The 144,179-nt window shown below is 30.7% G+C and overlaps 1 protein-coding gene across 1 annotated transcript; it reads left to right on the top strand.

Annotated features, from left to right (window-relative positions):
* Positions 1 to 64,825: 64,825 nt before the first annotated feature.
* LOC121125742 (tachykinin-like peptides receptor 86C) lies at positions 64,826 to 143,003 on the top strand. The gene is made up of 8 exons (XM_040720941.2): positions 64,826 to 65,090; positions 83,466 to 83,610; positions 85,190 to 85,403; positions 99,289 to 99,411; positions 128,846 to 128,929; positions 128,998 to 129,148; positions 139,566 to 139,762; positions 141,405 to 143,003. Exons 2-8 carry the CDS (start codon positions 83,469 to 83,471, stop codon positions 141,631 to 141,633), a joined length of 1,140 nt encoding a protein of 379 aa, XP_040576875.2. The 5' UTR covers positions 64,826 to 65,090; positions 83,466 to 83,468; the 3' UTR covers positions 141,634 to 143,003.
* Positions 143,004 to 144,179: the final 1,176 nt, after the last annotated feature.

The following is a 144,179-nucleotide window of genomic DNA, read 5'->3' as shown; positions in this document are numbered from 1 at the left end:
TAAAAATACCTAATTTACACCTATAAATGATTTGTTCTACTAATCTTACTAAAAGCGTCAACATACGACAAGTTTATACAAAAATCAAGAAAATAAAAACTCTCCAATATTATTTTTTATCTTCATATATACTTACAAGTAAAATAATTAGACTATATATCTGTTAATAACTATTTTTCTATTTGAAATTACAAAACATAATATGATGATTTGATTCTTCTATTTATGATATGATCCATCAATATAAAACAATCTTGAACAAAATCAAGAACAAGAGAAAATCCCAATATATTTATTTTATTTTATAAATACATACGACCCAATATTTCTCAGATACAACATTAAAGTTCGAACCGATAATTTAAGAAATTCTAAGGTGACGAATTTGTCATGCTGCAAAATTTCATAGAAGCAAAATGACCAGTGACAAAAATGTAGCGGAAAAATTACTGACGGTGAAAATGTTCGCAGTAAAGCTAACAAAAACCATTTATAGGGATATTTGAGTCAATTAAAGACTTTTCCTTTAAATTTCCAGTATGAATTAAGATGTCCAATAATGTTTAGCTATTGTTAAGATCCTCCATTTGATTAAATATATTTATATTGACCCAGATATTGCCTATCAAATAAAATCTATTAATGTATTATTATTTTATTGTGACAATCATTTTTGGCAATTGTAAGCAAAATTTGCATGACCCACAAATATTTAATGAGAATAATTTGTGGATAGAATTGGACGATAATTTGTCGAAGAATACAAATGTAATAATCAAAATACGCAAGATATATATTTTTTTTTTTTTGGAAGGGGGCTTGGTTAATAATTAATTTTTTTGGCAAACAATTTTAGAAATATCATTTCAAATTTATGAAATTTTTTCAAAACAAATCACAAAAATCTACAACTATTAACAAAAATGAATTTTTTTTGAAAAAATTTCAAAAATCTATTTCTCTTTTCAGCATATTAAGCTTTTTCAAAAAAAATTTAAAAATTCAAAACTGTTCTAACAATAACTTTAATTAAAATAAAAGTTCAAACATCAACAACTGTTATAAAAAAACTGATTTTTTTGGAAATAAATTTATAATTTAAAAATTTTCTGAAAAAAAAATTCTAACATTAGATTTTGTAGAAAATTTTTTGTAAATAAAATAAAAATTTCTTGTAAATACAAAACTTTATTGATCTGGGCTTGAGTGGCTGTATTCCCTCAATCCCACCCTCTGCAGACGCCCTCGCACAGTTAATTTTTGATAAAAAATTTCTAGCTGGCGTTCGTGTTTGCAGTTTCATCAATTATTAAATATCTCCTTTACAAAAATAATATGTCAAATCTACAAATTTATGCTTCATAGAAGCATAGAATATCCTTATTTCTCCTTCCTATGGTATTATGAATATTGTAGGTATATGTATAAAGTTTCATATACATTAAATTAAGCCGATTTATGCTTTAATTTTTATGAATATGTGTACGTATTTATACAACAATAAAACTTTTGAAAATCCACTCTCCAATAGAAAAAGGTTTATACTTAAAAATGGTTGAATTACATGTTATTACATACCCTTCAAAGTAAGACATATTTCAAAGAAATATATAAATTACATATATAAAAAAATGCTTATTTTCTTTAAGAATAAAATGAAATATATATGAAAAGAGAAATAAAAAATATGCCGTACAGGATGTGCCTGATTTTTGTTTGTTGGCTATACCACAATCTAAATTATCAATATCTACATTGTAGGAGGTAAAATCGTGGATTTGAATTTACATGAAGCTGGATTAATTTATAGTGAATATGTTAAAATAGTAGGTTGCGTTGTTAAAAGTAGATAATATTGCGGTTAGTAAATAAAAGTTATTAGTATAGGGTTAAAAAGACAACGGGTGTCTGATTTCCTCCACACCCAAGGGAGTGACCAGGAGAATTTGAAGGTCGTAGGGTACTCCTAGAGTCGAGTTTACAAGACTGAAATCATGGTAGCATCATGTCAGATACTTGAGATATCCCCTGGCAGTGGTGTACGCCAGAAATCATACTTTTTGGAGGACGTGGACACCTCAATCCCTATAAGAAGTCCGGCAAAATCGATGAGGCAGCACACCAATGCTAAATGTCTTTGATTGAACTATGAGAAGGTATATAAAGGATATAGGAAGGCATCTTATGTACGACGACATTGGCAACTCCTTTCAAGAGCAACCAAGGTTAACGGGGTCAAGAGAGTCCATAGATTGTTGACTTGTTTAAAATATAATGGCTAAACAGCCCACATTTTTCACCAGAACCCTTCGAATTTTCCAAATGTGCGTAGTCCAGAAGAGAGTTTGTCCACCCTTCAACAAAAATTGGGATTACTTTTAGGCCTTTTTCGAGCTGTTGGTGTTAATGTCTTAGGCTTCATCAAAAAGTAGTGTAGCGTCTTTAGGTCCAGCATGGAGGACATTGTAGCATCCAAAGAAAACCATTTTGAAAATTATAACGATATTTCAATACAGAATTGTATAATACAGCCTCCATGTTGTGCTCCATTTCAATTATTTAGAAAATTACTTATTTTATCGTTATGAAAAGTCCACGATTTTACTTTGCACACTCTAAAGCATTAATATTTCTTTCTTGAGGAGAAAACATATTAGTTGATAATGTGATTACAAGTATATGTGCTCTTAAATGATAGGGAGTAATACTGATGATTTTTTTATTATTTATACGTTGGGTTGTAAATCCTAAGCATAAAGTGTTATCATGAGTGTGTGCTCGGTAGATTGATCCAATTTGCACTTGTTTTGGAAATGTTGAGCCTTCTTAAAATATCCATTTGGGTAAAAATAGATGAATGACAAATTTTGAACAATTGAAGAATGTTTTTGGGGTCGCACAACGAGTTTAAAGTTCTGAAAATTGACAATTCTTTCGAAAATTTTGTCTTTTTCTTTTTTTATCTTCCAACCATTAGCAGATATGATTAAATCTTTTTTATAGTTTTTTTACATAATGAAATAACCTATTTAAAATATTTGTACTATTTTGTTCTTTAATTAGTTTTTTCGGATTTTAAACGGAACTTTGAACCTTTATTAAAGTTTGCATAAGATTATTAATAAATAACTATGTCATTGGTTGTAAGAGTACTATTATCCTGTTAATCACACAACTATTTCATTATTTTTTATGTGTCATATTACGACTCAAAATATTAATATCAGTTCAATTTAAATAAATAATTCTAAAGAAATGGCCGAATCGACAAGAAATCAAACCAAAGATTTTTGTGTTACTTGGACAGGAAGAGGCCCAAATAACTGGTGCAAACTTACCTTCAAGAAGGGAAGTTTGGTTGTTTTTTGTATCACCAAAGAACATTGAGAAAAATCATTCAGTAGTGTTTCAAAAGTGATATTGAATGTTATATTTCTTTGGAAAAAGCTGGAATTTCTGTTCGTCCTAGACCTCATGCTATTATACAACTCAAAAAGCTTCATTGTGTGAGGCAGAAGCTTCAAAAAGATAAAAACCGTACATCTAAAAATCATCAATCGTATATAATTACCTTTGAGAGTAAACTAGAAGATTTGTTTGACATTGCTCATAAAAATGCACTCATTCTCATCAAGAATCCACACGATAAAGAATTTCTTTTGTCAGAGAGAGAGAGATAAGGGGTCATATATAGACGTAGAAGATAAATACCATTTTTTTAAAAAGTAATGAAAACACCAAAGAGGTGAGATATAGAATCCAAATGGTTAAAAAAATCCGATAACATACACCCAGAAAAAGAATTTATTGTTTACCCTTATCAACGTTTTTACTTGCATGAACAGTTAAAAGTATTAGCAAAAGTATTTAGGATTTCAACATCAGCAGATCATCGGTACGGAGGGCAAGGATACATGAGAGAGATATAAAATACATTAACTAGAAAGACAATCGTTTTATCTGGATTCGTACTACTCGAATTTTTTGGGGTTTCCTAAGTGGGCCCAAGCCAACGCTATTTATCAGTTTATAAAGGATTATAATGTCAAACATTTGGCATGAGCCCTATGCTTTGATACAAGAGGAACACTGGGAAAATCAATGGTGTATGGGCATTACTTGAATCAAAATTGAAAAGAAATCTTACGTTTTCGACATCATGTATTTGAATTGGTTTTAGCACGTGTTTTCTCCGTTTGTATGGGCCCACATATTGGCCTGAGATTTAAGTTTTAAAAGGTGTAGAAGGAGTGGGAAAAAATCGACAAAACAGACTTTACGTCGGTCATGACTAATGATTTGAAAGTCATTTCAGATATGAATAATTGTATAATTGATGTTTGCTAAGAGACACCTCCATAGTTTTCAAGTAAGAAATGACTATAAAAAGTTGTTAGAACGTGTTATAATTTTTTTTGAAGGAGGTATACACTTTATTGCACCAGGAAATTAGAGGAATTTGCAATATTTCTGTTTTTATACTGCTGATCTTATATCTACTCCACGGCAAGATCTTGAATTTCTGTTAACCTTAAATTTTTTTGAAAATACAAATCTAGAGATTTCAAAAGTTGCAAAAAAAAAAAAAATAATAATTCAAGGGATCTCTGGTATTTGAACGATAATAAGATAGCCTTGGTATTTTTTGATACCAAATATATATATATATATGGCCAAAGCAATTAACAATTCGGAAAGGCATATTATTCAGTCAAATACACCAAAGCGAGCAATAATATGCATGAAAAATATTGGGAAATTATCCTTATCAAATATTATTTCAAAAATCACCATAAACTTTTTTACATGTTTGGATAAAACAAATAATTTCCTTCGAGCTGACCCGGAAACTTGGAATTCAAGAGAAGATTATAAGTCTGCGTGTTCAATCATTAACAACTTAATAAAATCAATACAAGTAATAGGATTGGAGGATTTTAACATTCTCATTAGAGTCTTTTTGGCATATTCTTTTTTTTTGTTATTTACCCCCACTAGCGTGTATCAACTTTCCCCATAGCTACATTTTGATATCAAACACTAATAGCTATCGAAACACTTAACGAATAAACTCTTAAATTCATCCAAAATAGTTATATTTTCATAAAATAAAAATCGTAATTGACAGCTGACCACTAAATCCACTGTATTTTTTTTTTGTGTCAGTGAGGTAACGCCGTGTAATGGGAAGGATGCATATACTAAGTATTTTTTGACCATTTTCGGTTTGATGTGGTTGGCAAGATAGAGAGTGTTTTATTTAATTTTAATTTTTGGAAGACAGGTCTTTTAAATATAAAATGTATCTACTAGGATTTGTGTTTATGGACGAATGAGAGTGTAATTACTTGATGGACTCAGAGTACAATTGAGGACCGACATCTCTGTAATTCCTGCATACGCCTTACTTGATATCGAGTTGGAGTTGTTTTTATTTCCTTCATCTTTCACATACCGGGCCGTACAAAATTATTTACCGATGATGCAAATATACTTTTTTAAGAGGTTTTGTGGCAACCAATCTGATTGTTTCGTATTTTTACTGTTGAAATAAACAAAATCCTTCCTGTGAGAGCGTAACAACTTCCACACGTGAGACCATGTCCAATCAAGAAACAAAGAGGATCGAAATTGCAGCCCTCCTCCGAGCGGGAGTGCCTCATAACGACATTAAGGAACAGGTTGGGGCCTCGTTGAAGACAATTTACAACGTTTCCAAGCACTTGGAGGCTGGGGGTGATCTCAAGCATTCCCCTGGGGCTGGAAAGGAAGCCCACTGTCTCAACAAGGCAAGTAAAAGGCAGTGTTCAAGAGGACTCCCAACAGGTCCATTGCCGACATGGCCAGAAAGATGGGAACGTCGAGATCAACTGTTTCAAGGGCATTGAAAAGGGCTTGAGGAAAGTCCCTGAGGCGTACTGAACGCCCTCTGCTAACTGAACGTCAGCGAGAAGTCAGACTTGAGCGTGCCAAGAAAATCTTGAATGATATCAAGAGCTCATCTGGACGCATCATCATTTTTTCAGATGAGAAAACTTTTACGGTCGATCCTGTTTTCAACAGGCAAAATGACCATGTTGTGAGCTTTGGAGATGTTTGGAAATTCAACAGGAAGGCTATGAAGCCGGTATGGTTCCCCACTGGCTCAGATTAACAGCGGAGGATTATGTGAAGATTCTGGCGTCCAAGGTCTTTCCATGGATCAAATCCATAGTCGGCAACTCTCCTTGGGTTTTTCAACAAGCTAGAGCAACAAGATAGAGCACCCGCCCACGCTTCCAAGGAAGCTCAGGAGTGGCTCAAGGACAACACGAACTTTTGGCCAAGGACTACTGGCCCCCTCAGAGCCCAGATCTGAACCGCTAGACTTCTCTATCTAGGCGCACGTGGAGACCAAGGCCTGCAAAAAACGACACAAGAACATAAATGCCTTAAAGGCTGCTGTCAGCAAGGCCTGGGCCTCCTTGGACGCCGATTACATCCAGCAAGTCTGTGGCAGCTTCAGACGTCGCCTGACCAGTGTCATTGAGTCAAATGGTGGCTACATTGATTAAATTTGATCACAAACTATTTTATTATTCTAAAAATGTATGAATAAATTGTTTCTCAAGTCATTCGAAATGTCATTATTGTCTGCAATATGTTCTGAACAAAAATCGGTAAATAACTCTGCACGGCCCGGTAATTCAATGAAACGTCATAAGAGCTGCTCTCCTTTCAAACTGTTGGGGTTATCATGTTCATTTTTGGGTATATTTTATTTATATGCCCAGAATGGTTACAATTTAAAACTCAACGATTTTATTTCCGTTATTTTTAATAACAAAGTTTCAAAACGCAAACAAAAGAGAGTTGAAAAACAAAACAAACAAGTTTAGATCTTATCCCACGTCTCTTATAGTAAAAATGTCGGAGCAAAAACAAAAAAGTCAATGCCAGTGCAAACTTCTACGTACCATTGTCAGTACCTAAAAGGCTGTAGAGACCGTTGGCATCTACATCCGTACTGCTTATAACATGAATAATTCCATTACAGTCCTATACAATCAAGAAGAACCAAACCTTCATGATGCAGTAATACGACTAACTTCTAGCCAAACTCCATGTGACCTTCCTAGGGTCATGGCCTCATCTTCCTGGAGTTTACAATTTGGGCTGTCTTGGAAAAAAATGTCTGCAGCACCTCTCGTCCAAATTTTGTCAACATGTCAGTGTGCTAAAATACAGACGCGCCCTGTATTGTCAAGAGAGGACAATTTTTTTCGCTGGTGTATCGAGGCAATGGTTGCTTGTGAAGGAGGACATATTGAATAACAAATATCTATAAAAATAGTATTTAAACATATCAGAATTTGGTTTTGAGTTGTCTTTGCTTGATTCCAAAAAAACATGCCCATTTTACACTGGATGTTCATCATTGTTCATTGTCATTGCTAGCATGTCATGTTCCTTCTTCAACGATAATGAAGATACGTAGATCTTCCATTATTTACCTTCTTTTAATTTGTATTTAATATACTCCTCCCTTTTTCGGCTAGCACAATAATTAGTTCTTTGGATTTTTAATATTTTGTTGCATTTTCGAATGAACAACCCATATCTTAAAAAATCTTTTGGGTAATCGATCTTGTTTAATGATAAAAATCAGCTTATCAGTGAAAAAACAAACTTGCCGTTCAGATCCCAGGAATCTGGTCTAATCAGAATAAAACATAGCCCTACTTACATAACTCAGAATTCTGAACAACTTTTATTGTATGTTTTTAAGCCTGTATTTGAAGTTTTCATCATTGTTTTTCCAAGCAGGTCGAACGAACATCAGACACACGCATATGTAAGTTATTATAATATAATCTAGGATAATACATTGAAATTTAATCATATAACGTCAGAAACAGTCTAGTTATTTATTATTCAAATTATGTATACTATTTTGTCTAACCTTTTAAATTTCAAACTTAAACGTGATATGTTTATACTGTTACAAACCTCAGTGGATTTGGGCTCAAATGTAGCGGGTGCAACGTTGAAATCTAAATATATATTGTATAAACACATCACAGTAGCATGTGATTTGAATTAGTATGAATTTTTACCTTAAATTGTTCAAGAAAGGTTATTTAATGACTAAATAAACGGTTTAAAAAAAAAAATAGACAATTCATATAATTATCTAATTTAGTTAATTGCACAGGGGCGTTCGTTGCTAGTGGTATAGATACCCCATCTATACCAAATTAGGAAATTTTGAATTTTACTCGAAAATGTAGTATTCCAAAAAATATATCAAATTTATTTTCAAAAAAATATTTTAAATTTATTTTCCAAAAAATTGAATTTTCACTGAACAAGAAATTTTTATCAAAAAATTTAATATTTTAAATTAAATTTCTGAAGTTAAAAAAAAAAATTATTTTGGTGTGAATTGCTATGGATTTTTGATATTTTTCTCAAAAAAAAAAATATTAAATCTTTTTTCCAAAAAATTTAATATTTGAAATTTAAGTTTTAAAATTTTTTTCCCCAAAAAATATTTTTTGTGTATAACTGCCCTTTTTAAAAAAATTCGTATATAGAAGTGTATTTTTTAGAAAAAAAATTCGAAAAATTTGAAATCTGAAACTATTTATAGCATAATTTAACCTTTGAAATTCGTTTCAATAAAATTTCATTTTCAATTTAATTTAAAAAATATATATAAATATATATATTCTTGCGGACGCCTCTGTTGTGATACGCATGATTGGTATCAACTCTTTGGAAAAGTTTCAAGCCCTCGACGATTATAGACTGGAACTATATTCAAATCACATTTCTCTGTATGTTGTTTATGTATTGCCCCTCAGATAATTGTCTTTCGGCAAAAATGTTTGCTGCAAATCATCCTTGAACCATTTCCCTTTGCCACTAGACATGTACAAAAAATATTTAAAGATCAAGTTGTATTCCTATATTGTCTACTCAATTTCCACAATGGCCTCAAAACGTCTCCTGAAGGCTTATTTTTCTACCCCATTTGACCATGGGGATCACGGCGCCATCGAGATTAAGACCCATGCCACCTAACTTGTGAATGTGGATTTACTAAAGACTGCCTTGGAGTGATCTGACATTTTAAGCAATGAAGCAATTTGCTACTTTTGTAAAAAAGATAACACATAGCGATATATATGAATATAAATTGCTATCCCCAATATAACATATACTTGTAGAAAATTAGGAATATTTCCTGGGAGGCAATTAAATAGTGAAGATTTTTTTATCCTCACATCAATATGTAAGATAAACCAGCCTGCAGTATACTTTCTATGCTATTAAGGCAAGGAAAGAAGAAATTAGTGCATCTATTTTAAACATAGCAAGAAATTATTTAGAAGTTTTAATAAACTAGATTTTTACAATTTTTTTAAATAATTGTATTTTGATATTTTTGGAGGCAGTTATTGTATTTTTGATGCCTTTAATGTTGATATATTTTTGATGCCTTTAATGTGGATATATTTTTGGAGTGTCAAAATATGTTATTACTTCTTAAAAAATAAAGTAAACACCCTCAATAACGTCAAAAGATATACAAGAAGTTGTTGTATAAAGAAAGGACTTTAATGTTATCCATTGTGAAAGGATCTGGAGATGCTCATAAAGGATAATTTGATACAATATCTAAAAAATTTCATTTTTTGTCTGGAAGACACCATTCGTGTCCATCTAAAATTTATCGGAGTTGGTAAGCTGACAAGGAAAAACATATAATTAAAAAACAGCAGAAGTAGCCGGTTTGGTAAATGAGTCATCAAAAGAATCTGTGGAGAGGTCAATAATATGATTCAAATGGAGGGTGAGCTTTTTGATAAAAAATGGAATGACCTTTTAACCTAGATATGTGTTTCCAATTGTTTAAACATGATGAATATAAATATAATATTATAGGGAATTTTCTTATATTTTTCGCTTTACTTGAATGCTTTAAGAAGTCTCACAATCATTCAATTTAAGCGATGCATGCCCTGTTTGGTTTGATAACTTATTATCAACGAGAATCCAATTTCACAATGCCCTTCTTATAGAAGCCTTTGTCAGTATGGGCAAAAAACTAACACAATTCTAAATCTGTACCCCCAAGTGCATTATGAATTGAGAGGAAGAGGGGGTAGTCACTTGGTGATACATCCAAACTGTAGGATGGGTGTATAAGAACTTCCCGGAGCTATTAGCACGTCATCAATTATGTGTGCGGCCTGTCGATGTCTTGATGATGTTTTTTGTCTACTATTTATCAATGATGACTGTTTGTTTTCAATCACCAGATTCAAACAATGCAAGATTAATAGAAATACAAGTTTACGCTTTTCCGACTGATATATGACTTCCACCACGCTTTTTAATAGTGACGTCATAGAGTATAACTGTTACCAAGAGTAGTTATCTATCATCTTCCTTGAGTGATACTGTTAAACTACTGCAGTTGTAATCCATGACATATATTTATATTTTGGATATATTATATTATTGGAGTCTTTGTAAACCCCAGGTTTTTCAAAAGGGACATTTTTGCCGAAGGACAAAATGCCGATCAGTCATTTTGCCAAAGGACAGATTGGCGAATGTACATTTTGCCGAAAGGACATTTCACCAAAAGACAATTTGGAATATTTGGGCAAAAAAGATATTTTATTTATTAATATATGCAATTGTATCCTTTAATTTAATTTATAATGATCGTATGATTAATTAGTATTGCTCCTACATTCATTCAAAAAAGTACGAGGAATTTATTACATAATTTGCTTGTGTATAAGGAATTAAAAAAAACACATCTATATCAGCAGCGCTATCTTTCATTATTACGACAAGTTTGAGTGCGATTTTGTAAAACAGTTTACGTGTAACAGCTGGATAATTCAGTCTACCTCAATAGTGCTCCACGATTTTTACAATAAACGAAATATTTTAAACAAAAAGTCGTCATACCACGTTAAGGGAGTTATCACATTGCCCTAACATCTTTCACGAGTTTCAGTTCGTACAATTCTGACTAAAAACTCGGGCATGAGACGCGTTGGTGTAGGACTATTTGAAAAGAGCTGAATTTTCTGCAAAAACAGTAGTGTGAGCAAGTCTCTTCGGACATGCTTGATCGTGCAGATTCCGACCGAACGTTCATGGAATACATCGTAACTTGTGATGAAACGAGGGTCTACGAGTTTGACATACAAACAAGGCAATAAATTAATTGTAAAAGTTGTGGAGGACTAGTGAAGTATAATTACTTATACAGCTGTTGCAAAAAAACGGATATACATATCGCTCTCCAACTTGGTATCATAATTAAAAACAGTGCTTTCGACGTAGAAAAAAAAAAGTTTTTAAATTCATTCAATGAGGGCATGTTAAAAAAACTAGTTCCCGGTACTTTTTTAAAAGAATGTTTGTAGAATAGTTATGGAGATATTTTCTCACTAATCAAATTCGTTAATCCTCATTATATTAACACAACAGATTTGTTCACAAGCGGTTCAAATGTAGTTCGAATCTTAACTGCTGTACTACTTTAAACAATACGACAGCAATTATAATAATAAAAGTGTGAGTAACTTCTGTGTTATCAATTAATTATCATTCGACATCATGGATATTATCATATAGGAAAATACTCAAAAATGTCCTTTGAAATTTTCAATCGTAATAGGTTAGGTCTCTGAAAACTTTTTTTAAATGATTTTTTATAGGATATAATTACAATTTAAAAACATATTTTGTAATGAAATAGTTATATGAATCAAAACTTAAGTTAAAAAAAATTGATAAAAACAGTCCATCATTCAAAGCAAATTATTTATTAATTTATATTTAATACAGTTCCTTTTAATTTATTTATTCAGCTTATCTTTTAATTTTGCATACAATATTGAATAAATAAGAAATAAACCATACACTTATGTCACAGTATTTGAAAATTAAGTATGATTAAGTTGATTATTTGACTAATTGTAATAAGTAATTAATATTTTAATGTTACTTCGATAGTAAAAAAATATACATTTAAAAATAGTTGAGAAAATATTTTTGTACCATGTATTTAACCGGAGGTGTCAAGATCTAAAAGCAAGTACTTCAGAGTCAAGGTATTCCACACCTTGAAGCATAAATACATCAACTGCAGTTTACCAGTATGTTTCCAAGAAGCTGGGGGTTTTCAGAGGGATTTTGTTCGAAAGAGATTTGGGATCCGTCTTCGCCAAACCGGAACGGCCTTGATTTCAGCAATTGGTGTGAAATTGAGAAGGTTGCCTCTGGTAAATCTAATCCGAGTTTTGGAGTCTCTAAAGGCCGCAGTTAATGCAACCTGGGCCGATATGTCTACCAGCTTTGTCAAAAAGGCCTTTGCTGCTTTGAGAACAAGAATTTACATGTGTATTCAAGTTAAAGGATCATTTTTTTGAGAAATAAATCATTCTTAAAGTGCCCTTAATAACCACCAAAAAGTTTTTTTGTTGTATGAATTTTATTTGCAGCATTTGCAGCTCCTTGAATGTTGTCCGCCTGGCGTGCACCAGATACTCGTCCACCCCATGCAAGCAATCCTTGAAAATTGTAATATCGTCACACCCTAAAGATTTTTGAAAAGGGCTGCAAGAATAACATTAAGGAAATAGTCAATGAAAACGAATTCCACGAATAATTAATTATTCAATAATAAGCCATTGGTTACAAGAGATGAATCAATGACACTATACAGCTCGAACAATTAATTAATAATATTACAACTGAATCAAAAAAAAAAATTGTATTCAAATGAATACAACTTATTTGTAATATGTAAATATAAATAAAAGCATAAATAATACTATGAACACATCAACAGACCAGAAGGAAAAATTGATCCTTCTGCAAAAAAAGTATACATACTTTAGTACACTTTCTGTATCGTTGTCCTAAAGCAGCGTCATAGTACAATTTAGCAGTTTAATAAGTAGAAAAAAAGCTTGACAGACAGGCTAGAATAAGTTGAATGGACCATCAAAACCATTCCCACTTCTCCAAATGATTTCATAAGCAAAATCGAAGGAATAATTTACTCCATCCGATGCTATCAGGTCCCTTTAGCAGTACATATAGAGATGGTGGAGATATGAATGATTGAAAAACTTTTAAGAAAAAGGACAACGTTCACTTTTAACATAAGATTCTCAACAACCAAGAATCAAGAAATAGATTGACGAATTCCAAAGTTATAATAACTACTGGAATCATAAAATTTGTAAATTAAAACCAAATTTTTTCCATCGGTCTCCATGTCTGGACATCAATGATTACATTTATAATATTTTTTTTAATACAAACATGTGATGTTACATTAATCATTTTAAGTTTTAATAAGTTTTATTTATAATTTGTTTTCTATATATGTAGTAGACCTTAGGCATATGGTTTATTTGAACAAACAAACAAGGAAAGGGAAAAATATAAGCTTTGTTCAACTTTGTCGGTGTAAGTAGGGTTATAGAAATCGTGTTTTGGTAAAGCGCGCCCGCAAATACGACTTCCCCTATCTGGTTCCTCTGTTTTCTTTTGGACATAAACAAACCTTTATTCATAAATCACACCTGATGGCCGATGGGTAATTACGAACATACTTAGAATATATCTCAATTAGGATTTTTTAACAATACAACTTATCTAAAAATTTACTATATATAGGAGCTTTCCTTTACCAAAATATAGCTTTACTTGGTACTATTTAATCAAAATAATATTATCAAGAAAATATCTTAATGTTAGATATAATTTATTGTATGATACTAATAGTATTAAATATTAATTCTCATAATATAAAACTTTGGTTACGAATATCAATATACAAGGCAGATATACCAAATCGTAAATAGCATGTGTGTAAATCAAATGCAAATTATAATAATTTTTGCAGGAGCCTGTAGATGTTCATGCCTTACATGGGGACGTAAAACCATTTGCAAAAATAACAATCTGCCAAAGCAATCTTAGTCTAAGGAAGAAATAGTCTTAAATTTGGTAAAAATACTCACACTTCACGAGGAAGAAGTTGAGTATCATATTATGCAATGATGCAATGGTAATATGTGAGCCCCTAGAATATAAATTATCCTAAGGGACGTCTTGTATATTATTAATACATAATTTTCGTATAAATAACTGCATATAAATGCATATTATATTCTGTAAAATTATGTTAAACATAATATATTGTACGAAAAATATATTATTCACCCAAAAATCAATACTGAGGAAAAGTTGTTTATAAGATGCAAGGATACTAACCTGTTTTATTCCTTTTTTTATATAATCTCTTTTAACCAATCCAATTTGTTCTCTTTCAACGATTCCAACAACACTAGGTGTAAGTAATAAGTGGAGATGGATTATTTGTAGGAGCGCGAGGAGAAGACGTGATCAAGACAAATGCTACACCTAAATAAGACCTTTGTTAATATCAAATGTTTGTTTATGGTTTTCTGCTATAAAATCAAGAAGATTCTACATTGAAAATACGATCAGTGCATTGAAAAATATTACAACTATATTCAATTCATAAATATTCATTTATTATACATTTTTAATACAATTTACTCAAAAGATAGACAAGAATTCTTCTTCTGGAGGGAGATGTTTGCGCACACCCGATTAATTAAATAATGTTAAAAAAAAAAAAAAAAGAGCACACACATCAACCGTTTTTCCTTTTCGAATGGCTAACTTAATTTTTTCTTTACACACATCTCTTCTTCCGTAAAAAGTAAAGAACGCCAATGTATCATTAGATACCTATCAGCTATCTTAATTAACACATCATATACCCATATCGTATCTCCTCTTGCACGCTTTTTAGTACTCATTGAATAAAATAATATAATTAAGTAGACAGACGTTAAAAGAATTATATTAACAATATACCTATATAGAAATTATTAGATTACAATAAAAAAAAATTAACATCAATTCACATGCTTTGCAGCATAAATAAATCATTAGTAATAAATGACGGCTAATTTAATGAATAAAATGATGATTGATGTCTTGACTACTAATCAAAGAAGAGTTTCTACAAAATATAACGTGGTTTGAATCTTTTCTTTTGTCCTACTTCTTAAAGAACATGTAAATATTTCCGTCTTAAATGAAAATCTTAACTAGATTTAAAATTAACCACTCCATTAATTCAAATGTTTTTTAAATGTTATATTTTAAATTTTCAGATTAGACTTCATGTATAGTGTTCATTTTCTGATATTACTGAATTATTATATTATTACATTGACATATGACACATCCAGTCTTTTATTAAATTCAATTAGATCAGTTAGTGTCATGAAGAACGTGCATTACTTAACATTTACCATATCAAAATGCCCCTAATATCATTAGTTACTAGATGTAACGTTTATATTTTGTAAACGGGCTTGACGGCATAAAATTGAAATGGTATAAAATATTATGATAATGTTGGCTATTTGCTTTTGAATAAGTTATAAGAATCTCGAGAAGAGTGTAGTTTACTATGATTGTTTACCATAAAAAAAAAGAAATATATCAAGTTCTAAACAAGATACAGAATCAATGCAAACAATTTTACATAAGCGTTATAAATCTGACTTTTAATTTGGTGGTTTTTTATAGGTAAAAAATGTCCCCGAACGATAATAGTTCCAACTTAGTATAATCTCAGATATTTCAAAATTCAGAGAAATGAGGGAAAAACTGAGATCATTTTTTGATCATATGGTCCAAAATACATTCATTTTTTGTCCTGAATTTCTATGTACAAAATTTCACCCTTTAATTGTTCCATTGTGATATCAAACAACCATTTGCAGTTATATAGTATTGATAAGAATACAAGTATCACAATAGGGATTTAAAAAAAAAGTCGGATTCATTGGTTAGATTGGGGTCTTTAGTTGTAAGCATCAGGTGCCTATTATATCATTTTGAGGTAAGAAAAAGAACTGCTCTAATGAAGAGAACCTTTTAATCTTAAAAAAACGATAGTTCATGGAAAATATTAAGAAACTACATTTAATGTTAATGTATTATCAGGGTGAAAGTGTTAATTATTTCTCTCTGGTGAAGAAAAAATAAAGTTAATAGTTTCTAAGTGATTTTAAATTGTAAGTGTATAGTATAGGCATCCTTCACCCGATCTTTCTTTTGATATTTAATTGGTCCAAGTGCTTCGTCAAGATCGTAGATTTGGAAACCTTTGAGCATCCTCCATCCCAACTATTGATTGAGAAGTAACGTAGTTAGTGACATAAAAAAGTACATGGGGATATAACAATAAATAAGACTGAGTAACTTTTTAAAAGGAAAATGAGCATGCTTTAGCCAGGAAAACAATATCTACAGGGTAAAAAGAAAAATATACACAAATTAAATGGAAATGAATGTGGAAAAATGAACATTTATGAACCAAATGCAATTAAAAAGGTAGATATTACTTATTCAAAAATGATTGGGTCTGGCTCTCGGAAGACGCAACAAATTTAGGTTGAACAAAAGTGAAATAAAGTATACATTGACTGGAAAAATAAAGAAAATAAAACGTTATATGGTTTCCTCACAAAAGTGAAAAATTTCAAAAAAGTTTTCGAACTACTATCACCTAAACAGGAGTACATCAGGCGGATTAACGACTGCAAGCGTGGAGCTGGATTTGTAATATTCTCTCTTAAAAAAACCATCAACGTAATATATAGATTCAAGAATATAGGCTAGAAGTCGATGAGGGGAGTATCCTCAATATAAGCGGATTGGAAATTCTTATAACAGCTCCCAGTCCAGTGGAGGTAATAATAAAAAATGGAGCTGAAAGAGCCATGGCGTTGCTAAGGGAAGTTATGACGTAGTTTGGTGAGATTACCACCGTGGTTGAAAAGGTTTTATACTCCTTAACCCCAGAAAATGAGGAAGAGTTGGAGTTCTTGAAAATATTAAACCAAATAAGTTCTGGAAGATTAAATTTTCCTATGACACCAAAAAGGTGATTGCCGCCGGTAATTCTTGTCAAAAGAAAAAAGGACGAATTAATATCTGCCATGAAACAGATACAATGTTTTTAGATTCCTGAAATTTGGTCATATTAAGTACAAATGTTGGCCTCAAAAAAGATCATCCTATACGGTTTTCCAAATATATTTTCGAGCTGAGCTAGGTTTGACCGAGAGAATTGAAGGTGATGAGGAAAGAAGCACTTTTGAACAAGCTGCCATGTTAGAGGAACATGAGAGTATTGGAGAAGTCAATAGTGAACACATTCAACAGGTCCCAATGTGTGGAACTCAAAGTTTATCTCTATCACTACATACGGATAATAAAATTGACACCAACACACCACATAATACTCCACTCAAAGACGATTGGAAAATAGTTTTTTTTTAAACCGTAAGTTCCTGCCAAGAAACCACAGTTAAATTAAAAAAAATGTAAAGTGGATATTTTCATCCCTACAGGGGAACTCTCTGGGGAAAAAATCACCGGAAAATAATCAAGAACAAATTCCCAGATGTCCAGAGGAAGACGGAAATAAAATTGTTGAAGAAATCGACCTCTTGTCCACAAGGCAAAACTTTTTTTTTTGTCTGCGGTTGTTTCAAATACATCCCATCCCTCCAGAGGAGTTCTCTTGCTTATAAGAAAGTGCCTTGCTCGGGTGCTAATTAATTCTGACAAAAGGGGTAATTTCGTATCTGTGGATATCAATATCTTTGGAGAGATGACAAGAATCCATGAAATATGTGGCCCTAACAAGAATTGTAATAACTTTTTCTCTCACTTAGCGTACGAAAGGTTAAATTCGAGTATTATTATTCTGGGGGATCTCAATACCAATAGAAATAAAGATAGAGACTCAATTAACAATGATGGTTCACACAACTCTAGAAATCTTTTTGACATCGGAAATATAGTAAGCAAGCTCAGTCTTGTAGATACGGGTCTTTTTGGACGCAAAATAATCTTGGAATTACTTTCTCAAAGAAAAACCATTCGAAAGGGACAATCAGGAGTAGAATGGACTATTTTTTTGTTTTACCCGACATTGGTAGAGACCTGGTTGATTTTAAGACTCTCCCGCCCTATATCTAAGATCCCTCTCCAATCCTTGCCAAGTTCAAATAGAAAAGATCAAGTTCTGATTCTACGATATGAAGACACAGGAAGAGCTATTGGATCCGAATAGGAGCTGATAGAAAATAATCTAAAGTGTTCTCTACCCTTTTCAGTCTTGGAAAAAAATGTACAAAGCTCGAGAAAAATATATGTGTTAAGATTTAAAAAAAGAATGATTATTAAAAATCATTCATTTATTTTGAGAGAAATATTTTAAAACTTATAATATATAAGAACAACTAGTTTAGATGAAATTTTTAATTATGTAATAATCACGATTTTGGACTGAATACATCAATGTTCACTCTAAAAAAAAATTAATTAAGAGGGAATGCAAAAAAAGAAACTATATTTAAGCGTATAAATTTTTATTTTTCTATTTTTAATACATCAAAGTCAAGCAATAATTATTTTTACAAAAATGTACAGAGGGGTATCAAATAAGTATGTCTTATAAAGCAGAAGTGGATTTTTCTATTTGACTGTTTGAACAAGTTTTTATATTTACCAAAGCTTTTATCATTATTATTTAATCACTGATGACTGAACATATTAATATCAAATGTTTGATCATGACGATTTTTATTTCTAATTGGTCCGGATGAAACAATTTAATGCGACAATTGGTGTAATTTTATTAAGGATTTTTTTCTTAAACTAAGGTCGTTCTAGGAAGTTTTGTAGCAGAACAAGAAATATGATATTTTAAATTCCAAAATTATTTTGAATAGTGATGGATTTTTGGAATTTTTTTCAAAAAATTCCTCAAACGAAGCACCTCTCCTAAAAATATAGTGTCAATAAGAGTGTCAAAAGTCTTAAACCTCTTAGATTTGGGGGGGGCAAAATTTTGGTGGTCAAGTATACTATCTGCAATCTGATTGGTTGATATGCAATCTGAGTACAATCCCTCTCTTCTGATATAAAAGAGGACTATTGAAGATATTTTTATTTGTCTAGATGCATCCTCTAAAAAAGCAGGAGAGAGTCTTCATCGTGCTGGCAAATCATCTAATCAAATTTATCAGATTTTGAGACCTTTAATAAGGTTCATTTCTGTTATATATAACGTTGAAAAGATTCGACAGACTGGAAACGTTGATAATAAACCAAGAAGTGGAGGCCAGGTGTCCACTTGGATCCTGAATAACGTTCGGAAAGTTAAATAAAAAATTTATAGAAACCTCAAAATATTCATTGCAAAAATGGCTAAGTGGATCAACGGGTCAAGAGCTTCGATGAATCGAATCATCCATAAAGACCTAGTGATAGTTTCTATGAAGTTTTGTCATGGTCAGAATCTCACGGAAGATGCACGGATGAAACGGATTCAAAAAAGTAAAACGTTATTATAACATGGCACGCGGAGAGGAATTATAATCTTTTCGGACGAGAAGAAATAGTACTTGAATCGAAAATTCAAACGTCAAAACGACTTCATCATCAAAAGATGTATTCTTTGACAAAATAACAATTCCGTAACGGGTTAATAGTTCGGACCCTGTTGGTTTGGGCAGGGATTTCAAGTAAAGGAAATAAGCTTCCTTTGGTTTTTATTCCCGAAGGCCTCCGTATCAAGACGAGGGACTACATTTCATATGTTTTGGAGCCTGTGGTGCTTGCATGGTTTAAAGCCAATTAATCTAAAACGATTAAGGTGACCTTTCAGCAATATGGACCTCCAATACATACCAGCGTTCGATGCCATGAGTCGCTTAAAGCAAATATTCCTTTTTGAGACAAATCCATGTGGCCCCTTTTGAGTTCAGATCTTAACCCCCTCAACTACTTTGTGCTGGGCTATCTCAAGTCGAAAGTATAAACTCGTCAATAGTTAAATTTGGAAGATCTCTGTGCATCAATTCAGATGGAATGGGCAAAACTTCCCAAATCTATGGTACGTGCACATCTAAGGGATGTAGTCGATAAAGGAGGCAGTTATATTGAATAATTTATATAATATGAAATAAAATTTTATAGTTTTTTATATATATTTATTTTGAGTGTTTCTCTCCAGGATCAATCTATCCCTCAATATATAAAATTTAAAAAGGTTTAGAACTTATGGTCACCTCTGTATATAAAATGATAATCCTGCAGACACCCCTGATTCCATTCATCTCACGGCTACTTGCAGCTGATCTCCTTTAAGGACATATTTGTGGTAATAACATAAAAGAAAGCTGGGATACTTTTTCTCAATATTGAGACAGTATGATAAAGGTTATAAGTAGTATAATTCATATTAGTTCAGAAAAGTTATACAGGCCTTAGAAGCTGCGGTTTTTAAGGTTAAATGAACCTGATAAAAATCGCTTATTAGGTAACACTGATCATAAAAGGTACTGAGACGTCATGACGTGAAAATTATTTTTTTAAGAAGAGTGTAGAACGACTCATGTTACAAGAATAATGAAAAGAAGAAAGGGGTCCGCTGGTTAAGAACATGTGTCACCAACTGAAATTGAATATATTGATAATATCAAAATGGAACTTAAAGTTCAAATACCACAAGATCAAATTGACGAAATTTGTATATAATTATTTCATGCAAAAATTTAAACACATATTATACATACCAATAACTTGTTAGACAGTTTTTCACTTGCTTAATATTGTATTTGACTATTTAAAAATTCCTCTTAGGTTTTTCATTGAAGTAAAAAACTTATAAAACTTGTTTCTCTTTATTGTCTTTTATATTATTGTCACACATATATTATATGAATAATATTTGCGTTTGCTCCCTCGTTGTTTGAAATGGGTAATCTGAAGAAAAAATTGAAAAGCTGGTCTTCTCTACAAAATTCTTCTACTTGTCAGGGATACCATCATCATGTTTTTCTGTTCCATTTCTTTTACACCCCCAAAATACAAACGATTTTTATTTCTTTTTATACAACACTGGAAATATATGCTAACACTGAGACAACCTGCATAACTCCAGCATAAAAAGAAAAAAAAGCACACACACCAGTCATTTTTCGTCTACCTAAAGAAAATGTTCCTGTCATCATTTTTATAGACAAAATTGAAAAAATCCGTTTTTCCTTTCTAATTGCTTAACGATGTTTTTTCTCTGCAAAAATCCCATCCTTGATTATATTTAAGAGCTATTTTGGAAAAATAAATTTTTGTTCGGTTGACACATTTAATTGCCAAATGCATCACAGAACTACTCACGTTATGAGTAGAAAGGAAATAACGGGTTGAGTAAGAAAAAGAGACCCTCCATACGACTTGTGTAACTCTATAAAATGCATAACATACCTGAAACAATATGTGAGGAAAGTTTTCTATCTCTATTTCACTCCTTAACCTATATGAGTTATACTAAAAAACTGTAAGCAAAGGCTCAAACGCGCCTGCTACAGAAATGGGGTAGAAGAATTGAGAAAATTAATAACAATGACATACCATAAGTTCAAATGGCCTTTTGTAATATTTTTAAGGAAAAAAGTTTTTATTAGATCTAAATAGTCAAACATATACTTTTACAAAAAAAAAAAAAAACAGGACTCTGAAGTTCATAAACCACAGTTTTTATGAAATTATTTAAATCCAATACCAAGCATTTCAAGGCCTTATTTTATGTATAAATTCGACTATTTCAATCTAAGAAAGGGGTGTTTTTTTTCTTCATAAAATATGACAGTTTGGCTTATATAGTCATGTTACGTCATTATAGTCATTTCTTTTTACTTCTATACCCTTTGGAATATAACCACGCCTGCTCAGACTTTAGGTCAAACTAAAGGTGCTAAACCACCAATTTCTAGTGGTTCACTAAAATAAAGATCATAGTATTATTTTTTCGATCAGTAGTACAAAAATGACACATTTATTCGAGCATCTGACACCATGAGAATACCGTAGTACATATACTTTGTCTTCAATATCAATTTATGGAGTTTAAGCACGTAGAACAATGTTTTTACTTTAAGTTCACCAAAAATTGAGTGAATATGATAAGTGGCTGCTGAAAAATAATGAACTTAACAAGACAGGTCAACTGTGAAAATACAGTTTTGAGAAAAACGAGCTTTTATGAATCAGTACCATCACAAAAGGATGGAAAGGTATAATATTGGTCGTAAATAGTTTTTTTTTAGCTAGAGAATCCATTTATATTATCATTTTAGATGTGAAAATTCGACATTTTAGACATAGATTTCGATTATGAGCTTTCAAATAACTAAAGATGATAAGTTGAAGTACGCAAGCATGGCAAAATCTGACAAATGAATTTTTGGAGAAAATACGACTTTTCCAAGGTCCAGTCTTGTTTTATTTCTAAACTTCAACTAATTTGTCTGATACTACTTTCGATTTTTTAAGTGAGGTTTCCCCGCCCCCCAACTTTCATTTTTTAAATTCATGGGTAGTGTCGACTTCTTGTATGTTTTTAATGCTGTGAGTGTCTTATTGTAAAATAAATTTAGTTTCATAAATCTTCTATTTAAATTCCCCATTTAAAAATGCTACTTCAGACTCCCTTAGAACATAATTCAAAGAAAATTTGACAAATATATATTGATGTTCTCAACCTGCCGCAAAAATGGAAAAATGTAATAATGGAGTCCCTCACTTTTGTCGAGGAGGATATTAAATTTTCTGCTCAGTTCCAAATTTCGACGGGCTGTATTTATTTCAACTCTCCCTGTAAGGACTCTGGATATAATTTTAGCTCAGTCATCCATGCATTTCCAAGATGCCCAGCATTATCTGCCCTTCGACTTGAATATTCATCTTTTTCATTTTAGTGACAACCTTCCGTAATACTTGTTTGCCTACATTCTTTTTGAATCCCAAAGGGCAGGGAAAAGGCGACCCCAGAAACTAGGGTTATCTGCTTTGCTGTAGTTAGCGCTAATGCATAGATGGCTAGTTGTCTCACTTCTGGGAATCCAATAAGATTTCACTCTCACAGGAAAATTTTCAAGGCATCTTCAGCAAGATATGCTGCTTTTCCCTTAAGAATCCCCCGTTACGAGGATGAAGAATAGAATTATGCTGCAGACATTGTTCGATTTTTACATCAATGGTCCTGTAAGTTCAATCAACCCTTAACTGTATAGTAAGAAGATACCTGATTTTGAGGACAAGAACATCGAAGACATAATTTTTGTTTGTTTGTCTGTTTTAATTTCATCATCTTCATATTTTGTAGTGGCATACATTTGTTTATTTTAATACAAGTCTATAACAAACGTAAGGTGTTAATATTGAAAGATTAGGTTTTGATCGAGGGGGTTAATTTTAGACTATAACTTTTATTTATGATTAATTTTATCTCAATCCCTCTCGATGTATTTTATTATTATTTTAATCCTTATATTTTTGTATTAAATTTGAATAAAAACCCAATTAAAAAAAAAAAAAATGTATGCCTGGTGGCTTGGTAAAAAAATAATATCCTTGTTGTTCCGGTACATTTCGACAGAGTATTTAAAGTAATTTTTCAAGCTACATATTGCCAAGATATATCAAAAAATAAAATAAAGGATTATGTAAAAAGTGAAAGATTTTAAAATTAAGAATCAAATAAAGTGAAATTCAGCATTTTCTCACAAAGTTTTTTTTTTTTATCATCACAACTTTAAAGTTGATGATGTGACAAAAAACCAATATACAAGCAAAAGTTGTAAATGGATTTCAAGTTTATCAATGTTTCAATAAAGTTATTGATATACAAAAGTTTATACGAAACCAACTACGATCTACTTGAACTTTATAGGCTAAAATGAAATCTATTATTTTTTCTAATAGATAGGGTATTAATGTGTATCTCAGGTTGTATAAGTGCGATTGGTTTACACCAGAGGGTGTTGGAATCATAAGATAAAAAACTTTTTGTTTTATTGTTTAACATAGTATTGTTTGAGGGGTCGTCAAATATGGACATCAGCAAAGTAAAAAGTCACCCTATTCTACAGTTTGTTTTTTTTTTAATAAGGAGAAAACGAATGTCAGGTGTTTGAACATGTGAATAATGGTAAACACGATAATAATAAGACATGAACCCTTTGGACTACTTTATCTAAACGTGTCTACTAGAGGACTGGACATGTGCTATTCCTCACAGGGGTGTCCAGTCTGTAAGGGCTTCCATCAAGTATGAGTGGACCAAGCTCATGCTTGATAATATAAACAAGGCCTCCAAGGGATTTAGGCCTTCTATTGAGAAAATTAATAGAACTGAGGGCCTCATATGGAATCAAAGTTGTGCCGAGCACTATTTCCAGATGATTTCATTAAAAAAATCTCCTCACAATGACAATCATAACAACATGGAACAGAATCTTGGGCTGGAGGCTGAAAACAGAATATTAGTGTTATTTAAGCCATAGAACATTAAAATATTAATCCGATATCAGTTTGGCCTTAAAGCATTTTTTAAAAAATCAAGTTTGTAGGGTATTGCTCCGATTCAGTGCAATATTTTGGCATGAAAATTCTATATAAATTTAAATAAAAGTAAATATAAATTGATACAAACATTTCATCAAATTAAAAATAAATGAATCATTACTTTATCTTGATTATAATTATTAAAAAATGTGCATAAACACCAAAAAAACGAATAAAACGAAGGACCTTACTTAGGAGCTAATATCTTTTTCTTTTTTCTGGTTGTGTATATCCGATGTGAACTTTTAGAATATACCTTATATTTTAATTCTTTTTTAAAAGTTGCTTTAAAATAGGTCAATTTTGATTCATTATTGGTAAATTAAGTTTTTAATATTTATTTAGAAATTGAAATATAATAAGTAGGTTAGGTTGTATAAATACAAAATATAATTCTGGAAATAAATTAATAGCTAATGAGCTCACTTAGTCAATTTTGTTGTGTATGAAGCATCTATAAACTTGGTTAAATCCTGGAAAAAAATCTCAGTAATTATTTATTATTTGAGTAAAAATCATAAACTATTCAATTTTTTTCCGGAAACATTGGACGATACATTGGAAAAACATTTTAATCTGTATTCACGTAACCTGACTGGCTTATTATATTTAAATATCTTAATAAATTTTAAAAACTAAACTGATCAAAAATCAATCGTAATTGACCTTTTTTAAAGGAAATATAAAGTACATTCTATAACTTCAGCTAAAATATAAATAACTTTTTTTTTAACATACGTTGTATCTTTAACATACATATGTATTAAAAACGTGAATAGTAAGTCAAAGTTAACTATATCACATTACTTTTTCATTATTCAGCATAGTCATAGTGGAGACGGGGAATATACATACATAAAAATTGATTTCTAGTGATTGAAAAAGGTTCTTTATACTAATTGTAATAATTGGTTTATTTTTCACTTTTTGAAATATTTGTATCAATTTATTATTTGCTTTGATTTTCATCTATATTCCTATTTCATTTCAAAATATGGCACTCAATCATATTTAACCTTAAAAACTTGGTTAAAAGAAGGCTTTAAAGGTCAAACCTCTAAAGTTTTAATGGTTATTTTTAGTGTTCTACGGCTTAATAAACAATAGTAAATGTGGGTTTTAGCCTGCAGACAAAAATGTTGTTGCATGGTGTTCATGGTTGATTCATTTAATATCCCCTCTCTTCTTTCAATATTTTGTATATTTATAATTTATTTATTTATGGGAGGTTGGTCATAATTTTGGTTAAAAACATAAAAGAAACAAAAATAGAAAAAACCATTAAAAAATTAACCATTTTTAAAGTCTTAAAAACCTTCTGAACTTGTAATTGTACTATCCAGGTTTTCTTCACTACATCTGTTTGTGTCAATGACTTAACTTATCCTTGTCACTGTTGTATTATTTTTCCTTCTATTCTAAGAAAATGCTAAAAAATCATCTTTTTCAGCATCATTATTAATTCTCATCGGGATAATTACAATAAACTCAATCGTTTATTGTATTTTGGACATTAACATACAATATAGTCTATCTTCTCTGGAGAAGCCTTCAACAAACCACACATTGTTAGGGTTAGAAATACACTGGACAATTCTATAGTAAGAGAAAGTACTTATACCTAAGCCATCTTTCGTTATAGTTTAAATATGAAAAAGAAAGAAAAAAGGGTTTAGAAAATGGATGTAGAACATGTTCAACCAGGTTCAGTTATCAAAGTATTACTCAGGAACTGTTTCATGTGATTATATACAATTCCATACATTTGGTTTATGTGATCAGTTGTACTAAATGCTCAAAGCAATATGTCGTCCAAAACAAAAGAAGATTGAAAGATCGGATGAGAGATCATATGGCATATGTCGATTAATGTTTGGAAGCCAATGGCGAACACTTAAATTCGACAGGACATTTCAAATCAAATATGGAAGTACTGTTGCTTGAACATGGCGGGTCTATTAGATCCGATGCAGATATATTGCAGTTACTTTTGGTTCCACAAAAGTTGTGTATCAATCAATTGCATTCTAAAACACCCACTGGAATGAATAGGATTGAATTAGCAACTCTTGAAGTTTAATAATAACAGTTTCGTCTTAAAAAAATCACTTCATTTATAATTTACTTATGAATTTATTTGAGGTTGCGATCCTGGATGTGGAAATACTCCGAGAATTTTATCATTAATGTGTATATTATTGAAAGAGTCGGAGTTATATATATATATACATTCTTTTTTGTGAAAGCTTGGGGATTCAAGATTTTCGATATTATTCTTTTGGAAAAGGTCTCCAATGGAGAGCAAATCAATTTAATGAGAGTGATCTTCTAAGCATTTTCGTTTTATTGTGTTGTTTGGGTCAAGTGCGTCTTTTACAAAGTTAAAATATGGTATCCTTAATTATTTTGATAAGTAAATCGGTAAAATATAGAACTTCACCCTAAAATCAGGTATCTTAATTTGTTCTAAAATTATGGTCGATTGTGCATTTTTTAAGTTTTGTGTTACCTTTAGCTCTCAAAATTTATTGACCTCTTACTGTGAACATATATAATTTTTGTACCAAGATCGATCTGTATCTATCTTGCCTTTATACTGTTTCCCAGAACAATCCAAAATATTCTGGATTAACTCAAGGTGGTGGTAAAGGGTATAAAGAATGGTTGAGGTGAAGAAAAGAGAGAGATAAAGTGTAGGTTGTAAAACTGAAAAAGTTTCAAATGAAATCCATTTTGAGAGTAGGGTTCCGGATTCGGGATCGATGTTAATCAATGGAGAAGTGTGTATGTGCGGGAAAGAGTACATGGGAACAAAATCCTTGCTGAAATGCTTTGATTTGATTTTGTGAGGTTTTGCTCCAACGATTGTTCTTCTGTTCCTAGCTATGGGGCACAAATACGTGGACTTTTCTGTTAAGATCAATTAAATGATGAGTCTTATCTTTGGAATATTATCGTGGTCTTATCTTAAATTGGAAATTATATCGAGTGATTTTTTAGGTAACTCCGTTTAAAAAAATAAAAATAATATTCCAACTTTCAGCAATCAAATGACAATAAATATTATAATTTTTCAATATATATTATTTTAGAATAAAAACACTTATTGTCAACTCAAGTTATAAACATAATAAAGATAGTTTAAAAATGTTTTTCGAGGAGTTTAATTTTAGTCTTTAATATATATCACATAATTTATCCCATCTTCAACACTTAAAAAAGCTTTGGATCTTAAAAACAGTCAAATATATTAAAAACTGTATGGCCTTTTTCTAAAGGCCATGAGCCAAATAGGGGGGGGGAGGGAAAGGGCATATTTGGAACCAGGAAATAAAATTCTAGTAAGTTCATCATGTGTGGTTCTTCTACAATTTTTGTTGTTGAAGAGTGTAATTATTAATCGACAGCTGTTCATAATTGTTTACCGTTGCTTAACATGAGAAAGTTCTAGTTCAACTAATAACGTTTAAAACACTGATGAGTTAAAAAGAACCATGCACAGATGGCAAGAAAATACACCATATATTTGTGTATTAGCAGGATAAAGCTGTTAACTATTGCGTAATTTAAATAATATTATAAATATATTTTTGAACTTCTTTTAAAAAAGATAAACTCACTCAATTTCCAAACTATCCTCGTATTGTGTTTAATACAAATATTGGATAAGATGAAGAAATAAATCCAATTTTTATACACTAGAAATGTAATAAATAGGCATTTTATCTATAGATATATAAGTATAGAGCGTGTATTATATAATAGATGCTTTTAAACTTGAATTTGTGCAAAAATAAAATAAAAACCTGCTTTCAAATTCATAAAAAAGAAGAAGATCTTATTGAAAAAAAAAATATATCTATGTAAAATCAATTGGTTTATATCAGAAGCTGTAGAAAAGTGATGTATCGATAAAAAAAATTATAAATTAAGACGTAATATTATATAATTTACTTGAACCATTTATCAATACTTTGTAAATTGTATGTATCCAGAGTAAGGAAAAAGATGTTGTTTTATCCTCCCTTGAATCAATATGCAAAGAAAATATGTAAGACATAAATTGATCTTCTTGATCTGCCGCAAACATGGGAAATGGTAGTAATGGAATTCCAAATTTTTGGACAGGAAAATATGAAATTTACAGCTCATTTCTTAATTTCAACGGACTGTATGTAAATTACCTTGCCCTGCGAGGACTGTGGAAAGATTTTTCAACTGACTCATTGACTATTTGTATGATGTCCTCCATTGTCTGCTCTTCGACACGTCTTCAAGTTAAACTTATACTTTTGAACATGACAAACTACGTTCCTAGGTTTACTTACATTCTTTTAGGAATCCCCAAAGGAAGAGAAAAGTCTGCCCAAAAAACTAAGGTTTTCTGCTTTGCTTTAGTTAGCAATGAAATATAAAAGGTACATTTTAAACATTTGAAAATTTATCTGGACTCATCCCTTCCCCTACAAACTGGTTTTAAATCAAACACACACAAATGGGAAGTAATTCCTCTACGAACGTCTCTCTATCATCGCAGTTACTCATTACATTTCCTTACAAAAACTTCTTTCTAAATCAATATTAAATACTAAATTGTCCCCTGCAACTGTCCATCGTGTTAACAATGAAGATCTACGGTACCACTGCATTGCACGTGTCAAGGGACAGTTTCTAACCCCCTTCAAAAGGGAGAAAGGGTCACCCAAACCAAGCCTTTGATTAAGATAAAACAGAGGCATCCCAGGAAAAATCATGGATGGTTCTTCTCAGAGGATAAAATTTAGATCTTGAGGGACAATTACTTACATCAAGTTACAATTATTGGTGTTGCAAGAACTGAGGGTCAAGTTACGCCACCTTTTATTTTCAAACTGAGCGTCAAGGACAGATCAAAGATCTATATCAGTGTTTTGTGCACCAAAGCCTCTCCCTGGATCTGTATCATCATGAAAGAATTACATTGAATCTCGCAGAAAGACAGAAAACTTTGTCACACCAGCAAAGTAACAATCAATTTTCTTTATGTTGGGAAAGTGATGTACGTCATTCTGAGTTTTGGGCCTCATAACTAGTTGGAATTGAACCATATACACTATTTCGTCTGGAGTAATGTGGAACGGGGTTCCAATCGCGATCACCAGTGCAACACAAAATGAATTAGAGAGCTGGTTATAAGGAAGGAGTTCCGGACTTTGCCATTGGGTTTGTCAAGAGATAATTAGTACGTTTTCGGGGACGCTGTAAAGGTGTGATTCGAAAAAGTTCAAATATCAACTGGGGATCTTTGCCATATACCTGCATTTACCTGCTCTATGAAGCTTCTAGCAAATTGCCAGAAACTTAAGGAGGGCAGAGAAGACTTTAACAGAAGGCCTTATACAGGTAAGAATAACAAAATACGTAATAAAATGCTCATGACTGGCTTATGAGCAAAAAAAATAAAAAATCGAAGCCAACCACAACCCTTTTTAATTAGTTCCCATTTCTAAAATTACCAAAATGGCTTCATTCATCACCTCACCTTTAGTATTTTGACAATGCTGTGTATGGGGAAATTAAGAGAAAGACCTGTGGGACACCTCACAAAAATACAGTTGATAAGAAGTTGGGTAAATATGGCAGAAAATATCATGAATGAGTCGTACAAAGCATTTAGGTAAATGTAAAATTGGCTGAAGAGGGAGTGCATTAAAAACCCTGTTACTACACTTAACTTTTTACAAAAAGAATTAATGACTTTACTTTGGTAGTTCTTGAGAATCAGCGTGTTAAAGTTAATATGGATAAAATTTTCCAATATGGTTTCCTACACTGTAAATAACGTTTTTACAAAAATAATGATGAAAGCCATAAATTCATGCTGAGAAAAATAGTATTAAAAAATCATTAATTATTACTGCATAAAAGTGATATTTATCTCAGTTTTTTGGCAAGGTTAAAGTACAACATTGGATACCTACTTATTATTTTCTTTTTTTGGCATCAAACCATGCAAAATAAAAAAAAAGTATTTTTCTTATGAATAAAAAAATAATAATGAATGCTAAGGATTTTATACAAATATAAACATCATTATTTGGGATTTAATTAAAAGTTATTCTTTTTCATGTGTGTGAAGTGTCAATAGAATACAATAAAACTATGTGATGAGAGATATAAAAAAGGTTGCAATCCCGGTGAGCAAAAATAACACACCTAAAATACACTGTGGGGATTTGTAATATGGGGAAAAAGTCAAGATTGCAATGTCTTGTCAACCCTGAGATATATATTTATAAAAGTATACTCATCAGATTCAGCTGACAAAAATTTATCCGAAAAATAAAAAATCCTTGAGATGTTCTTCGAGTACAAACGCTGTGCTGCCATTATTTTGTGCCTACGTGGCAGTTGCTTAAATAGAGCTTAGGGAGCTTAAATTGATGTTAACAGATCTGGAGTTACGCTAAAATTTTAAATTGTGGTAGATGGTCCAAATTGGGTAATTGGAACAAGATTTATTCAGGGAAAAAAATAATTTTGAAGGCTTTTTATGTTTTGGCAAAGGAAATATTACCTCCTTGTTCGCCAGGTCTGAACCCTTTGGACTACTATGTGTGGGGCGTCTTGGAGAAATAGTTCAATAAATGTGTACACAAAACTCTTGACTCATTGGATCTTCCATTCTCGAGTTAGTTGCCAACATGGTCAAAGACTTCCTCATCAAGGCCTGTGCAAGGTTCATTGCAGGTTGGAGGCTATGATTGGAGCTGGAGATGGTTGGTTTGAGTGATTCACTTCCCTATGAATACCCTCATGTAAGGTCAAAATATTTGTGAATAGGTGAATTAACTTTCGGAAATAAATCTTAAAGACATTATCCTTAAATATATTGGACATACAATCCCAAGCCCTGTATATTATAACTAAAAGAAACAATGTGCGAAACGTGCTTATGGAGATTTCCTTGGCTTCTTAAAAACGTTCTTCTTCGTAGGATGTAGCTTTTGTGAATACATTACGAGCACGAACTAATATGGCATTATTCCGGGACTAATATCCCCGAATAACCCTTTAAAATTATTTCATTAAAATAATAAAAATAAAACTTTTAATCATTTAAAAAAAACAGCGTGGTCGATAAAAAAATATTAAGCCTTTGGGGGTAGGACTTGAAGTTGGTTTGACAGAAAGAAGACGCTATAAAATAAGAGTGAATCAGCCTAAATCCCCTCTACCCAATGGCAATCCTTGGCTGTTTGGGGCAATAGGAAAATTTAAAATATACTATATTAAAGTACACAAAAATAAGCAATTACCTCATTTGTAAATATTTCCCCCCCCCCTTGTAGGCCAACTGCCTAACTCTCGTATAAAAAAGCACGGATAGTAAAGAAAATCGTATGTATTTTGGGGATGTTAAAGTAAGAGACATAAAATCGAGATGGACATTAGGGGTGGACGTTTAAGGTAGATAAAACCATTTTTTTGGAAATTGATCAAGGGGTAGTGAGAAAAAGTTGATACGTACTGTTGAAAATCAATTAGTTGTAGTAGCTGTCATAAAAGACCAATACGGACCGGTACTAGGACTGATACATTTTAAATTATGCAATAATGAAACAAATTGAAGGCATTGAATGAATCATTATTCTATGTAGGCAAGGATAGATATCAGTAGATATAAATTAAAGTTTTAAGGTGTTCAAAAAATATTGATAATATATATGAGTAAATGTTCTTTTTTTTTTTTTTTTTAGAGAGGCTGTGATTTTGTTTAAGTTTTTATTTTTTTGGCATCCGAAAAATATTTTACTTTAAATTTGAAGATGATTAATGATCAGTTTTGATCTTGGGATTTAAGAAAAGTATTTACCAATATATACTTTTTTTGAATTGAGGTCATGGAAAGTTACATACGGCATGCATGGATGTTTTATCGAACTAACTTATTGACGAAAAAAAAAAAAAAAAACAATCATTAAAAATTTGCAGATATATTTTATTTAAACCTTATAATATTAATTATTTTAAGTATAAGATATTTATCCCTTCTCTATTTTCTTTTAACCACTCCCCTTTTATCCATTTGCAAATGAGGATTTGGGTGGCGAGCCCCAAAAAAATACAAAACATCGAGAGGTGGGCGGTTTGAATCAACTCAAGGAGGTGAGAGAGGATACAATGGTGGCCAATTCCATTTGCACTGTTTCCAACAGTTAGGCGCCCCAGGATCCTCTTCTATGCCGACATGTCAGCAAGTCCAAAACGTTGTAGAGGCAGAAGGGCTCTCCCATAAATGCCCAACTGAACCAGAGGAATTAAAGAAAGCCGCCCTCTGGTTTGGTTTCCGATTATTTAAAGGCTCACAAGGTCCGACTATGTGACTGCCTAGGAGGAGAAACTTTTTTCGAGGGTGCAGGAAAACTATCCTTATGGAAATGTAGTTTTCAAGGCGGTTGGTGCACCAACGCACACCTCAAAATAGGCACAGGAATGGTTGATCAACAACATTCCCTTCTGACCCAATAATTCTGCCCCTACCACCTTAATGTCAAACTCCTCGACTGCACCTTTTGACAGTATGTCGATGGCTTGTAGGGGCTGTCATCCAAATACAGGACCCTCAGAGACAGTATCATCCAGCAGTGGGACTCCATATCAGAGAACTGCAATCATATAAGGGATGTAGCAGGACAAAAGTGTCAAACAAGAGTTTAAAAGAACTTAAAAGACTCATACAAAAGAGTTTTGCAACGAAGGAGATGGGTTTCTTTTATTGCTGGTGTCAAAAATGGCCTCTCTAACCACAAAAGGCTTTTCCACCCACTTTTTGATAGCTGTCTTGACAGTCTGGTGTGAAAGCCCAAGATCTCTTGCATGGGCCCTCATGGACATGGTTAATATTTGCTTGGAATGTTTCTTTAACTCTTCCAGGCCCAGTTTTGCCTTCTGATAAAGTCCTTCTTCCTTTCGTACGTTTTGGACTTGATGACTTGATCACGTTCAAGTGTCATATTTTCAATTTGTACATAAGCTAGAGAGATCAAATTTGTTTGGTTTTGTAACTATTTATTTATACTTAAATATATTTAATGTAATAATTTCAATCAGTCAACCTTCCTTTATTACTGAATTTGTAAGTGTTCACATTTCAATGGACTACGTTGTATATTTATGAAATTAATTAATTATGATTGCATTATAATACTGAGTTGACTATTTTTTATTTTTTTTGTAAAAAAAGTGTAATTATTTTTACATCAAAAATAGTAATCCGATACTTATTAAATTTCATCAATTTTTTGTGGGTGTTTCCCCTATTGTTCTTTAAAATAATTTGGAGTGAAATCCAGTGGTCCTTTATTACTATCCATTCGGTTCAACTCTACTTAGTTATGTTTACTAACACTGTTTCAGATTTAAGCAGGGTTAAACTCAGCAAAGAATCTCGAGATTATCCGTGCGGAATGCTGAAAAAGTCTATGTGGGAAAAACTCATCTTCCGGGCCTTTCTTCTACCAAAAATTTAGACCCCCACACGAAGGACCAAACTCACTTTGGAGAACAAGAGACCTATGGGCTCTCCGTAGATAACGCTGATGAAGTACCTCCAGGAATAACCCCTCTTCAAGACCTTTCTTACGCGAATGATTTCGACAACCCTGCAAAAGATCAGACCCGTTGTATTCGATGACAAAATATACCCTTCCCCCCTAACTCTAGCGTGGACCCAAAGGGACATTCGCCATCTCCAAGTTTCCTGGTGTCCCCTCTACATCAATGAACTCGACCCAAGGTGGTTCAAGGTATCCATATCAACCTCGCTCCATGACAGAAGTCTTAATGAACCCTCTGAGGCAATCTAAGGATAAACATAGAAAAAACTCAACACTATCGAGAAGAGCTCAACATCAGTCATTGAGACAGGGTACAAATAGAATAAAAAAACAACCTTCAATAAAATGCATAGCTTCAAATATTTATTATGTCTAGTCTATTGACCTATCATGTAAACTCAATTTCAACAATTGAAAGAGCAAAAAAAGATTTTTAGTTATTTAAAAGTCATTTCAATTCCAGATGTAATCATTTTAACAGATACAAGAATTGATGATATTAATGCCATTATTTATGGCATATCACACATCCGTCCCCAATGACATGCATGCTTCTATGCCAAAACTTCAAGAGTGCAGTCCATCCAGCCAGAGGTGTTACAGTGTTAATAAAACTTTGTTGGCGTCTGATCCAGACGTAAATTATGTTGTTGTGAGTTTTGACTTTCTTGGGATAAGAACAATTTTGTACGCTATTTACGGAATTAGTTATGATTATCAGGGCTGGTTCTCGAATTCTTAAAAAAATACATACCGGCTCACGTTAGTACATGTCTAGTGGGTGGAGATGGGAATATTACACACAGACCAGAGAGTGATGCAAGCGGATACAGAGGGTCAAATAATAAAATCAATGTAGAAGAAATGGAAGACGTTATCAGTGAAAAAAAAAACCCAATGTGATTTAGGCCTAAAATCAAACAAAATACTCCCTAAAAGGACATTTAAAAGAAGTATAAAGTCAGGTAGAGAGATTCATGGTCGACTGGACTACATTCTTGCTAATCTTCGGGTGTTTAATCTTTTGGAAGAATTCTATGTTATACCTTCATTCATCTCTGATCATTGTCCATTAATTTCTGCTTTCAGGAACCCATTTAAACCAAGAAGTTCGTTCTGGAAACTAAATGTATCGCTCTTACCTCCAGGAAAGCTCTAGATGAAATATCTAAAACTATAAACGAAAATAAATTAAAGTAAGAAATGTAAGTATTTCACTGTAGGAAACCTTAAAAAACATGGAGTTAAGTGCTAAAAAGTTATTTATCTGACACAGTAGAGAAGCTGCCTTAGAAAGGAAAAGAGTGAGGATATGGTTAGAAAAAATGGTTGGCAAATACCTAGATACGGACTCAATGTTGGAGGAAATAACCGAATACAAAAGTAAAGGAGCTGTGGTTAGATTAAGAAGGAAAATAGTGGACTTTGAAATAAAGGGGAAGGTATCTTTCAAAAGCTTAGAAAATTTGCTGAGGAGAAAAAAATCTTGCTTAAGTTTGATCTCTGGTGAGATTTCTCAGAATTCTGCTGAGGTATTGAAGGAAGTATGTAGTTTCTACTCTAAACTGTATGCTGGCCTGACTGTACCACTGATAAAAATGTGCGACTTTTACTACTTCTGGAGAATTGTCACAGACCCCACCAATTGGAAACCCCACCTATCCAAATTATCGAAGCCAATAAGGACTGAAAGAGATTACCTTGTTAGTAAAGCCATAAAATAACGTAAAATAACCTTGGGATATAATTGATGTTTACACACTTTGCTGAAACGTAACAAAAATCGATTAATTTATCCATTGTGTTTGGTAGGATTGGAAAGGAATCAGCGGCTTACAACTTTAAAAAATTGCCCTTAGTCAAAATATTGCGATATTCATTAGTTTTTAAAATTTAAATTTTAATAAAATATGAAATGTATGGCTGTGTGAAAATATTTTCAAAATTAAATATAATTTAGTCAACTATTTGACTAATTCTAAAAAGTAATGAATATTTTAGGGGCAGAAAAATTCAAAAATTATATATCAATAAGTGGATTAGATGACTTTAACTTTAATAACCCCGGTGATATGGCGCAAGAAGTTTTGGCAGGCTGGGCGATCTGGTGCAGATCTAGTTTTACTCTTGTACTTGCTCAGGTTTTTCACTTTTAATTTACATTCCCTCTATGGATGAAGTAGAGAAATAAAGAAATTACACCTTCCAACAAGACAGTTCACCAGCCCACAAGGCCAAAAAATTGCAGGATATATTGGCCCCATAATTTCCTCACTTTTGGAGACCGTATTTTTGACCTGCAAACTGCCAAACCTGAACTTATACGATTTTTGTAGCTTTCAAATAATAAAAAATATGTTTCTACCCCATCTAGTTTGTTCGCTATAAATCTTTCAATTTCTTCCCAATGTATCAGCGCCGCCATGTATATGTAGTATTTAAATTGTGCTTAATCTGACGGTAGTAGGTCATAACGTCAAAAGACATAACGTCAACCGACAAAACGTCGACCGGAAAATATTACATTTCAAAATATGAAAAACAGTTTCCACGACATTTCACTCCAGACATTTCCAGCCTGAGAAATTTACACCACCCCCCTTACTAACAGTAAGAACCCCTCTCAAAACCCTATTTATAGCTCGAAATGTGGGGCTATTATGGATGCTGGTGGCCCTTTAAATGAGATGAAACACAAAACGGTCTCATATTTCGGGAGGTCTGTCAGGGTGTTAATGGAGGTGGGGTAAATTTAAATAGTGTCGGTGGGTTTCCTCACATTTGGGGGCCAATCCGTACCCGAAAACAGCTAAAACATTTGGTGGCACACATGGGTTGTTAGGGGCTCTTAGTGGATGCTTAAATAGTGGTGGTGGGTTTTATCCCATTTTGGGACATGGCAGTGACTGAAAACAGCCAGATTAAGTATAAGGGGGTTGGGGAGGGCCCATACTGGTAGTTTATATAGGAATGGTACTGCTGGTCTAAATTTCAGGCAGAAAATGTCTGAATGGGATATATTGCAACACCATCGGGAGTAGCCCTTTATTTTATATTCTTCGGTCGACTCTCTGTCAGTCGACGTTTTGTCTATTTGAAGTTTCGTCCATTCGACGTTTTGTCGGTCGATGTTCTGTCTGTCTACGTTTTGACGGTCGACGTTTTGCGAAAGCACCTAATCTACCTGCCTCTAAAATATAAAATACTTTTAACAATTTTTTAAATAATCGACTTTATTATATATAATTTTGAAACATTTTCACTTCACCTTACACTGATTATGTATTAAATATCATTTTATAAAAGTTAATGATAAAGGGAAAAAATCAACCAAATTAAAGCTATATTTTTTTTTTACAGTTAATCTTTTGAAGCTTTCTTCTTTAGTTTTAACTATAATTTCAAGCAAAACAAGATAAATAATTATTTCCAAAAATTACCTTTCTCTTTACTGGATTTTTGCCTGATCAGACCTACTTTGTAGGAACTATATTTAAGATAACTAAGTAAATTATATATTTTTTGAATGCTGCAATGCTATTTATCAATTCTTATTATCTTTAATATTCATATAAATAGTTACTTCATTTTGAAGAAAATGGCTCTGAATCGAAGTTATACCGAAGAACGGGATTTTTAAAAATAAGGCTTTAGAGGCCAAACCTACTTCAAATCAAAATTTTCAAAGTCATTTTCGTGTTCCATGCCTTAATTAACAATAACGAACATCGGTTTTTAGCTAGCCAGACAAAGGTCTGTTGTTTAGTTTAGTAATGAATTATTCATTATCAAGAATTTAATCTTTCCATTTCCTTTTAGTCTTTATGGTCACAAATATCTATTTACTCCAGATGTACTTATAAGTAATTTATCGTCAAGTAAACATAATATAAGAAAGCTTTTAGAATAATTATATTACAAATAATTTGATTACATATAAAAATATTTCTTCTTCTCTCCTTCACATATCAAATCCTTTTTAGATACCTAACTTTTAATTCATAAATTGGATATATGCTATTTTTTTTCAAATAATATTTTATCCTTACTTAAAATTATCTAACATTAAACTAGGTTCGACACTTTAATCCAAACAAAAGGTTATTAGCCAATAGAGAGTTTCTGAGGAGTTTTTCTGGGACGTGCGTTATTAAAGTTAGACATGTTGAACATTTCATAAAACTGAGTAGAAATATATATATTTCTCTTTTTTTAAGTTTAGAAGAATGTCAACGAGCCAGTGAAAACTATTACGACTACAAACCACCCTGCTATGTCCTTAGGATTTGTGGCCTCCAACGGAATGGTTGCCCCACTCATCTGGTTTCTTTTAGGATTCAGGCTCACAGCGGAAGAATATGCTAAAGACATTAAAGCTTACTTCCTCCTATGGGCTCAGTGTGCCATCCAGGAGGATGATGTGGCTCTTAAACAAGACGACGCGCTGGCCCATAAACCCAAAGCTGCTCATTGATTTTTTTAGCGATAAAATCAATTTCCAGCGAAAATAAATATGACTCTCGTATTTACTCGACCACAACCCTTTAGAGTACAAGTTATGGTAGCATGTACAGTAAGGTGGAGCTTATTTTTTTAATTTGAGAAATTTTAAGTTGAGAGGGTTGCAAATTTTTCCTTTTGTGCGAAAGACATCATATATAAATTTTAAACAGTTATGAAAAATATATAGAAGTAGGTACAAGGAAAGCTGCCCTGGGGAAAATTGCCCGTAGAAGATTACCCCGGAGACAAATTGACAGTTAGGAAAATTACCCAGGAGAAGACTGTCTGTATTTTGATCAAGCTTCATGATGAATAATAACACTTTATAAATGAAATTAATATTATTTATGATAAATATATAAGCATATTTGTTTGTTCCATCCCCCCAGGGAACTTTCAAGTGTAAGTAAATTCAATCCAATCTTCTATGGACTGCATCGAGAGGATTGGTAAGGAGGAGGGAAATAAATAGCTTAGGTTCTTTTTAAAAATGGTTGAATACCCTTCGCCCTGGGATTGACCCAGGGGTAGAGTGGGATTACTAAAAAGCACCGCCAACACATACAAGGAACCCTCTTAAAACAAAAAATAGTTCCTAGGCCTCGGATTTTGTGAGATACTCCGGGGGTACCCCTAAATCCTTAAACAACCCCCTAGCATTAAATACATTCAAAGAACCCCTATAAAACCAAAAAAAAAGTTGAAGCCCTGGGTTTGCAAATTGAAAACTGCATTTATTCCGTCTTTTTGCGACATTTAACTCTTTTTTCTTATAGATGCTACGTTACTTGCAAATAACAATATTTGTAATTGAATATTCATAGTAATGATTGTTTTTTCTTTAATTTTTGTAATTTATAAAGTGTTTATTATTCATCATTAATTTTGAACAAAGTACGGACAATTTTCTCTCATAAAATTTTCCTCCACGGCAGTTTTCTCCAGGGTAATCTTCCACGGGCAATTTTCTCCAAACTAGTTTTCCGTGCACGATGAAGGCAGTTCAACGGGTCCACAGATTTGCAATTTTACGATTTTTTCCAAAAAAAAAAAAAAGTATTTTGATCTGAATATCAACTAACCCTTTGGTATTACAACAAACTTTAAATAAAAAAAACTTAGTAAAATAAATTTTCAATGGAAAATAATTTATAATTTTTTTACCAACGTATGTTTCTATTTGGCCAAAAAGAGCAAGGAGTCCCATTACATGCATTTTTTATATATATATATCTATCTGTCTGTAAAAAAAAATTACATACACATTTGCAGTTATTTTTTTTTCCAAAATCTTTAGTAATGGTTAATTTATTATTTGAAGTAGGTAGAGCCCGTAAAATGATCATAAATTTGACAATTTTCTGACCTGGATAAAACATCCTTTATAACCGAAATTCAACTTAATTTTTACAAAATCTGCATCGTAGTCGTAGTTAAAAACTTTTATGGGGTAGTTTGAGTTGAAAATTATCATTTTAAAGTAAGATTATTATGGGGTAAGTTTAAAAAATATAACAACCTAAAGAATAAATATATATTTTTTTTTCAATGATAAAACTTTAATATATTTTCCTAATTTATTATTCATCTAAACTTTGAATATAACGATATAAAGTTCTAGTAATTTCAATTTGACATATGTTTTAAATTCAAACTTTAATAGATTATTTTTGCTTGAATCAGGAACATATAAGCTTCGATGATGATCTTTGACCACTTGGAGTACGAATAGGAGTTGCGATTCTTTAGATGTTAGTAGACTATGATATTCTTTAATGAGAGACCAAAGTTAGCAGGATCATTATCCACTTTTAAACGAATGATGGTATCAATAGCTTCTGGGTAGTCATCTCAATCATTTCATAAGTCAGGATCGTCTAAAAGAAATTTCTCTTTGAGGTGCAGACTTCGAAAAATTACTTTGATTTTTCAGTAGCGAAATCTTCATAGTTTTTGTATATGTATTAATTCATTTGAGAGAAAATAATGGTCTTTCTTGAGTTTCATTACTCAAATTACAGTATCATACTTATATATATTAATGGATTGCCATTTTTCTTGAAATCTTTTGAGCATTTGAACATCAGGAGAAGACGTAGGTCTCAAACATGACTGGAATCCTGTGCTTATGATCAATTTAATAATATGGTGCCTACATGCGAGAGATAAAATATATTTTCGTGTTTTTTTGTTTTGTTTTTTCAAAAAAAGAACACAAGCTCTAGCAGTCCTTCCCGTTCTTGAATTTGTTTTATCAAACCACATGCCTAGAATTTGATCACGTATTTTCCATCATGAAAAATTTGAACTGAATAACAGTACTCATAAATATTATTTCAGTTTAAAATAATATAAGGCTTAATAAATTTACTTATTGATTATAATTTAGCAATTTGGTACGAAAACGTGAGGGCCATGAATGGTACCGTACACGAACTCATGGCGGATATGTCCAAAGAAACACGAGAAAGAAATTTCAAATATTCAGGAGGAGTCTTGGACCATTGTGGATACCATACGGGGTACATCGAAGATTAAATAGTTTTACGTTGGTCTCTAAATATTTTTTGATTCTGTATAGTGGCTACGGAAATATGTCTCGTTAAAATTAAAAGTATTTCTTGCTCGGATTTCAACATCGAACCTGGTATTAGATGTGTAATATTTCTTAAATAGCGGGTGCAACCTTTTCTACTTGAATCCTGGACCTTTTTTTAAAATTTGGAATGCATGCTATGATTATTATATAATTCTTGAGAAGGGATCATCTTAGTACATATAAAATGGGGGAGGGGGGTGTTAAAATCAAATTCAATTTAGCCCAACTTTTCGAATGTAAGAACATCTTTTCACCTCTTCCAAATTTTTATTTTATCATGTGTACTAGGGTGTCCAATTTTTAAGCTGACCTCTTAATTTGATCTTTTATTATATTTTAATGAAAAAGTGTTATTGGTAAATCAATTGGCGTTTTTTGACCTCCATAGCTATTTGAAAATGATTTTTTTTTTAACGACATTCTATGTTTCGTAGGGATTCAGAAGTTTCTATTTGACTTATTTTGTCCCAAACAGCGTCTTTATCCATCCACGTCTACAAAGATAAATAAAATAAAAAAGAAATTTGCACTGGTATACAACATAAGCAAGCATTATTTCACATTTTCAGACCTCTAATATAAACAGTTCATCAGCGATATGAATTGACAACAATAAAACACACATCAATCACGCCGAAAATCCAGCTGATTATATATTATCAGGTTAAAAGGTAGTATCAAGTTGAGACAACAACTAAAATCGAAGACATGCAGTACATATAATTACAATTATATAATAAAGAAAGCAAGCCAGGAGCACTAAACGATAGTATGGTAAAAAAATGATAAAAAAGTAAACCTATAGAAAAAGGATGTGTCTTCAATCCCTACTGTGATGTTTTTTGTATTACCTGATAATGAACTTGACGGTTTAATAGTGTATTTTTGAGACAGAAGGAAAATATTTAATTAGGTCACAGGCATATTCCCACCTTGAGCCCTGCAAACGCAGAATCTTTAATAAGAGTACAATTTATCTTGATGCAGCATATGAAATAACCTTCCTCAATTCTAGACCACAAATGGTCGATCCCTCAGCTAGCGTTTGGGCTTTGAGACCCTTCCAATTACTTAACACCGATTTTAAAGCCGGCCCCTCATTGGAGCAACAGTTACGAATGATGGGAACACCAAACAACACCATGGCCTTGAAGCTGCCTTTTTTCTGTTATCTTTATGCTTCACCTTATCAGTTCTTCAGTATTGCGATTACAGGGCACTCTATTCATTCCATCATAGGTACCATTTAATAACCAAATATCCTTATTTTCCATTCTTGTGGTACTCCTATTTTTCAGATATTATAGCTGCAAATCATTGTTGCATCAACCGATCCTAATGTCTTACATTAAAGGGGGGGATGTAATATTTCCTGTAGATTGACGTAAAAAAACGCAGTATCGATTCTGATTCAGAAAGCACTTTCTTGGCTGCGATAATGTTTAACTCTCTTGGAGTAAAAGTCTCTTGTAAAAAAAGATCCCAGAACCTATGAGAGAGGTTATAAATATGAGTCAATTTTTTTATACATTTCTTCGTCGGAAGCTTCGGCGATGCCAAAAGCGTTCCATGAACCACAAGTGAATGTATGTACGAATAAAGATCCTCCCATCATTATCTCTTCAATATCCTTTTTGCCTCTATATTTTCTTCTTCTTTTATTGGTATAAGAAATATTTATATCTCGAATGATATGCAACAGTTTACTAAAGAGTTTTTCACAAGAAAAGTTTGAATTATATGAGTTAGGTAGTTTACTTTTAAGAAAAGTAATATCATCATCCAAAGGCAACAACCATTTGGGGAGTTTCAAAGAACGAAGAAGATTTCTCATTCGGCCCATATGTATTGATAATAGAAAATTTATAGGTATCAGTTGATAATTTTATCTTGCGCCAATCACTTTTATCAGAGTATTCCCATGGCACACTGCATAGTCAACAGATTTGGAAATAAGGTTAAGAACTCCTATCAGAGGTTAGATCCAGTAAAGAAGAAAATACATTTTTTGAGACAACATAAGAAACACGATTCTAAGGAAGTTGAAGATACTTCGGAACATATATTATCTGTAGACATACGATGTCAGGAGCATCTAAAATGATACTCCTCATCAAAGCATGCATGCTTCTTCTCTCTCTTCCACCTCTCGTATTTAAAGAAATAAGTTGCCCATTGTAATTTTATAATGAGATCTTTTGATCAAATTTCTAAATACATTTATGTTCTTTATCTGTCATTTGATTCTCAGTCATTTAATGTTTTGAATCGTTTCTCGTCTTCTTCTTTGGTTCGAAGTATTGAGGTTTGAAATTGGATTGCTGTTTGAATCATGTCTTTTCATTTTGTTAAATGATTGAGATCTGGTTCGAGCCAAGGAAACCACATGCTCCTATAAAGAAAGTTTTTAAAGTTTAATGCGGTCTTGAATGATAGTAGCAATATTTTAGCCCATCAACATATTCTGATTCCCCTTTACCCCAAACATTTGAAATATAGGGTAATGCTTCGTTTATAAGCGAGTTGTCTTTTGTTATTTTTGTCCACAAAGATTTCATATTATCATCAATAATGTAACTTTATTGAGTCTCATTATCAACTAAATGTAACGGCGAAGTAACACTATCAGCCTTTTGATCAGAGTCTTTGGTGAATCAGATTTTATCTCCTTATTTGAGTCTTGCGAGTCTTCAAAATCATTCACGACTTATAGTAGCCAACAGACTTTGTCTTTCCCCTTAGAAGCAGACCTAAAATGCCCGAACATAAAACAATTTACGCATTGCAGCGTGGGTCCGAGGAATTATACTGATTACATCTCCGCTCCTAAAGGAATAAAAAAAAGGGATGTTGTTTGGATTTCCCTCTACAAACTTTTCCTGAACTTTTAAAATTTTAATGCTGAAATCCTGAATCATTATAAAATAGAGAATTTCTCAAATATTACTTTTCAGTACTGGTTGAATTTCCAATGTGAAATGAGTTGATCTCTCAAAAAGGTTCAAGCATAGTCGCACTGTCTTCTCACAAACTTTTCCATAGCTCTACTTGAGTTTTATGTCAAATGCATGGTCTTCATCTCTAGCGAGGATGAGTTTGAGGCAATCCAACAAAACTTTGAACGGATAGTCATTTTCGTCTTAAATGTAAAACCTGCGCCCTTAATGGGTTAAGATCGATCTCAACTGTTAATATAATCTCGTTCGTTATTCTCTCCATATGTCTTGGGTTATAATGAGAGGACAATATTTTCTATCCCAATTAATGTTGTGCACTTCACTCGGGTTAAATATAAAAACTTCCCTTGCAATTAAAGCAAAATTGCCTCGATGCATTTGGCTTTTACTTAACGAACATATTTTATCAAATCCCTGAGCAAATAGACTTAAGTTTTTTTATTCTTTAGATTAATTAACTTTAGCATCCGAAATATATTTAAAAGAAATCGTAAGTCATTTATGAAATTTGAGTTGAAAGGTCCACTATATGACATTATTTTCATCATTTACATTAGCTTTCTTCAGATTTGTGTTTACAACACTACTTTAGGACATTGTTTTCAATTACCTTATTGTCAATAGGTATTCTAATAAAGGAATCAAGAAAAATTGTGTCCTTGTCTATATCCTAAAGAAGGTGTTATTTTCTCCAAGAACAACTGCTTTCTTAGGAGCCACATAGAAAATGTTTCCATCCATAACAGATGACAAGGTAATCAAAGGAGAATCCTACAACGATTGCCCTTTAAAATCACTAAATGTCATTCATATAGAAATATAGGATAGACAACGATAAAGAGGAAGACAAAAAAAAGGTGATTGTTACTATATATATATATATTACCTATTCACCTATGAAGAGTAGCACCCAAGACATTTAAGGTCCCAAGTGATAAACTGGAATTAAATAGAATAGGAAGATTGAAGGAAAGAAAATTTCTTCACATGATCCTTAATGATTCCGAAAAGGATTTTCGAATCGAAAGACAATGATCTGTCCCAATAATGTAGCTTTCAGATAATTTGGATAGGTCTTTAGCACACTAAGATGTATTGTTACACAATAAGTCAGTCTTAAAGCCACTTTAATAAGTAAAAACAAAGGATTAGCAAAAAACAAGTCTGCACTAGTCAAACACATATTTTAAAGTTACGTTGTAGAATAACAAAAGTTTGAATTGGATATTTTCCGGGCCGTCACAAAGTTTTGGAACATAAATTTAATTGTCTTTTGAGATGTGTTGATTAATTTTATGCCAAAGTTGGAATAACACAAAAGAACAACTAACTTTTTACTATTTACTCAACATTTATTTACCAACTCCTTACGATAAATATTGACGAAAATGGAGCAAAATGGCATAAGTAGCTCGTTTAGTCTACGTCGGATTTAGCCATTCTTATATTTTAAAGACTCTTAATGTCTGCAAAACCCCCGTCTGGAGGGTCAGGGTTAAGGTCAAAAAAGGTGAAGACAACAGTGATCGTCACATAAAAGGAAGGTCGATCAAATTAAATCCTGAAATGGCAAAACATACTATTTGAAAAATCCGTGGATGATGATAACTGACTTGGTGAAGAAGCAGTCGGTCAGCCATTGCACGGTATCCAATGCCGTAAAAAAACTAATGAAAAGACTCTCCAACATATTGATCGACCCTCTTTCACTCAACAACAGCAAAAAATTACGATTGAATTGGTGCAAAAAGCTTTACAATGAGTTTAGGTTTCATGGAAACCGAATTTTGTTCTTCTCAGAAGAAAAAAAACATTGACAGTAGATCCCGGGTACAATAGGCAAAATCATAGGATCGTATGTTTTGGAGAAGTCAGCTTCAACCTCTGTGAAGTGTCCACCACCAAACATCTGACCCTAGTAATGATATTTTGCATTATTTTTTCTGAAGGTCACAAAATGAAGCCAATTTTGTTCCACGTTGAATACAAGTTGACTAACCAGGATTACTTGATTATTTTACAAACAAAAATGCTTACCTAGGTTCGCAAGATCACAAAGCAATCAAAGAAAGCCGATTATTGCTTTCAACAGGACGGGGCTCCTGCACATACGGTAAAAATCGTACAGGATTGGACAGTCAAAAAAATAAGTTCAGGCAGAAAGACTTCTAGCCACCGCAGAGACTCGACCTGAATCTCCTTGATTACATACATTATGTGGTGGTGGGGGGGATTTTAAAAGCAAGACATGTAGACAATGTCGCAGTAGTATTGAGTCCTTAAATCAATCGGTTGGGAAAGAGTGGTGATCAAAGTTGAAGCGCTACTTTGTCAATTTGTCCAAAGCGTTCCGGAGTTGTGTGGAGTGTCTCATTGAAACCAAAGGACCAGAAATCCCTAAATATTATTCTCTAATGAGTAATAAATAAATTCTAATTAAAACATATTCTCTAGAATTTCATTAAGAGCCAATAGGTGTAATCAAGTGTTCAACGTTCATTAGTTCCAAGACATTCTGATAGTTCGGTATGTTGCTCAATTTCAAAAGTTACAGGGTGCATAAAAGATGCTCTTGACCCCGAAAACTTGTGCTAAAATTAAAGTGTCGCATTTTGATGAATGTACACCATTCCTATAGTATAAAGTGCGTGTGCTCATGAAAGAGGAGGAGTCGAGAGTTTGTTCGGGAGTTTTGAGCAGTGATGCTAATTGGGGGTATTTTAGGGATGTTAAAAAAATAAACCGAAAATCAACATGGTAAACCAGACGATATGAAGAATGTTTTGGATATGAGCAAGTAAGCTGTTATGATGTTTCATTAGATCAGCTACAAGCAGCTGTGCCAATGTGGAGGGATAAGGAGACGGAAATAAGCAAAGACATAGGAAGGAACAACTCCAATATCAATCCTCAATTAAACTCTGAGTCCAACAAGGACATACAAATATACTCTGCAAAAAATCTACAATGTTACTTTTCGTCTGTTATAAGCATCCACAAATATTCAATTAGGTTTTGAACATAATTGAATGTAGTAGAAAAAAAGTTCCCTTCTCAAGAATTAAATTATAATGCAAAAATATTTAGAGAAGAATTTCATTTTTCAGTTTGCCAACTCAAAAAAAAAAAAAAACGGGCTAGCTAAAAAAATAACAAAATTATTATCATGACTTATAATTAAAAGTACTTGTTGAACACAGAGTAGAATTGGGCATCGACATTGGAGTAATTCAGACAAATCTCCTTTTGTTTATTTCCTTCTCTCCTTCCACCCTTGCCAGAGCTGATTGTAGTTGATCAAATGAAACTTCAAAACATTCTGGAAAAAAATATTTTTTAACTATAAAATTTGGGCCAACTATTTTCAAGGGGGATACCTACAATTTTTTTTTAGAACAATTGCAAATTAAATTAATGTATAGTGTGCAAACTTATACTGAACAAATAGCTTAACTTTGCAAAATAACAAGGCTTTATCACAGACATTGGATATTTTTTATTTATACATTCTTCTATATTTCAATATGATTTCCTTTGACTTCCAACCTGTGCATAAAGGTACCATCACTTCTTTATGAGGGCCTCTGACATACCCCGTCACTGCTCTTCAATGGAGACCTTGAGGTCCTCAAATTAATGTGAGAGGTAGCATGGGCTCTTTTCGCCACTACACCCCAAATTGCATATTATAGGGGGGAAAAGTCTGAGAAGTAGTACACTGTAACCAAGTTAATAATTTATGGTTTCTCTTGAAACAGTTGTCCTTGGTTGATGTTGAAAGCACTTGTCGATGTCGTCGTACATATGAAGCCTTCCCTAAATCTTTCAATTACCTCATCATCATACAATCACTGATATTGAGAGCCTTGGCTTGCTTCCTCATCGACTTGGCAGGACTTTTGGTAATCGCAGTGTCCAGATTCTCCATGATCTTGATTTTCAGTAGTGTATGACTCCTAGGGGATCTTTCAAGGCTCTGACTTGAAGCCATCATGCTTTTAATTATGTAAACAAGACTATGAAAGCACCCTACGATCGTCATGATCTCCTGGGCACAAATTTGGGCGTGGAGAATATCAGACACCCGTTGTCTGTTCGCCTTTATGCTTACACCTGTTGATATTTGAAAGTTTGTATTTTATTATTTATTAAGTGGAATAGTCCTTAATTTCAATAACACAACCTAGTATTTTAAAATATTCACCCTAAAGTAATCCAGATTGATTTTAAGTCAAGTCCACGATTTTATCTTGCACAATGTATTTCAGAAAAAAATCGTTCTTCAGTATATGTTTCCCTTTAGTTACAGAAAAACTGAAAAAATATTTTTGACCGTGTTTGAAGTAATTTTACCATAGTGTACACGAGTTACAATAGGATATATAGTGTAGTTTATGACTTTTAAATGCAAAATTCCTAGAAAAAACAATGTAGGAAAAAAAAAAAAAAATCCTTATTTTTTTTTCCAATAAATATATTTCTTTATCATTTATGTGATGTTCCGTCTCAGCTTTGACATATTATTTTCAAATATAAATAATTTTCATAATATGTTAAATTTATGGTTGTATAGTTTTTCAAATTAATCTATTCCTTGAATGTTTATTTCTGCATTTGAAGAAGTTTTTAAAGAAGATTAAATATTAACAGAAATGAAACACTCTTATTGATAAAGTTTTAAGTTAATTTTATTTGTAATTTGAACACGAATAGTCAAAATTCAAAAGGATGCAACGATAACTTTAATAAAAATCTTTATTTTTAAGATAAAGTAGTATTTTGGAAATAAATAATACAAACATAAGATTCATGGTCATTTTTTAGCAAGTACGTAGGATTACAAGCAAGAAAATTACCCTTGGAAAAATTTGATCATCTCCAAGGGGCAACAATATGAAAACCATAATTTAACAAATTTCAGCCCAGGCAGATGTGATTGGCGTAGGATAGCAGGATAACCATGGGCCCTCATTGGAGGTTAAAAACTGCAATGACTAACTTTAATAACCCCTTTCATAATCGGCTATGCTTCAGGTCAATGGTTTGTGGGGTATATACTTGGAGCCTCAAGGCAGATTAAAAATCACCAACACTGCTTCAAGAAGCAATAGTGTAGAATCCCTTTTAACTTCCTAAATCTTAACTTATTAGGGTAACCGTTGGACCTCATGACATGTTAAAAACCACTGTTACCCCCCTTAAAGAACCCCTTACATAAAGTATATTATATACTTTAGGACAACAGATTATGCAATGTAAACTTGTGCCCTCAACGCAAAAACCACCATCGTCGCTTGGAGAACTCAGATACCTTGTAATTACGTAATATTTTTTTTACAAGGGCATTTGATACGACAGCTTTCTACAGTGGAGGAATTTTAAATCCGGAAAATTTAAGGGTAATGTATACTTCAATTTATTTCCCAAAATTGATTCAGCAATTAACAAATCTTATGTTCTTATATGACGGGGTTCATAGTGAAGTCAATCCCTCAATACAACCACCTTTAAAAACTACCTTTTCTGATGTTCAAAGGGCTAAAATAGTGATGTTACCCGAAGAGTGGTATTCTAAGCGCAAAATGGTCCAAAATATGTGATGTAAAAAGACAGCTGTTTAGGCTGTCATCTGTAATTTTGAAAAAATTATACGGACAAATAGAAAACAGTGTACCCAAGGAAAACTTCGAAAAGAGATAACGCCATGATGAAGTTGACTGTTTCATATCTCCCACTAGTACCTGAAAAAAATTCCGTTTAATGTGTATTCGAAAAGGGTGCAAAGTAAGCACAAGATCGATTTTTAAACATTATAACTGTATTTCTTTTATAGACAATACAAAAATCGAAAAGTCATACACTACAGCAAAACTGAGGCCATTCTTTGAGGATTTACACGCAAAATATAATAAATATTTCAAGTGTTAAGTAAAATAAGTTACCTGACAAGTATACCTCTATTGTTTAAGAACTTTTTTGTACAGGGTAATAGAATAATAAATTTAGATATAGTGTAGGAGTAAAAAAATAAAAATATTATTATGAAAAATTGTACACTTGGGCATTGAAAACCTTATAGTTCTATAAAACCAATTATAACAAGGGTTACTTTTTGGACAAGAATATTTTTATACGTTTTAAAAAAGTCGTATAAAATCTAAAAATATAATTTTTTGATTTTTAGAGTTTTCATGTCCATAAAAAAAAAAACCCAAAAAAATATTATGTAAATTTATAATATCTTAAAAACATTTTTAACTTCTTTAAAAAATAACTGAGATACCCTTTTTTCCAAATGATCTTTTTTATGAAGGTAATTAAATAATTATGCCTTTGGGGAAAAATATTTATAATAATATTTTCTAATTAATTTTAATAATTACTTACTTTTTTGTAAAATGGGACAAATTTTTCTTTGCCTTTTTTAAAATATCTTTTTGGTTTAACTAAAATAGGTGAATTATTATATTTTCTTATACAAATTGATTCTATAAAACATAAAATTTTTATGAGGGATGCTGTAGGCAACTGGGATTTAAGGTCATCTTGTTTATATTGTCTGATTAACCCTGGTAATCTTTGTCATTTTTGCCCAACATATTTAGACGATTCTAAATCATATAATGTACTAGGATTTTGAATGGGCTCTTCAAATTGATCATAAGTAGAATCGTTGCTAATGCTGGGCTCCATTCAATTAAGGCTCTCCAATACGTGCCTAACCAGAAGCAGAAAAACATAAATATTGCTGATAATAACTAGAACACAAGTAATTTCGCTTGCTTATTGAAGAATATATAAGGCGTCTTCAATTGAATTGTTACGAATTACGAGCAGAAGAGCATTGATTAAATTATTTCAATAATCTAAACTGATTGTTTATATTTCTCCAAATGGAAGCCTTGTTAAAGTTTTTCTTCGAGGACGACTCCACTCTGCCCAAATGCAAATAAACAAGGAGTAGACACCGTCTTTTCGTTCACAATTTTCTTGATTCAACAACATAATAATTACTTTAACAGCAAGTATATAATCATTTTCAACAAGATATGAGTTGATTAGTTGATATAAGACTTACCTTTCCCTTTGAATTTCCTCCGGAAAAAATAGATAATAAAGATCTTGTTTATCACCATCATGTTGAAAAGACTCATATTTAGCTTAGACTGGTATTAATAACTTTCACTGTTATAATTGTCAGCATGAATAATATATTTTTTTTTCCCCCTTTTTCTATGTCAATTATTTATTTATAAGGCTCAAAGCAAGTTCAAATAATCTTATGGGGTACTTTTTCAATATTGGACGAATTATCGACAATATTTAGCAGCATATTATAATCATATTCTCTTTGGGTGTGGCAAAAATTGTATATAAAGTAGCCAAAATAAAATAAATTGACAAATTTAAATTAAAACACCATTTCTGGGCCAAATTAAGAATCTAAAATCAAATAAAGGTTTTTAAATATAGCAAAATGTCTTGGGTATATGAATTCAACCCACAAATTGGAATAGTATACTTATATTTGACACAATATGTCCATGAAATGTTAGGTTAAGATCTTAAATGAAGTAAGATTTTCTCCTCCTTCCCTTGGTTTTTGTTGAAAATTGTTTTTAACTTTGATTTATATTTCGACATATTAAAGCATAAGCAATTAGTTACATAACTCCCTAGATAAGGTACAAGTCGAGAAAATGGCACTTCAACGTGATTGACAAATTTCCATTCGCACACTACAAACAGTTGGGCGTCTACAGGACCACCTTCTACCCCAGTAGCAAGTTCTAAACGTTGGAGAGGTTGAAGGGCTCTGTCAAAAACGTCAAACTAGATTGGGAGGAGTTAAAGAAAACAGCTCCAGCCAATTCCCTCAAGTCCACGAGGACCCATGCAAGAGATTTCGGAGTTTCACACCCCACTTTTCAGAGAACTATCACAAAAGTAGTGGGAAAGAGCCTTCTGAGTGCGGAGAAGCCCTTTTTGACACCAACAATAAATGAAACCAATCTCTTTTGTTGTAAGACTTTTGAATGAGTCTTTTGCGTTATTTTGAACTCTTTTTGCCCCTTTGACTCCCCTACAACCCTGATGCTAACCCTCTCAACCTCACCCTTTTGGATTCATGTTGAGGGGAAGGACTGCAGTGTCTGTCATCCAAACACCACGGCCCTCAAAGCCAATGTCATCCAGCACTTGGATACATGATAGATAACTACATCTGCAACGGTTGCCAAGCCTTCTGGAGCCACCTGGAAGCCATAATTCCCGCTAAGGCGCCTACATTAAATACGGGAACTCAAATACAATTCTATATATATTATTAATTTTGTTGAATTTATATTGTTAATTAATAAATTATATCTTGTTGAAGTTTAAAACTCAAAGTGTTTACATTTTAATTACCACTCAAAACGTGCATTGCAAATATTAATTTGCATCAAATATTTTGTGTATGCTTTAATAATTTACAATGGCATAATTAGTTACTATTTAATAGTTATTTTATTAGATTTTAGCAAATAATATAACGAAATTTTAATGTGTAATGTACCAAAGGAAACATATACTCTTAATGGCATCACAAATCATCCATTTTATATTTTTAAAAGCATGGATAAGTGTTACTGAACTACTCGATGTTAATATAACAAGTTTATTCGGAAACAATTTTCAGTTATGAATGAAATTCAACACAGAAAGTGTTTATGGAAAACAATATTTGTCCTCTTAAATATGTAAAATTTAAGTATATATTAGACATGATTAGTTTAAAAATGACAACAGAACAAATATGCAAGATATTAACTCTATATCAAAAAGCTTCTTTTTTTCAAAAAGGATGGGATCAACTTAAAAGGATAATTTTAACATCTTAAAAGAAATATTTAAATAAAAATATATAAGATAATTAATGGAACCATAAAGTTTTGAAGTTCATAAAAAAAATATGCTCATTAATAAAATGATTTCAAAAAATGCAAGGTCAAGTTATAGGAAACAAATTCAGGAACGTGTATATTTGAATTCAAAGATCTTATTAAATTACAAAATGGGTATTTTTTGCATTAGAATTTAAAAAAAATATATAATATAATTCATATAAACAATATGAATTTTTTTAAATGGGTTTTCTTCTATACTAATTATTTGATTTTATTGATATTCTTTTTTAAATCAAATAATTGTCAATAACGACCTCGACTTGACCTCAGAAAACAAATATATGAGTATATATCATAATATTAAAAGTAAACATGTATTTTAACATTTGATTCATTGAAATAATAAGATGGGCATATATATATATATACAAATCAATTGTATTTTTGTACTTTTTGGAAACGGAGCTTAAATGTAGTGTAACGTATTACTTTGTTTATTAAGCAAAAAAAAAAATATGATATAGCCATTACGTATCAACTGAGATGAGGGAATTGATTGCAGACTACAAAATACAAAGGGTATTTTTGTGTTAGCGAAATAACACCGTGATAAAATATCGATAACAAATAAAATATATTTTTAAGAAATCGTAAATATATGGGTTTGGGTGTTGTACAAGTATTTTTAGCATTCTTATTGACAAGTTTACGAATGCAAAATAAATGAAATAGTTAAAAAATCATAAAAAAATTAAACGATGTAATTATTATAATAGTTAAACTGTTTATCATTATATTAAATACGTTTTATTTTGGTGTTTAATTATCACCCAGTTTACTAACCGTGTTATATGAAGAATGCTCATTAACAGAAGGCTTATAACATTGTGATCACTTTCATAAATAGAAATCAACACAAAACTAATCAAAACCAGCTCTTTATAAAATCTATTATTAAGTATTTATTTTAAAATTTTTTATTGAAAATACTAAGTAGTTATAGCATCGATTTTGTAGTTTTCTACTCACAAAACCTATTTTAAATGATGAAATAAGTTACTTTGTTACTGAAAAGAGTAACAGTGTTAGTCACACCGTTATTTACAACTCTGTTTATAAATCAGGGATATATAACATATAAGTAATTAAATGAATTAACTGCATAACTAAAATGGATGGTAATTAAAATTAATTGCTCTAATAAATAGAATAATAGACAACTTTGAGACATTATTAAATATCGATCGTTTTTACAGACGTCAAAAATTGCATCATAATGGAAGAAAACACATTTTTGGGGCTTAAAGTTTTTTTTAAATAAAATGGACAATTTTTAATAAATTCTTATGAAACTTCATCAAATACCTGTAAAATACAATAGACCTGCAATGAACAATATTTGATGCCAATGAAAAAAAAAAGTAAGTTAGAAATATATTTAAGAAATATGTACAAAAACTCCATAATATTGCTTGAATTGTACAATATTTTTGTTTGATTAATGAAGATAATTAGAAAAAAATATCTAATTATTTCCATTGCAATAGCTAATTTTTAACTACAATATGGAAATAATAATTTATAACGATCTAATAACATATTCATCAAATAATTAGGTAATTATACGGATATATTTTGGATAGACAATAAGGATTAAGTTCTTTTATTTGTGGGTACCACTTTGACATACAATAGTTCACCTTTTTTTTTGCTTAATATTAAGGAAAAAAGAGTTACCTTTGTTATAACACTTCGATGTTAGTTCTTCAAAATGGGCGACATAAACATCCTGACATCATATAAAGATCACAACAAACTTTTTTATCTACTTTTGACCTGGACTGACAAAAGGGGGGGACTGTTGTGCCGGCGAATTTTGTGAAGACCAACTATAAAATTATATAGTGAAATATATATTAACTACAGAACAACATTTATTTTATCTCTTAACCTTTTTTCCCAAAAGAGAAAATGGAGTTTCAAATTTGTAGATAGTCTGCCATTGACGTCACACTGTATAACTGAAGTACTATTTAGTGTTTTTCATTTAATATTAGGTCAGAGGTTTCAGATATGTTTTTAAGGATAGGCAAAGTTTATCTTTTTTTAAATAACGTTATGTACATTTTTGGGATTAAAATACAATATGGAAATAATCCCTTACCGTAACCATAGGCTGGGACAGTGGTTCTCAAATGAGGGTACACATACCCCTTAGGGTACTTGGAGGCACTCCAGGGGGTACTTCATATTTTGAAAGAATATTTAACAAGTGGTACATAACTCAGAGGCGTCCGGAGAGGGTGGACTGTAGCCACCAAATTTAGATTTTTTGTTTTTCACTGGAAAATGTCATATTTGATTTTTTTTAAAACTTAGTATTGAAATTTAAGTTAACTTTCTGCAAATAACTATGGATTTTTTTTTTTTTTCCAAAAAATTTAGTATTTGTAATTTATCTTAAAAAAATTGATATTCATTTTTTTTTTCAAAAAAAAATCCTAAAAATAAGCCCCCTTCCAAAATATAATCCTGTGGACTGCATTTGTCACTGAAACTAAAAACACTTTGTGCTGGTAAGGGGGTAATTGGGTTCAATAAATATTTTACAAGTGGTACATAACTATTAAAAGGGTAAGACTCCCCTGGCATGGGTAGAGGAACCAACCAAATTTAGCAAATTCGAAAAATTAAAAAGCTAAATCTCCTCATTTAATTTTGTTCGAAATTGTATTTCCCTGTTCCACATTGAAGTACCTTCCTGATAGGTATTGACCGTAACAAGAAAAAATAAATTCCTGGGTTGTTGTGCTAATCCCTTTTCGAATGACAGCAAATCTAATATAACTTTTGACGTTATCTGTTACACAAACATCATGAAAAATTCATAAGTACTCATTTCGTACTAAAAAATAATAAATATTAATAAATTAAATTCGAATATTTTAACTATCATAATAGGAAATTATAACTTGTTGAGATTCCATACCGGTACTTTTAAAAATAACCTTTTAAACAATGACTACTTTTTACGAGTATTTTTGGCATCTTGCTAGATTTAACGAAATTTAAAAAAAAATGTGGAATGATTAAAAAGTGTTACATTGTGCAAATATCGACTGTGTATAGTTTATTAAAAAAAAAATTTATTTTTGGGTTAATATTTTTAACCAGTTTAATAATTCTGTGAAAAAAAGAATATTCCTTCTCCGTTAAAAAAAAATATTTCAAAAAAAGTATTTTATTTTAAAAATATTTTACAATTTTTATTTAAAAAAAAGAAAAAAAAAGTGTTTTTATTATTAAAAAGATTATCAAAGAAATATCTTTTATTTTTAAAAAGGTCATCAAATAAATTAATTTTATTATAAAATAGGCTATTCAATAAATTTAATTTTTAATTTAAAAAAATACTATAAATCTTAAAAATTGTCAACAGAGCAAAGAAAAAATTGAAAAACATATGGTAGCCAAGTATTCTGTATTTTTCTTTCTACCAACTGTAAACTAGTATTTCGAGAATAGTCATTAATAATTATATACAATAAAATGATAATGTCGTTCAATAACTATGAACGACATTTTATGAATTAGAAACGAAGGCTTCTATAAATTAAAATCATCTGTAATACAATTTTTGAGGCCATAATAAGTAGAGTCAGCTGCTTTAAATCATACACGAGTCAACTTATGAAAATTAATTAAAACGCTAAATAAGAATATATGTACACTACATTTCTGATAATTTCATAAAATGAGCCTTTTATAAAAAAGTATTATTTAAACTCATTGTATAAATTCCAATTAGCAGGTTGCGTGAGAAAAAAGGTTGCAATTTTATTAAGATATCAAATTTAATTGTTAGTCTTGAAATTTTTTTTTAAAGTGTACAATAAAAATTAAGTTTGTTTGATTACAGACTTACCTTTAGTATTAAAATTCTGAAATTAAGTTGCATCTCAATTATTAAATTTCCCAACTTATGTTCCGAAGGACAGTTTCCAACTAAAACTTTTTTTATACTTTTTATATGTTGAAAAATTGTCAATCAAAATTATTCAATGCAAAATAATAAAAAAGGTCTTCTTAGTATATTTACTCGCTAAGTGAAGAGATTTAATTTTATTCAGAATTTGATAAAGACGTTTGACCTAAAGATGACTTCGTGGACAATGCCATTTTGCATATAAATGTTCATGCCATATGAAAACTTTTCGGTACATACCATAATCGAAACTTGAAAAATGTTAAAAATCAAACTGTCACTGAACAACACTTCCAGAATGAGCTATAGACCTTCCGAAAGGATGGCGTCCCGTCCCACACATACATAGAGATGTGATGCCAATTTGAGTGGTTTCTTGGACAAAAAAAGTCCGACCCCCTCGGGCCCGACCTATACTTCATGGATTATTCCATATGGTCCATTCCTTATAGCAGATCCTGTGTTACCCCCAGCAAGAATTTGGTCGACCTGAAGGCCAAATTAGTGGCTGCATGAGACTTTATCCTTGTGGACATGGTACATGCATCATGCAAGTCCTTTCTAGAGAGACTTTGCGCTGTGGTCTAGGCTAAGTGTGATAATTTCAATTGAAAGTTACGTCATATGTTTTTGAAACTTGTGTGGACCTATGTCTATAATTATCTGCAAATTATTTAATTATTTTATTTCAGTAGTACTTTTATAAACAGTTAATAGAACTTTCTATGGAACGTGTATGTCTTTTTTCGACTCAGAGTAGAATAGGGGATTGATATTGGAGTAATCAATGTCAATGTGATTGTTTATGTCTTTCTTCCCCTCGTGACAGCTGTTAGTAGCTAATCGAATAAAAAATTTTCTTCTATTATTTGACTCCTGAATAATGAGTTTCGTTATTTACTATATTCAATTAAATAAAAAACCTGATTAAACATTCGTGATTGCTCATAAAAGACGGAGATTTATCTCGATCATTTGTTGAGGAATTATAATTGTGATTCTTTTTTGGGCACAGAGTAGAATTGGGGATCTACATCGGAGTAATTCCTGGCAATGCCCTCATTTATTCCCTTCTCCCTTGTCATAGGTGAATATAGCTGAATTCCTCCAAGGCATTTTTCAAATGTTCAACTTCTATTTTTTTAACATGCCCATTGTAGAAATGATTTTCATCACTAAATATAAAACTATGCAACTTCTTTCGGTTACGGGCTAACTTTTATTACTTAATAGTTATCTAAACTATAAACACGAAAATGACGATTAAATGTGTCAATCTCAGTTGCCTTTAAAACTTCTTTTCTTTTACTTCGTTTTTTTTAGTCTAATTTTGACTCAGAGGCATATTCGGACTATAATAACTACATATATAGATAAAAATTTAAGGTAATAGATATTGATAAAAAATATTCAATCATTCAAAAAAGAAAAATAATTTATAAAGTAGTCTGGACTAGAGTTTTGACAAAAATGTAATCATACAAAAACTAATTGTAATAAGTAATTAATACTATTTTGGTAGGCAGATTAACCCTAGTTTAATTATGTATCATATCTAATGTATTTGATTACTATTTATAGATGAGATGTAAGTAATCTACTAGACATATATATCATTTAATTTCTAAGCTATTTCTACCACTAAAATATTCATTACTGTTATTAATGTCATCTAATCTACAAATCAACTACTGGGTGCGACATCTATTTAAGAGCCAACACGATTTATTGATGTTGGACTTTATTATAAATTATTATCTTATTTTAATAATAAAAAATGCTAAATGAAAGCTTAATAAAAAAACATTATGATTCAATATAATTGTCTATGGCACCTCTACTCGACCTCAGAAAATGGGAGCAGATTTTGATGACTGTCCCAATTGGTAGAATTCCTCGCAGGTCCTACGAATCAGCACAGATTTTGTGTTGCTAGAGGATCTGTTGGTATGGAGGCAAACACTGGGTCAGAATATCTTTTTTTTTGTGTGTGTTGCATGGCGCAGTGTCATAATCACTTTCAGACTCTTTCAGTTCCTTTCTGACCCACGAGACAAAGGACCTTTACAGGCTTAAGAAATTTGCAATCTCAACATTTTTTTGTCCGGTGAAGATCACAAAAAGGAAACTCTGTTCTTTCTACGATTGTGGAATAAAATTTTTGTTTGATCCATGATATATTTTTCTGTTTGATTGACGCCATATAGTTTTGTCTAATCGTCAAAACAACAAACAATCTTCTACTTGTGCATGCGCACAATGTTCGTTTAAAACAATTGCCGCACGATGTATGATATTCTATATAATTAAAATAATATATGTGTGTGTCTCAACTCTGATGTTCGTCCCTCTTAGAAAAACAATCCTAAAAATGCATTTATTTCAAAAATGGAGATAGATACAGACTATAGACATAAAAAAGTTGTCCAGAATTTTGAGTTTTGTGCGTAAGACTACGTTCTATTCTGATCAAACCAGATTACCAGACTCTGGAGAGCGAGTTTATTTTTTTGCAAATAAGTTTATTTTTTTCATAAAACATGATCAATTCTCCCTGTCTCACAGTTTTTTTTAAGGGTAGGGTTCTCGATTTGGAAATTTACCAAAAAAATAAATGTCCAAAGTACGAATTAATTTACTATTAGAGAAAGGGAGAACGAATAACAAATAGGAAATAAAAAGGAAGAATAAGATTAGCGAGTTAGTCTTAGTATGTATCTTCATTATCGTTGAAGAAGGGCTTTCTTATTTAATAATTGTATTTATTCCAAGAATTAGCCTTACTTTTGGTAGCGATGAGTTTCCATTTTCACTTACAAGAAAACAGTTCCCAATTAAATTAGCAATGAAAGGACAATAAATAAAGTACAAGGTCAAACATTCGAAAAAATTGCTTTATTTTTAACAAAATCAGTATTTTCACATGGTCAATTATAAAAAAATCAAGACAAAATTTTGTATACAAGAATGTTTTTACAATAGAAATTTACCTATTATATATTTATAGTAGATCCTTTTAGTTTTGTAATTTAACATAAATAAATTGAATATAAATAAAATCTTTTTACACTTAAATACATTCTACACCAGCAGTTCCCAACCTGTGGGTCTTTATCCAACCTTTCCTAGGCTAAGGGCTTCTAAAAAGTTGTTGTTTTATACCGTATATCCTTTGTATTGGATTTTTGGCTTAATATCAATATGATTTCTATATAATATGTAGTCAACTAAAGTAAAATTAATTTTGTCAAATTTTAAATTGCCTCTATGATGATTTAAGGGACAAGAATTATGAAAAGAAAAAAATTGCAAGGAATTTTTATAGTAGGGATTTACTTTTGTATATGAAGTTGAAATTGAAAAGCCATAATGTGTGTTTGAAAACGAAATCCCGTCAGCCAAATCAATGAAACCTAACAAATTGAAACGTCATTTTTTACCTTACTTTGGGAGCACAGATATCCTGTACTCTTAGAACAAAGCTGATTGTGTCAAAAAATAGTATCCACTCCAAAATATCTCAGCCATAAAGGCTTCATGTTTGATAGTTCTCAGAATTACCAAACCAAAGAAACCTCCCACCATTGCCAATGTGTAGCTGCTGCTAGCAACCAAGGATATCGTTGAAGTTATTCTTGGAGTTGACTATGTTAACAAATTGAATGCGATATCCTTATCAAATAACACGGTCAGTAGGGAAGATACACCAAATGACTGCTGTGATTATAGATCATGTTATCCAGGGAATGAAATTGCCTTGATTGGAATATTTAGAGTCCAGCTTACAAAAGATGTGTCAAATTGTTTTTAGATATTGATTTTCTTGAGGTATATATATTAAGTAGATCAAATTTGGTGAGAAAACAGTCCTTTTACTGACACTTTTTGGTTTTTGCAATTCGATTTTTTTTTAATGTACCTTTAATGGATTAGATGTTCATTCCACAATGTTTTTGAAGTTTAAATACAACAAATTATTATTTAAATTACAAATATAACTCTATTCAATTATTGGAAATTTTTAAATAAAAAACATTGCTAGAATACATTGTCTGATATTTAGATGTCTAATTTAATATATAGTATTGTACAAGTTAGCTCCAAAAATAGAGTGAAGGAGGATCAAACCAACTAATTTTATCCTTTGGGATTTTGCGCAGCTTGGCAAATGTTTTGAAGGGGTTACGACACTCTAAAGATTGGAAACCACTCCTCTAAACTAATTTTTTTAATAGAAGGATTAGTTGTTTATGAATCAAACGAATGTATTTGTGTGTGAGTCAAATACAAAAACAAACAAACATGTATTTCAAAAAAAAAAAAAAGGAAACCTTGGTATTTCCCTTTAAACACATTGTTGTTTAGATGTTTGAGTTGAAAGATTACTAAATTATAAAAGAAAGGAAGGCATGCTAAAGTCAGTAGAATTTTAAATTTTAGTAGGTTTGTCATTTTTTTTTTTGTTTTTCACGTGCTATTTTTTCAGGAAGATAATTGTAAAATTAAACCTCTGAATTCTTATACGAATAGTCAATTTTGTAAAAAAAAAATCATTTGAAAATGCCAATAGAAATCACAAAAACGGCATTTGAAGTAGAAAATTCTTAAAAGTATCTTTTTTTTTATAAAAATACAACAGAAGATTGGAATAACATATCAATCTAAAAATGGGCCACCCTAGTACACCCCCAAAAATAAAAATAATTAAGATATTGCTTCAAGTATAATTATCACATTATAAGTACGTTTTTTCTTATAAGAGGTTTCAATTTTTTTGGAATAGCCATATGGGCGAAACTGAGACACTAAACGATCTATTGAGGTTTTTACTCCAGGAATAATTGATATAATCTATGATATGGTAATGGATGACAGAAGAGTGAAGGTGCATGAGATTCCTAGTGCTGTGGATATCTCAAATTGTAACCATATTTCCATTAATTTTGCCACCACAACCTCCGAGCTGTGAGCTGGTGCATTGTCGCGATCGAAAAAAACATTTTGTGGGCCAATCATGGGAGTTTTGATTGCAAGCTCGATTTCCAAACGGTCCAATAATGATGTATAATATGCACCTATAATAGTTTTACTCTTTTCCAGATACTCAATAAGGATTATTCCTTGTGAATCCAAAAGACAGTCACCATAATCTTTCCAACAGATTCCTCGAATTAAACGAATGCGAAACAGAAAGAAAATGACCGATCTGCCTGAATGTTGGTGTGTGTTTTTCCAAGAGATACTACTAAATGAACATAACCTCAATACACACCAGTAGTGCCACTTCTATGACTTTTCAAACGACCTTCATAAGACTAATTCCCTCGGATTGGGTCATTGTAAAAGGATGGCTGGAATAGTGAGTGACTTCTCCCCAAAGTATAAAGTATGCAGTGAAGCAGAAGATCTCCCTTTGTGGCGCCATTATTAGTATCGATGAATAGTTATCGATATTTTTGGGATTCCTGGGAATCAATAATATCGATAATGCTTATATAAAATTATCAGAAATTATTGGGATAGTTATCACAAGAAATAAGTTTAATACATCAGTTATACAGAAATATTAAACAGTTTATAATGTAAATCAATAAAGTTAAATATAGTTTATACCGTTAGGGGAATAGTTAGTTTACCCCTTTTAAATTAATCCTAGCAATTTTTTCCTGAAAAACTTTATTTTAGGGCTTTTATTTGATTAAAATATTTTGCAATAACGTTTGTTTTCTTCTGAGATTTTTAGCCTTCATCTATGTGGATTTCATGTTTTATCTTAACATGTTTACGAAGTCCAGTTGTATTGGGATTTTACTCTTTCAAATTTTGCCATAATGATTGTATTAACCCTGTGGTGTTCCTCCATTTTGTGTAAAACTATCCAAAACTTTGCTAGAAAGAGTATTGTTCACATCCAAAGAGTCTCACATTTTGTTTATATCTGAAACTCAATTAGATGGAAAAAAAAACAAAAAAACAAGATTAAATTGGTTGAGTTAGCATGTTATGTGTATTAGATTATAATAAAAACTTATTAGTTATTACAGATTCAAGATAACTACAATACTAATGTCGATAAGTTAGCCCAGAAATTTGCCAAAAATCATCGGAAATGATCAAAGAATCAAAATTAACACGAATGATTATGTCTCTAAAGCAATTATGGTCCTCAACTCACTATCCATTGATGGGAAATATTAATGCCAAATATAGTGTGTTTACCAACGATTATTTGTCTCTTCTGAATCTGATTTAAATATCAGAGCACAGGATCCGCCGGTTTATTTTTTCTGTTTTCCCCGTCGTATTCTTAACCTTCTTTTATTAAATTTGAAAGTATGATGTCATGACAATTAAGATGCTCTCTTCTCAAACTTTCGTCACGTCAAATTGTTAGGTTTATAATAAAATTTCGTGCTTTTTTTTTAAATTTCAAAAACTTATTTAAAAAAATATTTTTCCTTGTTGTTTTACCTTTCTGAGACGCTGCAACGAGCTGAGATGCAACATATAAAATATTGAGAAATAAAGACAGAGATCTATTGAAGAATGTAATAGAGAATAAAGTCATACACAGGGGTGTGTCTCCCCCATAAATAAAGGAATTTTTCCTGATTACTTAAAAATGCAAAATTTGATTTTTTTTCCACAAAATTACATTTTCTGTCAACAGCTGTGGATTTTTGAAATTTTTTCGTAAAATATTTAATTTTTGAGAATATCTATGGACTTTTGGAACAATTTAATATTCAAAATTTTTTTGGAAAAAGTTTGATTTTTTATAAATAAGTTTGATTTTTTTTTCTACAAAATTATATATTTGAAATTTTTTTGAAAAAATGTAATTTTTTGTGTAAGTGCTGTTGATTTTTGATTTTTTTTTTCCAGAAAAATTGATATTTAACATTTCTATTCAAAAAATTTAATTTGTCAATTTATTTAATATTCTTTCATTAAATTCCAAAAAATTATTTTCATCAGCTGTTATAATTATTATGAGCAACTATGTAGTGAACTTTTTTTTCTATTACGTTCAATTATACTCAAAACCAGATTGAACATTTGTTTATGCTCATAAAAGGCAGAGTAACCTGGAGGTTTTGTTACGGAATTTTAATTTTGAAAGTCCTAGTCGGACTCAGAATGGAATTGAGGATCGACATCGTAGAAATTTTTGCCAATGCCCTTGTTTATTTCCTTCCCCCCTCCTCCCTTGTCACAACCGATTATAGCTGATTCAATGAAACGGTATGATATCTAAACAGCTCCACTCCAAAACATGTTTCAAATTGTCAGGGTTATCATTTTAATTTTCGGATTTTTTTTTCTTTTTTAATATGTCCAAAATATACACTATTTTAATCACAAGTGATACACCTTTAATAAAACGTCATGACAGCTTAGCTACTCTTCTTCAAAATATTTCTAAAATTGTCAGAGATATGTTGTCAATTTTCGGTTTATTTTCATAATTTAAACTACATATTTAACACAACTGTTAGAGCTTTTTTCGCCTTCGGAGACGCTGGATGAGCTGTGATACAACATTAAAATATTGACAAATAAAGAAATAAAGATATTGCAAAATGTAATTGGTAACAAAAGAAGTTGCCTTGTTTATAAATTTAACAAAATATACGTAAGACAAATAAAAGTCTCGCAACATGTACACACACATATATATGTATAAGTTTCACGACGATTCCAAAGATGGATGAGAGGAAAAAAAGGGGAAATGTAGTCGTGTTAGTTAATGTATACACACATACACTTGTATTTCTCTCTGTCAGGTAATTGTCAGTTAATGAAAAACATTTTTCCCACTAAGACACTTAAACGTAATGTCCTAAATATATATATTAAACTATCGTGTAAGAAAATTATGCATAAGTGTGAACCTGTAGTTAAAACAATGCCGTTCAGAAAATTAAGTACTGATTGTTTTCCTAATTAACAATTTTGGTGGAGCTAATTTTAAATCCATACAAAATATATATACGTAAAGTAAGTCATTTCTTTATTATACAAATACACACGCAAATCATTCACTGGGGTGTTAAGTTACCCCTACATTTAAAGGGGTATTTGAACAAAGCAATTCAATTATTTTTTAACTAAAAGTAGTCATTTTTAAGTTTAATATACCTATAAAAATTAAACCCCCAGCCCTCACTGAAGGTCAAATAGATTCTTCGACTAAGTTAAACGCGTGACGAGTATTTTTAGGCAAATACCTTTGAAGTAATCTCTGATTGATTATTTTGAAAAGCTATAAAACTTAAATCTCACTGTAACAAAAATTTGACTGATGTAGAAAGTTTGTCGATAAATATTTACTCTAACAATAATTTTAATGTAATTTAACTTTTGTCAACAATATAATATTTAAATAAACCACAAATCTAAATAGAATAATAGTAATTTAACCCCTTACAAAAAAAACAACAAAAAAAACACACTTTTAATTCGATGTTTAAAAGAAATTGCAAAAGAAACAGAGTGATGGACAGTTTTGAACTTGTTAATAATATAATCAACGTACTATAGCTTATTATTAAACACACTGTTTAATAGTTTAATGCAACCTATAAGTCATCAGAAATATAAAGCATTACTTGACATAATCATTTTTTTAAATGATTTTCGACACCTATACTTGTATTAAAAAAATATAAGGTATAATGAGTACATTAAATTAATACAGGCATCCTAATTTAAGAGCTTTTTTAAAAAAATTTGATCATTACTAACACTATGCAACAAAATGAAGGTCATGGAGTAATCGCCAGCTGACACCCACAATTATTATTGTAACTTAAGTTGTAGAACACGGATATGACCATTAAAACTTTTAACCTCAACCAATTTGGCCTTTAAAACCATTTTTTTAAACTTACGTTTTTAGGGTATAACTAAAGTTCCATATTTCGCCATGAAATAACTATTTAAATGAAACTCAGAGTAACTAACAAATTGATACAAATATTTTAGAATTTGAAAAATGGCTTATTAATTATTTTATCTTGAATACAATTAGTAAAAAATGTATATAATCACCAAAAAATCGAGTAAAATGAAGGACCTTAAATATAAGCTAATATATTTTTTATTTGTTCATGTACTTTATTTCTTCGCTGAAGGTAAAGAATAGATCTAAATTTAACAAAAGCGCATTTAATAAAGGTTAATTTTGATTGAATTTCGTGTGATATAGTTTTTAATATTTATTAAGAAATTTATCTTGAAATAATTGATACTTTAGATACAAGGGCATTAATAAAAGTTTATAGGTGCTTCATATTCTAAATAATTGATACTTATAAACTGATAAACGATTCAATTTTTTCCCCCAGAATATTATTCTAACCTATATTTTGGCATCCTAACTAGCTTATTATATTTAGATTTCTTAATAAATATGAAAAAATAAATGCACAAAAATCAATCAAAAATAACATTTTAAAAAGTTTATCTTTTTAATTGAAATATAGGGTATATTCTACTACTTATGGTAGGATGTAAAGCACCTGAAGTAAAAATAAAAAATATATTAGCTTTCATGTTAGATCCTTCATTTTACTCGATTTTTTAGTTTTTATACTAATTTTAATCAAGATAAAGTAACAAATAAGCCATTTTTGAAATCCCTAACTGTTTTGTATCAGTTTTTTAGTACCTTTGATTTTCATCTATATACCTATTTCATGTCGAAATATGGCAGTGAATCGTAGTTATACCCTAAAAACTTGAGTTAAAGACAAAGAAGGCCAAATAACCTATCTCTGGGTTGCTTAGCTATCTCACAGAATATTTTAGCATTGCAATAGTAATATTTAATAAAATATAGTCAAATGCATACAAAGAAATTCATTTCTTTGTGATGACATTTAAAGAATACGATTCAATTATTTTAAAATAATGTCTACATTTCTTGATGAACTTTAAAAAAAAAATAAGTTACTTCCTTTTAAAATTCTAAATATTTAAAATTGAATTATAGTCCTTTAAACATATTTTGAACCAACTCTGCGTGAATGACCCTTAGGCTACGCTGTAGACTGTAATTACAATCAGTAATACAATGTCGGTGGGGATATAAGTTCGTAGCACCTAAAAATGACTTGAATAATGGTAGAGAGACATCGTTCTCAGAACCAGAAGTCTCCAATTAAATGTCTCTAGACGATGGACTCGTAAAGTTCTGTCTTCTTAAAGAAGAAGATCAAGACTCATATCTTTAGCATCGACCAGTTATTTCTTTTTATGAAATGAAAAAGACTTCAATTCCTCCAACACATTACTACATGCCAACAAACAAGCTGATATATTGCAAAAACTCAGGAATAGTATTAAGTATATATGTATATATTCAGAAATTTGCTTTACATACTATCAAATTTTCATCTGTAGTATATAAATGGAATCGAATGATCTCTAAAAACTTATTGTATCTATTTATGATATCTTACCAATTAACATTTCTAATTTGAGTGAAACTGGAAATAGACATGCTTGACTTTTCTAGGTCAAAATACTGATATCGTGACCTTATGGTAAAAACTAATTTTGCTGGGCTTGAATAATAAAATACAACAAAAGAATAAATTAATTATCTATTAAACTTTGTTTTAAAGTAGATCAATATCTTTAAAAAACATTCAAAATACAGTGATTTAAAAATAGAGTAGGTGGCGTCAAGTTCAAAATTTTAGAAGCCTCTAAATCCTGAACCGGAGGATAAAAAAGAACAAAATTTTAGATTGTTGAGTTTTTAACTAATATTAAAATATGGGTCAAATTTGAAAAAAAAATCCAAGGTACTGTTGTTTTTGATTGATGGATTGGGCATGGAATGACCCTTTCCTTAAATTGATGTTAATAAAATTAGTGTCAAATTGGTGTCATTCTAGAATTTTAAATTGGTGCAGTTTGTACAAATCAAGTAATTAGAACCGGATTTTTTACGGAAAAATCAACATTTTTAAAAACTTTATGTTACGGTCAAGTTATAATGTTACTTCCTAGCTACACCAACGTGTTTCTCATTTTTTATTTATCGAAATTTCCAGTTTGCAGGGGCAAAATACATTCCTTTTTATAATAAATACAATTAGAAAAGTTTGAGGGAAATTGAATATTATTTAGAGGTAGCCAAGTACCACAAAGTTTTGGAAATTGCCAATTAGTTTTCAAAATAAGTAATTTCTTTCTCGATTATCATACAAACGCTTCACAATACAGCTTTTTATGTTTAATAGTTTTTCAAGATTACTTTATTTACTAAAAGAAACAATAATGGTTTCAGAGAATTTTTTTAAATTGAATTACAATGCAAAACAGTTGAAAAAAACCTATACATTTAGAAGTGTTGCTTGTATGCTTTTTGTATTTCCCCAATGTTCCTTCTCAAAACAAAATACCTTTTTTTTCGTTATGTAGGTTCTTAATTTAGGATGCAAAATCAGTCCCATTTATTGGTCTTTCAAACGTCCTCTAAGAAGCTCATATACACATCTTTTGTTTAGAATTTAAATCCATTTGGTACTACAATTATTAATTATAATAGTTGAATCATATTTGATAACAAATAATACATGCAATACTTTGAAGTTTCCTTTCAAATTAATTACCATGGATGCTAATTTGTACAAAAATAGAAAGTAGTTATATTATTGCAATATTTGTTATAAAAGAAAAGCTAAGTAGTATCATAATTTATTCAAACAAACCAGTGTAAATATCAAAGTGCAAAGACAAACACTATAGAAAAATCGAAATTATCTCAAAGTAAGTTATAAATATCATAATTGAGTATTTGTTACCAAATTGAATGGAACTAAATTGCCTTTGGCAAATGGCTCTGTGAGATTTCCTGTATCATCATTTTGAATTAAAGAAGAGTATTCATGAATCATCAAATGTTACTATTAAATAAATCTCTAGTTTACGGGAAAGCACATGCGAGGAAGCTATCTCTTCTAACGAGGTGCCACTCCTTAAATATTCCAAAAATTATCAATCTTGAAGTGTAAATAGTGAAATTGCATGTCATATTGTTGATAAACGACACTAAATTATCAATTTTGCCAACAAACACCATGAATGAATTTTTCCCAGAGATGATTATTTTGAATTCTAGGAACTTGCAATAATAATTTTTGCTAGTTTTACAAACCGCGGAAATAAGTTTATGACACTCATTCCTATGAACCACACTCGTTGGTTGTCTAGAATGTTTCATACTTTGAAAATTTGATTATTAAAGTAGGGTTTTAACTGAACTTGAAAAGAGGAACGAAGATTGTAGAAAATATGTATCTGTATTGCGAAAATATATTTGAAAGCCTGGATCACTGTTCCTACATCCTCAGATGTTCCATTTAATTATTTGAATTTGATGAAATCACTACATAATTATTCCGAAATCAATAGTCTAATTTCAACAACGGTATCTCAAAATCTTTTTAAGTACTTATGGTATTTATCTGAAGAGCTTGTTGGTTTGATTATATTTGATAGCCAAGTTATTTTGGTATCCAAAAAGAAAATATTATTGGAAATGAAAAATATGAAAAAATAAGACCAAAATGCAAAAAAAAAGTGAATGCCTTAAAAATTTGAAGACTTTGTTACAAAGAATACAAACCATATCATTGAGATGCTGAAACTCCCAGAAGGGTTATGAAATGTCAATTCAAAATTATGGCAATGCAACTATGATTATAAGAAATCCCGTGAAAATATTTATGCTTTTTATGTTATTAATGACCAAACAGAACGAGCCGTGACACTCGCTATATAATACAGTGGATCGTTATCGAACAACTATTTTAAAAGTTATATAGTAATCAAATATGCGTAGCACAAAACAATACAAAAAATTATTGAAGATAGTTGAGTATATTTTTTACTAATTTTTAAAGCCGTTGAATTACTTCTAAACATAGCTCGATTTGACATATATTTTACTAATTTTATTTTTTTAAATTAAAAAGAACTAATTGCCATTCTAAAACTTTAACAATTCATTAAAATTAAAATATTTCATGAAAAATCTTTATTTTTTAGTCTAAAAAAAGGGAAAATATTGTACGCAACACGTTATATATGTATAAGTTTTTTTTCAAACTATTTTGCATAGGAATCCACATTATTTACATTAACAATAACAAAAATGTTTTTTGGAGTAAATTAAATTATCTTGAAAAAAGTTGAAAAACATAATAAGCTGTATCGTCAACTATTTTCCAAATTATTGACAAACAAATCACTTTGTATAAAAAATTAAAAAACATAAAAAGTTGTATTGGGTACCGGTTTAAAAAATTATTTAAAAATAAATTACTTTTTATAAAAAAATTTACAATTTTTAAAATTTTGCTTTCGTAGAGCTACCTTTAAACATTTTTCAATTGTTACTCAAACTTTGCCAACTATATTTTTTTATCATAAAGAACGGATTTCAACAGAGCAAACTGGACATTAAAAAAAATTATAGTAAGAGACACTGTAATCTACACGGATCTGAAGAACTTGGACCACTATCTATGGAACGTATTGGAGAGAGAGTACCATTAACTTGCATATAACACTCAATGCGGGCTTCCAATTTCAAGACAGTGGCCAACATGGACAAAAAGTTCATCATCAATTTATGTGCCAGATTGGAGGATGTGGTTGAAGTTGGAGGTGTTTGGTTAGAATAATTGAATTTACTATAGAAAGTTACATGCAAATACACAATATTTGTGAATTGATTAATTAATTGTGGAAATAAATTGTAATATACACTATTCTTAAATTATCCAGATTTAAAATTCACACCCTGTATATAATTAAAGTAAGCAATATCTTTGTTTTAAGGTCTTTTAAAACCTTCTTAAATTCCTTCAAATCCCAACACAAAACCTTCCCTGGGGTGTTAAACAATCCCAATATTAAATTAGGTACTTTGGAACATATCATACATTTAGATTCCTTACAAAATCTTTATAAATGTAAAAAGTCAATCTATCACTTCCTTTCAAATCTGAACAAAAGTATTTCCCTGATGTGTTTAGCTTTCCCACATAAAAAGGGATATTTTACCAAAAAAAATTTAGCAAACTGTGTTATGCAATTTTTTTCTTTAAACGTCCGTTAGTAAAATGGTATATTATACATCAAGTAACTTAAAGAATTACTTCTAATTCTTTTGAATCGACATTATATCACCAATACTTTTTTGTTTGATCCAAAAATATTCAATCAGTTTGTATACAATTATTGATTTATCTCGATAATTCATGCTTAGGATTTATTTGTTTGTTCTGAAATTTTCAGTTTACCAACTCCGAATAAACAGACAAGCTCAAAAAAAAAAAAAAATCATATTACTTAGCAGCTTTCAATATTATTCAATTCCTGAGTACCAAACTTATTTTTTTACTAATTGAACTTTATTCGGAGAAACTTAATTCTTGATAAAGTCATTGATAATTTATTTATCACCTTCTTTTGTCACAGCTGATTGTAGTTGATCTAATAAAACGTCATTAGCATTATTCTTTATCTCTTCAAATACATTCTTGAAATTGTGAAAGTTATCATGTTTAAATTCGGTTTCTTTTTTCAACATGTCCATTACCGGGTGATCCATTGAAATCTGAACCCTGTATAATTCAATAATTAATTAAGGTTGAGGGATTGTAATTAATTGATGTTTCGATAAATGAAAGCATAAACAATTAGTTACAAAACAAAATAAACTTGTGTTCCCTAAATAATGTACTTGTCGAGAAAATGACACATGAACGTGATCACCGAATTTCCATTCCTGCACTTTAAGCCATTGGGCGTCTCTAGGACCACCATTCACGCTGTCATCAAGTACGAAACTTTGAAGAGGAAGAAAGGCTTTATCAAAAAGGTCAAACTGGACGTAGAGGAGTTAAAGAAAATAGCCCTGGCCAATCCTATCAAGTCCATGAGGGCCCATGCAAGAGATCTCAGAGTTTCACACCAAATTATCCAGAGAACAACAACAAAAAAGGATTGAAAGAGCCTTGTGAGGGTGAAGAGGTAACTTTTAGAACCAGCAATGAATGAAATCCGTCTCATTCGTTGGGAGGTTAATTTTGACTCTTTTTTTGTACCCCATGGAGTGTCTGCATCCAAACACCGAGGCCATCAATGCCACTGTCGCCCAGCATTGGGCCGCTTTGACAAAGGAATTGCACGCCAGGCCTTCCATGACTGCCTGGAAACAATCATTGCCGCAAAGGGAGGCCACAATAATGATTTAGAAAGCTCAGACACACATCTATTTATTGTATTATTTTTGTTGAAATTCTACCTTGAATTAATAAATTAAATCTTGTTGAATTTTAAAATTCAAAGTATTCAGATTTAGTGTAATGTTGCTCCTTGTTATTCACGATCATACGAATTTTATAAAAATATGTTTTTTCTCATAAAGAATAATCACAATAACATTAGAATGTATTAAAACAATGTTTCAATTGCCCATTACAAAAAAACAACAAAAAAACTCGCACAGTAAAAAAGCTTAGGTTTTACAAGCCTAAACATGGGTTAATTAGATTCTTATTTACTCCTCATTATATTTTTAAGTCTTCATCACGAAATAAGGGGCTCATAACGAGGTATACTTCTTTACAAAACATAATAAATTATAAAGTCGATAAACAGATTCATCTCCCATACGAACAAATGGATACAATGTCATTAATTGAATATTCCTTTGTTTCTTTTTAGGAGAAAACTTCTTATTGGAGAAACAACAGAGAAATTAGATTTTATAGCTTAGTTGTACAAAAGTTTGAATTTGTTATCCTTCATTCTTTGTCAATATTGGAAGTTCTAATAGTTTTTTTTATTCTATAATAGGTTTTGTAAATAAGTATATGGACTATTAATTGGTCCATTGGGCCCGTTGGTGTTAAATGCAGTGTTGATCTTGTAATTGATGTTGTAAGAATATTAGACGGAGAATATATACAAAACTCTGTTTCATTTCATATTTATTGGTATATGCAAGGTTAGCAAACTACGATTTGCAGAGACCAATAAAAGAAGTATCACAATCAAATGTTTAAAATGGATGTAAATAACTTCAATTTTATTTGTTACAAATAAATTTCATTCGATTTTGTTGCTTTATTTTTCCCCTGCTGTTTATGTTATAATCTACAGCAAAATCTGTGATCAAAGATGATATTTCAATACAACAGCACAACATTCTTAAACTTAAAGAGAATTGAATGAAATTTTCAGGAATTAAAGAATGAAGTATTCTGCAAAATATTTTATCTTTAAATAACTACAATTGAAGAAAAAAAAGATAATAAGACAAAGTACTTTCATATTGCGTAGTTATAAAGATTTTAGATACTAATACCGGGTTTTAGTTGATCTATTTCGCATTAACAAATTATTTAAAAACTTTACATAATATTTAATAAATAAACGTTTTTTAATCCATTAAACTTAATTTTTGATTTTGGTTTTGATTTATTTAAATCAAATATAATTGACGTCAAATTGATTTTCCCTATTTAGTACTGAAAATCCAGCATTCCTATGAACTTCTGTGAACGCCTCCTGTAAGTAATTGTACAGAAACACAATCCCGAAAGCCACATTGTGGAATGCAATTTTACCCCAGAAACACTTTGCCCAAAAAAAAAAAATATATATATATAAATACATTTGATGATGATTCATGCTGCAATACTATGTAATTATGATTTATGTTCATATTACATTGTTCTATAAGATAAAACCAAGAAAATAGTAATGCGTATATTTCTTAAGTTGTTATTTTATATTTATTACGTTTTCTTCATCTCTATTTATTTTTATTAAATGCGAATGTCTTTGTGAGTGTGTGTCTCCGGGAATGAGGGACCAACCAATGAATGGTTTTGGTTATATTTTTTTTTTTGGTTTCAATTGAAGGTTCTGGTTACATTTTTTGGTTTCAATTGAAGGTTCTGGTTACATTTTTTGGTTTCAATTGAAGGTTCTGGTTACGTTTTTTGTTTTCAATTGAAGGTTCTGGTTACATTTTTTGGCATTCAAAGACATGACAGCCTCAAAATAGCATTTTTTCGAAAAAACAACAACATTTGACTAACAAACGACTACTTCACATAAAATAAAAAGTAAAATTCATATAATTCTAAGAATTATTTTCGAGGAATGTTGGTATGCATCTTTGCACACTTTTTTTAAAGTAGATTATAAGGCTTAGAAAAGAAAATAATAAAAAGAAATAAGACAAGAATTTTTAATTATAAGATGAAATGATGTCCATCCGGTGACCATTTTAGCTGGCTCATTTTCTTCCCCGTTAATACCTACTCTAATAATTGTGTTATTCAAATAATGTTAAATTTATCTTTTTGTAGAGTATTCACATCTTTTGTAATTAAATAAAATATTAATATAGGTCAATGAAGTGAGTTAGTTTTGATAGACTATATGATTAAAAAGGGAAAAATGTTGAATTTAGCATTATAAACTAGACTGGAAATATTAATAGCTTTAAATATTCATTTTTTATTTGATCCTGATTTTTGGTGAGAAACAACTATTTGTATGAAATGATACCAAATCTTTTAAATTTACTTTGTAGTAAAAAACAATAATTAATAAATATACCAAATTACATTTGATTTACATTATGTTCTCTGATAATTTTTATTCAATTGGCGCTCAGTTCAAAATACTCGTTGAAATTTATCTGTGGCAATAATAAAGAGCTTCCTGAAGATAAAAAAAAACATTTAGAAATTGCAATGAATAAAATAAAGAAAAGTTTGATCTGCTCTAGAATAAATTTAACTACTTGAAGAACTTTTGGAAAGCTTTGTTTGAATGAAAGAAGCAATTTAAACATTTTCTGCAGAGATTTCTATCTCTTAATATATGAGAAGGTGATTATTCACAGTAAAAATGAACCCATTAAACTAGACACGCCAATTAGCCAAAATTTGAGATATTTTTATGGAAAAAGTCCTTGAGATACATCAGTCTAACCTTATGCACCGTATTCAGGTTTTCATGAATTAAATATTTGATTAAAAAAATATGTTTTCATTAATAAAACAAAAGTTGTCAATCTTTCAATCCAGGTGATGGGAATACTTATTTGAAGTAAAAACGAGTCTCTTTTTCAATAAGTAATGGAAACTGTAGTTGACTTATCGAGTAAAGCTTACGTAAATCTTAAATTAAAAAATGCTGCTAAATTCATTTTGCACTGATAAAGTAGTTATTAAAAAAGCGATGGCATTGAATGACCAACATGGGGACATTAATGAAGCAAAAGTCCTTGTACATTTATAAAAATCACTCTTAACTTTTTCAACAATTTCTGCCAAATCCGAACGCAGTTTTCTAATTCTTAAGATTTTTTCTACTGGGTTTTTAACCCACCAAGGAGATGTTTATCTTCATGCATTGTTATTATTACGCACAAAGGTTAATTTAAAGGATCTAAAAACGAAAATATGAAACTTATTTGTATTTATAATTTATTCCAAGAATGTTTCTATCATTATCGATATTATCGATTCTCGGTAATCAAAAAAGATCGATAATTTGTTATCACAAACAAGTACATAGTAGCTACAACACATTCAATCCAAACAATTGATTCATTCACAATGTCAATTAAATCTCAATCGACAATCATTTATTGATCAACTCTGTGGCCTTTATTTTTTAAATATTGTTCCTCTTTTTAATTTATTTATAGGATGATTGCCATTATTTTTGCTTACACAGTTCCAATAGTGGTAAAGTATCCGTTTGGGAAAACAGCACTCTGCAATTTTGCCTACGGCAATAAGGTTTTTGGCAAAGTGTCATAGAAAGCCTAAAAAATAAATTGTATAGTATACTCTTCCAAATAAGATCCTTCATTTCCAGATTTTTTTAATGATATTTTAATTGGTCAAATAGAGTTACACTGCTTAAGTATTATATTTACTTCATCTGAGCTGGAAGTAGTCTTCTTTGATGTGTAACAATTTTGTGGTATGAATCCTATGAGCTATGTGGGCATGTAATCATTCTTTTTAGTATTGTCGACTATTGCATACATATTATGATATTTTACATTTGTATTCCCAATGTGACATACTTGACCAAATAAAAGTACATGTCGCTGCGCCTGATGTACCAAATTTGGGACATATCTATTTGATACACGTTTATTTGCAAATATTTTATTTTTATGCAAAATATGGCTTAGTTCTACAAAATATACTTTATATATGCGATAAAAAATTAAAAATCTTACTGTAACATAATTTGGGTAATAAAGGGCTAGGAACGACCAGTGCGCGAACATACGCATATTGAGTTACAGATAATAATTTCTCCTAGGCGTGTTGTCCATTGAGCTATGCCGTTCCATCACATTTTTGTAGAATTGTAAACAAAATAAACTAATATATAATCAATCTTTCAAAAGCTGCAATGTTTCTATCAATAGCCCAAATATTGAATTGAAATCAAATTTAGAGTTAGCCCTTACTTTAGGATGCAAGAGTATATTCTGCAGCCAACTGAATTTACAGTTTTTTAGACATATTTATAACGTCAATTTTAAATTTTATTTATTCCATAAATCAATAATTAATTTGTATACGCTTCCAATGGAGAACTGAGGCTATGCTCCATCCCTTATCATTAACTGATATTGTACGTTAATTTTTTTGATAATAGCTAATTGTTGTTTATTTAATTTATATTGGGTTAGACATAGTAATGGGGAAAAAAATTTTGTTTTTGACGACTGTCAGGAGCCATCATTAAATCATTACAAAACATTTTGTCGATTCTATCACCAATATTTTATAAATATTTTGGCAAAGAAAGTCCAGAGTCGAAATAATGAGAAGAATCATTTCAGAATAAGTAGGGAGTTTAAATATTTCAAATGTAATATTAATTACTTTATTTGAATTTGTACGAAGTTCAAGATTAGGATATTATTATTAACTATGGGTATGACGTCATTATCGAACAAAAATCCATGGATATGCATATTTTTTCAATAGGTTTTTGTTAAATAAAACATGGACATTTTTTCAATAATATAAGCTATGATATTCTTTATCACTATTAATGATGAATAAATTATAAGGGTTTAAATATGAATGTCGTTTTTCATCATTTTTCAACCTAAAAATGGAAATATGTCGAGTCTTGACCAAGATACAGAATCAATAAAAACATTTTGATAGTAATAAAAATCTTTTCACGTCAAGTTTATTAATCATACTTGAATATGGTGATTGTCTTAAGGGTGAAAAATTACTCTGAACAATAATAGTCTAAATTATAATAATCTGGAAAATTCATCCAAATAAAAGTTGAGATCATTTTTGGATTCTGGGCTACATGATAAATTATAATTTTGGCTTCATTTCATTGGCAGAAATGTTGGGCATATAATGTTTATTTATGTTTAATTCTAAACACAAATTTACTTTTATTCATTTTACAAATGTGTACATATTTTAATTTTTTTAGTGTGTGTGTTCATAAGTAAAGAACTATTTGAGGGAGAAAAACTAAAAAATAACTATGTAATAACATTTTTTTTACACATTGTTAGTGAACTGGGTCAGTATAAACTACAAAATTTATAAAAATTATTTTTGTTCCACTATTTTATTAAATCGAAACATAGTCAAGATAGACTCCAAATTAATTTATTTAAATATGTAATATTTTCCTGAATGTTTTATTCATTTTTGCACTCGAAAATATAGGTTCAAATGCTATTTATACTTGTTTGAGTTCAAGACAAGGGGAAAAAATCCTTATTTTTTTAAATTTATCTTAACAAGAGTGTATCACCAAAATATAATTTGTGATTATAACAGTTACTACTTTAGAAAAATATACTTGTGAATTTTGATGACGTTTAGTGTTATTTATAGAATAGTAGCTGATATTAAATTAGAACAATGTGTATACCTGAAAAAAAAAAAAAAAGGAAATAGGAAAAAAAAAAAAAAATCATTAAATTGATCAAACTCAACAAACCATTACTAAAAATTGCAAAATTTACGAATAATTCCCTGAAAACACATTTTTACAACAATAAATCTACATTATTCCTGAAACCTAAAAATCTAAACATATCCCCACCTCTAAATAGTATATATCTTTATATTGCCTTACTTAGGATTTATTAATATTTTAGTCATTTTTATCCAGGTTTAGTGTATTTAAATAATATGTTTTGCTTAAAAGTCTTTCCTATGTTTTTCCGTTTGATTATTTGGATTCTTCTTTTTTCAATGCGAAGAATAAGGTTATAGGGATAAAATATCCCTAGAAATAAATTGTGTGGGAGTAGTTGATGCTAATAAAAAATAAAAGAAATAGTTGACCAAAACATTCGAATTTAATAGTTGCATATGTTAAAAACATAAAGGCTACTTCATAAATATATATATTTTTTAAATTGTTTATTGAGATATTGAGGATTGCTTTTTGGAAAAAATTTTATGAAAAAATATACAAAGAGCTGTAGCAAGAGCTGAGAGATTTTTAAAGTTTAAAAGATTTTACCATAATAAGACTGTCTCTTGTCAGTTACTTAGATTGCACTGAAGAAGTACAGAATCAACCCATCGAGAAAGGTTGAACGCCTTTTTTATTGTTTGTAGCTATCTTATGTCCTATTAATTATTAATCATTTGTTTTTTTTCTTTTTGTTATATTTAAATATTTTTTTATAAAACGGCTGAAACATTAGAATGCAAAATAATAATTCATCAAAAAAATATTACTCAGCTGCTCTCAAAAAATTTAATTTTTGGAACAAAAAACTCCATAAATAACTATTCTCAAGAAACTAACAATCCAAAACTAATCACCGAAAATTAAATTTTTTTGACAAAAAGGGTCGAAAATTATATTTTCAAAGTTTTTGGGAATTTTTTTGAAAAAAATTCAATAATTTATTTTATATTCTCAAAAAATTATTTTTTTTGGAATAAAATTTCAAAAATAAAGAGCTATTACAAAAATTGATGTTTTTAAAAAAAAATCTAAAAAGAAATATCAAATATAAAATTTTTTGTAAAAAATATCAAAAATCCAAGACTAAAAGTTTAAAAATCTAGAGTTGTTTACAAAAAAGGAAAATTTTGGAAAAAAATGAAAACTTTGGAAAAAAAATTTAAAATTAAATTAAAATTTAAAATTTTTTAAAAAATTTGAAAATCAATTGAATTTCTACAAAATTTAATTAAAATTTAAAATTTTTGTAAAAAAATTTGAAAATCAATTGAATTTCTACAAAATTAAATTAAAATTTAAAATTTTTGTAAGAAAATTTGAAAATCAATTGAATTTCTAAAAAATTTAATTTTTGAAATTTTTTTTCAAAAATCAATAACTGTTCAGAAAAAACCCAAATTAAATGAAAAATATAAAATTCCTACCTATTCACAGAAAATAAAATTTATTGAGAAAATAAATTGAAAATTTAAATTAAATTTCAAATATTATTATATATATTTTTTTAATTCAAATATTGAACTTTTTAGTTAAAAGCAAAAACTCACTAGCACGTGCAAATTAGAACATATTCCCTTAGTTTTTATGTGTTTCTACCCTTATTGTTCATAGTGGCACACTCAATAATTGGAAATGTTGTCATTCAATGTCTCAAAGGATGGCTATCTCTGGTCTATACCCTTTTCAGACGCCTCAAATAAAGTATTTTTAAAACATATTATTTTATGAAGTATATTAATATTCTATTCTAATTTTTAGATTTACATATAATTTTATTTAGTCATTCATAATATTGGGAGATTAATCTACCTATATTTCAATTCAAAAATGAGTACGAATTGAAACTTCAATTGAATAAGATTTGTGTGCATACCCAAATTTTCTGTTGTCCCCTGAACCCTCTAACTTTCATGCTTTTCCAAATGATATCATTTTATAACTGAAAATATTTTAAATCGACTTAATTTGTGTGATAATATGGCTTGATTCAGGAGATTAATCAAAAACGTAATCATTAATAGATTAAAGAGCCAAATTATATTCCATAAATACTAATATTTTTGTAAGACTATTAAACTAATATTATAAAGTTCTTGGAGCTTATAGCGGGAAATACCATGTTTGGGACTTAAAGTGTCAGAAAAGAATTCAAAAGACTCATTATCAAGGGTCTTTCAATGGAAGAGATGGGTTTATTTAATTTTTGTTGTCAAAAGTGGCCTGGTTAACAGTCTTTTTTTGGCTCGTCTTACGACGCAACGTCAAAGAATTTCACGAATGCCCAGTATCATCACTCTACATATTTATTTTATCTTTATAACTAAGGTATACAATGATAGCTACAGAACTATAATAGTATTTAATTTAAATTTAAGGATTCCAAATTAATGAGAAAATATAAAATTAATACAAAATTTAAATGACTTAATTATTTTTATTGTTTGACTGTTTATCATATAATTATTATTTTTTGTTTTTTGGAGTTTCATCTTTAACCAGTTCACTAACCGTCTTATAAAACAAGGATTTTCACTAAGATAAGGCTAAGCTACACATACATATATTTAATAAAACCTTAAAGACATATTTATTCGTTAGAAGGTGAAAGTTTAAGTCCTTTTATTTGTCAATATCATTTTGAAATCCAATTCTACTCTAAATAATTTACTAATATCCTTACTTTAAATGACAAAATGACTTTTATTCTGTTAAAATTTGATTGGGTAGGCTTCCAATGTGACTAATAACAACAATTTTGGGGTCACTTAAAAACGCTCAATATTGAACATTTAATGAAATTCTATCAGTACAATCAATATCTTAATTACAAAATGTTTGTTACTCAAAGTTTCATAAGCTCCTTCCTGAAAAAAAAATCATATACATATTAAATAAACCTATTTTACAAGCAATTATATGGGAATCCAGAAAATTTAAGGATAATGTATATTAAAATTTATTTTCAAAAAATCTATTCTGCAATTCACAAATCTTTTACTTAAATATTAAGTCAATCCCTCAACCCAACCCCTTCCGGCTTAAAACACAGCCTCTAACATAGCACTGAATATGGCCATGCCTTGATGAAGAAATCCTTCTCCATTTTGGCCACTCCCTGAAAAATGGAATTCCAAAGAAGTCAACGATGTTATGTGTATGTTCATTGGACTCTCTTTCCATGATGATCAACACATAGTAATCCAAGGGGCTCAGATCCTGCAAGCTAGGAGGTCACATGTGTAATCATATAATCAATTAATTTATTAGCAGATATTAGCATAAAACGATTATAAGTATTACTTGCAGGCGTTCTCGACAAATCCTTAAAAGGCTTGCCGACAACTTCGTTATCAGTTGGTTTTTGGATTTTTGTCAACAAGATGATATCTTTGGTGTACACCCGTCACGAAGATACACAATTAGGCCCACATTGTGTTTGTATTTGGTTGACTTCTCAAGAATTTTGAATTTTTACCTTTATATTTTTGTTCGCTAACTCTGATCACATAGATGTCAGGGTTCTCAATATATTGAGGTCGAAATTGGTTCTGGATTTAAAATTCCTATCCTGTATAGCAGAGTTAATAATTTTTGAGGCTAAGCCCCTCATTGTTCCATCGTAGTGTATTTAAGAAATCAACATTTTCTTACCAGCTTCACTTCCCAAATTGATATCCATATTTAAATACTATTTTTTGACTGTAATTATAAAACAAAAAAGTGGTTTTGCCATAACCCACGCCATAATGTATTTCAAAATTGTGAACTATACATTGTGTTTTTTTTTTGTGAGGGGTTAGACTTACTTTTTTGACAATTTGTAAATAATATTTTTGGTTTTTTCTATAAATGACAAATTTTGATAAAAAAGGAGAAATTATAGATAATTTTTTTTGAAAGAGTAAGCGTTTTTTATCAAAGACAAATTAAACTCTTTTCTTAGAATTATATATCGCAATTATTCTTATTAAAGACAAACATGATTCCTCAAAAGTAGGGACCAATAACTCCTTTACGCCTGAGGTGCCAATACCACTAATTAACATGCACTCTCCGTTAAATGCCATATGTTTGTTTATTTTTGTTTAGTAGAAGTAGGCGTAAGTAAAAAATTTAAAGATTTTTATTAGAATAAAAGTTAAATTTCATTATCATATTTTTTATAAAGGATATGTTTTTGCATTTAAGTTCAGAAATTTAGGATTTACGTCATCACAGTTCCAATTTTATGCTGTCCTAATGACGTCTCAAGTAACCATTCTAAAATCGACTTTGAAAAGTGGTGTTTTAAAGGTTCTAAGTAATTTATCACGAACATTTTCCAGCAAGTAATTTTGCTGTGTACATTTTCACCTCTGGGAATTTTGCCTCATAGCATATTTACCCCCTTTTAGTACTTTTATATTGTAGGTTCGTATTTTAACTTTATCCTAAACTGTTGAAAGCTTTCTTTCTCTCCATCAATGGTGTTTGTGTTTGATACATTTTTTCAGGCTTTAACCAGGGATCGTGACTATGAGTGAAGTGTAGCGAGTAATTGAGTTCTTTTGAAACAGCCATGATGAGGATCTGTGACTCTTACATCTATTCCTTTTTTTCCCCTAAAAATGATGCCCCTGGTAAAGGGGCATCTGCAGGATTATAGTATAAATAAATATTGGAGGTGGGGAGAGGCATTGTTTTTGGAATTAAAAAAAACAAATCCAAATATATAAATTAAAAAAAAAAAAAAAAATTGAAAAATTAAATTGTTCAGAAAGAAAAATCGAAAAATGAAATTTTTTGGAATATATTATTGGCAAAATCTTCAGGAGGCGAAATTACCAAAGGTAAAAATTACCAGTGCCAAAAATATTCACTGCAAAAATTGTCTTGAATCTTTACACCAGTACTATTCTTAATTGATTTAAAAAATTTAACGTGGAAAAAAATTGTAATACAATAATTTTGTATCAGCGATGACGTAATCCTTAAATTTCTGAGCTAATAATGCAAAAAAAAAAAAACGCCCTCCATGAAAAAAACAATAATAAAAGTTATCTTTTAGGATAAAAATTTTAGTTAGCCACCATTTTAAATAATAATAAATAAAAAAACAACCAATACCAATGGACGTCCTTGGGAGTGCATGCAAATCAGTGGTATTGGAATCAGATTCTCGGTACTAAAAATAGAATTAGTGAATAACGTCCAACACGGAACGCAAAACTAGACTACAAAAAGAATGCACCCAACTCTTTTTTTGCGTTCCTCATTGTACATTGTTAGTACTGATATACTGATCAACACTATAATAAATTTACATTTTCTTTTTATGTCCATGCTAAGTGAATGATGAACAGATCAACTCCAAATGTGTCCTCCTTTTTGGAAGAAATGGAATTGAGTACCCGAGTCATTTGGGACTCACTCTTTATTAGTCTCATATTCGTTGCCATTCTGGGAAATCTCATCGTTTTGTGGATCGTTGTAGGTTAGTAATGTCTTTATTTAGGTTCATTTCATGTCTAATTCATCTTAATTTTTAAACTATAAAATTTTTATTACTATTAAAATTTGGCAACTTAATGACCCAATGAAACTAGGGATGTACCAATATCAAAATACTTTATTTATTGACAATTCAATTATTTATTATTTATAAAGGATTTACATTAACAAATAAAATAATAATTTTTTTTTAAGGTTTAACTTTCTACTGAAAAGTAATTAGGCGTAAATTTAATCATAAATTAAAATGATAAGTGGTTATAAATCATTTTAAATTGAAATTCAAAGAAGATGAATTCCACTCCTTCCTCAGGAGCCTTATGGCAATTTGTATTACACGCATTACTGAATGGAAATGCTGTATTGTTATTGATCAATCGTTATTAACTTTGATTTATGAATCTATGGTTATTTCAAACACAAAAATGTCTCTAAAAATAGACTTAAAACGTGAATTTTTTTATAAAGGGCCAAATATGGATCTTTTGAACGTTTTATTTGTCATTTTTGTTTTTTGAGACTAGTAATTACAATATTAAATGTGATTAAAAACCAAGAACAGGTCATATACTTGAATTTTGTTATAAAAGTAAATTATTATTGCACTTCTTATTTGCTAAAATAAAAATTAAAAAAGACATAGTTTTATCCGGGCCCCTAAAAGTAGGAGCCTCCAGTTCTAAATCTATGTTATTCTTTGCTTCATACTATATATATATAAAGAAGTATGCATATGCATCAGTGGAATCAGCAGATTTGAGTCAATTTCGATACTTCAAAAACCCATATTTATGCGGATTCCGATCCCTATGCATGAATGCACCCCTTGTAGATACGTAATACAAAAATTTTATCATATGAATTTTTCCTATATATGCTTCAAGAAACATTTTGTAATGCTTAAATTCGATATGAGTTAATAATCTGGGAAAAACTTTAATTTTATAACTGATGCGTCTATTATTTCGTCACATTCTTCAAAAATTAGTCTTCAATATAAATAATATAAAAGCAGTATTGTTTTCTGATGACTTTGATTAACTTTTTATTAAAGAAATTAGTTCAATAGTCTTTCAGTCTCTATGGTAAATGGAAAAGCAGGTTACTTGGCTTGGTTTCCAGTCTAAGCTACACATGACTGATTTCCATTTTTCAAAAATCTCTTAGACAAGACTCACCTTAACAATTGTCGTGTTTGTACATGCAGAACATACTGGGAATCGACATGGGTCTCAAAATCATGGTTTTTGCCAAATTTCTCTACTAAAATAGGATTAAGCATTCAAAAATGTGTTTGAAAGGATTTTACGTCTAAAATACCAGAGAAAAAGTTTTTGGATAGTTTATTTACTATAGAACCTGAGATATAAAAAATACTTTATGGGTAATAAAAATATTGAGTTGATTCCTGTATCCAATTCCGATACTTAAAAAAAAACCGTTCTGGCCAATTCTGATGCATCGCTAAACTCCTTCATTAAAATTTTATTTAGTTAAATTGATATTCTATTGCAAATAGTCAGATATATTTTTAATTATTGATTTTTTAAACTCTTTAATAGCTCATCGATCCATGTGGACAATTCCAAATATTTATATAGCCAACATGAGTCTATCCGACTTACTGATGGCCACACTCAACTGTGTATTCAACTATATATTTATGAGAGATCGCTATTGGAGCTTTGGATCCGCCTATTGTAGCATTAATAACTTCATGGCCATTGTTACGATATCTGCTAGTGTACTCAATTTAACTGCAATGTCATTGGATAGGTTAGTAATTATGTTATTCTTATATAAGTGTTACGAGGTGTTGATTTAATTATGACACACTTTTGATAAATGAAATATTTATGTATTTATGCTTACAAATTGGTAAAAAAACAGCTTCCACGGGAGGAGCAGATCTCACTTTTAGAGTTTTGTCAATTTTGTTCAATTATTTTTTTTTTTTTAATGAGGTAATTCAAAATTGGTGTATATTTAGCAAAGGCCCCAGCTTCAATACGAGTTCATATGTTGTTATCCAATTATGATTATCATATTAATTGTTGTGGTTTCTTTGGAAACATTTATTTAATTTAAAATGGAAAAAAGGTCTTCCTCTGAGAATAGATGGGACACAAGAAAGATATAAGACCGAGGAGGTGATACATCAGGGTTTGTTACATTAAAAGGTACATTAAGGATTGGAGAAAACGCTTCACCAGAAGATAAGACAATTGTCAAGGATACCAAGACGTCTAACCATATTGAAGAATCTTCTAATCCGTCGACATCGGATATTATTCCCTTATGCGACGATTTGAAAGTCTTTATGCAGAAGAAACCGTCCAAAACCAAAAAAAAAAAAAAACCCAAACAATTTGACTCCTAAAGAGAAAATAAGTAAAAGAGCTGTAAATAGTCAAGACTTGGAGGATAAATAGAGAGTGAGGGAATTTGATACCAAGTTCCAGAGGCCTATTATTCTGCTTAATAATATGTAAACTCGATTGCCTCATTACACAGGGCTTCGTCAGTCATCCATCATTTGAAAACAATAGGGTTCTCATATAATAAAGTTTTAGTGGACACACGCTTTACAGATCCTGGGACAATTGCTCATCTTGGATACTTCGCATCGCACACTGTTACAGAGCACTCACGGCCTATGAGAGGAGTCCTTATACTAGTGAATCGTTTTTTCGAGTTAACATCCTCAGCTTGTGGCCTCTGATCCTATAGGAAATTTTGTTGTCATTAATGTTTACTTTTTCTGAATGAAAACAATAATAATGTATGTCATGGTCAACCGAAGGCATCAATTTCATGCTTGGGGATCTGAATATAACAATGAACCCAAAAAGAGACACGGTGAACTATGAAGGATCTCGAAATCGGAAAAAATATGTCGGAGGTGCAGTGTTTGATGAAAAAATACCTACCTTGAGGATCTTGGTAGCAAGACTAACACAATTGAACCAAAGAAGAATTTTATCAGCTATCCAAATAAAAAGTCGACTCGATTACATTTTAGCTTCAGCCAAAATGGCTGAAATGCTCAACGAATTTAAGAACTTGCCATACTATATTTCTGACCACTCACAGATTTTTGCCTCCTTCATAAAAAAAGACAAAGAAAGTTGAGATTGTTCTGGAAACGGAATGTGTCTATACTAGAAGGCGATAAAATCTGCAATAAAATTGAAGGGATAATACATAATGCAATGGAATTAAAGGACAACAGTTTACTCAGCCCAACGACAGCTCTATTTAGGATTGAAGAACGATCCAGTTACCTTATGAAGAACAAGGGGAAGAATGAAGCAATAAGAAAGAAAAACCTGAGAATAAATTAGAAATACTATATGAAACTTGTGAAAATGGAACGGATATTTGTGAAGAACTAAACAAAATACTAGAATAATAAGAACTTGGAAGAATGATTCACTCAAAAAAAGACCTAGTGGAAAAAAAAATTGAAAGAGAAAACATCAATCAAGTATCTAGAAAGATGTCTCAGAAGCAGAAAAGAAATACGTTATTTAGACCTAATTAATGGGATAGTGTCAAACAAACTTGATGAAATATCAAAAGATCACAGCGTTCTACTCAAGCCTATATAAATGTCAAAAATGCTACAGTGGAAGAAAATGTTCCTCTTGTCGCGGAAATGAAATGCAAAAAATGGACAATCCGTACTGTAATGATTATCTTACTTCTGCGGAAGAAGTTGGCTCCAAATAGCAATTATATTTGGAAATTCAAAGTCCAAATTAAAGGTACATGGTTTAGAAGGAAAATTAGATATCTCAAAGGGTTGTAAACGAGGATCCGTGATTTCACCATCCTTGTTTATCATGGCATTAATGCGTTACGGGATTGGATCTTGGAAGATAAACATAATAGAGGCACTACAATCGATGGGACAAGGTTATCAATACTCTCTAATACACTGACGACCTTCCCATTATCTGCTCAGTTAATGAACAGGAAATCCCAAGGTCTATGAAAAGAATATTCCTTATCCTAAAAGGATTTGAGGCTGAATCTGGACTCCAAATAAACAGTAAAAAGAAATCCCAGTGATAATGATAGAATATCATCCAAACTCTTCTATGCATATATGTCTCCTAAAATGGTGAAGAATCCACTATAAATCTAAATACAAATAGATTATTATAGATTTTAAAAGGAAATTGTGACTACTTCGATATTTTGTTTCGATACTACTAAACATAGCTGAAAGGATCATTGCGTGGAACCAAAATATACTTCCTAAAACTACTCCATTCTCGTGTACTACTACTTCAGAGGTATACAAGATACTTGAAGTATTACTGTGCCACTCAAAGAGGTCCTATATTTATAATAACAGAATGGAAACTCCCATAGGAAAGTAGAGTCTTGGTCACTCGAATATTGAAAGGGTATGGAAAACCTTGAATCTCACATGGCTAACAATAATTAGAGTTAGTAAGGATTTCTGGGCAATGCGAATAAAAAACAAATATATTCAGAAGAATGGATACTTCTTTGAAAAAAGAATAGTTGGTGTACCAAATGAACATATTAAAATGTGGGAAAGCACAGAATATTTATATGGGAGAAATGTCAATCTCATGGGCTTCCACTCTAAATGTACTTCTTCCTATATTAGGACCAGATACACCAATAAATTTTAACTTCACGATATGTTTGGGGATGTACTATTTATAGAACATCATTTGACTACCATTGGACAAGCCCAGATTGCGAAGACATCGACCACAACTCAAAATTTAATTTATCTGAAAAGAATAGTATAAATAAAAATAGTAACACTTAATACAGTTTATGTACTACCAACTCCATTTTTCATACGTTTAGAAGCGTTAAAATCCCAATTAGTCTGTCAAACTTTGATGAAGACTTAACAAGAATTTTCTTCAAATATTTTGAAGAAGAACCGCTGCCAATGGTTCCAGCTTCTACCCAACGAATACTTACTAAATATTCCCAATGTCTTTATGGGAAACCCATTCATAAATCTGAAGGAGAAGTTGTTTCGATACCGAATGGTAACGTCGTCCCTATTTGTGGATAAATCCACAAAACCCCTCAGGAAAGACTCTGCTCATTTTCTAAATATGAGAGGGAAAATTCAGGACACATATTCTATTATTACAAGTAAATTACACAAGTAAGGACTGTGATTAATGTATTGATCCAGGATGTGTACAGTTTGAGCCAAAAAAATCCAATTGGTTGCTGGCCACCAATCCAAGGCCCAAGGACGGATTGAAGATTGAAACAATCACATCGAAGGTGCTCTTTATAACGCATGACGTGAGGTCTTCCGGGTCAGCTATGCCTAGAGGTTTGGAAGAGCTAATGAAGATGCACATAAGAATTTTTGATATTTTTGACGAAAAAGGAGCAATGGTGGTGTTTGAATTGTCAAGGAATAATAATGTTTAGGAGCATCTTTTTTTAGAACTAGCTCAAGATTATCTCTGGATCTATAGGTTCTTTTTTTTTTCCTCTTTTTTTTTTTTTTTTTTTTGCTTCGTTTCTCTTTTTTCTTTTATCTTATTCTTTGATGAGTATTGAGAAAGGTTTTGATTATTGTAAGTAATATATGAATAATCATTTTATGAAGCTTTAAGATATGTAGTCGTTGATTATATATGTATGGATATGATGATTGTGAATGGTTATTTTGTAATGAAATAAATAATAATATAATAAAATAAAAAAATAACAATAATAACGTAAATCAATCAGAAAATTTAAACTTATTGGACAGACTCTTAATCCTTGCTGAGAACTTATCATTGTTGTTTGTAATATAAAAACTACGACATAGAATCTTTGCTATATAGATATACATAAAATGGCTGCTGACAGTTGAAGGGTGAGACCTCTTTTTATTGTGCATCCAGTTAGTATATTGTTTAGTGACTCAGTAACATTAAAAGATAATAACAATAATTAATTATCCAGACCCTTAAGCCTATGTGTTAAAAACAATTAGATTATATGATTTAAAAAGACAATAAAATTGGCTAATGAAAAATTTAGACTCAGCCTTTTGTTTGGCTAAAATATATTTTGCAAAATTACTGTCTGCTCTTAGATGGAACAAAGTAAAGGGAGGCATGGCCACAACCCAATAATATTCGTACAGTATTTCTATATCATATTCTATTTCTATTTTTCCACAACATTTTTCTTCTCAGTCACAATCAACAAACTCCTTCACACCAGAAGTTTTGGGTAAAACTGAGGATTTGCATTATTCTTGGCGTAAAAGAAATCAGGAACACACCATTTCAATCAATGGGCGAAAAAGGTGACATTTTGTTGATTAGTATAATAAGACCCGTGGATTTGATTGCTACTTACTTCCTAGTTTTTTCAAAATCAAGCATGAGGTCAAATGACTGAAGGCTCTAACAGGACTCCTGGACAAAACAAAATGGTTAACAATAGTTAATCAGAGGATGTTTTAACGTGAGCGGGGCCTTGCTTATAATAAATAAACGAGGCATCCTTTTTTCAAAATGGAATAAAGGAAACTTATACTTTAAAAAAAAAGTTAGATGAACCTTTTTTAAAGATTAAGTCTTGTTATGGAACTTAAGTTATCATTTAATATTGTATTTTTAATAAATACTACTAGTTTATATTTTTATAATGCCCTTTTATTTAGAAAGCAATATTTATTTTTAAAATTACCTGTTTGAAAAAAAGTTCATTCTGTTTTTATTTTTATAGTCAATAGCAGAGGCGGGCTCCGCTACAGAGTGGAATAGAGGTTGATAGAAACAAAAAATAAAGGTAGAAGAAAAGAGACAGAGATGGATGTAGAAAGATATTTTGGGAGAAAAGGAGAGAGATATAGAAAGAGTCAAGTGAAGGAAGGTTTTATTTCGGTCAGAAACATCCTTTGAATGATCTCAGAGCCCCACAAAATATCAGAAAAACATCCAGGACTATTTTATGTTTACTTGCAAAATTTCAGACGGATCTGTTCGACCATTTTTTACTCAATGAATGATAACACCAAAAACTTACTTATAAATATAAATAATATTTATTTACAGGCCCTCAATCATGTTGCGCCACTCCAACTGGTAATGTTTAAGAACCCAAAACTAAATTTAAAAAAAAAAATTAATTAATTAAAAACTATTTATTTAAAAATAATAGAGCAAATGATTTATTTGAAGAATTCAAGTCTAATATTTATTTTGACAAGTGTAAGTTTAAAAATTTTAATTAAAAGTTTTTTTTAATGAATATAAATAAATATGGTAGAGGGGGGTTCAGAATTAAACACTATTAAATGAAGAAATTTTATACAAAAATTTCGTTATGCAAGTCAGGAATATTGCAACAGCATTTTGTCAGAGATTTTGATAGACAGTTTGGCATACTAATACTATAGTAGATAAAAATCTTTGGTATACAGAAATCATCAGGGAGAGACTATAAAACGAAGATAATTTGATTCGAATGTTTATTAACCCTCTGTTATTGAAATGGGACATATTAGACCCCAATATTTATAAAAATCCTTCCAATTCCTTTGAATATATATTATTAGCAAAGGGTTACGCGGTATTTCTTCGGTCAAGGAGGGAGTGAGAAATCAATATCATTTATTCTTAATATTTAGACATACAGATAAAATATCATTTATAACTTAGACCCCTTTAGTGACGGCGAACTTTAATAGAGCACTTTTATATTATATATTTACAGGCACGTTGATCAGAGTTTTTTTCTGATCAACAATCACTAGCGATATGGCGATATTATATCGCTGATTTCAGTACCGCAATCGGTCCTGATCTTTATATTGCAACATAAATAACAAAAAAATTGCAATCCGATCAAACAGATCCTGAGGAGGACTAGATAAAGAGTGAGAGACGACAACTTTGAGAAGCAGCTCTTGTTAATGTCAAATAAAGAGCTAGAAGAGAAATGATTTACATAGATTTTTTATTATTCGCCGGCAGACATTATCACAGATTTTTTTTACATTTATTATAATAAAATATTGTAAATAAATACATTGAAAAAGGTTTATAAGTCGTTTATTTAAGTTAAAGGTCAATATACTTATATAGGTTTAAAGAAATTGTATATTTGAATATGATCGTAATAAAATTGATCAAATCACTGATCACAAGTGGCCCTGATCCTTATATCGCTATATTGCAGTGAATTTCTAATCTCAATTTTTTTTCTTGATCGCTCACAAACCTGCATATTTGTATGAAATGTATTGCTATGAATTTAAAAAAATGTTTTCTAGACTTCAAATAACATACATGCATAAAAATTTTATTTTTCCAGAAAAATTGCCAAATCAAAATCTGTGAAAAAAATTCCCAAAATAAATATATTGCTCCAATTTTGTAAAAAACAACATAGAGAGAATAATGTCTCTGAAAAAATAATCATTAATAATTAGTTCATTTTTACAAATATTGGAAAAAGTATGAAATAAAATGTTCTCAGAATTAAAAATACTTGAGATTCATGTATAAGTCTAAAATTTTAAGTCCAAAATGCATCGTTTTGTGACATTTCTTCATAAAAATGGTAATTTTTTCAGTTTGTTTAAAAAAATTGAAAAGTTATTCATAAAATAATAGATATTTCAGTTAAACAATAATTTTCATGCAAACATGTTTCCAAACAAATTTGTTAACAATTTATTTTATCTAAGAATCCAATATTATGTATATGGGATTTCTATTTTTTTGCACCTGAAAAAAAAAAAAACTATTTTCACCGATTTCTTTTTTTTCCATACCTTTTTTGATTATGAAAAAATTTATAAAATATTTTTATTCTGTACACTTTTGGATTTATAACTCAAACAAATATTTAGTCTCCTTGAGCACTTAAAAGCAGTTTTTGTGTTTTGGGTATATAATAAGTCTCCCTTATATTACCCCCCTCCCTAAAAAAAGGTCCTAAGTTCAACCCATAAATCACACACACAAAAATTCTACTTTAATTAGGCACTATCAAAGGGTTACCGGCGTTGTTTGGGACTATGAGGGAGTGGAAATTCACTTTCACATTGGTCAAAAAAAAAATGAAAAATGATTTAGAAAATACTTCTATATACTACATCAGACCTATTCAAAAATATAATTTCTCAGAATTTCGATATGTATAGATAAAACAGGCCATTGAATATCAAAAAAGACATAAAACTAAAATATAACCCTTTGTGACTACGTTATTACTCATAGAAGTCTAAGAAAATATCCAAAATAATATAAAAGGTATATCATTCTGATTTTCAAATTGGTATTAAAAAATTATTATGAAATAAGAAATTGATGTAAGTGTAAAATCTTTCAAAATTATTAATATGTTTTTAAAAAAATGGCTGAATATAAGAGAAAATAACATTGACAGATGGGAGTTAACAATTTTAGTCATGTGGTCAGCACACCTAAATGTTTTTCTTTACCTTCATTGCCCTGGGCAATTTGGATACTTACATAATAAAATATATAAAAAGTATTATTCAAAAATGGTTACATTTTAGTTTAATGTATTTTTTGGCATTCAATGGTGTGTTTTATATGGTTATTTTTTTGTCCAACAACTACGCCAAATCATAAAAAAAAGGGATTTTGAAAAAACGATAATGCCGATGAGGCAGGTTATAGGGCATACTTAGATCTCTAAAAACTTATTTTCGAGCTTCTCATATCTTAAAGCATGAGAAAAAATGGGGAAATACATCAAAATTCAAAAAAGTATATTTTAGAATATGTTTAATACTACTTACTTCTATACTACTAATTATAGTATGAATGTTTTCTTACTGTCCGGAAAGATTCAGAAGAATCTTATTCCAACTCGTTCACTATTATAATAAGGATGAAACGAAAAATTGACTATATGTTATACTACATAATATACTAATCACACAATATCCATCAGGTATAGGAAGGTAAGTCAGGCTTCTCCAGAACATCTTTTTGAATATTTCCTATCTAACTAAAGGTAATATAAATTAAATTATAAATTTCATATAAAAGAAACTTATTTTTTTGCGAAAACTATAAAAAAGTGTGGGACCAATGGCACTTTGGCCCCAATAGTTTTTTTCGCTAATTCTGGTACCCCTTTATTACCGGCATTAGATCAGACACATTTCGAATAAAATTTAATACAATGTATGACCACTTGGGATGTAATCTTTTTTATGCTGTGATTTTTTTAATAAGATATTACTCCTTATAATTTGAAAATGTGGTTTTTATCTTTTTTCAAAATTCCTGATATAATCCGTTTGAAATAAACCAATAAATAAAAGATAAAATGTATATTTTGCTAATTCGACATTTTGTTCTTTCCTTTTATATTGAATTATCAATAATCCTCCAGGCTTTTCTTATATTCTTAGATAACTTTTTTTTTCCAATTTTTTTAAACATATAATTTATAACCACCTTTGAAACTTGAAATATTTTGTTGTAACACTTAATTTAAATTTTGTTTCACATTCATACATGTCTCTTAAAAATAATAAAATTTAAATGACATGGATATCTTCCTTCATTTTGCATCTTGTGGAGTCAAAACTCCTCCATAAAAAGTAAAGTTGTATTGGTCCATAATATTAGGGTTAAAATCGGACCAGATCTCCTCTAGTCCTGTCCCGAACTTACTTACAAAAAACCTTCCAAATTTTATAGTGCTCAATACTTCAGATCATTTTCTTTTATACTATTATAGAATAGTATTTTAGGTTACCACTTGAAGTATTTAAAAAAAGATTTAAGTATGTTTCAGGCACAATATTAGTTTTTTTGATTTTCTTTAATTAGGGAAAATTAACGAATTATTTATTAACATAATTTATTTTGTGATGATTTTTCTCTCGTCGTTACCTTTATTCGAACCAAAATAAAAAAGGCAAAATTAGTTGTTGTTTTTTTTAAATTCTGGGCCAAGTTTCCTCAACTTTGGGACTATAATTCAATTGTTTATTGTTATTATTTACAGCTAAACCTGAAGCCTAATCGAATTTAAGCAATCAATCTTGTCTCACTTAAACGTAAATTTAAATAGCATTTTGTTGTCGGCGGTTTACGTCTCTGTTTCTACCTCCTAACCTGTGTTCTGAACGTTGATTGGTTGAATTAAAATTAATTATGTTTAAGTGGCAAAGAATTCTCAAGAATGATTGTTTTGCAAAGAATTCTCAAGAATGATTGTTTTGCAAAGAATTCTCAAGAATGATTGTTTTGCAAAAAATTATCAAGAATGATTGTTTTGCAAAAAATTCTCTAGAATGATTGTTTTTTCGAATTCGATTCTAATTCAATTCTTATTTTTTTATTACTATATTGACACCACACATGCCCAAAAAAGTATATTGACAATATCAGGCACTATTTATTCCTAGTTTATTTTTGAGAAATAAAAAAATTACAAGTTTTTTTGGTCTGGGATTCTCTACTATCTAAAAAAAATTGACAGAAAAAATTGCTTTAGCGAAAATTTAAAAAATTGTTTGTAATATCTTTTATTCTTCTAAAATAGTTATTTTGTACCAAATGCTACATTTAGAAGAGTAAAAAATCCTTCAAACGTTTTTAAAGAATTTCCCTCTATTTTTTTTTAATATTGTGGAACAACGTAGCTTCATGGACAACGCGCTTGTGAGGGATTATTCATTGAACTCGCTAGTTTGCATCACCATTGTTCTTAGAGAAGTCAAGGTTCTTAATGTATATTGACTTCAAAGACAATTTCTAAGTCAGACAGAGTAATTGTTAGAGTTGAGTAGTCAGTAAGCAAAAAAAAAAGCGATGAGGCGAAGGCAAAAGTGAGGCATTTGGTGCACTGTAATCACGAAACTTATTTATATCATCTACCTGTTACATGATTTTGAGAGGAGAAAAGGAAAGAGAAGAACCTTCTACCACGACAGAGTTACCTTGCTAACACAAAAATTCCCTATGCATTTTGTTGTCAGTTGCCTATACTCTCGTCTCACTTGATCCGCCAAGACTATTTCATATATTTATTTATTTCTTGATAGACAAACGAAGTTATAAGTATGGAATCGACGTAGCTCTACGGAAAAAGTGCTCGGGAGAAATTATTATCTTGAACTCAATGTGCGTAGGTTCGCGCCAAGGTCACTTCTAGAGAAAGAAGTATATCAATTTCACACCCACACAAGATTCCTAGGCCAGATGTAATAAATGTAATATTATAATGTTTAAGTATGCTTAATCAGTACAACGCCATCTGACTAATTAAAGGAGTATTAAAGAGAGAAAAAAGTTACATATTATACTATACAAATGCTCCGTTTCTATAAGGACTAGACTACAATTTCTTGTTGATCCCTTCGTTATTTATATAAATTGGCCATCCCATTATTCTATGAATACATTTATGCTATAATACATAAATACAAAGGTATAAATACGCTTATAATAAAATGTTACAAAGCAATATTATGTTATGTTACCAAATAAATACTTTGAAAGATGATAATATTTGGAAATATAAATATATAATTCATTTTAAAAATTGTTGAGAAATAATATTTTATTCCCTAATAGATAAATAGCAGTTGCTATGATTGACTTATTTGGCAAACTACCATGTGATTTCAGGCCTTTTGCCACTCCCTTTTTCAGGGGAGGGGTGATACAATAAAGGTAACGACCTGTTACATTTAAAAGAACATTAGTGTAGTAAAACTATTGCTAGTATAATTTAATTCGTATCATATATATTTATTTTATGTATAAGTATTTTTAAAACAATTTACATCAAAGATAGGGGAGAATGTATACTTCAGAGGGAAAAGTTCACATCATGAAGACTGATTAAGTAATGAACGAACAAAAAAAAAAAAAAAGAGCACACGCAACAATCTTTTTTCCTTTTCTATTTTTTGAAGGTAAATTTTTCATTACAAACTACCATATAGATATAGAGATATGTAACAATCACGCATTCAGCTTAGCTGGTTCTTTTGTTGTTTTCCCAAAACGTGGTCAAAAATGATCCCACAAATACTAATTTCATTATTTCACCAAGCTATTATTATTATTTTTTTTTTTTTGATTTGGTCTGTTATTTTTCTAACTTGACATATTGTTGACACTTTGATGTCGTAGTTTCTATGTTTTTTTTTTTTCATTTATCCTTATGAAAAGAGAACTATAATTAAGGATAGGTCCAGTTTATACCCATTCTAATATTTTCTACCCTGATGGACTCTGCACTAGTTAATTTTTAGCAATGAAGCAACTGCATTTGGAAAGAATTTTCCCAATCATTTCATTTAGGAACCAATAGTTTAAGGCTCAGTACATCCCTTGGCTCTTATTAGTACATTATAGTTGCCCATATCATTGTCAAACAAGTATACTCCTCTCATATATCTTGAATAATTGATTATGGAATTTGGGTCAGTCCCTAGAAAGCTTGAGCCAACAAATACCCCCTCAGAGTCCTTGCCTTTATATATGTTTTTCATATATCCTTTCTTCTTTTTGGACAGTGCTGATTTGCTGGGTAAATCAAGTCATTCAAGTTTGTCCCTTGCAATGTTCCACAGGGACTACTCCCCTTAATTCCTATTTTATTAATTAGGTCGAAAGAATTAAATAAATTAGAAAACTATAATGATTTTCTTATTATGATTGCCCAGACGTACCTTGAAGAAATTTTTACATATTTGTTCAGAAAAAAAAAGTTTATTTCGGCCTAAGTATTAGTATGTAAAATGTCCATCAGTTATTGTACGTAATATTAGAACAAACTTTTAAAAATAAAACCTATTTCAAGTAATTGAAATTTGTAAACTGACAATTATTCATCAATATGATTTGACATTATTAACAATAACGAAAGTTATGGAGTGATTGTACAAAAACTACAGAATTAAAATATAATTTTTTTTGCTACTTTAAGTGAAACTTGCTGCAAATTTTACAAAGGATTCATCAGAATAATTTTTTGATAGAAATTGAGGATATTTTGTCGAAGAAAAGAAATTGATTCTATGCTCTATTTTTAGAAAAATCAGTTTAGTATGCTTTTGTGTTGACTGACCACAAATGAGGTTGTATATAGTGTACAAAGGTTCCATTGGATGACTTAAAATAATTTAGTTATGTAATATAGCTAAATGAATTTGCATAACGCCTCCTAATGCCTACACTACATCAAAAGAATTGACTCAAAACTGTTTTGAGAACTGATGTAGTAAACATTTCAAACGATATTAGCATAATATATTCATATACTAGATGATATAATAGTACATTGAGTGAAAAGAGCTTTTCATATACCTACATCCAGAAAACTTGAAATATGAAGTCAATGCTTATCACAATATCTTCATTGTTATTCATTTTCTAACATCTTTGTAACATTCATATATTGAAGATGGCAGCAATCCTAAATAAAAGCTTAGCACATCTATCGAGCATATGTCGACCGTTACTCAGCAAAGTTTCAGCCATTTTGGAAGTACAGTTGTTATGTAACAGTCGTTTGAGTCAGTTGGTGTGAGTATTTTTCTTTCTTAAAAAAATTCTGACTTTTTATTTATACTTTTGCCTGATGATCTATCGATCCAGTGATAAATAAGTAGAAAGATGGAGTAATTTGCTTCAACAAGGCCGACTATAACGTCAAGAAGTAACAAGCACATGTGATAATTTTAAGAGTTGTGGTATCAATTAGGATAAGATGTCATCAGTGTTGTTCTCGAAGGGCTACAGGATAACTGACGCAGACTACTTGGAGATTTTGGAAATAAATATCAAACCTTCGGTCTTGAAGATCACGAAAGAGTCTCTATACTTCTTCCAAAAAGATGAGGAGTCTTTCCACACAACCAAGAAGCTACAGTTCTAGTTGAGGGAGAATATGCCTATTGGCCCACAAAATTAGTGGTTCACCAGACCATAACCCTCTGGATTATATCATCTGTGGGTATGTGATGTCCAATCCCTGTATACACAACAATATTTATGATCTCAGAATATATGTGAACAAACTCAGGATGTCTATGAGGATTATGTAAATCAACGACGTGTGCAAGGCCTTCAGAGACCGCATGGAGCGTGTCATTGAAGCCAATGGCCATGAAAATGATAAAATTGCATTAATATATGTTCCCTTTCAATAATTAATTGCTATAAATCTTCATTAAGATCACATAAGCATGATTTGTTAATTCACAAAAAATGCAAATACTTTTAAAAAGCCTGGTAATGTATAGCTAAACGGACTCTAGTCCTTTTGTGTCTACATAGTTACTCTAGTGCACATATCTAACTTGTGTAAATTACGACTTGTACAAAATCTATGCCTATAGATAGAATGAAAAATAGACTATATAAGTATTTGAAATGTACCGTTTCAAATGCGGTAGAAGCCTAGAGATTTTAATGAAAGTACAAAATATTTTCTCATTTAGAAATTTTTTTATATGTATCCCTACAATAGTTTTTACATATATGCATACATATCTAAATGTATTCTCAAGCCTTTTGCCAAATTCTTTTCAAACTTGATACATTTAATTTTTTTATTCTGAATAGTTTGCTGCACAATATTCTTAACCTTAATGAAATATGTATATTAATCCATTTTTAAAATGTATTTTCAGATATAAAGCCGTCGTATGGCCCTTGAAAGGTCGAACAAATCGAGTGTGCGTGACTTTTACTATTATATTTATTTGGGCAACTAGTTCCTTGTTGGCGCTACCTACATTATTATACTCCAAATTGTAAGTAACATACAATTATATCTATATATTTGAAAGTAGGAAGATGTACAGGGTGCACGAAATGTGTGGAGGAAAATTGGAATTACTCGAATTTATTTAAGCTTTTCCCTTTTCAATAAATTTTACTAATAAAATAGACTTTAAGCCTTGTGCAATTTTTTGAGGGTATTGGCCACCTAACCCGTTCTTCGTTATTTTTCAAAGCTGCTATCTTATTTTTTTAATCATTGAGGAAATATCATCTAAGAATCAAGTGAGTATGTTCATAAAAGACTGAAAGGACACAAGTTAAAAGTGTAAATCCTTGATGAGCTTGGAGTACAATTGAATATAGACATGCAGTGAGATTTGTATGTATTTAATTCCCATCATAGTTACTCATAGATAAAACAGCATGACAGCTAAGCTTCTCTCCTCCAACAACATTTTTTTAATGTTCCTTCAATTGGTCAGATTGAGTTGCACTGATTGATTATAAGTTAACTTTATACTATTACATTTACTACATCTGACTTTGGAATCTTCTTTGAAGTCCATATACATAAGGTATATTTCTTTCTCTAGGCATCACTTGGGTGCAAACCGAGGCACATTGAGTTCTAGAGAAAAAATTATCCTTTGCACAATGTCCATTGCGGACTGTCGTTCGATAAACATTTTTTAAATTGTGAGGGTTACCTAGTTATTTTTCAGTTTCTTTTTTTAGAATAGTAATATGTTACATTTATACAACTCTAATAATCCACCGCTAAAAAAACTCAGATGATAATCGTGACAATTGAAAGACTAATTTAGGAAAGAGCAGCTTAGCTGTCATGATTTTTTTTATAAAGGTTAGCTGCAAGCACCTATGAAAGGAAACCGTCAGTTGTTGTTGTTGGCAACTTAAACCGTTTATTTTTATTTTTGAAAGTTGTTAGCATTACTTTTTTTATTGTTGAGGAGATAACATTGGAGTATAGAATGCGTTTGTTCATGAAATGACTGAAAGTAGCTTTAATGCACAAGTATTTTATAGAAAATCCAATTGACAACTTTAGTAGAATAGTGTTCAAGGAAAAAATGGAAAATTTTGTATGGTCCAAGAGGGAGGAGTTTATGTTTGCTTCAAAACGACCATTTGTAAGTACTTTGTAAGTTTATATACAGGTTGGAGCAACATAACTTCATTTTTATAAAACGTGGCAGTTGTAGAAGTGATAGTCTCCTGTAACTCTGCACACTTCTCCCTAGGATGTTCCTATCTCTGTAAACTGTCCAAATACTACTCGGCGTTTTTCTCTGGAAAATAATTGTTCAGAAATCTTTGAAGTCCACATCTTGAATAGCATTTTTGTTTCAGGGGTATAATTGTGAATCCAAGTTTTATCTAAAGTAATTAACCTGCGCCAAAACTCGTATTTATTACGCTTAAACTGCGCCTATAGGGCAATACTCAATTTTATCCATTTTCACAAAAACATTCACAACAACTCACTTAAACGACACTTACATAATAACTGCTGTCCAAAATGGCTGAAATTTTGGTAACTAACTGTGAACAGATACTAGATAGATGTGACTAATATATTTAATCCTATCTTAATACGTGATTGTATTCGTTTCCTCAAAACAACTAACACAATTAACACACTCAAACGACTGTTACAACACGTCCAAAATGCTTGAAAATGTAATGGTAAATAGTTTTTATCTAAAAGTGTTGTTATCTTCACGTTATGGTTGGAAACTTATCAGACCACGTTCGTATATGGCAGTTTCTTGTACAAAAAATGTGTTTATATATAATATATTTTAAGATTTGGGGGCGTTTCCAAATTACTTCTTGTAAAATGGGTCAGTATATTTGTAAAGCTTGGGAACCCCCTATCTAAACAGATGACCTGAGGTCTTAGCTCCTATTACGTTTCATTAGATTAGTTAAAATCAGATGTAAAGAGGAAAAAGAAGAAGAAGAAGAAAAATTTTAATATATTACGAAAGGAAGTTCATTACTCAGGAGTTAAATAATGATGACGACAGTTAAGGAAAAGAAAGTTCTAATTGACTTTCCATAGTTGGGGCAGTTTGAGTCATGGAGGGTCGAGATTTTACATCCAGAATAAGTTTAGATCTCAATATCTTGGCAATCCTGAGATCTAAGTATATGAACGTGTTCTCATTAGATTTAGCTGACAAAACTGTATAAGAAAAAATACAAAAATCCTTAAGATATTCTCCAAATACAAAGACTGTGAAGCAATTATATATACCTGCGTGCCAAGCGCTCGCTTTAAGAGATTATTGAATTTACGAAACTCGCCAAATTAATTGTTTACAATATTGCCAAGTCTTGCAAGGGGTAGGATGGGTTAGAAAAACCTACAAGGAAGACTCATGAACGTTTGAGAGTTAAAAAAAATGCATTCCAGACTTCCTGCAGAATATGCACTATATGGCCTGCTAGCTAACCGGATCTGAACCCTTTGGACTTCTATGTGTTAGTTGTCTTGGAGATAGTCCATTAAATGTGCCCATGACATTCTTGACTCCTTGCAGGCTTCCATACTCGAGGTAGTGGTCAACATTGACAAAGAGTTACTCATAAAAGCCTGTGCCATGCTCAAGTTTAGGAAAAATTAACATTTGTAATACTTTTATGTATTGGGCTAAGGAAATGTAGGCTCCTAGCTCGCTGGATCTGACTCCCTTGGATGACTAAGTGTGGGCTTCTTGGAGAGATAGTGCAATAAATATTGTATCCTGATAAGCTTCTATTCTCGAGAACGTGCCCCACATTGACAAGGAGTTCTTCGTCAAGGCGTGTGCCAGGCTGGAGGCTGTAGCTGAAGATGTAATGACCTTCCCTATGGAACCCTCCGTGTAAGAGCAAAAGATTACTGAATTGCTAAATTAATTTTGGAAAATATATTCTAATATATATATTCCTGAAATTTTCGTGATTTAATTATCCCCATCATGTAGGTATATAAAAAAGTAAGGAAGAAGTATTTTATATTTTGTGATGAGTAGAGACGAAAACTTGAAACTTTGATGTTAAGATGATTTAAAATTGGTAAAGAGAAATATGAATGAAATTATATTTTTTTTTTTTTTTTTTTTGTAAATTAAATTTGCTTTTGACTATACAGAAGAAGCAGCTACATTTAAATGTATTGATAATCAATATTTTCTTAGCATACTGTTTAAACTTTTCCCATCCATGAGACAACTTGAAAAACTAAGATATATGTAATTAACTTTGACATTAAGAAAAACAGTTTTGTGTATTTTTAACTTAGTGCAGTTGGTTGAAACTATCCCTTTTTGCTCTTACTAAAATAAGATACATGAAAGTGTCTGTATATAAAGGTTTTTTTGTTTGTTTTTTAAACAGTCTTCTATTTTCAATTACAAATATTGATTCTTGTACAAGCTTTGATCACTGTTGATGTTTAAGAATGATCTACTGACTTAACATTGGTGTCAGCCAATGCTACATACAGTGGGCTTTTGTGTGACATTTTCATATGCGGGGTATCTAGGAATGACGGCATATAGCAGGCAAAGAGAGGAGCCATAATAAATAGCTTCCGCTAGGAAAAGACCAACTCAGGCTTCGAAGAATATAACATTATCTCTTCTGATACCGTCAAGAGTTACAAACAAGTTTGGAGGATGTACCTTGAGAGTGTTGGGGATTCTAATGAGATTGTGAGTACAATGTGATTATACAAGTTGCAACTTGTACACACTATATACAACAAAATAAGTTTTGTTATAAGTTTAAAAAGTTTATGTTCAATACCTCAAGGGCACATATACTTGGATGTTTCTACCTTGTTTGTTGTAAAACAAACAAGGTACAAACAATTGACTCTCTTCCCTCATGAGGTATCTGATCAAAACGGTTGTTTGTCACAATTAATGTCACATGCGGGAGATATCCTGTTTACTTGTATGTACATTCCTAGAACATGGATATAATATTTGTATTACAAGTACATAAATAACAACCTTTTTAAAAGGTTTGATATCTGAGTCTAATAATACGGCATATTTGAAGTGCATACTATTTAGGTTGTATGTCAATTTAAAATCATACTATGAAGAAAAAGTGATTTCTTCATACTATTTTTAGCTCCGAAATGCCCTTTCAAATATTTTATATTTTTAGCACAATTTGTGACACATCCGAATGATTTATGATATTAATTTAATTTTATCATTATAAGATGACTAGCTGAAACAGTGAATGTAATCCAGATACACTGATTAAAAAAAATAGTCTCGACATTACTTACTAACCATTATATTCCCACATATAGTCCAATATTTATTGAACTTATTTTGGGCAATTAGGAGGTGAAGTACAGAGCGTTTTTCACTCTATTTTGACAATAAAATTAGCTTAGTTACGATTATCCAATTTAGATGGTTCCAAATGGTGTCTTGTCTAATCTTCAATTCCTGGCCAATTGAATAAGTGATCATATGCCGGTCCAACTCGACGATTTCCTTTGTTTTATCGACATTTTCGACGTTCATATTACCTGAAGGGAATCGTAGGGACCACTGTTTCTCTGGTGCATTCGATACTGTATTAATTCCATAAGCAGCACAAAAAAAATGGCCGCCTCCTCCGCCGTTTCACCTTTTTTGTAGTAATACTGAAGAATGTATCGAATTTGTTCTATTTTACTTCCATTTTGGAATGTTGTAACACACGACAGGCTCCATCAAACACAAAACTGTAAATAATTTTTTTTTAAGTTTTTCCTTAATCTTTAACCATACTTTAAGGTGCTTTTTTAATGCAATGTATTAACTGTGAGATATAGCTCAGTATATACATCTTGTGAACAAAGCTCAGAACTTTTTAAATAACTTAATAGTTATCACAATAAAATAAAAAAATCATAATTTTCAATAGAGAAAAAATCAATTTCAATTCCTTTTATAAAAAAATATTGTTCGTTTAAATTTAATCTATTCCCAAAAAAGTAATTCTAAAATTTTTAAAAGAAGTGTTTTTCTTGACAATTTTTAATAAAAATTTATCAACCCAACCCCCCCCCTCTTCAAAAAACAAAACATGTGTACATCCCCACCATTATATCATTTGAAAATACATTCCTGAGCCGGTGTGGTGCGTCATCCAAAGTTACTCCAAACATGTTCCCCTTAACAAAAAAAAAACTGTCATTTCTGTGCTGTTTCGCTTAGAACCTTTATTTGAGTTGGGAATAATTCAAACATTTTTGCTTTTGGTTCCATTACTAGGCGATTGTTCGCCTCAAAAGCAATAAATTTAACGCATCATAAACGTGCTATTGTTTTATTTATTAAGTCTTGTATAGTCCTAGAGACGGTTTAAGGACTGTAAGTACTAGAACTGATCTTACAAAAATATAGATTAAGTTTAATGATGTCATTCAGGACGGAAATTTATCAGTTTTTACGACTAAAATGCAGCACTGAATTAGACCCGAGCGAGACTGAACTGCACCCTCTTTGAGTCGCCCTGGAACCAAATTTCGTCGTCATATCAATGTTCTTTTAAAATTAAGCACTACATACAGACAACACAAATCCAGTCAGTCTAATTTTGTCACTATGGAAGAAATATACATGGACCTGCCAGAGATTCAGTTCATAGAAGAGTAAACAGAGATGCGTCGTAGTTATTTGTATAGTTAATAATTAAAGACAAGTCATCATCTGTGAGATCTGGAGGACGAATGGGCTGACAATGTGCCACACCTAGTTCTCTGCAACATGCTATGTGTCCACAAATCCCTTGCCTGTCTTGAGGAGAACTGCTACGACCTAGTGACCAAGGATCAGTAGACTCACAGAGCCCCGATCTTAGTCCGCTGTATTATTTTGTTGGGGCTACCTTGAAGAACAGAATAATAGATGTCCTCATACTACTAAGACAAGTCTGGTGGCTGCTATTACTTTGCATCTATGGCCAAGGACTTTGTTATCAAGGCCTTCTCCAACTTCAGAGGTCGTATCGAGATGTGAGCGTACTAAAGACAATAATATTGCAAAAGCCTCAAGACACATAATCTACAATAACTTTGGTTTTTATTGGAAATAAAAACATTTAAATAAAGGAGTTATGTTGTTTTTTGTAAATATAAGAGAGGGTGCGAATTTAATCTTCAAGCCCTGTATATAACATTCATTGGAAAAATAAGTATTTGATCCCCGCTGAGTTCGTAAGTTTGCCCACTTATAAAGAAAAGGATGGCCAATAATGTTAATGGTAGTTTAATTCACATTTATAGACATTCAATGAAAAAAAAGTGCTAGGAAAGGAACTCCAGCCCTGAAATCTGTGCAGTTAATTTTGCATTAGTATGCTCAAAAGTACTTTTAGCAAGTCGATAGCAAGTTATAGTAGTAATAATTACTGTGTTTACTTAAATTATTTGTTTGTGTTTTTTCTTCCTCTTTTTTTAAGCTTAAGTGTGTACACTGTTTAAAAAACGGTTCGAATTCATCATAATAAAAAAAAAACACGCTTTGAATATCAATGCTATACTTCCAAATTGAATTAAAATGTACTCATTACAAATTATCGCATGAAAAAAAAAAAAAAATTAGAAAGGACTTCAATTTAATGAAGACCCAAAAAAATTAAGTGGCAAGATATATATACATATATGAGGACGAAACATCCTAGACTTCAAACCCGAAACTTCAGCAGGGCGAATCTCCCATTCACGGCTTTGTCATATATTCCTGTCTAAAAAGATCAGAATACAAATAATCATATAGATATTATTGACTTATTTTTGAAGTTAAGTACTTAAAATGCCAAGGGAGGGGGCAAGACTATAAAACTAGTATTTTTGTATAAAAAAAGTTTTGACAAAAATACCAAAGTTTAAAAAAGATTGCTATTATTGAGCAGATTGTGTTAAGGGACCTACATAAAAAAATCAAATCAATCAATTGATCCATTTTTGGAGGCTCTATATCAAAAGTAGACAAGTAGGCAGAAATTTACAAATACACATACAGGATGTAACAAAGAAATCAGGGCCCTTCACTGTCATGGAGTTATTAACAGAAGATCTTAACCCCATTATATTTTAGAGGGAGAACAAAAATGGAATGTTTCGATTATTTTGGTTATAAATGATCGGAATATTAGCAATGCTGAGGTATCAAAGATAACAAGAATCAAAAGAAGCAGTTTCTGAAGGCCCTGGTGGAGACCAAAGACATCAGGGGAGTTGTCAAAAGTAAAGACGACTGGGTATCCAAGGATATTTCGGCACATATCTCCCTCAACCTGAAGTTGATGGATTGTTTTGTCTGGACCTACATTGAGTTAAAGGCTAGTCCAAAAGTCGTATTCTAAAGTTTTGAAATGTCCCACGGACAATACACAATGTGTCCTTATTAACCTGGCCGGACCAAACTCACGTTTGAAGCTAACTACCTGCAGATACCAATAGGCATCCTAATAGGCTCTCTACTAACCTTACCCAAGCTCAAGGACCAGCAAGGCCCTGTCTGCTTATTTCAAAGTAAGATTAGGTAAGGTCAGAATTGAAAATATAAAATATTCACCTAAGGGCGGAAGCACACATGTATACAGTTAAACATACCACCGGCATGAAAATACAATTTGCCAAATGACTATTTGAGACATTTGGGTGAAAAATTATATTAAATATAGGGTAAAGACGATTGTATATTTTAATTCAACTTAAAATGATAAAGAAGGATTCTTCATTCCATGTCAAGTCATTCTATGAAATATATAAATTTTGATTTTATAATGTACTTGAATAAGAATTCCAATTGATTTTATTAATCAACAGAAAATATGTAAGTATATTATATGAGTACGACTTTAAATATGGAACGATAATACTCATATTTAAAAAATCGGCTCTCGTTAGAAGATCTCACTCAGAATTTTGGATATGTTTGAAAACATATTCATTGAAGACATGTTCTACCAAAATTAAAACAAAATCGGTTTTGCTGCTTGGCAGGGGCACCATTTTGAAAGCTACACCAGAGTCCCAAACTTTTTTTATTTTTGATTAAAATATACTTATTATTGAATATTGGTTATTTATGTATTTTGACCAGTGGTGATAAACAAAGTCAATAAAATATAATGCTTATAAAATACAAAAATTATCATTCTTAATAAAAGTGAATTATCTAAAATAATAATATTATTATTTTTTTTTTTTAAACAACGTGACTTGCAAGAAAATGAGAATATTATTTTTTTTAATAACATGACTTGCAAAAAAAAAAAAAAACCAACATAATAAACTAAACCAAAAATGTAAATTATTTTACATACGTGTCACACAGAAAAAGAATTAATTAAAAATCGATTGAGGTCAGCCTCACTTTGCTGGCGAAAGCAAAAAGGTATTGAATTCCAAAGACTTGTTAATCTATAAAAGAAACTATGCTTAATGATGCTTGAGAGTTGATAGTCTCGTTTTGTGGAATAGATAGCCTTTATTTAGTATCTAGGGTGAGGTGATAGGTCTTTTTTTTTGTTTAAAATTCGATGGAGCGTTAAAGTTTGTGTTCTTGTGCATCATTTGACGTATTTTTTTAAAATTGAGGCACTACGAGTGAAATAATTGTCTCCGGAGAAACAGTGGCCCAATTCATTATGCCCAACTTTGAGCAGACCTAGAAAGGCCCAGGTGAGGCACAGAACCAGGATATTTCACACACTCTCTTACTTCATATAAAAGAGCCAGCTCACAAAAAATCATCAAAATCTGTGATGGTTATACGAGACTCTTGACGTGGAATGGCATATATGTCGTATAAGTAAATCAAAGAGTGCTCTTTTGAAGAATTTTATATTTATTATTAATATTCAATAATAATCATTATATAAGCACAACAGAGTAGTATGTGGTTTGAATATTTACTGTTGTAGTAAACAAATATGACAGAGATTCTAATAGCATATGAACAATACCTATTCATCATAGTACTAATTAAACAGAATTTTAAAAAAATATAAACAATCGTATATATCAATGAATCATTTCGGCTATATGTCTGTTGGGCAAATTGTATTTCGGCGAAATGTACATGGTCTTTTAGCGAAATATCCTTTTGCAACATTGTCCTTTGGCAAAATGTGCTTCAGCAAAATGTAAATTCGGTATATTGCCCTATGATGAAATTGTTAACGGCTAATTGTCTTTTTTCGAGAAATGTTATCGGCCAATTGTCCCAGAATCATATTTAGCAACACTTTTTAAACTGTAAAAATTTGATTACAAACGTAAATGTTTTTTATTTACTAAAATATAATTCACTAACAAAGTATTTGCAGGGTTTTAAAAAAGACTTATTAGATAAAAAAAACCTTAGGAGTTTTTAGTTAATCGAATATTAAAGTTGTTTTTTTATATTATGACCTTGTATGAGACTAATTTTCCAAGCCTTGTGTACATTTAGTATAAAAACTTTTATAATTAATTTATATCAAATCCATGTAGCATAAAGTTTATACTAGTCAGAGATACTTTAATGGAAAACTTTTCTACTGACCGTGAAGAAAAGGTGTAGTTGAATTAGTAAGAATTTAATATAAAGTACAAATGTGGCCCTCAAGGCAGAAGTAAATCTTTAATGATCTTTCTCCTAAATTGAGTATGGATTAAATCTGTATTCTCCGACAAATAATTTGCAATTTCTTTCAAAAAATTAGCCTTTTGACCCTTTGTGTGTGTTCTAAATTTTACTTACAGGAAAAAAATAAAAATGGATATATTTTATATGAATGGGGCTAAATCGGACTCTTCAGTCAAATACAAATTATAAACTATATTTGAAATTTTTAGGTATATTGCAAAAAAAATGAATAATAAGGCTGTAATTGACTCAAATATGGAGCTAAAAGATGAAATCCGCACTCTCTCTCGTATTTACAAAAAAAAAATGTGTCCTGAGACTTATTCTACATAATAGCCCTGTCCTCTTTACAGCCCCTGAATTGGGATCAGTGCTTGATGAATAGGTCCTTGAGCATGAATGGGAAGTGCTCCTTTATGACGGTCACTAGACTTGCCGTACTTGTTTGTAGAGATCTATTAGTGTGTGCCTCAAGGTATTCCCAGATAAAATTATCCATGGGATTAAGATTGGGGTTGTTTGACACATAGAAGGGATGCAAAACATTGTCTGCATAGTGGTGTTCCAAATGTGACAGTTGCTAATTTGCCCTTGATTATCAATTGAACAGACAACTATTGCGTATATCTGTTCCTCTTCTGTGAACTAAAACTCCGGCAGCTCAAAGTATGGTTCTACCTTTGTGACAAAATTAGATTAAATAAATGTGTTTTGTTTGTATATTACACATAATTTAAAAATAAAAAAAATGATATGATGACGAACTTTGATTCCGTGTGACTCAGAGGTTTCATCTTTGAGCCCTGTATGCCTATGAAATATTGGGTTGTATGTATAAAAGAAGTATAAAAATCAATTGGGATTTTCACCTTTTTTTATTATTGTTCAAGGTTGTTTTTATGCTATTGTACTTTATACTTTATCACGTGGTATATGTATTCCGAACAAAAAAATAGGATAGATTTTTCAAATAGCGTGCGCGGGAAACTGCCCTGGAGGAAAATCCGAGGTAGGAAAATTGCCCATATTTTGATAAAAACTTCATGATGAATAATAAAATATAATAAATTTTATTTATTGAATTACAAATAATGTTATTTGTATGTAACGTAGCAGCAGTGAATTGAAAAAAGAGTTCAATGGCGTAAAAACACAGAGAAAATGCCGTTTTCATTTTGCAAACCAAGAGCTTAAACTATTTTTTTGGTATTAGAGGGGTTCCTTAAATGTATTGGTGGTGGTTTTTAGCAGTATTCAACCATATTCTAAGAAGGCCTAGGCTAAATAAACCCCCTCCTCCTTACCAATCCTCTTGATCGATTTCTTCGATGATTTGATTGAATTTTAAAAAAATCGAGGAAATGGTATTGCAATTATATTACTTACACTTTAATGTACTCCCTTTGGGATGGAACAAACAAATATGTTTAGATATTTGCCATAAAAGATATTAAGGAAATTTATATTGTAATTGTTCATCATTAAGTTTGAACAAAACACGGGCAATTTTCGTAACTGCCAATTTTTGGGAGTCCCTGACTAATGAAAGGAGGGAAAATACATAAAGAAGAAAATATTCCTCTCGAAAAAAAAGTTGAGAGGGGCTATCTTCTAGGGTAGGGCTAGACAATCTTTCAGACATGGAGTGTCAACATCAGCATTTGTAATCAATGAGCGTTCCACTATCAACAATAACGGTAAAAAACACGCCCAAACTACGGAAATATGTTATAAATTGCGCGTGCCAGTAAATATGTATCTATGTGCCAGCAGTGGCACACCTGCGATAGGTTGTTTCATACCCCTGATCTAGGGGTAGGGAATTATATTTTGATAAATCAACGTCATACGAAACTTTAAAAACACATAATCGACCATAATTTAGAAGAAATTGATATACAGGGTGGGGATTTTTAACCAGGAACAAGTTTAGACATCAATATCTTGACAAATATGCTATCTATTTTTATGAAAGTGTACCAATCATATTTAGCTGGTAACACTGTATGGGGAATATTACAAAAAAAGTGCTAAAAGCATAGCAAAAGACACTATTAACTCAATAGATAATAAGGTTAGATAACTTAAATTGATGTTAACAGATCTGGGTTCATCCTCAAATTTTAAATGGGCGCAGTTTGTTCAAATCTGGCAATTGGAACCGGATTTATTTAGGAAAAACGTACATTCATATTTTACGTACATTTATGTTATGGGTAAAGGAAATGTGGTCTCCTAGCTCGCTGGATCTGAACCTTGTGGACTACTATGTGTGCTCGTCTTTGAGAAAAAGTCAATAAACGTGCACATTACACTGTTGACTCCTTGCAGGCTTCTATTCTTGAGGCAGTGGGAGTTATGGACATGGAGTTTTTCATCAAGACCTGTGCTAGGCTAAGGATCTCATTCGAAGCTGTAGTTGAAGCTGAAGGGGGTTGGTTTAAGCGATTGACTTAAATATCGATCTCGAAATCAAAGACCTAAAGATTTGTGAATTTCTCACTTAATTCTGGGAAATAAATTTATATATATATATAGTGTGGTACAGATTATATGGGAATTTTTTCAAAGTCTTTAAAACAAAGGAACTAGATGGGGTAAAACAATACAATTTATTATTTGAAAACTACTTTTAATGACATTCAATGATTCATAAAAATATTCGCCTCACTTGATAACCTAAAGCCACATGAAGCCAGAAGCTTTGGCTGTCCCGAGTGACCTCGTGCGGATCCAGCTTTATCAATGTACGGGCAATGAACTTCTTCAGGGCCTTCATCGACGAATGATACTTGTCATATGCCTCCTGCTCGACCTTTTCCAGAGATAGAAATGACATTGCTTCAAGTCTTCACTGTTTACAAGCTAAAAATCTAGGCTCCAAAAGTGAGGACATTTTGTGGCCCAAGACGTGCCCGTGTAATTTCTTCATTGGTCAACCCCATCCATCCTGGGAATGTAAATTAAAAGTAAAAAATCAGAACCAGTATAATGGCAATACTGGCTATGCACTAGGTCGCCTGGGACTGCCAAAGCTTCCAACATCGTGTAGGCGACGTAATCAAGAGAGGGGGGGGGGTCTCATTATGGATAATTGAATGGCATTATATCTAGTTTTAAAATAAATAATATCTGGTTTTACCTCAGCTAGTTCGTTCGTTATAAGCCTTTAAATATTTTCCCAATTTTGCTTGACCACCCTGTACATTATCATTCAATTTCCTAATTTAAAATCCCTACCCTCTATATAATTGATATTAATGTCATTTTGTATGTATAATATAGGTCAAGGTCATACAAAATATCAAAAAATAGCATTAAGGGAAAATGATTTAAGGAGGAAGTTATCACTCTACCGAGTGCACATTTTATTATCAAATTTAATCTGCCTAGCCAGCTTTTTAATGTAAAAGATATGTTATCTTTATATCCTTATATTTGTTGGTTCCTTTTTGACATCCAAATACACGGTAGTATTTAACAATTTTTCTTCATCTTATTCATCTTGAGAAAAATAGAGTATTTATTTTTATAAGATGGCCGACATCAACAATGATTTTCATTTTTTATAATTATTGTACGTCAAATCTTTTTTAACTCTCCCGTTTAATTTTTAATAGAAACCAAAAAGTTTCCTACAAAAAATAACAAACATAATTTGTGATTCAGCAGGGCAGGAGGCCAAATTTTCTGAGGATGACTTGGACCGGTGCTGGAAACCTGACCCTTTCTATGATTTGGACATCCTCAAGATTGCACAATCAACCACGGCATCAATACAAAAGATCTTTTCCATGGAGAAGAACCAAATCCTGCCAGCTCCCCTCCAACATCATTCAACTATCTTGAGCCTCATAGTCTCGGACTGTATCTGTCTGACCTTCAACACGTGGATTATGCACATAACGTCACAGTAGACGGGTGTCTTGATGGTGGGCGGGTACACGTTAATTCTACCTGACATGTTCGTAATGAATATGCTTGAGTCGTCGATGATTTTGTTCTTCAGGGCATTCAGGCAGTACATTTTTTCCCCTCATAACGAATTTGAATCTTCCTTGTAGGTGTGCAAAAAAAAACATGCAGAATAATTTCCTAGAGCGTGCAGCTAGCACGGAGGCACACGGTGTTTGTATTTGGAGGACATCAGAGAGATTTTATATTTTTTTATTATACAGTTTTGTCGGTTAAATCTAATTAAATCACTGTCATAAACATAGATTAAAGGGTTACCAAGATATTGATGTTTAAACATGTTCCGGATTTAAAATCCCTACCCAGAACATACATCCCAATATTTTATAGACATATTTGATTCAAATTAATATTTTTATTTTTCCACTTTCTGGAATGAATTAGGATTTCCAAGTATTTAAGTTATAGTTCATATCCATTATTTGATTTAATAGAGCTATATTGGCCCCAATATAGTCACTTTTAAATAAAAATTTCAATTTTGCATTTGTTTACTGTGACAATCAACGTTTGATACTTTAAATGCAATTTACGAAACACTCAGAGGGTTTACAGATAAAAATAATATGTTTGATGGAAACAAACGAACGATTATTTGTCGAAAAAGATAGTAATCAGTTTTGAGAAAAATCATTCTAGCTTGCGTTTGTATTGACGGCACACATGTATTAAACAGATTTACATAAATAAAGTTATTTTTCTTTTTTAAATACACATACTCTATGATAATTAATTTCAGCTTTTAAATTTTTATATTCAAAAGAAAGAATATATAACGTACGAGTATTCAATGGAATATTCATCTAAACTTTTCCATATTAGGGTGGTTTGTAAATAATGTTTTTGCAAATTTCGATTATGGTCCATTCAGAGGAGTAGCCAGTAAAACGCATGCAAAATGTCAGTGTTTTATAAGCACAAACTATGACAAATTTTAGGCAATAGCCGTAATCGAAAGTTGAAATACAACCGTCCTAAAATATATTGTTTCTTGAATAAATGTGAGTTAAGTCATTAATAAACTGATGAATAAGATTTATGGTTGAAGTTTTTTTTTTTATGGTTAATACGCAAAATTCTTTAGAAATTTAGTTTACCTTTTCCTTTCATTTGGAATTTTTTTTTCTTTAATTATGTTAGGTTGGAGGAAAAAGTAATTTTCTATTTTCTGCTTTATTAGAAAATATATCAAAAAAAAAAAAAATACCGCAATGTTCTCATAAAAAAATTTCGTCAAAATTTTTGGCAAAAGTAAAAATTCCTTCATTAGCCCCTCCACATTCACATAGAAGCCCTGTCCAAATTGCCAAAAACTTGGATAAACAATTTTCAAATGCTTCTATTGAGGCTAAATGTGTTCCCCCAAGCACGTAAGCCATGGACAGTATCAGGTGGTAGTCACTTGGTGCTAATTAAGTACTTTAGGGTGGATGGATAAGAACTTCCCATCTGAGCTCCCAGCGTTTTTGGTGAGTCATAAAAGATGTGTGCAGCATTGTGTTGACTTGATGAAATACGATTCTTCTCCTAATCGAGTTTATTTTTGTATCCAGCCTTCTAAATATACTTCAAAACAGTTTTATGATCCATGTTGAGGTACAAAGGGATGATACAGCTGCTAACATGACGATTTTCCATGATTCTAAATATATTTTTGACAACAGACCTGTTGTTGCGTGGAGCATCATTCATCTCCATTACACCAGAACAAAAGCGATGAACCCCTATTGTGCAACACAAACTGCAAGACCCGTTTTTTTCCTTTCACGTAGATTCACCCAAATCAAAAAAGATTTTACGATAACCATTGGACAGGTTCTTACAGATAAATCTGGACAAAGTTGGACTTCACCAAGAAGAATAATGAGGGTATAGCAGTCAAGTTGACGGCTGTCCTTGGCATTGTGGTCTGATCGATATCCCAAGAACATGCCATTAAAGAGAATTATGAAAAAATTGTGGAGACAGTGGCAAAGGAAGTCAACAGATATATTTTGCTGAATATTACAAAATAAGAAAAACTCCGAAGCTGGGACAAATCGGTCGTTCCCATCATTGTCCATCTCTTGAGATATACACCATGTTCCAAAAAAAAAAAAAAAAAACACATGCAAAATAATAAACTACTCAAAGAAATTGCTCTTAAATTGAGAGGAGAGAGTGACTATCTACGCTTGTAGAACACAAAAAGGCTCCTCTTCCTGTAGGTTTAAACAAAACAATCGCAATATATGTACATTGAAACAATGGACTTTTAAAGCGGTCAAATTTTATATTTTAGTTTACAAAGGGGATTGTTACCCAATCCTTTTAATAACCTTGGAATCTTTGATGTTTTTTAATATAATTTTAGATAACTCTGTTGTATATTGATTTGTTTTTATAATTTAAATTATTCATCTCCAGTTGGATTGTTACTACATGTGAAAGGATAATGATAATAATTTAAAAAAAGTTGACGGGCATATATGAGGAGAGGTAGAGAGTCTTACTACTATTTTGTTTCCAATTATGCAGCTAAATTATCAACAACAACCATGGGGGCACCGCGAAGAGCGACAATTTTTGAATTAGCTCTAGTATGAATTGGTATCAGGACTATCATCGACTAAACCAGATACCACAAGACGACCATCCGCGATGGTTTAAAGCAACTGAACGAGTCGAGGAACGTCATCAGTAGCGCCAAAATTCCAAAGTGGCAATAAGAGAACAAAACATTACTGCCCAGCCTGTATGGATCATTCCTGCCCAGCCTGAATAGATCATTCTTCCACCATACTGGATACTAAACAAAGGGTACTTCTTCCACAAAACCACTCTTTAATTACAACATCATTTAACAAAAAAGAGCTTTATACATAGCTCTTATTATAGATCAGCTTGTCTCTAGAATAAGAATCTCTATACTTTCGTCGGGTGACTCAGACTGACCTCAAGCAATTTCTATTTAATTCTTTTTTATAAGACATAGGAAATGGACGATTTTGTACGTACTTTGTGCACAACTTAAACCATACCAGTTCTTAACTCAGGTGTCTAACCATTTTTTTTTTTTTCATATAAATGTCGAATTAACATTAAAGAGCACATTGTACTCAATATTGCCGTCATCAGCCGCAATGATGGCCTCCAACTCTTCCTGAAAGCTCTGCAATACTTTTTGATTCTCATTGACAGAGCTATTTTGAGCATTTATGTTGGAGGATGTGCCAAATTTTGCCCTCAATTTGATCCCAAAGGTGTAATCGAAAGGATCTGCATATGTCATGTATTATTGCCACAAGTTATTATTTTGAAGTTCCTACAGAGTGTAACTGATAAATATGGACGAAGTTTGATTTCATCAAGATGAATAACGAGGGCATTGCAGTCGAGTTCACACACATATGTGAGAGTTTGAGAGCCTTAGAAACCATTTGGTTCTCATTTTGAAGCGAAAATATATCAATGAACCCCATGGAGGGTACGCGAAGAGCGACTATGATTGAATTAGCTCTAGCAGGATTAGGTGTGAGGACTATCAATGACTCCAACAGGTCCACCAGGTAGACTCTTTATTATACTTCAAAGCAACTGAATTGTCAAGTGACGTCACGAGGAGACCCCAAAAGCCTTAAAGCGACAAGAAGAGGAGCCAAACATTCCTGTTCATGTCAGAAACGCCTGTGCCAGCTTCAGGTACAGAATCATGTGTGTGGAAGTGGCTAAGGACGGTTGAATAAAATAAAATGATATTGTTAACATATGTTTAAAAAAAAAAAAAAAAAAGGAGCATGTTAAGAAGATGATCCATGAGTCTTTGGAATGTCTGCGCCGAAAAGCATTTGTAAGAATTCGAGGAGACCAAAAGGGTTACTGATTGCTGTTTTAGTAAATCAGCAGGATGTACTAGAATTTGATGATATCTTTTGACTATAAAAAATATTTTAGGTTGTAAAATTTTTACAGTTCGTAAGAGAATATTAATATGGAATTGTGACGTTATTGTATGAACAAAAATCGCAACAGGTTCTCCATTTGTTAATCAAAATGACCTAAAACTTTTTTAAGAAAAAAACAATTTCACCAAAAAATAATATACTTCAAAGTACTCATGGTTAATTTATTTAAAGTATTCGTTCAGAATAAAAAATTAAAATAAAAAAATGTTATACTCTGGGTTATTGACATTGATAAAGCCTATTTCGACAGACATTTTATTTTTTCCGACTCTCATATGAGATACCTTTTTTTAAAGTACTGAACCCTATTAATGTTTTTTTTTTTTTTTTTAAATGTGAATAGCTCTTGTCGATAAATTAATTTCTTTTATTTTTCCTCGATTGTCTTTCCTTTCTGAATTTCTTTTATGGGTACCTTTTCAAAGACTTTATAATAAATAATATATTATCTATTTCTAAAGAATAATTTTTCTAAAAAAATATTTCAAGTGACTGCTTAAATTATTAAAAATTCCAAATCGCACTTCATTTTTCAAAATCCAGTACTCTATTGACGGGGTGGAGGGGGACAAGAATTACTCGATGTCGATCCCCAATTCTACTCTGTGTCCAACAAAAGATAGACTTAAAACAATGCCTCAGTGTAACTTTTTCTCACTCATTAGCACACACCGTGGTGGTTACACATCATGCTTCGATGTTATTTTCTTGAGATTAAAATAATATTGATAACATATTTAGAGAAAAAAAAACCTATTTTAGATTATCGGCCAGAAAAATTATTGCACACGTTTAGGTAAAAAATTTACACAACTCTAATTATATACAGGTTGATCTTATTACACATTTTATTATTTTGCATTTGTATGAATATGTTTATAATTTGTAATGAAAAATTTTACTCTTAAAAATTGAAATAATAATAGTATTTTGTTCAAGATACTTGTAAAATTATTGTAAAATTTTATCTTAATCGGTAATAAACTTGATTTTTAATCCGGTCATTTCAATACTGTAAAATTTAAATAATCAGAACCGAACCCATTTAGCAACCTTATAATCGCATGTTTGTATAATAAATTAAACAAAAGTTGAAAGTCTTAGTATGAAATTAAAAACTCACGGGGACGTCAGAATAATTCCAAATACCGTGTTATGCAAAATTTACAATGTTTCAAAACGTGTAATGCGAGTGCCTCCAGTAATTTGTTATTTTCTTAGCAAAAACATTAAATTTGTATCATTGAAAAAAATATTTTTTGAAATATGCATTACTTTATTCAAATTTTGAGGGAATAAAATTAATAAAAATATTACATTTGTATTATTGATAAAAAAGTCTATAAATTATTTTATTATTTTATACGAATTTGGGAGGAATCAAATTAGTAGTAATTAACACTTTTGATGACGTTGCATGTATTATACATTTAAAATTTATTCCAACTATAAATACTACTTTTCCTGATATAAAAAAAATAATCTTATAAGTAACCAAAAAAAAAGGAATAAGGTTTAACAAAATAGTAAATTAAATTTATTAACCTTTATTAAAAATTGCTAAATATACGGATAAATCCTCAATAAGGCATTATCACGATAAATTAAGATTTAAGTAAAATTTGACTAAATATTTCAGAAGCATGAATAAAATTACTGCTCATAAAATATTGATTTATAGGAATATGAAGCCATTTTTTTAAAAATTTCAGCGTGCATGATATCCATTTGACAAGTGAAGAGTTAAATATATTAAATTAAATTTTGCATTGGTTGCCATTCATTTTACTACTCATCAGGAATGTTTGCCATTAGTTATAATAGACCATTACTCCGTATATTATGGTTGATTGAAAATGTTAAGGCATTCTCATATATTCTACACTTAGGATCACATCTTTTGGACTCCTAGTAATCTATATGGTGTTCATGGATTTATAGATACAGTAAATACCTATTTAAATTTTTGACTCACAAACGAATACTTCATATAAAACAAAACAAAAAAAGACCTTAAAATTCTACGAATTATTCTCCCTGCATACTGGTATGTATCTTTGCGCGCTTTTTTTCAAGGAGATTATAAAGGTTAATATATTTTTCATTTAAAAGATAGAAAAAGACAAATAATTTTTGAGAATCATTTGAAAGATGAGCAAACAACAGATGAACTTGAATATTTTTTCTTCTATAAACCTTATAAATCTTAAAATCTTAAAAATAAAGTATGAAAAAACAAATAAAATTTGACGGTCTATATTTTTTTGATTAAAATAAAGCAAAAGAGATCATAATTAATTTTTAATTACTTAATCTACCCGGCAAACCTACTTTAGTAGAGTATAAATCAAGGACTTATTTTGACCAAGAATTTTGTGTAGCTACAACACAGTCAGGTAGCTCTCTAGGTACTCAAGTATTCTCGGCTCAACACGTCATATCAGTTTTTGTTTATCAAACTGTTATTATTATTATTCCACCATTTTTGAGGAGAGAACTTCTAGGTATTGAGTAGCTACGTGTGAGAAGGATCATAGAAAACGAAGAGTAACACTCATGGTTTTTTTGGGAGTAATCTTTTTTATTCGTGTTTTGTAAAGTTTGTCTGTGGAACGACGCTTAATAACTGTCGGTAACTACTGCTGGCTATAAATAAATGAAAGATTAAAGTAACTTCATATTTTCTTGAAAAAGAGTAAGCAATTTTGAGACATACTATATGTAGAATGCCGTATCACAAATAAAGCAATATGAACTTAAAAAATATTTTCCCAGATGAACAAAGTTTTTTAATCATGTATTTGACATCTTGGATTATTTATATACTTTATTTAGTATTGATTTGACACTACATGATAAATTATACTTATTCGTAGGGATATGACTAACTGTCAAAATTGAACATTTTCAAAAGTATTTTAAAATATGTATTTAATTCTAGTTGTTCTTGACAGGTTAATCACGGACAAATAAAGAGTTTTTTCTTATAAATTATGCTTTTCGTCAATATTCTATTTATAATTTTTATTCGAGCCATCTTTTGTCTATGAAAAAAATCAATAATTGATAAAAAAAATTAAATTGATTATTGCAAAATGTTATGGTGATTTGAAATATATGCTTATATTTATTATGTGATCATTCAATCTAGAGAAAATAATAGTTAAGAGAATTCATAAGCAAACATATTTAAAGGTTGAAAAGTCGCCACATTTTATTAATTTCAAAGCAATACGAATATTGTTTTGTTTTTTCAATTGTTTTGATGGCAAAAATTATTTAAAGCCTACAAAATTAGGGTATCTTAATTCTGTTGTTATTTTTCTTAAATCTCTATGTAAATTAAAAAAATGTGTATATATTTGATTTACAATCGTCTCATCTTGAGCAAATGCAATTTAAAGGTTAAAAGTCTCCATATTTTAAGAATTTTGTTTGATTAACAATATTTGTCCTGCTTTTTCAATTTTTTTAATGCCAAGAATTCGTTAAAGCTTAAATAATTAGAACATCAAAAGTTGAGCTTGTTTTTCTTAGCAATATTTTATTTTTTATTTCAAAAATGTGAGTTTATTTGATATTCAACCATCCGATCTTTAAAAAAATAGACTTTTGGGGTTCAAAAACCAACTTTATTTTAAAAGTTTTGTTTGAAAAAGAAAATTATCACGTATTTTATCTTTTTAGAGCTAGAGAATTGGTTAAAGCGTAAAAATAAAAAGTTATTATTTGTTTATTTTTTTGAAAAATATTATGTTATTTCAAAAATGTGATTATACACATATATTATGCAATTTAGAGGTTTTAAAACCAACCATCTCTGAAGAATTTTGTCTGAATAAGTAAATTTTTTTACACCAAATGGATTAGTTCAAGTGTTATTAATTAGGGCATCAAGCACTATTTTTTTTGCAATATTGTATGTTAATTTCCAATTTGTGCATATATAATTGATATGCAATCATTTAGTCTCGAGAAAATTACAGTTTAGAGGTTTAAAAACCAGCCATATTTTGAGAGTTTTGACGGGGGAAAAAATAAGCTTATTATTTTTTTTTTTTTAAATGTCTCAGACTTGATTATTTTCCAAGATGTATTCAATTGACTTTGATTTTCTTTTAAAATATTTGATTCACTTTTCCATCTTTTGAATAAAAATATTTCACAAATTTTTGATGCAATAAAGATCTCATCAATTCCAAGACCATATTCTGTTGTTCGAAATATGAAATTTTCTAAAAAAGGACATAAATATATATATCTGAAAAATAATTGGTAAATAAATAATGAAGTTATATACTTGTATAATATGTAGATGTAGTCAAAAGAAATTATTATTATTTTTTTTTTTTCGTTCATCAGTAAGATCTTTATTCATAAATATTTTATATATATATATAAAAATGAACAATAAATAAATAAAAGAAAAATTGTGTTTCTAAAAACATAATTTAACATTATATTTAAAAATTAAAAATCAAATTCACCCATACATTATTAGAATATAAAAACCGATTAAGAAAAAAAATAAAGGTTTACGCTAGATAATATTGAGCGCAACTGTTATGCTTTTATTGCCAAAGAATTAAGTATTAAGGGATTTTTATTTCAACCCATGAAAAATGATGAATATTATTTTTGATTTATTTTTACTTAACCTAATGTTATAATTTTTTCAGTTATAATTATTGATTTTTTGATACTCAAAAATTTCCTCAGATGTCCTACATATAAAAACAGTAAACATGTTCCGAGTGCGTTACGGAAATTTCCAGCAATGCAAGAAGCCAAACGTTGTTAAAAAATTTTTACCAATAAATCTTGGCAAGAATTATTCAATATGCCTGCCTCCATCACCTATCACAGCCTTCAAATGAGATTGGAACTTGGCCTAAGTCGCCTCAATATAATGGGTGGACATGTTAGCCCATTGCTTCATGATGCTGGTTTTAATCTCCCCCACATGTCTCGGTGATGTCCTCCCATCTTTGCCCCCTAATACTATCCAAAAACTTAAGTCGAGGGGATTAAGATCAGGAATAGAAGAGGACCAGAAGTTCTTGTCCCAGAAGTCAGCAAAATGCTCCTTGCATAAGTACTGTGTCTTCAAGGCCATATGGCTGGGGCATCGTCTTGGATCCCCACATAGTTGTTCTCAGGATATTTAGCCTTCAGCCGGGCAAGATTGTCCATCTCAAGACCTTATTGTAGGCCTCAAGGCCGATTTTCTCAATGGTCATAAAAAAGAAGGGAGCCTCACTCTCTTCAAACAATTTCCTCTACTTCCGGCCTTTATTTTGACTCAATTCCCATTCTCCTTGGCCACCCTGATGTTCCGGACTGTCCTTGGAGTCACACCGACAATGTACGAAATTCTTTTTGGATCAACATCCGCGTTGAGAACATCCCAAATCATTTGCCTTAATTTTTTTGTTCACTCTCTTTTGGTCCGATTTTGATCAAATCATAACAATTTGCAAAAAAACAACAACACATGTATTGGAACATTGCATGAGATATCACCTGAAGCCTTAATTAGTGCAAAAAAAAATATTTTTATGATTTTAATTTCCCTGTCGTAATCTGTATAATCAAAAATTCTCGAACCCCAAACTTTATACAAGAAAATTACATGCAGATTAGTAATTATCAAGTACAATTAGAATTGTACTTGAAAGTTATTTTGTTTTTCTTTCATGTCTTGTGTAATTAATTTATGATTTGTAAATTAGACATATAATTGATGGTTAATATAGTCTGTATATAGTAACAAAACAACCTAATTCCTCTAATTAAAAAGCTTTATTTATTAATTATTCAAATAATTACAATTAATATATATTTTACATATCCATATTAACAATTCAAGCCGACAGTTATTCGATTAAATTATATGTTTTTTTATTAAATTAAGAATCTTTTAAATATCAGCTGCCTTTTACGTGATTTTGGGTAGAGAAAATGAAATACTGCTCTAAAAAAGAAATATTTCTTCATTTAAAATATCATTCGTGCAGGGGAAATATTATTTTTATAATTACATTCAAATATATTTATCTAACTATACATTTGAAAAACAATTTTCACCAAAGATAAAGAGAATGCTTCCTTCAGAGGGATAATTTAACACATCGAGAACCAATTAAATAATGAATAAAAAGAAGAATGAGCACGCGCAACCACTGCTTATCCTTTTTTTAGTTCTAAACTAAGTTGTTTCTTCAGAAAAATGTCATCTCTAGCAAGACACTTGTTATTATCAGCTGACTTTTATATGATTTCAAAGGTAAGGGAATAAATAACTGCTATAAAGAGCAGACCCGTTAATATTGAAATGGTATTAGTAAAGAAAATTTACTAGAACTATAGTGAATTATATTCCAAACCTGATTGAACATTTTTTGTGTGTTCATAAAAGACGGAGAATGACCTTGAGGATTTGTTGCAGAGTTAGGATTCAAAGTCCTTCTTTGACTCAGAGTATAATTGAGGATTGAAGTAGTTTTCTCAATGAGAGTGCAAATGAACTTAACTTAATTTTATGAAGTGTCATGACATTTAAGTTGCTCTCCTTCAATGCATTCTTCAAATTGTCAAGCTTGATTTTCGGTTTTTTTTTTTAACATGACACAAAAACACCAGATTAACATCTCTGTTATTGAGATGTTTCTGTCTTGGTTCTTTTTTAAGAAAAGGTAGATAGATACATAGAAGAATGTTATTTGCTACTCCACTTAAATAATATTATAAGAGGTCTCCCTATCCGATATTGATATTGAATATCTGTCCAAAATCAATCAAAAAAAATGAATATTGCTATTTTTAGAATATACTAGTTATTCACCTATCATCTCTTCCCTGGAAGATTTTTCTCTTTTCATCTCTTATGGAGTGTCTAAGGTTTTTTTATAAATATTAGATTGGGGAAAATGTCATTTCAAATTTCCCACCTTTTTTTTTCCTTTTTTTTTTGAAGACTAAGTATATCTTGTCCCTTATTGGTCATATCAGATAAGATGTAAAGATGTGCATGTCTACTAAAAAACATTTTTGAACAGTATTACGCTATGCCAGCTCAGTCGTTAATTATCGTGCGTCGAATATGGAGGTTGTAAAGGAAGGAGTCTGCCATATTTTACTCCCTGCAGGAGAAAAAACGTGTAGATACTGTACAATAAATTTTGCAATGTATACAGTGCCGATACACTTTCGGTACATGTTGCACAACAGTGGTTCGAGCGATTTTTTCCACTCCTCATTTCTGCAATCAAAACAAAGCTAGGCTGTACACAGCTTTGATGACGCATCAGAAGCTCTGGGAGCTCAGATGGGAAGTATTGATGAATTTACCCTACAGACAATGATGGTTTCATTTGATGGAAATCCATAGAACAGAGAAAGAAAAAGTTTAGGTGACCAAGTTTGCATACGACTGAATCATTGACAACAATGACGATCAATTTAAGATTGAACAAAAATAGGAAAAGGAGTAAACGCGAGAACCGGTTTTTTTTTTTCCTACACTCTGAGCTGTGTTTTTCTCTACAAAAATCCATGTCTACTTTGAAACAAACGGGATCATTATAAGACATATATATAAACAACTGTTAAGAGAAAAAATTCAACACAATTTAGTTTGTAGTATACTTACGTACAATTATTTATGGTTGACATGTCGCATTATTCATTGTTATCCTTAAAGTTTCAAACATAAAATAGAAACAAAGGCCATTTATTTTACGTTTTTAAACATTATGTCACTCGTATAATCTATTGGAGGATTATTCATTCACTTTTAAGTAGCTCATGGTATTGAAACTAGGTTCGAGGTCAAGTTTGGCTTTGTTCAGCTTGGTCTTATGGGATTATTGTAGACAGATTTAGACCAATTTTTCAGTAGAGACCGCAGTCTTCAACTGTGGACCAAAATCTAATCGTTTCTAAACCTACGAGTAATTTGCTCTCCATCCAAGTAATATGAGTTGTACAATTAGTAAATAGCATTTATTGGAACCATAAAGATAATGTTTCACCCATAACTTTTTGAAATTTGAATTTAGAGAAAATCTTTTTTTCTATTTTGAGATGCCAGTCCGTTTTTGGTTTTAAACTCAACTCAAGAGATTTTGTATTTTGGATAAAGAATAAGCCACCCTTATATGAAACCCACTACCAGATTCAAAAGAGGCACCAAGGCTAAATTTTAGCCTCCTTTGTTTAATGGTGGGAGCACCCATAAAGGAAACAAACAAACTCTATTTTATATATATATACAGATAACAATTTTTGTATATAGAGGGTTTATGGAAATTCAGGAGACTAACTTGTAGCTAAAGTCCTCCTTCATCAACTCCCTCATGATCTAATCAATAATTTCCAAGTCCATTGAGATGCTCCTGGTTAACGTAGAAGGGTTAGCTTCAATCAGAGCTAGGACCGTCTCTAGTTTGGGTGGTGGTCCCGTTGTTCTTGGCCTCCCTCATCTTTTTTTATCTGTGAAACTCGTATCTACCCTCCTCAACATGTGGTGAGCCTTTTACACGGTTTTGACTTCACAGAGAACCTCTCAGTGATGTCTTTGAGCTTATCGTCTACCTGAATCTGCTCTGCGATTTTTCAATTTTCAATTGTTTCAGCTTAGGGGTTGCAATTGTTGTTTACCTAACGATAAAATTTGAACGCAAAAATCTTTAAAATAAATTCACGTGACTTTTGTGAAAAAATTAATTCAGTATTTTTACTCAAAATTGAGCTGTGAGTTTGTAAATTAACATTCACGGTATTTCCAAGCATCTGGTACATTAAATTACCATAAATGATCATTTTTTAAGATTCATTCAAAAATAAAAAATTTAGCAGCAAATACAACCATAGGGAATATTTCTCAGTTGCTTCAATAACAGTCTCGATTAGGGTCCTGAACTGCGTACATCCCCTAGAAACTGGAGCTCAAACTAACTTTTTGCATGCCAATGGAGTCGATCACGGATTTCTTGATGGTATGATAACCTTTGTTATTTTTTTTTTTAATTCTTGGCCCAGAGTTCAGGCGGTTAACTATCCTCAAAATAAGCACATAAAGGTAACATCAACATAATTACCTTCTTTACCAAACTACCAAAAAAACACTTAAAATTACCAACATACAAATGTTTAAAATAAAATAAATTTTAAAATACCAAAATAAACATAGTCAATAAAACTTCAATCCAGAGAATTTGGTTTCTTAATCAATAATAGTATATAAATTGTAGACACGAATTTATGTAATAATATTAGTTCTAATTAAGTCTGATGACAAGTAGATATAGGCCTACTAATCCTCTTCTTTCTCCAAAGACAGCCTGCAAATAATTCTACTGTTATTTTTCTCCCATTTAGTTGTAGGCAGCAAATTTGTAATAAGCCTATAATTTAGCAGTGATGTGTCAGGGGAAATAAAAGGGCTTTGAATGGCTTCTAAAATTACCTTGGCACATTTGTTCATTCCCCATCTTTTCCTGAATTTTTCAATAAGCCTCAAGCCTGATGAGATAGGTAGAGTTATGTGGTTCATGATCCACTCCTTCGAAATACAATTTAGTGAATGGAAAAAGACATTCAGAGGTATTTTGTGACAAAATAAGGACTCTTTTTTTTTTTTTAACCGTATACATGTATAAAAATGGGACTATCATTATGTAAGTCGTCCAATTTCCCATACACACCCCTCTCCATCCTCGTTGGATTAGTTTTCTTTGATGGTGAGCAACCTTTTGATCCTTCCAATATAATTCTTCGGGATCAGGTCACTTGAGCAAGCAGTTCAAATATTCTTTGACGTCCAGTCGTAGCAATGCTGAAGGAGCCAATCCTGAGTCCTTGGTATTATTAGGGTCTTCCTTAATTAGCAAATCTTATTCTGTGGATCCTTGTCATCTTTGAAATATCAGCAGTCCTAATTTCCAAATTGTTATTCACCAAAATTAACATAACTGCGTACTTGCACTCTGCCTCTCAAAATGTAATAGGCTTAAAGGAAAAATCTGGAAAATTGAATCACTGGATTTTGATGTTACACACTGTATGTGAAGAATTGGTATGGAGCGAATATTAAATCAAACTGTATCTGACCTATTTTTTTCTATGTCACCTGTCAAGATCTGAGTTCTTTCAAGGACTGAATTAGTTCAGTCCAAACAAAAAATTATATTTGTCACGGGTCCCATTTGATTTCCAGAGGAATATCCAACACTATTAGGTAACTCTTCAAATTAGAACTGAACTGATTCTTTGGTACTTTGATTCCAAATCAGCATAAACGTTCTGTATTTAGAGTATAATAATAATTTGGATGAATGACTCATTTTTCTATAAAATGAATTAATAAATGGGCTGAAAAGTCCCAGGGTTAACAAAGAAAACACTTTTTTTTTAGTTCAAAATTTGTTTTTGTTTTTTAAATTATTAAGAGAGACAAAACATTATAAATTATTATTATTTATTGATTTTTTATTTACATATTTTTGATTCACTTGATGGTGTGGAGTCCCCATAAAACGTTTCATGCCATTGCTTAACTTCATTGTTCTTTTTCCCCATCAAGAAGCAGTGTAAAATCAAAACACAAAACTATTTTAGATGCATTGTTTTGGAAATTACGAAAGTAGCATCACACTTAGAACAATAAACCACAAACTAATAGATTGTCATGAAATTTTGTCAGCTGTCTTTTGAAGGGTGCTACTAACTGAAAATAAGGTGAATCATTTAATACAAATAGCATCATCTATGATTCAAGCTCGGACTTTTCAACCCATGTGTTACATAGTTTCGAACGATGCACATGTTGATTTTTTACCCCATGTGTTGAGTTGTGTATTTCACAACTTGATAGAGTTTATCAATAACTAGCCCGTTCATATTTAATATTTCATGTTATAGGTCGGCTCGGGTAAAAGAGTTTGAAAAATTATTTTCTTAAACTATAAAAATATGGTTCTAGGGATTCCTTTCAAGGAAATGATTATTCCTTATTTAGTCACCTTCCTTTGTTCTTTTCTTTTCATGGAAACTCCGAGGCAAGTCCCTCAAAAGATAAAACATGCACATACTTTATTTGCCTTAACAATAACCCTCTTTTTGTGAACTGGGATGTCGAACGGCCGTTTATCCTTTTAAAATCCACATTCTATTGTCAATACAATCAGTATACTGTTGAAACATTGAATAAAATAATATGGAATTCCCAAATTATCAGTATATTAATGCATTTTTAGTCAAGGTTTCATGAATTTAATTAACTATTTCCTTTAAAGTTGTTCTACTTATTTTTTTAATATGAGAACTATAGTGTACACACTTTTATTTTATATAATACGCGCAACCTCATCAAAGCTGATGGGTACTCATTTGCATAAACTGACGGATATTTAATAAAAATAATATTATTTTTGAGGATCTGAATAACAAATGATATCTTGTTGAAATCCAAAACTTAGGCTGTTAAAATTACTTTATAATTATTTTATCACAATTTTTACGAATTCTTAAGGGTATTTTTAGTATTATAATTGATATTTAATAGTTTTTTATAAGAAGACTCGATTTATAATCAATAGACTTCCATGTATCTAGAATTCCATGCTTTGGCTATGTAAACAAACTACCAAATAAGTAAAAAAAGCTAATACTCCATTTTGTAGAACCACGTAGTATTAGGTTTATTTATCCATTTATTTAATTATGTATATTTAGAAGAGAAGCGTTTCAAGATTTTATATTGTACTATAATTTAATATTTATGTATGTGAATCTAAAATTTTAAGTAGGGCCGTAAAAAATTACATTCTTTGTTCGTTAACGAATAATTATATTAATAAAATGCTTATCATCTGCTCTTCCAGAACTAAAGATCCGTCAAAAGGACTCTCCGTGTGTCATTTACAGTGGCCTGATGGGAACCCCGGATATTCATATTTTGATCATGTGTAAGTATTTTCATTTCATTTTAGTTATATAATAATATTGCCAATCTTTTTTACTTTCGTTTATGCAGTTACAACGTCACGATTTTCATAATAACTTACGTCATTCCCACGTTGATTTTGGTCATGTGCACATCTCATATGAGCATTGCACTTTGGTGCAAGCCCACGATTGGATTTATGACTCCTCAATTGGAACGTGCTAAGCGTAAAAAACAAAAGGTAACATTAAATATATATGTATATATATATATTAGGAGTGGGACGGTACGCTGAGCCAACAAGTAGGTACGAACCGCCGTGCACCCTACACCGTACGCAGTTCGGTATATTATAAGAATAAAATGATTTTTAATAGAATTAATGTTCTTTTTCAAGTTTTTCGATATTAAACTCTATAATAATTTATTTTCTGTACAAATAAATTATACCTAAATATACTTAACTTCTCTAAAAAGTCAAAGGTGGACATAAATTATACACAGTTATATAATAGGTGACTTAAAAAATTCTGAGCTTTTATTCGCTTTATTTTGAGAATAAAATTAACGTATTTAGATTGTTCCAAACAGTTGTCTGACTTTCTTCAGTTCCTGAGAAAGGAAGAAAGTGCTCAAATCCACCTCCACAATTTTCATTATTTTATCCACATTTTCGACGTCCATATTACCAGAATAGAATCGTAGGAACCACCGTTTTGCGATTGCATTAGATAGAAGAAGGTGAAGTAAGTTGATACACGTTTTGGTTTTTACGTCGTCAAAAAGTTCAGAGCCCTCTATTTTGGCTAATATTCCTCAAACTAGGTAGCCATAAGAGTTACATAACAAAATGTAAGTATGCATATATGTATATGATATTCTTTCTTATTTTTTCAATAATATAAAAATTGGCAAAGGTATCAACTTATTCCATAATTGCTATACAGCACACCCTGCTCAATAAATACACTGTCATGGTTAATATTAACTTTGTTCATATTACTTTCGAAATACACAAATATTTCACTTAGCTAATAGATAATTGTCATAATTTAAATAATAAATAATCCATTTTATTCACATTTTGGTGGGTTTTTTGTGGGAATAGGACATGATACTTTGCAAACGTCTATTTTTGGATGGTCTCTGTGGGGCTATAAGTATTGGGTATAATACTTTAGGAGAGACTTCACTTATTGTTGAGGATTTGTCATTTTGTATTGAACTACAAGAATTTTCTGAAGAGATGGACGGCAAAGATATTTTGCTCTTGTTTGGCATTTCACATTCAGTAAAAGTACAAAGTGTATCAACTTGCCCCAACCCTATGTCATTCAGTTCATAAGTAAACGCCAAAAAATATGCTCAAATTTAATTATTCAAATCATTCACAAATGGTTATTGAACAATTCCAAAAGGTGAAAATTAACAAAATAACCATTTAAGATATAGATATTAATGTAAACTGTAACTGTAAACCCCTCCGAAAATATTTAGGAATTTTTGCTTTGTACTAGATAATTTGATATTTAAATTTTGCCAATTTTTTTTTTCCAAAGACATGAATTTTTCAAATTTTTTTTCCAAAAATATATATTTTCTGTGAATAGGACTATATTTTTGTATTTTTTCTACTAAAATTTAATATTTGAAATTTTTTTGAACAGCTGAATAAATTTATGAAACTTTTCTCCAAATTTTCGAATTTTCTTTTTTTTGTTTAAATTAGAAATTTAATATTTAAAAAATATATATTTTTTTTTTGAACAACTGTGAATTTTTCAACTTTTTTTACAAAAAAAAAATACTATTTGAACTTTAATTTTTGAAATTTTTCTCCAATAAAAATTAATTTTTCAAATTTTTTTCAAAAAATTCCAACAACGAATTTAAAAAAAAAAAAAAGTATATATATAATATTGTAGACACCCCTGAATATCAAAAAAAAAAATTCCCAAAGTGTCAGTTCGGCAAAATTCCATTTGGTAAAGAGGAAATCAGCAATAAGGTGTACTGAAACCTATGCTTGCAACCAAATGTATTCAAATCTATAAATGAGTTGCAAAATAACTCTAAACTTTCTCTAATATTTCCTTGACATTACTTTGTTCACAATGTACCTAAGTCAAAAGGTTGTATTTTGATTAAGAGAAATAACTGAAAGCATTCTGTATGTTGTTAATTAGACTTTTCATACATAGAATATTGATTGTGTGTACTTCTAATCAAGAGGTAGAATATTAACAATCTAATTAAGAATCATTAATTCTCATTACAAGCAAATATATTAAACCCATAATATGATGAGAAATTAGGTATTCCACAAAAAGTTTTAATAATTTATGACATGGTTTGAGGTTTTCAAAATTTGGAAAATATCAAGTTAAGTTTCAAATTCTTATAAGTCATATATGTTTTCTGAACCAAAATTTTATGTAAACTTCAAATCTGAAGACAGATATAGAAAATATGCAATGGTTTTTTAGATATACTCATTTTTGTAAAGGTATGTCTAATCTGACGGGAAAAAAATAACTCTTCTTCATTTTCAAGTTTTACAAATTATCAATTAGTCAAATACCTGTGGCTCTGAGAACGTGCAGTTGTTTTATGATAAATTGGTCCTCGACTGATTCAATACCAAGTAGCTGTTGGTCATATGATTTGGCAGTATCACGCGTTCCAAAATATGGATATTTAACTCAAAAATCGAGTTTCTCTTGCTTCGTAAAAAGAAAAATCCAGAGGTTTAAGTAGAGGGTATCATATTCATAAAGAAGGATATCTAGGGCATAATTGACTAAGTTTTGACGAATATCGCTTATTTTGTATTTTAGTTGAGGCCTCATGAAATACAATTTTTTTTTCATAATATTTTAAATATATAAAATGTTAAAAGAAATTCGGCAATACTACACCTGGTAGGAAAAAAATAAAAAGATCAGCATAAAATATACTATTACAGGTACAAATGATCAGATTTTCAAGTATCTAGCTCCAAATTTTTTTATGTACAATACATTTTAAAAGTACGTTGTAGATTCTATAGGTCTACAAAATTGGGATTTCAAAAAATTTGTAACACAGAAACTCTCATTTTTGGAGAAAATTGTTCACAAATTCAATATTTTTTCCTAAACAACACAAAATACAGGATTGAAACTTACAAAATCATAATCTACATACATTTTTACCCTAGAAAAGACTTATTAAACAGTTCTTTGGCAGTGAAACCGGGTCACATCTTCAACCATGTCATTATGACGAATTCTTACGGAAATGTGGTCCATTTGAATGATATTTGCAGCTGCACTATAAGACTTTGAATGATTTATGTCAATTTTGTCGGTCAAATGTGCGAGATGTTTTTTTTTTTGGCATAAAGATTCCTATAAACTATTTTAAATTTACACTGATAAACAGTTTTAATTACTTTACTTCATTATTTTATAGTTTTCAAGGACTACTACGCTGAAAAAAATGGGTAACTTTTTCATGTCCCTATCATTGTTTTTTGAACGGCTGTGGAATTTAGAATTTTTTTCTTCTCTGATGATTGGCTACACAAGCTTGTTGCTAGTTGGATTCACTTAAATGAGTAAAATTTTAACACAACAAGCCCTTATATGTCTGTTATTGTTTGAATATATTTAAGGGCTACACTTTCAAAAACAAATGTTTAATGACAGCTCGAAGCTCCATTATGTCCATTTTCAAAATAACACTCACATCAACTCACCCAAAGGACTGTTACGTAACAACTGGGCGTCCAAAATGGCGGAAACTTTAGCGAGTAACTGTCAAAATATGTGATGTGACTCGCTTTTATTTATGAGTACTGCCTTTTCAAATGTTCCAAGGGGAATATTCTAGAACAATGTAAATAATTTTGAAAGTTGTGAGGAAATAATATGATAATGATGGTGTGGCTGGACTTAATAGATAAATAGCAGTTGGTATGGTTGACTTATTTGTCTAACTACCAAATGATTTTGTGCATTTTTTCCGGTTTCTTCTTGGATGAAAGGTTGCGTGGTACAATAAAGGTAACTACGTGTGAGAAACAATCCCAAAACATAATGTTTCCACCCCCATGATTGACGCTGGGAATAGTGTTCTTAGGATTATATTTAGCATTTGTCTTCCTCCAAACAAGTTATGTTTCGTCCATTTAATAACTAATAATCACTGTTAAAATAAGATTATCATTAAAATCATCATATTATTCTTTTGTTTGACAGTGGGCAAATATACAAAATCTTATTTCCTACACTGAATGTAAGTTTTTTTATTTGCATTTCCAAGGATTTCGAGAATAATTACATTTTTTGATAAATTTATTTATTAAATGTTTGGCATAAACACCTGCTTTTAACAAAAAAAAATATAGAAATTTGGAGTAAATGAATTGTCAGAGTGATACACTTCTCCACAGTACCGTAGTCAGAAGCATAAGTTCTTCTATTCACTTGAGAAAAGGCTTGGGTATTTTATTATTAATCCATCATTAGAAATGAGTTCATTTCCAACGAGTTCTAATTCACGATCCAAAACATGATTTAAAATGTTTCATGGTATATTTACCGAACTTTTGAAAGTGATTCTTTTGGTTTTTATATTCTAAGTAATAATTACGGCTGATTGAGTTATAAGACGTTTATTAATCATAATCATTTTTATTTATTGATCAATTATATAATTACGAGCATATACATACGTTTAATTTAAAAAGAATCATTATAAAATGAATTTATCTCACTAATTATATTGGATTTTTTAGGAAGATTAACCCCAATTAAAATATGCCTTATATCCAATGTATTTGATTAGTATATATTGATTTGAAGTGAGTAATCTAATTGAATTATTTATATTTATTTTTTAAACTTTTCCTGCCTCCATATTATTCATTACTTCTTACAGTTGTCAAATAATTTATTTCATTTACTATATTTAATTTCAAAACATTTTCATGCAACTAACTATTCATTGCATATTTATTAAATATTCTATAAGAAAATCAAAAATTAAACTAATAAAAATCAATCATTATCAAATAATAAATGTAGGTTTTAACCTCCAGAGGTTTCAAGACCTGAATTTTCTTGCAGAGAGTTATCATAGAATGTTGAAAAATATAATTGCCTCTTATATAATCAAATGTAATTTTTTTCTAACCCATGTAAAAATTATTTTTTTTTGGGTATGGAGGTTTGAAAGGAAGAAATTTGCAATATCTTACATTTTTAATACCTGACAAGGAAGAACGTGTCGAAAGGGAACAAGAACATTTCGAATGTACGCGGAGCCGATACTCTTTCGGTCTCTGTTGTACGACATTGCTTCGAGCAATTGTGATATTTCTCTGCTAAATTCCACCCTCTACTGAACAACTCAACCGTTTAAAACTGACGATAGAATAGAAGTGGACATATTAGTGAATAGGAGTGAACAAGACATCATCTAGACAACGCCGCGACTCACATGATGCGCCATTAGCTCCAGGAGCTCAGATGGGAAGTTATTATGCATCCACCTTACAGTCCGGGTCTGTTAGCAAGTGACTACCATCTATTCCTGTAGTTGGTCAACGCGCTTGGGGCACAAATTCGGGCTCAATTGAGGGCTGGAAAAATTTGTTGTCTGAGTTTTTTGCCAAAGAGGACAAGGGCTTCTACAAAAACGGAGCTATGAAGTTTGATTCTCGTTGACAACAATTTATCGAACCAAACGATTGGATTATTGCAACACTTCTTATAGAGCTTTGAAATAAAGCGAAAAATGAGGAACGAAGTTACTTTTAATCAAACCTATAATTTAATAAATATGCAATGTAAGGTTGCGTGGATATATTACAAAATTAAATTTATTTTAATCAATTATTTGACTAAAATATTAATCAGTTATTAATATTTTAGAGGCAAAGAGATTAAACCCAATTTAAATTTTGTTCAGATACAATGTATTTGATTAGTATTTATTAAATAACTATTCATCTTGTTTATATTTTATTACAAAACTTTTTCAAGCAGCCATTTTGATTGTTTATTAAGTAAATATCAGTGATGGGACGATGCCCTTAAAATCACGAATGCCGATTCTGATACGATTCCTGTAAAAAATCTCTATGTAGATCCCAATTCTTTCATATTTTAAATAATACTTAAAAATGTATTTTTGTTTTAAACTTCTAAGAATTACAATTGATAAAATAATTTGCCTGCCTATATTTAATACAAATTATATTTTTTTAAGATAATGACAGTTACTACAATAATACTTTAGTTCTGAAGTGTTAGATGAATGGGAATTATGTTTAAGCTTAAATCTTAAATGAATTAGTAGTTAGTAGATTGAGAATCAAATTTTACCATTCAGACTTATGTTTAGTAAAGAGTGGCCCACAATTTTTTTTTTTTTGATATTGCTATAAAAAAAGACAAATAGATATTTTTCAAAAAAAAAATTTATATTTGAAAGCCTCACTATTCCGGTTAATGATAAACACCATTTTATTCATATTGTCGCTGTGGGTGGCCTTAGAGTAGCCCATTCTGTCGACCCAATTTTTCAACACATTTTCGATTGTGTGAGCTTCAATAGCTACAATAGCGACTCCAATTTCGTGTTTCAAATCGTCAATCGTCTCTAGATGGTTGGCGTAACATTTATCCTTGACGGTTCCCCACAAAAAAATAGTCCAACAGAGTCAAATCACAGCTACAAGGTGGCCAGTTGATGTTGCCGTTTCGGCTTATGATGCGATTCTCGAAGACAGTGCGCAAAAGATCCACGGTAGCTTTGGCTGTGAGGCACGTAGCGCCATCTTGTTGGAATTAAATGTCGTCGATGTCTTCCTTTTCCATTTGGGGAAACAAAAAAATCCTCCAACATGGCTCGATAGCGCCCACCAATGACCGTAACGGCAGCTCCTTGCTCGTTTTTTTGCTTTCGGCAACAGCAGCAATGTATTCGATTGAGTGCACTGGACGAACACGGGAACGCATTGTTTTATCCATTAACGAATCAGTTTTGCGAAGACGCATCACAAATTTATCCACAAACTCCTTGGAATGCGCTTTATTTCACCCGACGTAATTTTCTTGTAGTTTCGTTTGAAGACTCTCCAATTTGGAAGTAAGTCTTCGGTATTTCCCAATTTTTTTCGAATGTAAACTTAACCATTTCGTAAACAGGAGACCTTTTACAAAATATTAGACACAATGAGAGTGTTACTATAGCTGTCAAACGTCAAAAAAGGAATAATTTAAAATGCAACCGCTAGATGGGCCACCCATTAGTACCCCTCCCTCATGCATTTACAAATATTCATTTATCAATTATCATTCATCTTTATTAATGCAGAGAAGTTTGTCGTATGTCTATTGGTCTGAGGAGGAGTTTTGAGCCTGTGTCTAATTAACTGCGTAATTCCAAGCAATCTCGGTTACTCCTGCTATTCAAATAAAAATCAAACAAAGATTACTTTTCAAACGAACTGGTATTAAGAGTACACTTTGCACAAAAGTCAAAAAGTATCTACTTAGTGTTGACTGTGAGGAAACATACATTCTAAATTTCACAGAGAAAGGAAGTAAATCTTGGAAGATTTACATGTTATAATCGGCTCGAAAAAGAAAAACAGAGAATCCCAAGTAATAAATAATAATACATTAGAATCAGAATCGCAAATTAACATTATTTTCCAGATGCCGATTCCTGAAAAAACACCTGTTCCCCGATTCCGATTAATCATCGTCCCACTACTAGTAAATATACCATAAGAAAGTTAAAAGTTAAAACAGGAAGAATAAAATCTAAAGTCACATTTTTTAATTATTTTTAAGTGGTGCATCAAAATAAAAATAATCTTGAACAGAAATCAAGATAAGAAGAAAATGCAATTTATGTTTTTTACTTCAGTATACATATAGCCTAATATTTCAATGACACCTTTGAGTCAGTGAAAGGCTCATTATTCAATTTTGTAAATTTGTCAATTTTTGTAAAAATTAAATTAATGATAATAAGTCAAAGAAAATAATCCACGGTCAATTTTAAGAAAAATCATTCAAGCTTGTTTTTGTGTTGTTGGGCCCCATACCAATGTGCTTCTCCTTTCTTATTTTGTTTAATATGACGCAGACAACTAAAGTTACACACACTCCTTGTTAAAAATAAGTCCTTTCAGACCAAAAAGATAATTAAATTACAGACAAACTTTGCTTCATTAATATAGAAGATTACCTTTTTCAAGAGATAATCTTATATAAATAAGAAGACTAATTATTATGTACGATCTATTTTGATTTTACTCTATATTAATAGATTATAAAATTACTTTCCAAGTCAACTTGTTCATAATTAAACATGTATATGTATAATGTATCAAAGTTAAGCCCTTACAATACCTTGTCAATCATGACAGGATTATCCCTAGAGATAAAAAACATTCGATACATGAACTCCAAAAAAGTTTTATTTTTAAAAGTCCAAAAGATATTACGCTTTAATATAAACAGTTAAGCTATTATCAATGAGTCTTAGTTCTAAAATCTTTTTATAATTAATTGTCGGTAGTGTCCAGTATTGCCCAGAGTAATTAGGCGTAAGCAAATACACTTTTTTCTTTCATAATATAGAATACAAATCCACCCAAAAATCATAATTGTTCATCTGAGGTTTTTTTAAATTATATCAGCTATAATCAGGACATTTTATAGAACTACTCCGATCTGGATTCCAAATTCTACTTTGAGCCCTCTAAGGACTCACAAATTTTACTCCGCAACAAATCCTTAGGATTACACTCCGCCTTTTATGGGCACATCGGAATGTTCAATTAGGTTTACAATATGATTAAATCTTTTTAAGAAAGAAAGCTCAATGCATAAGAATTAAAGGATAATCACAAATGCAATTGAAAATAAAATTCATTTTTCAGATTCCCAGCTCCAAAAAAATAGGGAAGCTAAAAGTTTGACAGAATTACATCAGTTTAAATACATATATAAACAGTAGTGATGAAAATTTTGAGTATTATTGGCATAAGAGTGCATCAAACTCCCTGAATGTTCTTTGATTTTCTTGTCTATTCTTCTAAATGTGTGACTAAGTGAAAAAAATACGCAGAATCAAAAATGGTCCTGTGTGCCCGCCGAGCACTTGACTTTTTCGAACTAAACTGCAGTGAATAAAAAAAATCCAAATCTCACTTTTACCTCCCATTATCTTGCTTTGTATCAAATCTATATTTTTCTATATAATTCTTCTATATTCTTGTAAAACACGTTGATGTAATGCCCGTTGATTTTCTTTGTTTGAAACAAAGTTTAAAAAGAAAAATTATATTTATATAAATAGTAAATACGAAAACGCTATTGAATTTTTTTTATTGATATTAAGCTGGTTTATGTCTAAATTATAAACTAAAACGATCTACTATAAATATATAATAGGTAAATTTATATTGTAAAACCTCCTTGTATACAACATTTGATGTTGTTTTTTGTTGATTTGACGTAAATATAATCAAACCTCCGGACCTTTTTGACACTCTTGAAAATGCAACATATAATTGACCATGTGTAAATAGTGTTTTTGGTCAAAATAAAGTAATTTTTTCAAATGCCATTTATTTATTGACATTACCATTTCAAGCTGAGCATATTCCTTCTTCAACCATAATGAAGGTTGAACATAGATACTAAGATAAACATGCCAATTTAATTTTGTTATTTAAATTTAAAATAATCCCCTTTTTTTAGTACGTTTGCTGACAAATTTTTGATGACGTCACAACGTAGACAAGTTCAGTATTAATTTGTATTATTGCAAGAATTATGCATTCTTCTAGATGAAGTAGGGGTATTTATGCTATGGCAACCTATACAAATCCATCAGATTTCCACTATTTTTGTATATTTATTTGAAAATTTATGTTCTGACCTATTTTTCATTAAAAACAACTTTTTTTAATCGTTTGAGGGTAAAAATTTACAGCAATAGTACTGTCAGATTAGAAAATAAAACACTACATTTTATCAAATTATTATTATTTTTTTTTTTAATTATCATTACCATTAACACGAATGATTAATATAAATATTATACATACAATTTATATTTCCGTCTTCCCCCTACGTAAGAAAAACGAAGAAGATAAAAGAAAGAAAAAAAGGAAAAAGGAGGGGGTGTTAATGAGCGTGCGCTCATTCCTTCCTTTTAAAAATTCCGGTTGATCGTAGATAGGCTATGTAAACATATGAATATATAACTATCATTTTAAAAACTAACAGTTAGTGTAGACTAGAAAACATTTATACACAAAACATTTTTATAATTTTTTCCCCGCCATCCTTTCCTATACACATTCCTCCGTATTTATCAAATTATTGAAGTTTTATGGAATTACTTACTAAATTGGCTTCTCTGTGACGTCACCAGTACATTATAAGCAATAGCAAAGAAATATCTATCGACACACCTTCTATATAGTCACTTTGGATATTTCTTAAATCATTATTTATATTTTGTTATACATCAGTGTGCACCTGGTGACTGTTTTTCAGACAGTCAAAACATACATGCAGACAAACTCTTCTTTATAAATATATATATATATTATGTACTAATAATTCTTTTAATATCTTTTTCAGATTGTCAAAATGTTAATCATATTAATTCTAATTTTTTCAATTTGTTGGTTTCCGTATCATGCCTACTTTATTTACACCTACTATCGTCCAGACGTTATCAAAATGAAAAATATTCAACATATATTCCTTCTATTTTACTGGTTCGCCATGACTCACTCAGGAGTAAATCCAGTCGTTTATTACCTCATGAACCCTAGGTACGTAAAAATAGGGATGAATCATTAATTACACTTTATTGTTCTTGTACAAGAATTTGATCCCTTCATTAAATATGGCCCTAGCTTTTCTCTATCACGTTCAAAAGTGTGCATTAAGTGTTTTGTATTCTTTGCTATTTTTAATAATCAAAACTTTAATCCCTCCGATGGTGTAATGGGATATTATTCAGTCTGAGACTTATAAAACTGATTCTTATTCCTATAAGGCTAAATTTTATCACCGAATACTATTGAGTATTCTCCTCAAGCATGAAATCTGAGTATATGCAGTTCTTTGTTTATCTTTATGGGGTGGGCTGGAGGAGCTTATATGTCACCCCCCCCCCATTTAAGGAATTTACTACAACTTTTTTTTTGGTCAGGATGAAAAAGTTATACACATCATGGATGTATTTTTTTCAAAAAGGTCATTTGGGGAAATTATGCGGTAGAGCAAAAAAAATTAATATTGAAATTTTGTCTGAATAGAAATCGACTTTTGAAATTTTGTTCAAATAAATTAAATGAACTTTGAATATCTATTGATTTAATAACTTTTTTTTCCAGAGAAATAAAAAATTCCCGTAAAAAATGGGATCACTACTAAATGGAAAAAAATCCTTGGAGATGCATATTTTTAGTATAAATATTTTTTTTAAATTTACATTGAACATTTTTCTATAATATAAGCTATGAAATCTTAAGGGTAAAAAATGACTCTGATGGATAATAGTCCCGAATCACTATCATCCCAGATATTTCAGGATTTTTTAAATTATTCATTGAATATTTTTCTAAAACATCAGCTATGATATTATCATCACTACGTATTATAAATAAGTTATAAGGGTCTAAAGAAGAGTGTCGTTTTTCATTATTTTTCAGCCTAAAAATGGAAAGATATCGAGTTCAGAACAAGACACAGAATCAATAAAACCACTTTTTAATCATAAAAACACTTTTACATACCTAAGCTTTATTAATCCTAGTTTTAATTTGAGGATTGTTTTAATGGTAAAAAATGACTCTGAACGATTATAGTCCCGAATTACTATAAACTCAGATATTTTGTATTTGTATGACTGAGAGAAAAACTGAGATTAGCTTTGTTTCTGCACTCAAAGATAAACTCCGTTTTTGGGTTGAATTTATTTTTACAAAATGAGGGTTACTCTATGTAATCTTAAATATAGTTTTTCTTTACGATAAAAGTAAAAATAATAACGAACTTTAGTTGCCGAAAACGTAGTTATTAACTTTGATAGAATAAAAGCTGATATTGCATTAGTACCAAGACGAGGGTAAACTTTAAATTAAGCAAAGATAAATAAAACAAGCAAAAGAACCACTTAAAAGCAAGCAAAATAATCAAATTTACCAAATATTGATTAAAAGTTACAAATAATTCTAAGAAATTGCATTTTTACAACAGGAAAATTTTACATTTTTAACAATGTTTCAGAACCATAATAAAATTTTTTGGCAATAAAATAATTTTAAACAGATTTAAATCAATTTTATAAAATTTGAGGCACAGAATTCCCAGAAAAATCCCATTTTTCTAAAGAAGGGTTAAGTTAAGCATAATATTTCTTGTGCATTCTTTCTGTTAATTTATAATTATACTTATCTATTTTTGTAGATTCCGCCGTTTTTATCGTCATTTTGTTACTCTTCGATTCCTCAAACGCTCTGCGCACAATACATCAACCGGCCTAATATTGGCATCATCATTTGGGTTTCAAGTTGCAGCTCAGCTGACCTATAATATTGAAGAAAGTACATGCAATTCAAAACAAAGTGTGGGAGTCAAAAATGTACGGAATTCGTCATCCATCGTGGACACAAAAAATAGAGATACACATCTATAATTAATATGTGGATTGGAATGGTTTGATAGTCAAGTTTTTTTGATTTTCGAATACAATTAGTGCGGTCATGTAGTATTAAAATAACTTAGGCAGAACTTAATGTTCTGCAATGTTGCGTATCCCCCTGAAAGTTTGAACAAAGGTAACAATTATGTATTATAACAATAAAGAATTTTTCGTTATTTTGCAAAAACGTTAATTTTGATTGACATTTTTCTGGAATATAAAAATAGAATTGAAAGTTATTTTCGTGAGTCCTCAGCAATGCACCAAAATGTGAAAATAAGATATTTTGATGATCCGTGTATAGTGGGCAGTTTCTTTTCCATTTTCAAACAGGTAAGATACAAAAGAATGTACAAAAATTCCTCATGTTATTCTCCCTTATTTGCTTTAAGGCAGAGGTAGGGTAACCTTGCGTACGATTCTTTGAACAAGCTTGGTTTTTGAAATTTTTATTAAAAAAAAAAATCCCCAACTAATTTTTTTTTTTAATATGAAAAATCTACAACTGTTAATAAGAAATTCAATTTTTTGGATAGAAAATTTCAAATATTAAATTTTTTGGGATTATTTTTCAAAAATCAATAGCTGTTTTTTGAAAAAAAAAAGAAAAATCCAAATTTATTCACAAAAATTAAATTTTGTAGAAAAAAATTTCAAAAATCCATATCCATTCTCAAAAAATAAACTTTTTTAATTTCAAATATTAAATTTTTTTGGGAAAAATTTCAAGAATTATCAGCTATTAACAGAAAATTAAATTTTAAATAATTTTTTGAAATGAAAATTAAAATATGAAATTTTCTAATAGAAAGCTAAATTTCTTATTGTATAGGGGGGGAAGTCTACAGCCCTATCAGCCCACCCCCTGTGGACGCCCCTGTAGTGGCATGGTGTCTATTTCATTTAACATTTAGAGAAAAAAAAACTTATTGATATTTTTTATAGGATAGAAAAATGGCAATTAAAGTTCCCTAATGCAAACTAACAACTTTATTACCTTAATACTTTTTTTTTTTTACTTTTTTCAAATTCTTACCGGGATGTGCACAGCCTATACATGACATCGTAAGACAATGAAATTGTCCAGAGAATATTTCCTTACCACACTTAAACGAAATTCGAAATAAGTTGAAAAATATACCATTCTAATTTGGAGTTTTGTTGTTAATATATCTACCTATTTTTTTAAAAATAAAAGAATTAATTAGTTGATGTTACACTGATTTGATACATTAAATATAATACATAATTAATTACATTAAATGAATGTTATGTTATACCGGTAATTATACATATTTATAGATATTTTGATAATGATTTAATTAGAAAAATAAAATAGATTTACTTTAGCTGAACCAAAGCCTTTGCCCGCCAGTTTTATTTATAACTGAACCAGACTCGTTATTTTTCACTTTATTTAATCGTCACATTAATTGTTCATTTCTTTTGAGTTCGTTTAGCTCACAAAATCGTTCATGTTGAATTAGTTTAATCGTTCATCTTGAATTAGTTTAATTGTTCATCATTCACTTTTTAAAAGACTTTAAACAGTAAATAGACACATTTCCAATATTTAATCATACAAGGGATGTCAGACTACGGCTCATGTGCCATATCTGGGCCGACCGGCCCTTCGTAGGGGCCTCCAGCTCCTCTTTCTACTACAGTCCTTTGGAGATTATGGATTGTTGAAATGATTTTTTATGGAACGAGTGAGTGTAGCTAATTTATTTACTCTCATAAAATATACCTATATTTTGGGACAAAGTTAAGATTGAGATTACATTAAAATTATATATTCCCTCTAATTTCAAATTATTATTTTCTCATAGTCCTCTTTTTTTCGTTATTCAATTGCTACTGTATGTACAAAATCTGTCAGGTCCTTACAATATACAAATATTTGAAATATTGCAACGTATAAAGTACTTCCGAACATCTCATATAGATCAATAGAAAATATATCTATGGAGATAAGTATTTTATGAAAAAATTAATTTGATTATAGAAGATATTACAAAAATAGGGATATCTGAGTAAAATTTATTCAAAATAAATTATGATCGATTTAGAAAGTGAGTTAATTTGTTGTTCATCGTTGAATAACAATGAACAATCATCAACGACCCTGAACTGAACACCATCCTAATAAAAGTATTTCCAAATGAAAGCAGGACTGGTCTTTTTTAGACAGTTTTAAGACAAAATATTGAAACGCACCTGTTAGCTTGAGTACATTATTTGTATAATTAATATAGGTTTAAAAAATATGACAATGGAATATCGTACTCTTTTTATAATTGTGGTTTGAATAGATTTTTTTTCCAAGGTTGTTAGGGTACCACGTTAATCTATATTTTTTAACATACTAGAAAGTATTATACTGATCAACTCACCTCATTCGGAAAACGAGAGGGTTAGAAGCCCTCCTCGACTTCCCAGAACTTCAAGGTGAATGTTCGTTCAACCAAGCAATGACGCGAAACCCATCGGGAATACCTAAAATTGGGACCCTTTACTATGGGTATTATAAATTGTTG

This window comes from Lepeophtheirus salmonis, chromosome 10, assembly GCF_016086655.4.
Source record: "Lepeophtheirus salmonis chromosome 10, UVic_Lsal_1.4, whole genome shotgun sequence".
Lineage (NCBI taxonomy): Eukaryota > Metazoa > Arthropoda > Copepoda > Siphonostomatoida > Caligidae > Lepeophtheirus > Lepeophtheirus salmonis.
Note: the sequence above shows the minus strand (reverse complement) of the source record. Positions and strands in the feature narration are given on the sequence as shown.

Excerpts from the sequence above, each read along its gene's own strand:
- LOC121125742 (XM_040720941.2), top strand. The coding sequence starts at position 83,469 with ATGATGAACAGATCAACTCCAAATGTGTCCTCCTTTTTGGAAGAAATG. Across the intron at positions 83,611-85,189 it reads CGTTTTGTGGATCGTTGTAG|CTCATCGATCCATGTGGACA; the intron begins GTTAGTAATGTC and ends ACTCTTTAATAG. Across the intron at positions 128,930-128,997 it reads TATTCATATTTTGATCATGT|TTACAACGTCACGATTTTCA; the intron begins GTAAGTATTTTC and ends TCGTTTATGCAG.